The 110511-nt window shown below is 41.5% G+C and overlaps 7 protein-coding genes across 11 annotated transcripts; 2 read left to right on the top strand and 5 right to left on the bottom strand.

Moving 5' to 3' along the window:
* Positions 1-5363: 5363 nt before the first annotated feature.
* Positions 5364-11319, bottom strand: hsd11b1la (hydroxysteroid (11-beta) dehydrogenase 1-like a). Its single transcript, XM_035648524.2, has 6 exons — positions 11118-11319; positions 8704-8834; positions 7658-7861; positions 7461-7554; positions 6582-6747; positions 5364-6499 (listed from the first exon to the last, which is right to left on the bottom strand). Exons 1-6 carry the CDS (start codon positions 11200-11202, stop codon positions 6316-6318), a joined length of 864 nt encoding a protein of 287 aa, XP_035504417.1. The 5' UTR covers positions 11203-11319; the 3' UTR covers positions 5364-6315.
* Positions 11320-12295: 976 nt separating this feature from the next.
* micos13 (mitochondrial contact site and cristae organizing system subunit 13) lies at positions 12296-14912 on the top strand. Its single transcript, XM_035647875.2, has 4 exons — positions 12296-12457; positions 12896-13052; positions 14152-14209; positions 14419-14912. The coding sequence occupies exons 1-4, from the start codon at positions 12429-12431 to the stop codon at positions 14514-14516; spliced, it is 342 nt and encodes a 113-aa protein (XP_035503768.1). The 5' UTR covers positions 12296-12428; the 3' UTR covers positions 14517-14912.
* Positions 14913-14989: 77 nt separating this feature from the next.
* Positions 14990-20015, bottom strand: LOC118318335 (spindlin-1). 3 transcript variants are annotated; one of them, XM_035647873.2, is made up of 5 exons: positions 19805-20015; positions 19042-19081; positions 18426-18673; positions 18057-18290; positions 14990-17065 (listed from the first exon to the last, which is right to left on the bottom strand). In XM_035647873.2, the coding sequence occupies exons 2-5, from the start codon at positions 19059-19061 to the stop codon at positions 16860-16862; spliced, it is 708 nt and encodes a 235-aa protein (XP_035503766.1). In that variant the 5' UTR covers positions 19062-19081; positions 19805-20015; the 3' UTR covers positions 14990-16859. The 3 variants fall into 3 exon arrangements, with proteins under 3 accessions (XP_035503766.1, XP_035503765.1, XP_035503767.1); XM_035647872.2 differs by having other exon boundaries at positions 19042-19084; positions 19805-20010; XM_035647874.1 differs by lacking the exon at positions 19805-20015 and adding an exon at positions 19617-19781 and having other exon boundaries at positions 19042-19084.
* Positions 20016-20995: 980 nt separating this feature from the next.
* LOC118318606 (mast cell protease 1A) lies at positions 20996-23254 on the bottom strand. Its single transcript, XM_035648423.1, has 5 exons — positions 23094-23254; positions 22786-22939; positions 22080-22209; positions 21649-21903; positions 20996-21528 (listed from the first exon to the last, which is right to left on the bottom strand). Exons 1-5 carry the CDS (start codon positions 23134-23136, stop codon positions 21376-21378), a joined length of 735 nt encoding a protein of 244 aa, XP_035504316.1. The 5' UTR covers positions 23137-23254; the 3' UTR covers positions 20996-21375.
* Positions 23255-25867: 2613 nt separating this feature from the next.
* LOC118318605 (granzyme B) lies at positions 25868-27649 on the bottom strand. Of its 3 annotated transcripts, none has more exons than XM_035648420.1 (5): positions 27489-27649; positions 27194-27341; positions 26900-27032; positions 26438-26698; positions 25868-26359 (listed from the first exon to the last, which is right to left on the bottom strand). In XM_035648420.1, exons 1-5 carry the CDS (start codon positions 27547-27549, stop codon positions 26198-26200), a joined length of 765 nt encoding a protein of 254 aa, XP_035504313.1. In that variant the 5' UTR covers positions 27550-27649; the 3' UTR covers positions 25868-26197. The 3 variants fall into 3 exon arrangements, with proteins under 3 accessions (XP_035504313.1, XP_035504314.1, XP_035504315.1); XM_035648421.2 differs by having other exon boundaries at positions 27194-27270; positions 27489-27568; XM_035648422.1 differs by lacking the exon at positions 27489-27649 and adding an exon at positions 27409-27444 and having other exon boundaries at positions 27194-27270.
* A 7752-nt stretch (positions 27650-35401) lies between these two features.
* Positions 35402-60389, bottom strand: fgf22 (fibroblast growth factor 22). Its single transcript, XM_035648779.2, has 3 exons — positions 59309-60389; positions 38780-38883; positions 35402-37107 (listed from the first exon to the last, which is right to left on the bottom strand). The coding sequence occupies exons 1-3, from the start codon at positions 59685-59687 to the stop codon at positions 36913-36915; spliced, it is 678 nt and encodes a 225-aa protein (XP_035504672.1). The 5' UTR covers positions 59688-60389; the 3' UTR covers positions 35402-36912.
* Positions 60390-67230: 6841 nt separating this feature from the next.
* polrmt (polymerase (RNA) mitochondrial (DNA directed)) lies at positions 67231-107247 on the top strand. The gene is made up of 21 exons (XM_035648065.2): positions 67231-67447; positions 68031-68129; positions 68398-69242; positions 70263-70396; positions 75736-75922; positions 77716-77865; positions 79011-79178; positions 79596-79766; positions 80367-80606; positions 82101-82886; positions 83104-83226; positions 84646-84768; positions 86033-86212; positions 87506-87592; positions 89558-89671; positions 98573-98625; positions 100831-100929; positions 101256-101328; positions 102424-102515; positions 104394-104467; positions 106480-107247. The coding sequence occupies exons 1-21, from the start codon at positions 67306-67308 to the stop codon at positions 106527-106529; spliced, it is 3990 nt and encodes a 1329-aa protein (XP_035503958.2). The 5' UTR covers positions 67231-67305; the 3' UTR covers positions 106530-107247.
* The last annotated feature ends 3264 nt before the right edge of the window (positions 107248-110511 follow it).

Genomic DNA, 110511 nt, shown 5'->3' on the forward strand with positions numbered 1-110511 from the left:
ATATCCCATGGTAATATAACTGGGGAGCTCATCTCAAAGTAAAGAAAGAGGAGCGTATAGACCGGGTCCCCAGGGGTCATAAATTTTCGAGGCAGACTCCGTTTGGGCAGAGAAATGAGTGCCTGCAGAAGCTCCCGTAAAGAGTTTAGTGGTCGCGGCTTCTCCCAGAGTTTAACCCTCTCACCTCTTCTCATTGGCCACTCTTTTATTCAGTGGGCTGATTTATTGGGAGTTCACAGGGGATAAAAACAGGCATAGCACAGCCATCAGCCCTGCCTGTGATAAATGACCCGCGCTGCTATCTACATCTCAAGTGGGACCTACAGTTCCTAAGAGTGAAAAGTCTGAGACCACTTTCCCATTCACTTACAGAAACACACACACACACACACACACACACACACACACACACACACACACAATTGATAGGAGGGAAACATACAGTAATTGACTTGTGTATACACTTCGGAAATTAGAGTTGAAAAAAAAATCAGTTTGTTCTTGTGAAAAGGAAACAAAAGCTTCATCAACGCATGATATAAATATTTTGATTTCACTATCTTTCGCTGTTAAGTTGCCCGTCTCCTTCTCATTCTCTGTCTCACCAGGGTCTCCCCCCTACCCCTGGCCCTGCCCCTGGCTGCCCCAATGCAACACAGCCCCTCTTCTCCCTAAATGAAATTCTTTGGAAAGTCATTTTATATCACCCTTTGACTGTGCATTGAACTGTAAAACCACCCCATTGGAAACAAAATAAAAGGATAGGAGAGGGAGTGAAGGGGGATGGGGCAAGGAGGAGAATTATAATTCTTTGCAGGCCTTTGGTATTAACCCAAACACCAGAGCTGTCAGCAGTTCAGAGAGGGAGGTGCGAGGGGCAAACATTCAGTGTTAATTGGCACTTTGTAAGCTCTGAGCCTTCCTTTTGTGAGGGAAGTGGAAGAGAGAGTGAGTGAGCAGGGGGGAGAACGAGAGAGAGAGGGAGAGAGACGGCTCTTGTTCTTGTAGGTTTGTTGGGCCTTGTTGAGGGTGTTTACGGTTCACTTCTTATCCTTTGTTAATTGGGCTCTCTCTCCCCCAGTGAAAAAAAAAAGAAAAAAAGAATCCATGTAACCCCCAGCCTGCCACCCATGCGGCCCTGTGACTCGCCCCACCGGCCTGAGCAGCAAGAGGGGGATAAATGACAAGAACATAACGAATGGATTGTCCCGCAAAATGTCATTACAGACAGGTACTGCTGAACATATGGGATTCAGACAAAATGTGCATAGAACCTAGATTAGTTTCATCTTCGATGTTGTTTGTACAGCCATCAATTATTCTTTGCTGTTTCTGCAGGTGCCAAAATATTGAAGATCAATCCCTCAGCAGCTATTTTTTTAAGGAGTTGAACATGTTTTCCTGCAAACAAATGTGCGTGTGAAGATTCTCAACCTTCCCCACTCAACTTTATCTGATCCCCCCCAAGAGCAGGAATGGAGCAGTGTCAGACCATTAGGTACAGGATGGAAAAACACCTCGTCCGTCCTCTTTGTGGATCATCTCCTTCCGCTGATGTGTTTGGAGTTATCTGAAATAATTAGAGAGAAATGATTGGCAGACACAAAGGGACTGGGCAGAGAGAGAGAGAGAGAGAGAGAGAGAGAGAAGGCACCTGTCTTTGAATAAGAGCGAGGAAGGTTGGAGAGGGGGTTAGGTATGAGGCCGGACCCTACTTCACAGAACCTCTGGCCTCTTTCTGTCTCTCCCTCTCTCCCACTGACTGATGTAAATAATAATAGTGCCAGTATTGAAAGGACACAGGTGTCAACCATTGTGCTGCTCTGAATGGACCTGGGGGAAGGAGGTCAGGGGCCACAGGGCCACCTCAGCCACCTCTCACACCCACACACACACACACACTCTCCTTTTGTTATCATAGCCCAGTGTTTTGTGAAAACTTTTCCAGAGGTCATGCACAAGCTTGCTATTCAGGACTCCCAGCGTTTATCGGCTCACACAAGCTGCTTTCAACTCCAGGAGCCAACGAATGGATTTAATCTGATTTTAGCTAAGCTAACATTCACACTGCAAATTTGCAAAATATTGATTCTTTTTTATCAATAGCTTACACATCTGTATCTGCATTATGCAATATATTCACATCTGTTTTTATTTAGCAACATCATGTTACAAGCTATTACTGTACACATGCATGCATGCTATGATGCTGCAGCGGCAGCTTTGAAATAATTTAAGTTATTTACAACTTATCGTGACAGCATAGAGGAAACGTTCGACATTTTTGCTAAATTAACTTATTTATATTCACTTAACAAGGGTTAGATAATTGCATATATTGCATATACCACTTTATCTGTTTTCTTGGGTATGACACATCAAACTCTGCCATTGCTCTTTGCAGATTTCAACAGGGACCGTCATTTCCAGGTCTCTGCAGCGATGTTCAGAGATGGGTTCACGCCAGGCCTCTATCTGGGCCATTCAAGGACATTTACAGAAACACTCCTGGATTGTCATGGCTGTGTGGTTAGGGTCTTGCTGGAAGGTGAACCTTTGGCCTAGGCTGAGCTCCTGAACGTCCTGGACCAGGTTTTCATCCAGAATATTTATGTACTTTGCTCTGTCCAGCTTTCCTTCAACCGTCTCCCCGTCCCTTGATGTGGAAAAACAGAATTGCGGCCAAACAGTTCAATCTTGATTTCAATGGACAAGAGAATGTCACTCTGAGAGTCCTTGAGGAAGTTTCTCCCGTTTACACACAGGATCTCTGGAGGGACCAGCCAGGAGGACCATCATGTTCTTGGTCACCTCTCTAACCAAGGCCCTTCTCCCCAGTTTGTTTCCAAACAACTTCCCATTAAGAATTATGAAGGATACTGTGCTGTTCTCTTAGTGCTCTTTCAACAGCAGAATTTCTCTGTCACCTTCCCAGATCCGTGCCTCGACACAATCCTGTCCCTGAGCTCTGCAGTCAGGACCTTCGGCCCCATGGTTCAGCCTTTGCTGATATGAGCTGTCACCTGTGAGACCTTATATAGACAGATGCGTGTCTCTCCATATACATCATAAATCATGTCCAATCAATGGAATTTACCTCAGACTGATTTAATATAAACAATTTTGACATAAGGCTACAGCATAAACTGTGAAACGTGAGGGGGTCTGAATATTCTCTAACTGCACTGTACTTTTAGCAGGAGTGTGTCACAACAACGTACAGATATGATACACTCTGTGTGACCTGTTGGTCATGGAGACATCCCCACTTCCACCTTCATACTAGAGGCTCCTGAGACCCATTCTCACCAGCTGGCCACTCATTCTCCAGCCACTGGTTGATAAATGCCCCACACACGCCAGCTAATATACACGACACGATGTATGTGTGTGTGTGCATCAAGGCCATCCTTTTGTGCTCAAAGTAACTGATGGATGAAGTTGGAAGGAGATTTGTGGATCTGTGTCCTCTGTGCTCAAAGAAGCAGGACAAGGCAGAATCATAAATTGGGCCTCGAGCACGATGTTTGAGGCGTATTTCCATGGATAAGTAACTATTTATGGACTGAAACATTACATTTCTGCTGCATCAGCAAAGTCTGAAGGTAAATATAAAACTGAGGACATAATGAATGCTATGTGGGGGGAAAAAAAAGGTTTAAGACATATTTTACATGTCATTTGATTTTACTACTGTAGCACACAGATTGTCTTTCTTTGTCTGTCGACAAGAGATGAAATAATATGCTTTATTGTGGATATAAAATCAGAATTCCAAACCTCCGGAATCAAATTGGTCAATCAGTCTGTAATCTTTCACTTTTTAATGTTTTTATTTGTAGTTAATACAGAAGCTAACCTCAGCTTTAGTCTCGACCAGGATCGTTTCAGTCACAATGAAAATGTTGATGTGATGTTGATTTAGAGCCCAGTCTTAGGAAAACCTCCGTGAAGCAACAGGATAGCTGTATCGTATGTACATAACTCACAGCATTATTCCTCAATATTTTCGACATATTTTCTACTTTCGCAGTGTTTTCTAAAAACAATGTACAGTAGCAATGGCATTTAATGGAAGTTGAGATAGTTAAGGAAATTGTGGCTCCTGGACACTTACAAATCGTGAGTTTACAGAGAACAGGCCTTTCCATGCTGGGATTGAGGAAAAACATCTTCTCAAATGGTCTGAAATACATTCGTGGACGGGTCGAGGTTTCAGTGCCTATTCTACATTTTGAGCACACGTGTGTTATTGTCAGTGTTGTGGCAGGATGCCCCTCAGCCTATGAGCGCCATGCTCATTGGAGATGGAGATGCGGGAGAGGGGTGAGAGGATTTATTACCTAGCATTAGGAGCTCTAATCTGTTGCAGGTGTTTCTGGCTGTTCTCCCAGGCCGTGCGAGCTCTGCTCCTCAGGAGGCCCAACCACTGCGGGGAGATTATGCCATCTACACAATCCTCTCAAATCATCACAAGTGTCAACGATAAAGAGAAGATGTGTTCTAGTGACTTCTCGCTTCGGTTGTATCAAGTGAAGGACCAGCAGACAACAGCAGAGTGCAAACTTCCATCACAGATTCAAGGCCACTTATTCTCGCTCTTGGAGAATCATTTATGTGTATCCAGGAGGAATTGCCTTTTCAAATTTAAAACTATAAGTTTTTGGCTACAGGCTTTTTTTTTGGTCATCCTTTTATTTTTGACAATGACAACTCACTCCAGGTACACCGAGGAAAACTGCTCTGTCAGCAGGGTACAATCGATAGGGTGTATTACAATAATGAAAAGACCACCAGGATGGATTGAGCCAAGGGGTCGCCTGCGGAGCCTTTGGGGATGATGAACAAAGACACAAAGGAACCCACTGAGAAAGTCCCGCTCTGTAGGAAGCCCCCGAGGCCTACTGGGGCCAGCTTTGGAGAGACAAAACTAAATAACATAGTTATGGTATAGAGAAGAATAGAGATGAGGTGGAAGACAGGGGGAGAGACAGTGAAGACAGGAAGAGGAACAGGGAGGATGAGGATTCATATGTTGATGGGGTTTAAAAGCCCATGAATAATCATTTTTAAAAAAGTTCATTAAATAATGTGTCCACAAGGGACCCACTTCTTTCTTTAAAGTCTAGCCTTTATTATTTTCATGAAATGCACGATGTTCTTCCATTTAGAATGTTTCCTCAACAGGGAGTGGACTTCACCGGTTGCTGTAGATAGGAAGTGTGTGTAATGTCACTTCACTACTTTAGTACTACTGCCCTCATGTGGATGTTCAAAGTACTGCTGTATATACATACCTCTTTCTAAACATCGAGTATATATATACTCGTATCTTTTAAGTGTGCATGATTAAATTGAACACATTTTTAACATCTACATTTTATTACACCCAAGTCATGTAACAATTTATCCCGAGACATTTTGAACATTAACGGTTTACGCCTCTCCTCCGATCACATCATCATGGGATCAAGTCCAACCTTTCCTGCATGTCATTCCTGCCTCTTCTCTCCCCTGGTTCCCGTCACCTCTAAACCTTCAAAACGTCTTTGAAAGACGACATTTTACAACGTAATCAGCATTCTACAGTGTCCTGGTGCAGTAGCTGGTCGTGGACAGAACTGGCTGTAGGGTGCAGATAGGAACTAACCCCTTTAGGTATTTCTCCCCTGGGGACTTCATATAACTGGACCTCTCAGGACTAGTATATATATTTATGTATATACAGTTTATATATATATATATATAGATATATGAATTCATTTTCAATGTACACCCTCTTGTGGCAGCAGCAGGTTATTGTGTCTGGAAGGCAACTTGAGTTCCAGCTGTTGCATGTTTTGTTCATTTCGTGGGCAAAATAAATCAGTATACTACAATACTATGGCTAATTTGGGTAGTAGATAAAATGAGGTGCCCATACTCGTATCCAGTGTATATGACTACATTATAAATATCATGTCAAAGACGTAAGCCTATTACATCTCCATGTGTCGAATCAAGAACACACAGCAGCGTATTAGAGGGAAGAAAGAAAAAGAAATCATAGAGCCAGTAAATTACAGATACATACACACATACCCATGGATTGATATATAAAATAACTGATATTCTTTGAGATTAAGATGGCACCGTTATGAGAAGAAACTCAAGAAAACACATATCCTGAGATTACAGTAATGAATTTGCAGGGATTTTAATTTCCTCTGTATAAAATGTATTTATTTTTTTATTTTATTTTTACCTACAATGGCCCTACAAAACACCGCCCTAAATAAGAACATCAATAAAAGTACGATATATATATAAATGTTTTCATGGATTATATTTGTAGGTGTTCTGGATGATATAGTCTGTGAGAGAAGGGAACCAGTCTTTGCTTATAGTCACAACATAGGTGGTCCAAGGGTAGAAGACCTCTGCCTGTCTCATAGCTCCTGCAGTGACGATGTTCAAGGCTGCCTCTGAGGCGGGGTACGCCGGTACGGATGTGATTTCCCTAGGATACAGAAAAATAATACAGTTCACCACAAATAACATTAATTATGTCAGATATGTAGACTTAAATTGATTTATCTTACCTGACTTTCTCCATAGCTGCTTCAGTATCAATGAGCCCCAGGGTACATAAAGTGATGGACACATTGCTCTTCTTCATCGATAGCTCATGGTGAAGGGACCCAAAGAAACCGTTCAAGGCTGATTTTGTCGATGTATATGGCGCCACAAAGGGACTTGTCATTTTACCTGTGATGCATTAGAAACAGTTTTTCCAACACAATTTTGTCAAATGTGAAACATAGAACAAAACATTTAAAGTGTTTACGCGTGTGCACAGATTTGATATGTGCATACGTGCAAAGTAATAACTTTTGAGGGCTTCTCTAAATTTTGCAAAATGTTCATAGACAAGAAACCAATTATGGGCGTGACAATTTTTAAAGTCAGCTGAGGAGCACAAGACCATAGTGTGGATTGTGGCATTTTCTGGTCAAGGAAATATTATTACAACACTAAAAACATCTGTGCAACACTAAATATTCTAAATATTTCATATTTAAAAACAATCTCACTTCAACCTGCATGTAGGAGGTTTTCTTGAGGTTTCTATCATATCACAGGGTCTTCTTAAAACGACAGTTTCTCTACTTGTCCTTTAGGTGCAGATTTAGTCTGCCAATGGAGATCATGTGATTTGATCCAAAGCTGCATGAACAACTATTAAAAGAAAAAACATTTATTATCATGTTTTCTTAATCCATTGGTCAAGCATCCTTTCCTTTGCCTTTTCTCTTCCTTGGAAACCACTTTCTCATAACTTTGTAATTAAAAAGCGCTATACAAAGGTTTTTAATATATGATGATTATGTTATCAATACACACATTTGTATGCATGCATGAAGTATGTGTTTAATAGTTTGCCGTCATCATCATGTGTATGAATGCAGTGACAAACTCACCTAAAAGTGATGAAACAATCACCAGTGATCCTTTACTTCTCTCAAGGGACTCCAAAGATTTCCAAGCCATCTGAATATAGCTGAAGAAATTAACCTTTGGTGGAAATCAAGCACAAACAAACACACAAATATACAAATATATATTAGTGCACTGGCCTCAATTTATGTGTCGGTAGAGCATCAAAATGCTGCATTACCTTCATCAGCCACCTGACGTGTTCCACATCTCCGTTCCACATGCTGAAGGGGCTCGGGCCAATGTGGTTGAGAACCATGTAATCCAAGCCTCCAAGCTTTTCCAGTGCAAAATCGACCACTTTGTCAGGATCGAGCTCATTGCCCATGTCTGCTGCTACGTAAAGCGCTTCTTGGGCTCCCAGACTCATGCACTTCTCTGCAACCTATAAGCAGAGGTCGGGAGAAATTGGTCAACTTTGCAGTGTAGCTGCAGACAATAGAAAAGAAAAAACACCTTTGCTCTTTCACTCAGACCTCAACCAACACAAAAATATTTTTTATTGACCTGTTATTGTTTCCTGTCTTAGTTCTTTGAATATGATAGGATGGTGACAGAACTCCTTAACCAAGAACAGAAAATAAGAATGGTGCATGTTGCACAATTATTTATTTTTGCATATAGAGTAACAGGGTTAGGGTTAGAGTAGGGTATCTTTACATGCTAGCGTCCTCCATTTTCGTCAAAAAAACAAAATAGCATTACTGGCTCACTTATACTAAGAAGATATGCAAAAGGTCAAGTTGATAGTGAGCGCCCTCTGCTGTATCAAAGGGTCAAACTACTTCAGACAGTCTGATGCACTCCTGGACTGTATGTTTTGAATTTGAACAGGTCAGAAAGGTTCAAATGTGAACTTCTCCCCCCAGAAATGAATGTCTGAATATCGAATATAAAGTGACAACCCTAACAAACTAGTTCTGCAGGAACGCCCGCAGAGGGAATTAAATTAGATGGCACATCCAAACAAGCCAAAGAGTTAGTTGTGAAATATTGTATGCAGTGAAACCGTGATATATTCTGAGACGGTAATCATACTTTGAAAATCTGATACCGCTGCAACCCAAGGTGCATACAGGAGTTCAGACCTGGCATCAACATCTGTCTCAGGTGATCTGATCACAAGTGGACAGCTATAAGCTGTAGATGTGAAAAACCCACATGTTGATGTCAGGTATGAACAGGGCCTTTTCCCATTTACATCATCAAGTTGTGCAGTTCACTCACCTGCTGTAATACTTTTTCCCTCCTTGCTGTGATAACTATCCGGGCTCCAAATCGAGCATAATGATATGCTATTTGTTCACCAATGCCAGTACTGGCCCCAGTCACCAGTACCCTGGCACCACTGAGAGATTCTGAAACATATTCAAACAGTTTTATATCAGTACAGGATTTTAGGAAACAAGTGGCGTAATGACAGATGTGTAACAATACTGGTATTAGGCATTTGTGCCTGTAGACGAAGATCAAGGACATGGTAAATATTAATGTACATATGTTGATTTTACATAAAAATATGATTTCAAACTTTTAAAACTGAATTTAAACATATAGCCTTAACCAAGGAGGTTATGTTTCCACCCCTATCCGTTTGTTGGTTGGTTTGTTTGTCAGAAGGGTAAAGCAAAACCTACTGAATGGATTTCTATAAAACTGGTTGAAAGATGGGACATAGGCCAAGAAAGTTCAAAGTTCAAATGTATAACTCCATAATACTCATTTGCCATAGAATTACGCAGCACAAACTTTGCTCTTACGAGATAACCAAACCAAAGTCCTTCCAGGGTCGCTTACAGCACATTTAGATTTCTCAGCTTTGATCAGTAGATTTATAGTGTGCAAAACCTCAGAGGTCATAATTCATTGCACACTCCTTTAATGTGCCAGTATATTATGTTTATTTATTAATAAAACACTGCCATGCTTTTATGTCCAAGAAACTGCTACTTTTTGAAATAAGTCAGTGCCCTAATCACTCCTTGGTGCTTAAACTCTTTGTTCGCTGCCTAAATAAATGTTCTCTTCTCCATCTCAACTCGCCTTAAATATGGAGGAACTGCCGTGGAAATTCATTGCATTTCCCAAAGAGAAAGTTTATTCCTCCGGATCTACAGCGCCTGTACCCAGAAGCAGCTTTTACGGCTGCATCTTAAAGGCATCAGCATGGTGGGGGATTTTCAAATGATATAATCAAAGGATCGCTGTGGTTAAAATGACCAAATGGACCACCAGTGAGTGCCTCTAAGAAGCGGCTGTTGAATTCTTATACATACACTGAATAAATGAGTAAGACAGAAGGGTGTCCAAACAGTGGAAAGGAAGCCAAGATTGAGTAGTAAGACAACAGGATAACTAATCTATAGAAAGAAAATAATGTTGCAGTTGTTGACAGATTTATGCACACAACTATCCCATTAACTCAGACCATATCATTGAATTACTTCATCATTGAAAGTACACTGTATCCTCACAGTCAGGATAGATGCTGTGCTCTCTCTCTCTCTCTCTGGTGATGCCTTCATCACAAGCGGAGAGCATGTCAGATTATTACAAAGAAAGGAAACACAAGTGCTCACTTGTGCTTCCTTTCCCAAATATTCGACCATCACATACATCTTTATTTTACAGGGATATTTTGTTCAGTGCATGAATATGTAGTATGGACCATGTAGTAAAAGTTGCATGATCCCAATTTTGATTATGGGATAAGAAAGTGCTTTTTTGACTAATACTATTTTTTTGTTTAGTACTTACACTATTGTAGATAAAATCATGTGAATGAGATTAAAGTGCAGTTTCTGCTCATTTCAAGCCACCATGCCACTACAGCTTGCTAAACAATGTCTGACCGGGGTGGGGTGGATTGTAACACCTATTTTAAAAGTGTTACAACCCACTCCATCCTTACTTCCTTGATATTCCTGATGTTACAGAATGCCTAGGCAATAGAGGGAAAGACTGCCAACGATCTGATGAGGACACAAAGAAGGGAGAGTCAGTCAGATCTCACAAACACACACACACACACACACACACACACACACACACACACACACACACAAACACAAACACAAACACAGTTTTTGTTCGACGTAAAGACATAGCTGTTCTTTACACACAGGTACATGTTAATATAGTGTATGTTCTTTACGTAGGGACATTTTAGTAGTCTGATAAAAATGATCACACTCATAACGTAAGAGTCAAACAGAAAGTGTCAGTCAGTCACAGAGACACAGACACATTGTAATTATATTTCAATAAACCTGTTTGTGCAACATGTTGGGCGGGGTGGCCTTTGTGTTTGGTTCTTTTGTGTAATTGGATACATTATGTATTCGACATCGACACACGAGGATTGTGATATTCTTGCAGAGAGTTTGAATTGGTGACATTTGTAGTTAAGTGGGTACTTTGGATACAAATTTGAAAAGTCTAGCAAATGAACCAAGAGAGTTGCAGAGTTACAACCATACCCGGTCTCCCCTACTTGCATGCCTGCGATTAAGTAACCGAATAGAAAATGAAATGCAAATCAAACCCCTTCACTACCACTAGTTAACGAGCAGATAGAAGTATGCACACTTCACCACAGTCAGCACTTTCGACCTTTATGTTGCACTTGGCGTCTCTCTTACCTGCATCAAACGTGGGTGCAGTCCACCTGACGGCTACGAGACCGACGCAGATACTTGCTAAAAGGATTTTTGTGAAATGTCCCATTTTGCGGGTGGTTTAATTCCCCAAACTCTACGCTGTGTATTTCTTGTTATGCCCCGGACCTCTTATGGCTCCAGCTCCCAGGAAAGCCTGTCGCGGGGAGCGAAGGCGGAGAAAAGCTGAGATTTATATAACCCAGCCGGTTATTCGCCATAGAAAGGGGGCGTGCCGTGTGTGTGTGCAGCACACACGCCATCTGCAGGACACGCCCCCTGCGAACATCCGTCCGAAATTACCACGAGTGAATATAGTAGGATTCAGTTTAGAAGAATATGTTGCCAGGGCATTGGAGAAATTGTTTTTAATTTCTGCAGGATAGTAGACATATTGACATTGGTGATCAAGATAAGCAAAAAGTGATAGACGTGAAGATATGAAAAAAAAATTTTTTTACATGTTGATGTGTTTCTGTTTGTAAAAAATGATGTTTTGGGGGCTGTAAGGAAGTCCATTCAGAAGAGGGGATGTGGGCCCAAAAGTAAAATTGTACCATGGTGGACAAAGGGGATGTGATATTGGAATGAAGTCTCGAAACAAAACTTTATAATGTTGAAGAAGGGAAGAATGACAATTGGAGTACAATAGCAGTGACCTTGGCGCTATCACCGTCTCACTGTGCAATTTAATCTAATCTCATGTGCAATCATGTTACACTGTATATATTATGTTCACATAGCACATACTCTGCTTAAATTGCATAATGTATTCTGTTTTATATATATAGTCCTTGTCTTTGTATTGCATGTTTACTTATCTAAAACTTTTCACTGGTGTTTAAATGTTTTGACTGTGCTGTAACAGATCAAATTTTCACCATCGTGGGACTAATTTTACTTGTTATGTTATTATTAAGGAAGACGCAAAGGGGCTGGAATCATAATCAGACCTGCATTGCTTCCACATACTGTTGATAATATACACAGGCTGATTGAAATAACAAAATTTTGCTTTGTATCTAAAAAAAAAACGCCTCCTTAAACTTTTTTACTAAGGCGGCGAACCCATGGTGTGAATGGAGTGAAAAAACGGCGACAAGGAACGAATCTGCGGCTTTGAAATAACGTCAGCGCCAGCTTTTGAATTGGCAACTTTATTGACATTAACCCAGTGGTCAACAAACAGGGTTGTCCTTCAGTGCGGCTAAACCTGATAGCATTGATCCTATCTCGTTCTCAGAGTACCTGGAATAAGTGCTCGGAAAAAAAAACGACACCACGCCGCTGTGGACCATGGCGGCAAGGATTTTACCTGTAGTGAAGTTAGTATGCTTTTTTAATTTCGCCCATAATCTTTCTTATAGTATTGCTGTTTGTAGCCAGGTGCTAGCAGCTCAGTTAGCCGGTTAGCTCATTGACGCTAAGTCAGTAGTCAGTCTTTCTCAGAGCTCTGCTACTTCCGTCTTTAGACTAACAGATAGTTAGTTAGTTAGTTAGTTAGTTGGCTCAGTAATGCAACAGCAACATCAGTGTATTCGATACATTTCAGAAGGAGTTGAACGTTTGTCTTACTTGGTCGTTCGCTAATGGTTTGCAAATACATAACTACCATATGATCGTTCCAGCGTCAAATGACACTCTCAAGTTGTGCAAAGTAACAGTGGTAACCTACACGAGTGAGTTATATCCGTTTTGACTGATGACTATAGTTAAAGTATTTCTGGTTTACAGCCTGACTGCCTCTGTTCTTTCATTTCCAGGCTGGCTACCAAGGTGACCATTGCAGGAGGAGCCCTGTATGTTGCCTGTGACTCTGGTTTGTTGGGGAGCAGTGAGCAGGGCTCAGAGGCCCTGGAGAAGGCCAAGGCTGCAATCCCCCCCGCCATACAGGAATGGATGAAGTACTTTGGCCTGGAGGTACAGATAACATATAGCATACATATCTTGCTCTGGCAGAGTGTTGTACACAACCCTGACAATGCATTTCATGATTAATACAATCAGTGGATGCATATAATAATGAGTCCTTTAAGATACCTTTACAATACACGTTTTCAGTACAACAATGAACAGCTTGCAGCCATGTTTGTTCACCTGTCCGGATCATTTAACAACAATAACAAGTAACATTATTTTTTGTATATTCATTCACTCCTTACTAATATTAGATTTTCTTTAAGAATTCCAAAGGATTCCCTAAATAAGTTCCCAAATTCAAGATCTCTTTTCTAGAAAAAAGCATTACAGGTGACATCACTCATCCTTATCCAGCAACTCCTATCATTGGAACAAAGAATTAAAACAAAGGAAAGTAAAAATACAAAATCATATATCATTTATTATTTGTCCTTGATCACACACTGGAAACATTTGAATTCCAAAATCGCTCTGGAGCATTAATCTACAAAACAGTGTAAAGCAATCAAATACAACAGCTGTGCCACATGTTCTACAACTGCAAAGGTTATTATGGACAGATTTAGTTAAAGTGTTAATTAACTTTACTGTATGTTTATTAGTGAAGTTAGTGTTGATGTTGTACTGCAAAACATGACAATAATAACAAATATAGTTAAATTAACACATTTCTGCCAGTGTCAATCAATAATGAATGTTATTGGATTTCTAAAGGTAGAATTTATTGTGGGGCCGTTGTATTGGATTGCAATAGATTTTACAATTCTACCTGAGAAAGTGTCCACTGAGTTTATAATGACGTTTTTTTTGTAACATACTAATGTTTTATTTGACAGTAAATATGTAGCTTTGGTTTAAATCAGATCTTATTTGTGTGATTTCCTAACAAAATATCCCATATTTCCTATCATAGATGTCAACCATCAGTCATTTATTCCAGTAGAAGGCATGGTGCATTATTCATATGATATTTAGTAGCATTTTAAGGGAATAGTGATCAGCTCAACGTTATCTTTGTATTATTTTAAGCGAAAGTAGGATCATTTACTGTGTACAAATCCTGCAACAGTACAAACTAATGGATCTTCCCTCCCCCCAGACTCAGCTTCCAAACATACCGAAGATTGAATTCTCTCCAGTTCAGGCGTGGAACTCTGGTGAGTACTGAATGAAAAGTAAAAAAATTTTTAGTTGTTACAAATTTATTCATGTCATGAGTTTTGGTTTTTGAAATCTTAGTCTACTTCACTTGTTAGATGCAGTGGTTATGTGGGAGTTACACTGGTGAACGGCTCAATTACAAAATCAACAGTATTTCCTTCCTGTATTTTTGATGCCCCAACCATTAATTTTTATGTTATTGCAGGAGTGCGGTCGTCAATTTCAACCCTTTCAGAGGCTCCAACGAAGGCAACTGAATACTCAAATCAGGGTTTGCAGTACCTGAAAGACCTCACCAAGTGAACAGGAACTCTAAGCAACTTGACATGTATCAAGCTTTTTGACTTTTGCACTTGAGAATATACATCGCCTCTTCAAAAGAAATGACATCACCTCTTCAAAAGTTATTGACCCTCACAAGAAAAAAGGAACATCCAACACGGTGTAGCTGAAATTCAGCTACAGGGAGTGTAGTCCTCTGAATGGTTCACAGTTTTGTTTTTCATGATAGCAGCATTGGTTGAGTTGTATATAATGCTAAAAAGTAAGTGTTCATTTTGTGTATACCCACAAGTGTGTATGCACAGACTGATTTTGCTCCCCCTTATTTTCAAACCATCCAAATAATGCAATGAAGAGTGTCTGTTGTATATATGTTATACTATTTGTTTCAAAGTAATACATCAATCTTAAAAAATACCCAGTTTGTTTATTGAGTCAAAAAACAGTATACTGAATGTTGATTATGGCAATGTGTTAAAAGAAGAAGACCAAACAAATGTGCAAAAACCTTTATTACACATGACAGAATAATAATGACACAGATTACCTGTTGATGGTGCTACAACTTCAGAACAGGAGGTGGTGATCGAAAGCACAAAGAAGAGCGTGCACTGTCTTTTGAAACTCCACTCTACACAACACAAACACTCACCACTAGCGGTGATGTACAGTGTTAACCATTTTTTGATTGTTTTATATTAATGGGGGATTAAACAAACTACTAGTACAGTCACTTCTCCACTGTCAAAGTCAAGTTTAGAAAACTCCAGGCACTCTGTTCAGATGGTGCATTCAGAGTTCTTAAAGTTAAAAATAACAGTAACAGTACACCTACTGATTAACTAGTTTACTGACGGATACACTGAATGACTTGGAGAAGGCTGAAAAGGGCATGGTGATAAAGTTAAGATGAAATCCAGACTGCAAGCTAGATGTCATGTGCAAAAATACAAGACAGATACAACAGACTGGGACCAGAGTGTTTTGTCAGTTGATTATACCTGTTAACTATTCAGGTTATAATTTGTGTATTAATGAACCTTTTTACTTAAAGCTGGTGGTGTTTCAATGAGATATTCATATTGTGAATAATTACAACAGGCAACATAACAAGGCGTTATACACAAGTTTCTTTTTACAGATTAAATACTGTCATCTGAATGTATTGACACTACCCCCCCAATCTCATTTAATACTCATGATATATAAAGTATTATTCTGCTGCATTTTGGGGAAATATTTTGGCATAGCATAACCTAGACATGTAAACTTAATACAGTTAAAGTACTCCCCACAATATCAACAGTGAGATTGCAACCAAAGATGATATGTTATAGCTAAAGAACATTTTCATACTGCATTAAGGGCAAACACAGCACTAGTATAAACTGAAGGATGCAAAACTTTCCTCAAGCTGTCAGCGTCACCACGTCTGAACGAAAACATAATAGCAGCCTTCATTCGCAAAGTTCATGATGAGTGTAGATGGTCAGACATACAGTATATACAATATTGCAAAATGACGAGCCGGAAGGCACTTGATGATTTGTGTGGGGTCAAATGCATGGGGACTTAGCATCTTAATTACCAGTACAAAGACTCTAATGTACCTTGTGCTGTTAAAACTATGATTTGGAGTCTGTGCAGAAACCTTCCACTGAAGGCTAAAAGAAGAGAAGCCCAGCATGAGAATGTGTCTAATTCATACAACCATGGATAGTACAGTATAGATATGGAGCAAAGATGCAGGGGTATACTTCCACATGAGCACAATTCATTTGCACTGCTCTCGAAAATAAAAGGTGACTTTACAATGCTGCTTTTATTCATCCCCTACAGTAATAACACTGATTTGTTTTAATATTATCGATAGATAAATACAGTATGGGTATTTATCTACCCATTACATTTAATAAATGTCTCCATGGAAGGCATCTACACAAAAGTGTGAGTATACCAAGCTTATTACCCATTAAAAGGATATCTTAAGCAGCTTTTAGTGACTAGGATTTATTAAGATAATTACCACAAGGACAGATCAGAGAGCATTTCCGGCACAACAATGCACATACACTATCTACTGCACTTTGCAGCTGTTGGGCAGTGCAATCTTGGACTGTCCAAATGTAAAAGTATGAAGAGCAGCAAAAATAAAAACAAGTTGAGTTCCTCCCTCAAATTGCAAAGCATTGCGGCGCTACAGTTCTGCTGTGCATACAAAAAGAAAAAAGATTGCACTTCTTCCGAACAATAAAGCCAATTAACTATTCAACCCTGCCATGGCTTTGAATAACAGACTGTAACAATGAGTGGAATAGAAGCAGATGGAGGGAGGCTGGCGGGTGAGATAAGTGTCCTCTATCTCTAGGTGGTTTTGACCAGGTCATACACATGGATATGAAAGTCATCATCGTATTTTATATAGTAGACGGAGGGCTTGGCTGGGACCTGGTAGATGACCAGGCCAGTTCTCTTCACACCCTTGTCAGTTACATACTCCACTTGTTTCCCCACCAGACTCTCGGTCTCCTCTCCGGGCTTCCTGTCTGCGGGCAGCAAGTGCTTGTTTTCTGAGGAGAGGAATGAAACATCAGAATAACAGAACATTAACAACACATCTGATTTAGGTTCAACCAAGTTAAAAAATATTTAAATTGGTGGAAAAAATATATATTCTTTATAGTTATATAGTTTTCAATTGTCTTAACTTTGTAACTTTGAGTAGAAAACTTAATTTGTTTGTTATCAATTGAAGATTTTCTTAAGATTAAGATCATTTAAGTATCTTAATGTCTTGTCTTGTGTCAGAGCAAAATTTTTAAAAAACAAAGGCTCTGTTTTGTACTTTAAACAGTCCATCTCACAAAAAACAACATGAAAACAAAACTCTAACAGACAGCAATACAAATTCTAATTCTTAGGAGCCTCAGTATTAGACTTGATTACGAGTTACTGTGAATATGAATGTGTGTATGAATGTTTTGCTTGTATACTCTCAAACTCAAAGCATAAATTTGGACATTTCATAATGACAAACCCATTACCCCTGGAACAGTTCCAGAAAATTGGCAGAAATATTTCCATGACTTTAAATATCTAATCTTCCCAAAAAGACACTGTGGGTGATAAAACCCGTGATTGAGACTTGTATGAATGAATACAGACTTCCATGACTACCGTGACTGCTCATGAGCTCACATGGTATCCATGTCTGCCAAAAAGACCCCATCATCCAGAGTGGAATACATTTTACATCACACGGTGGTTGCTCCTGATGTTATCTAAACTATGAACCGTAGGACATGATTATCAGAGCCTTAATGAAGCTTTGTCCAGTATCAGTATGTTTGGCTCACGCTCACACACGCTCACACGCTCACACACGCTCACACACACACGCACACACACACACACACACACACACACACACACACACACACACACACACACACACACACACACACACACACACACACACACACACACACACACACACACACACACACACACACACACACACACACACACACACACACACACACACACACACACTGGGAGTACCTGCTTCAGGCAGAATCCTGAGGTCTCCATCAGCGTAGTCATCCCACAGCTGATACATATAAAGAACGGGGTCCTTCTCATAGGTGATATAATACCAATTGGTCATGATTGGAGCTGTGGAGAGGACCATGCCTCTCCACTCATTCTTCTCTCCATCCTCCTTTTCAAACAGATGCTCAACAGCTTTGCCCACCAGCTCCTCTGCACCTGGCGGTATCTTGATTTTGTTGTTTACTGTGTGGAAACAGGCACAAATGATGCACAATCTACTTTATAACCAAACTGTTGCAAATAGAAAATGCATATCAACCTTTTGTATTAAAATATATATATATGTTGCTCAAAGGAAAATAGAAGTTTCTAACTCACCAACTTTTTCTGAGAGGACTTGCAAGTTGGACACTCTCTCATCCTTGAACAGCTCGATGCCATAGACGCAATCGAAGCCGTCATACTTCACCATGAACAGAGACGGGTTCACGCTGAGCCTGTCTAGGACTGTTCCCTTCCATTTGCTCTGGTTTCCCTTCTCACGCCAGTTATGTTGAATGCGGACTCCCAGAATGCAATTGGGGTCAGGGCTTGCTGTGTCACTCAGTTCTCCGCTGCTCCGTTTTCTGGTAAAAACAGGATGAATGTGAGATTAAACACAAAATAAAAAATGCTTTTTCACGTCAGTCTATGTAACTTATTCTCAGCATTTGATCACATATGGATTTTTGAATTTGAGATGTAGGTTAAAATGTCACTTCACATAACCTACTGTATGTCACTTATGCTATTTGTAATGGGGTGGTTATCTAAATCAGCACTCCAGGCTTTGGTCCGCCATACATGATTTGTTCATACCATTTTGTTCATATGGAATATTTAAAAATGTCCTCATGTGGCTGTTTGTAACATTGTAGTTTTGCCGTTACATTATATTCTAATACCGCCAACAATGACATCACATATGATGGCATGGAAAGCAGGGTCTACATACCTGCCCCTTTTCTTGGACATGCCTCCAGGAATGCAAAGGGCTACTGATCGAGAGAAAGACAAGGGCAATGTTCAGTTATTTGGTGACAGCTGGCAGACTTCACGCACCATGAGAGCAGGCCTCTCCCTGTGGCCGACAGGCATCGCCTGTCAGGGCAGACCTGTCAGGACCAGGACGCATCCTGCTCGACAGACTGACTGACAACTCCAGCAGCCAATGGGTTAGCATGATGGAATAACTTCCTGGGTATTTACTTTAGCGCCACAGCCATGGAGGTCAGTGTCTGTCTCACACACACACACACACACATGACACACACACACGGCCACAGAGAGGCCGTGTGAGTGTGTCATGTGTGTGAGTTAAGGTATAAGATGACAACATAAAATAAATAATAATCGGGCAACTTCGAGAGGACGTGTCAGCCATTTCGCTGCCTTGACAACTGACAGTGTGTGAACGTGAGGCGGTGACGTCCGACTGGCGACAACTTGCACATTAGCGACTCGCACATGACGAGGCGAGGCGAGTTAGTCACGCCGGAGCCCACCTGTCCGGGACTAGATCCGACCCACCTGCCCCTCACCCTGCGGCGTCATCAGTCACACTCGTCTGTCCGAGCTCTGCCTCGATGCAGATGTGACTGTGGCTGCTAGCTACATCCGCTCGGCGCCGTGCGCCCCACGGCGGCGAGCGAACACCAGCGACAACCGGGCCGCTCACAGGCCGCGCTTCCCTCCTCAAAACACACCAGCGTTATTACCTTTTTTCACGCAGATTTCATGTCATATATCGCTCAGTTTGTCCGCCGGACAAATGCTCCCGCACGCTGACCCCGTCTACGTTAAAATCTCGCGGAACCTGTGGAAAATGGGAGCTGGGCAGAGGAACTCCACTTCCCGGCGAGCCCTCGCGCCGCCGCGGCAGCAGAGGGGGATGTGAACGCCCGTGCAATGCACCCTGGGAGTTGGTGTTTCAACGACAGCGGCGTGGACTTTTAACCACCGGTTTGCCGACAGTCGCAGAAGACAGCGCTCCACGGTGCCGCATCGTCTGCGTCAACACGTCCACGCGCACAATGCAACCATTCTTTCCTGTGTTTGAGTATGACATCAATGAATATTTGGACTCCATCAAATATTCAAAGAACTGTAAAGCTATGAAGACTGTGCAAATATACTCAACACTTGTGACGTCCCGTGACGGATATTGGAACTCTTCTAACTGTAGTTGATGATATGAATTGGACCGCCTATTGATTACCCTTGCTGGACTTTGTATATTCCCTGGAATATGAATTGTTCATTATTTATTTATTTATTTATTTTTGTTGTTGTTGTTTGTAAGGGTATTTGTGTTGTATGTATATGCAACAAACTGTCCTTAATAAAGTCATTATCAATAATATATATATATATATATATATATGTGTGTATATATATATGTGTGTATATAAAAAGGTAAGTATGGCCCAAGAGGGGAATCATTTTTGTGTGTAACGCAATTGTTGCCTAAAATCTTCCTAAAAGGGGCAAACAGCATAGGACGTTTACTGGCGGTCTTATGTTGTTATTATGTTTTTTACGTTTTTAACATTTAGATGCTAGTGACAACATTTAGTATATTACATTTTTAGAAAGTCTATTAACTTAGAATATTAATAATATGGTGCTTTTTTTTGTTCTATTTCATAATTTCAGCTAATGTACAAAACCAACCGTACATTAGAATCCACAACCTATTTGCATATTTAAAAATATAATATATACTAAATAGATCTTGAAATGTAACTAAATATGTTAAAAGTGACATGGGCACAGAGCATAAATGATACCACCCATCTGCCAACTAGATGGAACAGGCTTTACTCATTGAAAAGAACAATTACAGAGCTTGTGTTATGCTAAAATACGGAAGCTATACCTACCAATCAAGTATACAACATGAACACACCTTTGAGCCATTGATTTTTTATTCCTCCAAAGCTGACAACGTGATTCATGACTTTATTCATCATGTTAAGATCATCTCAATACATGTTACACATTTTCAAAGCAATAAAAAAATGTGTGCATTACAATTTAAATGGGGTTTGCATTTTAAGTCTATCTCTAATTTCAGTTCAGTATACTTTTGAAACTGTCTAATGTATATTTCCCATTCCTTTCAATTGTGTTCAGTATCACATAAACGAAATGTGGCAACTGGATAAAAATGAACACTTTCATCACCTCATCTCAACAACTTATTTGTCATATTCTAATAGGCACACGTTTGCATGTCTCTATAATACAACACAGTTGAGCATACTGACACATTATCAATGGGATTAACCTAATTGTTGTTTAGCACGCTAGTAATCCATTCGCTGAAGGACGATACACGTGTGTACACATCAGGGAACCTGGGGTCTCCGCATCGCCGGCCAGAGAAGGAGACGACGCCTGCTGCAGCTCCATCACACACCAAAGGACCGCCTGAATCCCCCTTGAGGAGAAAAGATACAGGACACTTAACAGTAGGTGTACTTTATTTGAAATACTGTTTGAATTTTTTTTTTGGAGCTCAGCTTTGCTTGAAAAAAGTCCAACCAGTATAATTTCTCACCGAGCAGAAGCCTTGAAAGACCCTCGCCCCAACACCACAAACCATTGATCTTGTGATGGGAACCAATCTCCATCTCCTACCACATGTCAGTTGTGGTAGAATCGTTACGTTGACTTCCTGAAGCCTGTTTGGTAAGGTGTTGTTGTCCCCTACATCCCCCCAGCCGGCTGTGATGCACTGACTCGCTGTTCTCACCCTGTCCGTTTTCAGAGAGATCAGCTGCACCTCTTTAGTCAGTTGTGCCCTGCGGTCGAGCTGAGATAATGGAGATGAATGGATGAAAAATACAGTAAATGTTTTATATTCTGAGGAATCTTAACATCATGCTATGTGTTTTTTTGTGTCGCTTGCGCTAGAGACAATAATGAAAAGGCATTATCTTATTTAAAATCTGGTACAGTGCTTTAGACAACAGTTTAAACTGTCCTCACCTTCAGGAGCATTATGTCGTTTGAATGTCCATCATAGCTGGGATGTGGAATGGATTTGACAGATCTGAATTCCTGCTTTGTAGGCTCATTACCTGAGAGGGAATCAGCTCCGAGCACAACCGAGTATGACCTAGAAATCACAATTAAATGAAGATTGGACATTAGATGTGACGTTAAGGCTCCAAATACACAGACAGAAATCTCTTGACAGAAATCATTTTCAAACCTGGTTTGTGGTCAGATGTGAAATGATAAGAGAGAATATATGTTTTTAGACTCAGCTCTACTGGAAAGACTGAAGGTTAGAAGGCCATCGATAAGGATTGGCCTTGATTTACTGTGCCATATTGATCAATATCATTTTGGTAATCTTCAAAGAAAGTAGCGTGTTCCCGTTGTGTTCAGTTATTCAGCAGGGAACATGACAACAATCCCCTTGCAGAGAACTTAAACCATGTACAGTAATTCACTGCTTTCTTTTTTTTTTGTCAAAGAGAGGATCCCTGAAAAAGGTTCCAGCTTGTAATTTAGCTTCATTTTTTCATAAGAAATAACTAAAGTTGATTTTCAGTTTGATTGACATGAAATGGAACTGCAAGGAACAACTAAGGGATCAAGTCATTTGAGAAAGGATCTTTTTTGAGAATCTCAAATTCACACAGACATTTTTATAATATGTGAAAAACAAAAGGTCTTGAACTCTTACATAGGTATCGCACAATGTGCTGCTGTGAGCACAAAGTCTTCTCTCACCAGAGCTCCCCCACAATTTTGTTGACCTCGGACTTGCAACGAAGCCATGTAGGGGCGAGAGTGGGGGGCAGCATCTCGACCGCCAACAATAAGAGAGCCATCAGCTCCTGAAACAATAACATGCATTTAATCATGATAATCCAACCTACTTTTAATAGCTTTCTATTCATCTTCACCAATGTACAAGAAACAAGAAATCACAGAGAAAACAATGCGGGTTGTTACGATATGGGAATTGTTTTCATACACGGTGTATCTTACCATTTAGCACAAAGAACAGCAGGAGTGCAAAGCTGACTGCCATGGTCCCTCGTCTAATCTACGTGTGCCACTCGTTGTCTTACAATATTTTGGAGAAGAAAAGATCTTGCTTCTTTTGTGGTCTTTATTGCTTCAGCGAACGTGCTTACATGGTTTTTGATGAAGTTGTTGGTGGGATTACAAAAGACATGGTTTTGTTTTCAAAACAGGGTTTCATAATTGATGCAAGGGACAGTTGTGGTGAACAGCTTTAGAGGCACACAATTCTCAGTTCACATTTGCCGTGTGTTGCCCAGAACCATGTCTGCACTGTAACGAATTGATTGTAGAATTTCTTTCACCTGTACTTTCTCCGCCAAAGCTGGAGCCAATCCCAGCTAACATTGGGCGAGAGGCGGGGTTCACCCTGGACAGGTCGCCAGCCTTTCGCAGGGCACTTTTGTTATTATTATTAATAATTTGTATTCGTTTTTTTATGTGGCTAAGTCACCACTGATTCTCTGTACTCTTTACTGTCAGCTGCTGTAATTATTTTTGGGCCAATGATGCATTGCAATATACAGTTAAACATTGTACAATGACAGAACAATAACTGTCAACAATAACTAAGTTTGCACTGTAGAAACTACAGCAATTTGTTGAAGTGTAGTGATGAATTGAAAGTCATACACTTGTTCAACCAAGTTCAACATTTGAGAAAAACGGGATTTAAAGTCCAGTCAGAAAAATATGGCTTATGACCTCCACCACGGAGGTCGACCCCTGTCCGTTTGATTGTTTCTTCATTGGTTAGTGGATTTGTCTGTTGGTTTGTCAGCAGCATTACGCAAAAAACGGATTTTCACGCAACTTGGTGGAAGGATGCGACATGGGACAAGAAAGAGCACATCCGATTTTGGCGCGAATTCGGACAAAGGGGCAGACCAAGGATTTTTTTTTAATTGCAACATTGACATTGCAAGATAGAATTTTTTATCTTTTTTTTTTACATTTTCAACAGTTTCATCAATATTTAGGAAAAATATATCATGAGTTGTGCTACTTGGTGAAGCTTGATTGAATCTTATGGGACTGTTGGAGACTATTCTAGTGTTATTGCCTAGATTTAAGTGTCATGCATTATTTCCCCTTTCTATTGGGGTTACATCACATTTGTAAAGTGTTCTTGAGAAAGAATGTGGGCTTGTGTGATGCAAGATATCACAGTTATCAAGTTTCTCACCTAATGTCTTCTTATAAGAAATTAGTGACCTAACACGCAACAAAGTATGTGTGCATGACTGTCTTTTCACATGCTCATATACTATCTATATATAGATCAAATGTCAAACATCTCTTTAGCACACTTATCATGAACCACAGTTAGCCAATCCCTGTTTCATAATAGCTGCAAGTGAAAATCATCTGGTGAATGGCCACTCAGAATCAGCCAGATTCTCTCCACACAAAAATCCCTCGTGCTCCAAACCAAGCTTTTTGCAGTCTCCTCTCTTCTTAATGAAGATGGGGTATCACACACACACACACACACACACACACACACACACACACACACACACACACACACACACACACACGGAGGGGGAGCTTGTTAGTGTCATGCACAACCGACATTTATCTGTATCAGGTGTGTTACAGAGTGAGTCTGGTGCCTTAAGAGAGAGTTGTACCATTGGTCACATGGCATAAAACATATAAGAATAAGGACATATGTCAGAACCTCATGCCTCTTCTCCTTTAGTGTTATTAGAGAACCTTACACAACAGTCATCCTGAGAAGAACAAAATATTAAAGATAGGTTGCTAAAGGTTACAAAACATGTATGTACAGGTGACGACACCATGGTTGGGAACCCAGGGATGAGGGCCCATGTCACTGGCTCTCAGACACAAGCTTGATCATTTTTGAGGGTAGGTTGAAGACTAGAAAGTCTAAATGGTCTGTGTGATCTGTCTGGGATAGTGGTGGGGGTTTGTACTTCAGCCCTTCACTATTATTTATGTGTATGCACTTTGTTTATGATTTTGATGATAAAAGAATCGTTTGAAGATTTGAATGATGTGGTTTCGTATCATGTGTTTCTTGGGGAGGGCAGGGTAACATCTGCTTGTAGGTCTGGTGCAGCAGGGTGAAGCGAATCCAATGACCAGCTTGTGGCCAATTGCAGGTTTCTTTTGCAAGAATGCTTCCAACCTACACCACCTCCTTTATCATTATGAAGGAGGAATTGTTTATACTCTCTTGCCCACTTCCGCACAGATTCGGAAAGGGGAAGTTAAAAAAATTGGAAAGTACAGAGGCTTGTGGAGCAGCAATAGAATTGTTTTTGTTTCTTTTTAGAATCTCTAAGCTTTTTGAACCCCGTCCCATCCCCGTGTGCGGACATTTCTCGGCCACATCTAAACAGCTATCTTTGTGGGGTAGGTTCTTTTTAGGTGGTGAACAAAGACGGAGACTCTTCTTTGGTGTGGATCTACCTGACAAAGCTCACTGAAGTATTTGTTTGAACTCTGGGACAAACTAAATGAACCACAGAAACCACTGTTTCACATGTGAGCGTCAGTGTTCTCACCTTCAGAGTTATGAAACTAGAGAGAAAACAGACGAGCAATATTATTTAGTTTTTTGTGTCTAGAATCCAAAATGTTTTTTATAAGTTAAACGTCATGAAACATTTGATCAACTGGGGATACTGGCTCTGTGCAAACATAACCATCTGTACATCAACTAAAATAACTACATCACATGCAAACAAACATAAACGTACACAGACTTACTTGTTATACACTTTGCATGTTTATTACAGCAATTCAACAAATGTCTATTTCATAACTGGTTTTTTTTTATCATAGGACATTGCAAATTTATCTTTAACACTCAGTGCATGAGCTATTGAATTTTGGCTGCTAATAGTGAGCTAACTTTTTTCAGCTCTGCTTAACAAAAATGAAACAATGTATTCTACATCAAACATACCCTTAAAATTTGTGAAACATGAATGAAATTGAAGCTTTATTTTGCATTTCAGAAAGCGGAGAGAGCAAAGAGCAGGCACAGAAATACTGCCACAGTAGCAGAAAAGTAGGCCACCCTGTGCTTCAACTTAACAATTCTTTTTCTTTAGAATCCCTTTGATCCAGTGAAGGTACTTAGATAAATCCGTGTAGACGTTGGGTAACCTTTGGTGTTCATATTCTACACTGTTTTGGAAAGATACAATACCAACTGCTGTGCCACTGCACACCAGAGGGCCCCCGGAGTCTCCCTGTTGGGAAGAAAAAACTTGTTTGTTGATTCATTATTTAGAACCAAAAACCATTTTGAGAGACCTCAAAAAACATACCTGACAGAATCCTTTGTTTGGGCCACCTGCACAGGTAACATTTGCCGGGAGATCAAATTTTGTTTTTTTCCATTGTTTCTTGCACATCTCCAGTTTAACGATTGGCACCTCCGCCACTTGCAGCACATCAACAACTTTACCACCTCTTTTATTGCAACCCCACCCAGCTACACGACACTTTTGTTTTTCCTTTATTTTATCGTTAGTCCTTGGAAGTCGAATTGTTTGTACTTTGTCGTTCAGTTGAGCTTTCCTAGACAGCTGGAGGAACACAAAATCACAAGGTGAAAAACAACCAATTTGTAGCATACTAGTTCACGTCCATCACTTCTGAAGTTAAAAAAACCCAATAACAACTCAAAGATGAATATTGATGTCGGTGCTTTGCTTCTTACTGGTTTAAGTACTAAAGTCAAGAGATTTTACGGTAAAAATGAAACTGGTAATTTATTATCTACTTACTTTGAGGAGCATGATGTCATCACCACTTGTAATGTTCACATAACTTGGGTATTTGCATCTCTTCACATCATATCTCATTGCGTCATTGACCTTCTTGAGATTGTGGGTGCCGAGAACAACACTCATAGGTCCACTGAATGAGTGATTATTGAGAGATGTCATTAGTGTCTCGTAAACGTGGGCCAACAAAATAAATTACATTTTAAAAGAAAACCTGCAATCAATAGCACATTGTTTTAGAAATGAGTGAAAATTACTTTGGTCTGATTTCCAATCAGAGAAAACGTAACTCACTCTTCGTCACAGTGCGCAGCAGTGACCACAAAGTCTTCACTGACAAGGAATCCTCCGCATGTATGACCTTTGCTGATCTGCACCGAAGCCATATACAGCATCAATTTGTCCGGGACTTTTTTACCATGTATGATTTCACTCCCAAGTGCTTGAAAAATAAACAGAACAACATCATATATGTATGACAGAGAGCAATCATTTTAAGATAATCTTACCATTTTGTCCGAGCCATGTCAGGAGATGAAAAAGCATCATATATGTATGACAGAGAGTAATCATTTTAAGATAATCTTACCATTTTGTCCGAGACATGTCAGGAGATGAAAAAGCAGACATTTGTGTAAAGCATGCATCATGTCGGCAGCAGCAGACCCAACCTGTTATCTTTAGGATTTCAAGTCGACCTTTTTATACGCAGTTTTTTGTCAGTAACCGACCCTGTGGTTTTCCTTTCCTTCACCTTGACGTCTTTAGCCGCAACCTCTGTGCATCAGTGCATCTTAGCAATGGGTGCATGGGGTCAGTAAAGAAATGAGCTATCATGCAGTGTTGTACAAAGTGTGTATCTCTGCCACTTTAGCGTGCACACTGTCACATGGATCCATTTATTTTATTGTTACTCTAATTTCTCTCCCCATTTTCATTATTCATTTTGCATGTTTTTTGCATAAGTTTATGTTAACATCTGTATATAGTAACTCTACCTCTGGGAATTCTGCGACTTTCCTCTTTCACTGTTTGGGTACCATTCAGCTGCTTAATCCTACGTACACTTTAGTCATATGAATTGAATTGAAAGACCTTTATCACAGGTCCACGCTTTAGATGTGACCTTTGGACTGTTGGTGGCTTTTGATATGTGAGGTTGCACCCGAACTAGAGGAGCAACAGAAACCACAGTTACAAGATTCAGATCTGCGTCAATTTTCTGACAGTCACATTAGAGACACAAATGTTTTAGTTACTGTCATTTAACCATTGACATGATCAGTCTAAAGGAGCATTCTGACTCAGCTGTCGGTGTTTCTCTGACCACAGTGGAACATGTCAGTAAGTGACGTCTGTTATCAGCTGTAGCTGAGCAAACCCCCCCGCTAATGAATCCTTCAAGAAAATTTTGGATCCCTCTCAAAATTGCATGAACTTTTGCCAGGGCCGAGACGTATGTTTGATTAAAGATATTTCATGCAAATCCATCCATAACCTTTTGAGTAATGCTGCAGACAAACAGACAGACATACATAACCAAATCAATCACACGGGTGGCGGTAATAACAAGAACATATGATAAAGGGCTCAAAGCATGGACGTGTGCAGAGAAACCTTTTTCAGTGGTTTATACAGGAAGAAAATACAAGAGAACCTTTTTAATTACTGACATGTATGTATACATTTGTTTCAGTATATAGTCAGATCTTCAGCAAGTTATGATAAAGAAATAACAAAATCTATTTGAACTAATAACACACTGTTATTGTTTTTATAGTTCTTGTCGTTATAGAATTAATCATTGAAACAAGACTTAAAATAATATTTTTTTAAATTTTAATGAAGCTTGAAAGGGTCACAAAGTAATTTGAAAGAATTTAGATATTACTCAGTCCACAGTTAAACCAACTGTCTATGAATGAAGACGATTTAACATGGTTCCAAAAGGCACAATGCAAAATGTTCAGTGAGGTGAAAAGAAAAAAAAGGATAGTGAGTTACAGCTGAAGGAATCAATGTTGCTGGTTAACATTTCTGTTGATATGTCTACCAGATAAAAATGAAGTTGCATGTTTGCATGGAGCCCGCAACTTCCTTGAAAATGCTTTTCTTGTTGTTTGATTTCATATTTTGGAAAGAAATACAAAAAATGTCTCAAATATATGGCATTTCAAACAATACTAGGTAGATATGGGTAACAGTGATGACAGCCTCTTATAGCCTGTATCACATTATTCATTTTCATTTCGGGTCAATGATTCTGTTGATGTTAATTATTTCGGACCACATTGTTCTCTATCACCTTTTATGCAAACCACCATATAGCCGTGTCAAACATATTTCTCAGAAACTCAGACCCAACACAACCAATGTTCTTTGGTCTGGTGTCACAGCCCAAACATTTCTTTGAATTGTCTTGACAGTCTTGATTAACCACAGCAACCAAAACCGCCTACTGCAGCTTTGTTACTCATGTTCTCACGGTCACAGATATTCAACTAAAGTGCAGCAATGTTTTGATATTATTTAATCTAAATGGGCATCACTACTAAATCTGTTGATGTTATACTGACCAGAACTTAACAAGTTTGTATGTACATATATATAAATATATAAATAAATATATATATAAATATATAAATAAATATATATATATATACATATATATATATAAAGGGGTGCTCAAGGGGAGCAATAGTTGTCTCTCATAGACAGTATGAAACACTCTAGCCGCACACTATTTGTCATGTATTGTAATTGTTTACGACCCTTGCAATCTGTTTTAATACAATCAAAGTGCATAGTGCTTTTGCATTTCTATATTGCGATACAATCAAATGAAAATATGACAGATACAGATGAGCAGATGGTTTGGTGACTTTGGTCAGTTCCTCGTGATATCCAGCTGAGGGAGGCAGAGTTCCCTGCAGGACTGTTAAAGAAGCTCTGCTTTTGACCATCAGAGGGCGCCACTTCTCCATCAGAACAAATCTCAACGTTCAGCCACAGATTGAGCCGTCTAATTAATCTTCCTATCGCCATCTGTCTGCCTTGTGTGGCATATAAACTGATTTTGAGCAAAACTGTGAGAATGTCATCCCACTGCAAATTCAAGTTATTTAACAAATGGGATTCGGAATTAATCAACCTGATATGTTCTGAAATTTAATTTGACAGAAATTTAATTTGAATCTTGTGATAAGTTTGATAAGGAAACATACAGCGCAGACCGAGGATATCCAGAGGAGCTCAGCGCATTTACGTTTCCCCTTCAGTACAAAGAAGGTAGTCATTAGCCTGATTGATTTATTGTACTCTCTTATACAGTTGCTATCTCCAACATCAGTACAGTAGAAAATAATAATGACGTCACAGACTACTCACTGACAAACAACTGGTTCCATGTGATCTGTCTGATTGATGATACCGTTACATAACCCAGGTTAAAAAAATAGCTTTGTGAGAAGCTCAGAGGACAAACTAAACAGTGCAGAGCTTCAGGGCATCAGTGTGTCCGGTGCAGTGAGTGTATTAGTGGTCATTTATATCTAATGAATATGAGATTCATCTATTCTGTACACTCCACCCAAAAGTTTGTCTTTTGTGCAAACCATGAAGAATTTGTGAGGGGGTTGGTGTCACATGCAATGTGTTTTCAAAATGGAAAAAATGGATACTTTTCAGATTTCACATTTTAACATAAAAACAATTTTTTAAAAGCACTTTTTCAAAACAACCATTACAAAGTGCTTCACAAAGATGGGCAAACAGGAAAACAATTCATGCTTGTGTATGCTTTATGATATGTACAAAGGAATATCGAGCCAGGAGCTATGTGCTGTTGATCATTCAGGCCTCTTAATATGGCTTCAATTTTAATGTCATAGTTTATATGGACTACGCTCAATCTACATTTCCCAGTTACGTTTCACAATGTAACTACATGTTTTTTAATCCACGGTTTATCTAGAATTTGAGTCGAAGATTGTTTCCCTACTAACTTGGTTATGGTGGATGTAGCATCCTTAGGTTTTCCAGGTTTTTCCTCCATCAACATTATGACAGACCTTGACCGAGGGAATTGACATTTGCGCGTCAAGTTTACTGTGACACAACCATCAGATTTGAATCCAATTAAAACCTTCCCATCTGCTTAATATAAAAATAATATTTTTTTGATATGTACTGTATGTTCAGGGAGAACATCCTCCTGTTAATCTTTGAATAGCAGAAAAAAAAACCCTGCAGTGTTGAAAAAGAAAAATCTCCATGTAAGCGGTGGTGAAACACAGAGTCTGTCTTGTTTCGCTGGCATGAAGAATTACTTCACACTCAGCGGGGCGTTAGGGGCAGGGTGGACAGACTTTGGCACAGCTCACACTTTGCATGAAGCAGCACTGACTTTGGTCTTTTCCAGCCACTAACAGCCAAAGACAACCTCATGATGTTGACTGGGACATGGGCCAACATGTGACTGGCCCTGCCTCAGGTGGCCAGATTATATACTGTAGAAGGAGATGGCCTGTGCCCCTTTAGGATCCCACCGCCTTTTCTGTGATCTTGCATACTTAGATTTTCTCCATTCGTATCCTTCCATTATATATACATTTTATTATATTCCTATATGGGATGATGATGGGATCATAGTATTACATATTCATAGTATTTGTATTTTCCGGAGTTTGCAGTTCACATGATGAACACAGCAGGAGATTGTCCGAGTCAGATGTGGTTACACTAACAGGAACATTTCCGGAACAGGAACATTCTGAGGCGTCACGGTAGGACACTGCGGCAGGACATGATGATAATCCGCTGCGGAAAGCAGTGTTTTTTGTCTACATACAGTAACACGCCCGTTCACTCACTGTTAATTCACCAGATTTGCCTGCTGTTTTCTCACACGGGCTCACACAGACATTCTATGGAAAAATCTGGGGCTGGCAGAAAAAGTTACGCACAATGTGCGGAGCAGCATTTGTGTTACACGTACACCCCCTCCGGAGAAGTTCAGCGAAATGTTCAGACATCAGAGTATGTCTGAAAGCAGCCTTAGAAGCTAATGTCAAGGCTGGGAAGAATATAAGGGGTTTATAAGGCCTAGGATGTTTGCTTCCGTGCTAGCAGTTAGAGTTCACCTCACAGTGAAGACAAGAGTCCAGAAAGTCTAAATAAATAGAAGTATATAGAATCAACACGACACCTTCAAACTTTTGGGAGGCCATAAATCCATTTTTGAGTTTTTATCACCTGTTACACCTGTAAAACAATTAGGTCTGACATTACACTACACATCCACATACCATCGTCAGTGCCTCTTGCCATTATAATATTTGCCCATATCAGATGTGCACTCCACATATCTACTTTGCTCACTCGTCCTCTTATCCATTCTGATTCACACAGTCATCTTTCCGTCTGTCTCCTCACCACGTCCCCTGGTGTCTGGCAAGGTTGCAGGCATCCAGAGAATGCCTGACATGGGGTTTGGCCAGTCTGCACCACATACCTGTTTGGCGCGACATGGCAGGGCTTTAGGGGAAATGTGGCGCATGTGCCACTCAGCAGCCAGTCTAATGTCCAGTAAGTGGCTTCAGACATGAACTCTAATCCACTCAGTGGTGAGAAGGCCTCAGTGTGATGGCTTTGCTGCAGGCTGCCAAGACGGCACAGTCTCAGGTCCAGACAGAGAACAATGGAGACAACCTCTGGGCTTCAAAGGGAATTGTCATAACTTCAATGAAATTATATTTCCTTTGCAGGAATTTGACTGTGATGAATCAATTGGTTCATGTTTTTCCTCTGTTTTATGAAATCTTTATTTTCAAAAGCAGACTCGGGACCGTGAACCATGACCATGTCTTTGCTCTCTCTTCAGTGAACATGCATGGGTTCATGCACATACACTTATTAAAATGGAGGACTTTGGAACTGTTTGGGGGTCTCATGTATTCTAATGTATTTTCATAAACATAGTGTATACCCAATGGCCAAACACACACCCACATGCACACATGCTCACAATCTCACATGCACGCTTTTCCATCGTCCACCCTTTAGTCCATCTATTCAGCATTATAACTTGGGCTGTTTTTGTAACAAAACAAGGCCTAATCCTAAATTCAGGGAACTGTGAATGTGCCTCAACAAATGGCAGACAAATGAGAAGGATTAGCGAGAGCCTGTGAAAGAGTGAAAGGTTTGCCATTGATCTACGGTGGTCCTGTTCTCTTTCAGGGCCACTCGGTTTGAAAACCCCACTGAGTAAGAGCATACAGGGCCACTCCAGAGCCCCCTAGGCCACCGAGAGACACACAACAGCCACAATTAGTCTCAGGAGCTGTAATGGCAATTCAATAAGCGCTTTAAAATTGTGCCTTAGTCTGACTGCCACCCCACCACCCCTCCCATCCCTCCCATTTTCGTCTACATACATAAGATTGGTATTATGAGTGGCGAGGGGCTCTTTTTTCTTTCCCACCCACCACAGTTCTTTTCAGTCACTCTGAGAGAAAATGACCACACAGGGTTTCAAAGGTTCCAGAGGCTGTGGTTTGTTGTCGCTGAAGCAGCATGACTTGTGCCCCTGTAGATTTTGGCTAAAATGAGCCTCAAAATGGGCCTCTATTATTACTTTTCCTACCACTCAGCTGCAATCTAATTTTGAAGCATTCAAAGTAACACTATTATTTTCTATTGGGTCATGCACAATACCTCTATCCAAGGAATAGTTTCATGGATGTACAGTGTTTTAAGTGTGCAGCCATTGCTCGTATGAGTTGGAGGACTTGTTGCTTTGCAGAGGCTCAAACACGTGGCCTGCTGTGGAGCCGATACCAGGTGCTATCTGACGGACACGAGCAACAACATCATGGCATGACTCACTGTCTCAGTACTCTGCTGACATGGATCAGATCAAACACAGCCCAAGCACCTGTGCTCTTGACATCAACACGTCATAGCAGAGGATGAGCTGAGGATGTCTTCTGGATGGTTATCATTTCCATTCTATTGGGCTGTCTGTGGGACATTCCTCACTGATTTTGCACCATGTTTAGGTTTTTCTTTTCTTTTGCTTGGTGATCAAAGGCCAGAGCTTTTGATCAGGACTTCCAAAGGGATCCCTATTGTTTTGCTGGCGAGCACATTGACAGGACAGTGGCGGAGTAATGATAATTACAGCTCCCATTTGGTGTCCTTGGACCTGGCACCAGCAGCCAGTCGAAACCCTCAGGCCAAGAAGAAAGGAGAGATTCTTGGAGGGTTAAAGGAGTAGAGAGGAGAGGCACAGAGAAGAGGTGGTGGACACACTGTCAGGGAGGCGCGTCAATCGAGGGAACAGGCAGAAAATCTGATTACTTTGTGACCTGCATGTTTTAGTGTGTCTCTGTGTCTGCTGAGAGTTACACAACGATCGTATGTTCAGTGACGCATGTCACACTGAAATGTAAAACAGAAATGCACTGTAGTTCGCAGCAAGACAACAGAAACACGAAGATCTTTATTTTTGATACTTTTTGTTTAAAATAGGAAAGCTGGGCATTTTGGAAAATAGACTAATTCATTTTCTTCCCATTTGTTATATCAAGGTTGACACCACTCTCATGTGTCTGTACAGTAAGTATGAAGCTAGAGTCAGTTAGACAGTTAGCTTAGCTTAGCATAAAGACTGGAAACAAGGGGAAACAGCTAGCTTTGTTCTGTCCAAAGGAAACAAAATCCATCTACCAGCACCTGTTTCCAGTCTTTGTGCTATAGGCTTTGTAAGCTGGCCACATGTGGAAGCAAAGCTTCATATTTATTGTACAGATGGTAAGTTGGTCTTCTCATCTGATTCTGAGCAAGAAAGCAAATAAGTGTATTCCCCAAAATGTCAAACCTTTCTTTTAAATGACTTATTTGACTTCTGCACTATATTTTACAGTTAATATACAATGGTAGAACAATCACAAGTGGCTGTGTAGCTGCACAGCTGAGAATAAAGTCATTTGCATGGCTATTGCCAGACCCCCCATACCGATATTCAAGTGCCTCACCAAGACTTTTGGAGATGAACTACAGTGTGACTTCATGCCCTTCTGACCAGACATGTACCCTGTCGCAGTAATCTCACATTATGACAAACTGAAAGGTTGGCCTTTATTCACCCCAAACGGCTACTATTCATCCCAGACTCTCCTTTCTGTTCACTGAAAGGACCGAGTGGCCTCCTGTGCCACTGGAGTGCTCATCTGTGTGTTAATGACCTTGATGCTAGGTTGCATAGTTCATAACTGCAGACCTTTCATCAGACACAGGGAGGTCCTCCACATCAACGGATCTCCCTCTGTGAGTTTTGTCATGATTATGATGAGGAGGGGGATTATGTCGGAGAGCTCTGATGGAGATGTTACCGGCACTTAACATTCAGTGCCTGGCGGAAAACAAGATTAAAATCCCACTTCATAATTTTGTAAAAAGCTTGGTAGCATAAGCGAGTGAGCAATGACTCTTCATGTATCCACATTTTTTATTGAAGTTAACCACACTCAGCATGGACCAAGGCACTCAAATGATTTAACTTAGCTGAAATGAATCTTAAAACAGGTTTGTTCTGAGGATTTGGCCTCATGTACATCCTGCTATTACAGGCCTACAAACGAAAAACAGTTAAATTTATCACAAATGCACCAATATCCAGCAGAAATACCATACAAAATGAGTTGAGTATGGACAAATACAATTACTTTTCCCTTTCCTTTTTTAACAGTAGGACTACAATCCGACGCAACAAGTAAACAATAACAATAAACGACAACCTCAAACAGTTAAAGCGTACAAAATGTTTTAAATATATTAAATGCTCTATTAGCAACAGGTTTGTTGTTGAGAAAATGTTAACAAGAATTGACAGAGAGGGTGTAATAACCATTTACTACTGTGTACAAAGTTAATGATTTTTCTGCGGTGATTTCTGGTGTACCTACTGCCATTATAATGCATTAAATGACTCACTTATACTGATTGCTACCCTATTAGCTTTGGGCTGCTGGATGAAAGACGGGCGGAAGAGGAACATTATGACAGAAGCGCAAACATACAAAGGTCATCTCAGGAATCCAGCATGTTATCCCAGTAATTAGCTTAGTTTCTGTTCTGTTCTTGTCACATATGTTGATATACAGACATATACAGACAGAACAGTACATTTATCAATGTATCTGTGACTCAGTAGAGCTTTTCATCTCATCTTATTCGGTACCATCAGTAAAGAAATATCCCAAGCAACAGTGATGGTGTTAGTTTTACAGAAGGGCCACAGCCAGGATTTTAGAAAAACTGAGGTTATGATGAATTTTTTTTTTACTAATGATAAAACATGTTCTACTTTGAGTTTTACCATTTGTGAAACGGTGGTGCACATGTAACTTTTAATATATATGCTTACGATGAGAAATGTGTTGAGCGTGGTATGATACATTCACATTGTGTTTAGGATAAATTTGCAATATTAAAGGGGATGTATGTAAGTTTTTGCTACTGTGTGCATTAATAGCTGCTAAATAGCTATTTACCAATGTACTATTTCTTTCAATAATGATACTTACCATTTCAGATTGATAAATTGTATAATTTTTGCTGTGCCAAACAATTTCCTTCTCATTTAGATAAACATCTGAAAAAGTGTATATAACAAACCAGTTTCCAAGCATTGCTGTCCCTTTTCAGTCCTCTTACAGTCTCTCAAAGTCACCCAAACACCACTTTACATGCACTTCAGACACACAGACGTATACTGTACAGACAGATTCCCGAAGATATTGTAATTCTAGGGTATAGGACTGTTTAGAAAATGGAGAAAATAACTTAAAAGTACATGTCTAACTCTACAAATGTTACAGACCTCAACAAATGTACATTAATGTGACAGGAGGATGAAAAAATAAAGATCACGGTCACGGCTAGATCAAGACTAGTGTGAGGAGGCAGGTGAGCCAGCCAGTCGCCGCTCAGAGTTCAGACTTGGGTGGCTAGGATGGAAGCATAGGCAGGAAATGAGTGGATGGGTGTCTACGTCGAGCCTTGTGACCTCGCCGTGGCTTCCCACGTCCATTAAGCGAAACAAACATCTGCCTGCCGCCGTGCTTCCACCGGAGTGAGGCATACGTGTTGTAGCCATTCTCCTCAATGCGCTCCTTGAACTTGCAGCTTGGGTTGTACTTCACCTGTGATCAGAGGGAGAAGGATATAAGAGGTTAAGGAGGTCATAACAGATGAGTGTAAGGGCTGCTGTTGTTTACTCGGCCAGGTTCCAAAAAGAACACAAAAGTTAATGCCTGTTGTTATGGTCTGTTCACAGTGATCGTGACCTGAATTATTCGCGTAAGTATATTACATACAAAGTCAACGCTAAGACACGACTAGGCAGAAATCTTACGTCACTCACACTGGGCGTTGTGAATTCCAAAGGGCTTGGCAGAAAGTGAGCGAGGAAGTTGGACACTTGCTTTAGGCCCAGTTAGCACGACTGTCTTTCTGCCTTTTTTTACATTCAACAGTTCATTAAATGTTTACTTGTGTTTGTGTGGCTGTGTGTTTGTTCATAGGTGGTTTGTCGGAGAAAGTGGAAGGAAGGACGGGAAAATATTTGCACGACTAAACTCATGTCCGGTGTGAACTGAGCATTTCAGTAAAGTGTTTTTCAGGTGGTTGAGGTTTATGAGGGGATATTTTCCATAACAGATAATTTAGGTTAGGTTTGTCTTTTCAAGTCCACAATGGTAATGGCGGTGTTTAGCAATGCAGGTAGATGTGACCTTTAGAGACATCTGTCTCTGAAACTTCTTCTTCATCTATCCGATACAGTGGAGGTACATTAAATTGTGTTGGAAATGTTCAGAGCATTGGAAAAACTATTCGAAATGCTGTGCCTTTCCAGAAACACTGTTCTGGTTACTCTTAAGTTTTTATTGGGACTGATCGCTGAAAGCTGATCACTGACCGAGACTGATGACAATGAGGTCTGTGAAATATCGTGAGTAACTGGGATGTTGTTATTGGGACGATATTTTCATTTCTGTTCACCTACATCGTGTTGGTTCGGTAGAAGATATCTTAGAACCAATATCTGAAAAACCTTGGCAAATAAGAGCAATCTGAATTTTTTAGTGCATGTGTGTGAGATAACAGTAGGAGAACTGACCCATTAAGGTTCTTAAATGTATCAAAAATACAACCACAAGACATTCTGCTGCATTTCCCTTTCCAGATCATTATCATGCTGCCGTAATGTGGCTCTCTCTGTGATAGCATCAATATGAGCCTGGCATGAATCACCTGCCTTTTGGTTGCGGGAGGTTTTAGAGTTTCGTGAAGTCTACAGGTCTATTTATGTCCTGTCTTCTGTGTTCGCTTGTTGGGAGCACTTGTCTTATCACTGCTGGCAGATTGATTGCTAGAGATGAGCTAGACACCACACTCATGTCTGATTTGTGGTGTGTGACTTTAACAAAGAGAGGTGATTACTTTTGAAAGCTTGCTGTGCACAACAACAACTGGCAGACGACACAGACTTTTAAAGGAACCCAGCTGGCTCTTTGTCATTGCTGGTTGGGTGTCTTTTCTCTGTTATATCTATTTTGACAGTGGAACAAGCCTACTCAAGCTGCAGGTATCACCAAGCATGGCCCAGGTGTACAGCCATGATTGATAGTAACTCTGAACTTTCTCTGGACTTTCCAGGAGAAGATTCCTGAAATTTACCTTCACTTAAGCAGAATCAAACATGTTTGGGTAGGCACTCATTTGGGACCCCTATACACGTATACCACCCCCCCCCCCCCCCCACCTTTCCCACACACGACCTCCAGAAACAATGTTGCAAGGTTGCATACTCACCGATCCAAAGAGCGAGCCTTTCTTGGACATAGCTAAGTACAGCCCGGTGCTGACAGATTTGATGGCAACAACTCCCACACTGACAGATCGGATTTCCATCAGGCCTGGAAAATAAAAGAGAACAGGAGTCTGAGTTAGAAACATCAAGGTTTGGGAGTTTCCCCATCAAAAGCCACTTTATCATTAATGATTACCATACCAGACAGTCATATGCTCTTGGGAGAGAGAGAACCCAAGACAAGAAAAAATGAAAAGAAATAAAAACAACAGGAGATGGACAATGGCTCAACTATTGAGTATTTTGATGGACAGGTAAAAGCTTGACCATTTCAGAATAGATTTCAATTCTTTAGATCAGTAACATTGAACAAAATTGCAAATGTACCCAAATGTCTTTAACTAAATGAAAATTGTAACACCCTTCAATAGCCGCCATACACAGAATCTGAGCCTGATGCTTGTTACTTGAATCCATAAAGTCGTTCTGACACCAGATGTGACACTCTATCATGATGATACCCAGGGTTCTTTACTGAGGGACACAAAACCCTCTGTCTACCGGGCACTTAAACAGCCTCTCTAACTCACTTCACTCCACGAAAATGCTGGCAAACTGGTAGGCTAATTGTTTCCTCTGGGCACTGATTGCAAACAAGTCCCATGTGGCTCTCTCTTGATCTGGTTTTTGTCTGCATACAAAAATAAAGGCACACACCCATTGTCATGGCTACAACCGGGAGATGTTTTGGTGTTGACCTGAAGGCTTACCACAGGCTCCTGAATAGAAACTAATTGCTGGAGTCGAAGCTCTCTATGATGTTTTTTTCTGGCTCGATTTGCCCTCTTACACCTTCAAAAGCAACCTTATGTGGCACGCTATCTGATCAGAAAACAAAATCTTCTTTTTTACACCCCTGAAAACCACATCTTTGCAGAGAAAGCATGTAATCCTATTGCTCAAAGCCTTGGTACTGCTGGATATTGATAAAAAAAGGATTGTTGGATTTGTTGCAGAATCAGATGAAAGTGCTGAAGGGCAGATTAACCCAAAGCTTTAGGAAATGAAGGAGCTTGGTTGCTTCTGTACAACCGCAGATTTTGTACGGACTGGTGAGTTTCTGAATAGTTTCGCTGGTTAAACCCACAATTGCTACAGGAAAATATAAACTCAATGCATGAGTTAGCACAAATGCTCGCTCGCGAGAATGGTTTTACGATGGCGGATACCGTTCTGCTTGCGTGCGGATGCCGTTCTGCATGCATGCAGAGTAGAAATGTGTGTGTTTTACACTTGCTGTGCTGATCTGCTCTCTTGTATCAAACGCATGCGTGTGGTTTGTACGTGCGCAAGTTTTGAAAAGAAATAAACGCCATCAAATCTTTCACGGCACAATCACTCGCCTAAATGTTGTGTAAATGTTCCTGCTGTTGTGAACGAGTCTGAATTTGACAATCTCCTGCAGCGATCTTCAAATGAGAACGTCAAACTCCAGTTCATGTCTTAAAAGAGCGTAACACACACATGGTCATGGTTAGGGAATATCTGTGGTACTGGTGACACCAACATAATAAATAGTATCATTTGGTGCACAAAGATGCTACTAACTGCTCTTGACTACAGGACGGCTGCTAATACCATCGGACGACTGTTGCTCGTTTCAAAGAGCATATCTGAGAAAACCTAAAACTTGAAAACACATCTGCTGCTCCCATCACTCTAAACAAGCAACTATCTCCAACTTTTTTCTCCAGCTCTGAACATCACTAGTCGTGCTTACAAAGTGAGATCATCTACTTAAGGCCTGGACACAAAGAGGTACAAAGAGTAAAAAAGAGGACAGAGAAGACGGGAAAGGTAAACAAACACAGACTCCTGTTGAGTGTCTTTCTTCTCTGACAGGAGCGTGTAAATGAAGCCCTCTCTCTGCTCGCCACAGCTGCAGGGAAGGAGGGAATGCCTCAGTCGAGTCCATCTAGGTATGAGCCCAGCTGCACCCCCATCATTCCTACGTCGCCTCTGATCCTCTGAGGAAACATTAACACTTTGACGGCAGTCTCCTCTTTATGGGCTGTGTTTACAAACACCGGGTGTGCTATGGTGGCACCTGGAGCGTGCAAGGGACTCATAAGCAATTAGCTGAGGCCCGGCTGGTGATTGGAGCACTGCAAGGATTTATGGGGGATTAGTCCGGGCCTATGAAAACCGCTGGTGCCTGAAAGTGGTGCCAGCAGTAATTGCCTTTTTCTTTCTTTTTTGCTGGTTTGAGTTCCAGGCACAGTAGGTGCGTTGGAAGCAAGAGTTTGTCACGTCTGAGACATTGCAAGATGGCAATGAACAAAAAGATCTCATCTTTTATAAGGTAAAAAAATAAGAATTCTTAGAATTAAAATTCATTGGAAAAATGCTGAGTTGGTAGAGTTGTTAACGCATTTTGTATTTAAGCAACATTTTGGTGTAAAAATAAGAGCCGATGGGGTTTTCAAGTTTGTGTTATAGTGATCATTTTGTGAAGCACTTCAACAAAACTCCCCACGTCATTCTTGTGGCACATTGGATACTGTCGTTTCTCTCTTCTTGACTCAGATACCCTACATGTCACTTCATTCATACGTGGCAGTGTAGCAGCCAGCAGATACAAAAGATCTGAGGACATGAACTGAGGATTTCACATTGTCTACAGAAATCACTCGGGCTCTGGACGCTTGACCACACATCTATAAAGACCAGTTAGATCCATATAACTCACAGCTCCCCTTTGAAAAGTCACTCCATTGTGGTCAAAGTCTGAGAAATCAGAGTGAGGTATTTCAAGCTATTAAAGGTTTCTTTTTCCGAACTGCTGAATAATAATCATCACTTTACTGGTAGTGTGCATCAATATTGATGTATATTTGTAAAAGTACACATTTTCAGTTGGAATTGTGACAACATTTATTAAGAAATTATTTTTTAAATATATTTCTAAAAAAAGCAAACTGGAAGAATAAAAACTGTGCTTCCAAAGTTTTCTAAACCTTTCAGATTTAATTTGCTAATATATGATAAACACAAAGTTACATCCAAGTTTGAGCAGGCAATTAGTCCAGAGATACGAATAATTTTTTGAGGAAATCACAATTGAATGTGTGAAAATCATGTCTCTTTAGGCTCTTCAGAGCAAACTAATTTTGGATTACATTGACAAAAAAGCCTTGTATCTGAATATGCGACATTTAAAATATTTGAATCACGCAATGTGAAAGTTATTCCTGTTATATATCATAAAATCTGTAAATTATTAAGAAATTATAATTTACACAGACAGGCAAGAGTTTGTAAATCCTTCTTATTTTAGTATAATAACTGACTGTATTTAGAGAAAATGAAAGTGAGACTTAAAGTTTTTCACTAAAGATTTTTTTCCCCAAACCATTTCAACAATATCCTGATTAAATAGAACCGACAGAGGCAATGGAGACAAATTATCTCTTTGTTCTTGAGTTGCATTGGAAACTGAAGGTCACCTCTTCAGCGCGTTCTGCAGAGCAAGTATCAACTGATGGCCCTATTGAGCTCATGAAAAAGGTACTTTGGCTTCCCACTTGCAATTGGCCAGATCTCTTAACCTTTGACATGTTTTGGCTGGGACTGTCAATAAGCTCAAGCTGCCATTACAAGCAAATCCTGCACTATACATGTGTAGTCAACTGTGGACTTGCCATTTATTTGTCCTCTATGGGATTTTTAAAAGCATAGAAAAAGTCTTTTACCCAGTTTTTTTCTACTCTTTCTTTTCTTTCTGTCCCCCATTTTTGGACGTTATCCCATCGTCAGATCATTCAAGCCTTTTCTGACCTTGGAAAAAAAAGGCAGAAAGGACGGAGAGAGACACTCTCACGGGGTTCCCTTTTGTCAGACACATGGAATGGGGGAGGACGAGGGAGTGAGTGAGTGAGTACAGGCTGAAGGTGCTGCTTATAAGATGGGGGATTTGGGTGGTTGGGAGGCGCTTCCAATGGCTGCCCCCCCCCACCCCCCAATATAAGTCTTTGTTACTCACCTGAGAGGTGAAGAGCTAGACAAGGTCCTATTAATGACCAAGCATTTTCAATAGGGCTCTACAAAGTGTGGTAAAATGGTTCCTTCCATCACAAATTTAAAGCAGAAAAGAGTGAAAGACTGAGCAATGGCAGTGAGAAAAGAGATTTTTCTGATCCTTTCCTCAGGTCTTTAATTTCTTGGGTTGCCCCCTTGAGCAGCCCTCCATGGCTCAGTGCTCGACCGGAGCAGAGCCTGGGAATCTCGGAGTTCCCGCTGTGCTCCTGCTCCTGATTGACATACCTTTTCAATTATTTCACAGTTTGCTTGCTTTTTAAATGAAGAGGGCCCTGTTGTTTTTTTCCTTCTGCCCTCCCTTTCAAAATACAAGCTTTTCATGTTGGGTCTGGGCTGCCGGGCCTAATGGCTGTGACCAGCACCTTTGATCTGCCATGACCCCCTCGAATGGTCTGGTACTGGGCGAAGCAGCCGCCTGTGTGTATCAGCACAGACAAAGGCTGCATCACTCACTATTGCTTTAAACACCTTGAGAGATTACCATGACAACAGGCTCTAGTGGAAGCCTTCACAGGTGGTGTGATATGGAAACTTGTACGTTTACCCTTGAACGTACAGTAAAATACCAACCATTGATTAGAAAAGACTTCTTGAGAAGGAGGCTTTTGTTCGATTAAATCCAGAGGGGATTGTCACATGCATACAATTCACATTTTCACCAAGATATAAATATATTCTAGAATATTTAAGCAACTTTGGCTCATGAGAACTAGTGCCACGTTTTCATAGGTTTTTTTTAAGAACCACTAAGACATGTTTATTTGGAAGAAAACAATGCTACACTCCGAAAAACATTTAAATAACACGGTGACTACTCTCACTAATTTCTTCTAGGTGGTGTCATTTGCACATTGATATGCAGTGGTAACACGCTAACCTGTGCCATTTATTTTTATATACTGTCAAATACAACCTGCAGCTTTACACAAAACAGTCACTTGCACCTAGGGGTGTAGCACCAAATTCTGGGCCCTATAAGCCGTCTCTGTGCAGTCGGTCAGTGCAAGCATCTTGTTTAATTGCTAGACAACATCTAATGGCCATAGCAAGTGGCCCAGTACTTTTTTAAAGAATAAAACTGTTGAACTCGATAGTCAATTATTATTCTTTAAACCATGACTGGTCCTCAACCTTAATTATGTGTTGATTATTGTAATAATGACGACGAAGGTCCTCTAACCTTTATATAACCCAAACCAATCAAACCGTAGTGGTTCCGTAAGCTCTTCCATGTGTTTATTATTAAAAAAAAATTATAATGCATGTCCAATATGCCACCACCCCCGTGGCACTACGTCAGGAGATATTACTCAAGTTTGAATCAGAGGGTAGATAAAAACAACCTACATTGTCGTTCAGGGTTAGACTTTGTGGTAAATGTCCAGGTATGTGGAGGTTTGGAAGTAAGAAAATTAATAATTTCTCTTCAGCTCTTTGTTAATTTTTCACACTACTACTTGGGTCACTTTTCTTGTGTACACCTGACAGTAGCACCATGAATTCCTGTAGGGAGGACTGTGTGAAAGTGTGCACGTCCATCCCTATTTGTCCAGTTCATTATGTCGAGATGACAGAAGCATACAAAGCATATTGAGTTCTTGGAAAAACACTGGGGAGCCACTGGGGTAATAGATTAATAATGATTGCATGTAACTTACATGTATTTAGACCGCATATAAAAAAATAAATAGAAGATTAAGTTATAAAATATTTATAAATATTTATAATATAAAAACTAAGGTCAGGTTTACCTGCAGTTTAAAAGCCAACGAAATGCATGCAATGATTGCTCAAGCAATTATGAAATTCAAGCAATGATTAATTTGAAAGGCCATAAAAGGTCATCGTTGATTTGGGGCAGAGGTCAGGGTTTATATCCTGACGACAAACCGTGATTGTCCTTTCAGCATACTTTAAAAGGCAGAAGTGTGTCAGCACGAATCACTGCTTCTGTTTTAGTGGCTCTCAGGGCACGCAGGGATCATAAAATGACCAATTAATCTAACCTATTTTTAAAAAGTGTGCCCCCTGTAATATGTTTTAAAAAAAAACTCATAACACACCCCATTCAGTGAAACTAATTCCTAATTGTCTTTGTGAATGAAAAATAATCCAAACAGCGGATATCAGCTCTTATCTGACAGATGAAAGAATGTTTGCTCAGGAGACTCATATGCCAGGAGCCTGATATTTCGACTTTGGGGTACATGATACTGGGTCAGCTATGATCTCATTGCAATGAGTGGCTGATATGAAAGCTGATCTTCAGTTTGCTTTGCGGAGTATGACAGTAATGCCAAGAAGGAAATTGATCATTTAGTGTGCTGGACTTCAATTGTTCACAGCTGAATATTATTGTTTATTTCACTCCCTTTCAGACGGGAGAATGTAAATGAAATAGTTGAATACAGGCATGTGCACCAGAGCTACATCAACACTTCCATACATTTTGGCAGCAGCTCTACATGTTTACGAGGGTTTACTAAAGTGACTGGGACAACACCGCAAATTATAATTTTCCACATTTGTGAAGCCATGAAGGTCCATGTGACATCATCGTCCAATGTCTGCATGGCCACAACATGTGTGAACACATATCAAACAGATCCACGTCTACTGTTCACATATTTCTTCAACCTATATCACTCTGACGACCTGAACAGAGTACAGGTCAGGTCTAGGCAAAAACCAGAAGATAAAGAGTGGAATCACAACTTTTTCTGAATTAACACCCTTTAAAAAACATTTGAAAACATCAACAGTAATGTGGAACTGAGGGTGATATTCTGGGCACTTTGTAATGAAAACAAGATGTAAATGTCTACTATATTATTAAAAAAACCAAAGCATGGATGCGGCAGCTGGTGAACCCACAGATAATTGTCATCTGAATCAGCAGCTCCTCTTGGCTTCATGGAGCTTTAAAGTGAATTTCAGCTCATGTACAGCTGGCCGTCCTGCAACTGCTGGTTCACATCTATGTCTGCTGTTTTCAGTGAAGAGCTCTAATAGCCCACTGTACACTACTTCTCAGAACCATACAGCAGACAGTAAGCAACTATAGCTGGTGAAGCATCTATCTATCTATCTATCTCTATCTGCTGTTTTTAAACTTCTACCATTTAATACCAAATGATGAAACCCATAGATTGCTATATAAAGAAATACTGCAGAAAGTTGTGTGGCAGTTCCCTACAGGGAGAAGCTTCCGAGCATGGAGCATTTTTGGCGACATCCCAGTGAGCGATGTCAGAGCAGGTGTTTCACATCTGCTTTTAAGGGCTAAAGAACCTGTTTTTTTACAGGACTGATTGGAGTGCCACAATAATTTTCTGCCCTATGTCTTAAGTGACATTATAATTTAGGTATTTTTGACTACTAGCAAGGATAAGTGCATTTATGAGCAGTTGCATATCTTCTCACATTGCAGGTTTATTGTGCTATTCTATCAACACCTTGTCATGACCATTATCTGCAGCTGTTGCATATCCTATGAAAGCACGGAAATCACAAATCAGAGCATAGAGGACTAATGCCCCTATTTTCAAAAAAACGTCCAAGATTGTGGAGAAATAAAAAAACAATACAGCTTCCTCAGTTTTTGAGCAAGTTTTAGTAGGTTTAAGTTTTTTGAGCAGGTTTTAGTAGGTTTAAGGTCAACGTTAAACATTCCGCTCAATGTCAGCTGAAGCTTTTTCACGCACATAATTCCCTGGTTTACTCCTACAGAGGTCAGGCTTTATTATTGTGTTTAGGGATGGGTTTGCTTGGGGTTTCCCTGTCATTAATGTAAGACACCCTTGTTAAGTCAATGTCCATAATGTTTCATACACATGCTGATGAAATGATGACATTTTTTTGGTTTGAATAGGTGTGATCATGCTCAAAATACACATGAAGCAATGACCTCATTGGTTTCTGGACAGCAACCCAAATTTACAGTCTTTTTAACAGGGGCTGCACTAAGCCCACTGTGTGTGTGTGTGTGTGTGTGTGTGTGTGCTCTGTGTTGCAAGGCAGCTGTTGGTCTGTAGGCAGCACCTCCCTCCATTCCTACAAAGCGTACCTGTCTCTTTCCTTCCTTATGTCTCCCATCTGCCATCCTGCTACCTCTTCTGTCTCTCTCTGTCTCTGTCAGCCTATTTCCCTGCCTGGGTCAGTCCTTCACTCCCTCCCTCCCTACTTGCCTGTCTACACTGGGTCTCCGGCCAGATATGTCCGCTTCGAGCCCAGGAGCGCTGAGCCGAGCTGGGCTCATCACACACAAACAAAGACATGAAATGTTCAGACACACACACACACACACACTAAGCTCTCAGTTTTTTGTTACTATCTATAAGATAAGGTAGGAGAGTTATAAAAAATCTTCAAGATTCTTGATAGTGAACTGTCTAACCATAGTCTGATCCTCTGCCACATGTTAGTCAAAGCAACACATCCAAGCCAACATGCCAAAAAACTTGGCCCCGAGATCTGAATCTGTTCGTCAAATGAGGTCAGACCGTCTGGAAGTCTGAACAGTGTTTCTCTTGCCCAATTTAGCTCTGAACTCCTGGACAGTTAGAAGTCCTTTAACCTTACTCATGCTAGCTTTGATCAAACAAAATTTAAAATGTGCTTAATTATAGTCACAGCAAAGGAAATAAGAAACAGAATTATTCTTGCACCCCTTTTGGCTTTCTCTCTTTCTTTCTTGTGCTCTTGAACAGATCTAAACATGCTGTCACTTTCTAAAACTGTCATTTAGACTGTACACAATGTCCTCTAAATCTGAAGGAAGTAGGACACAAACAGTCCGCATGTGTGTGTATTTTTGCGAGTACATTCCCTTGCAGGTGGCCCACCCTGTCAAAGAAACAAGGACGGTGGATAGAAAGCACAAGAAGAAAGGAGAGAAAAGACTGGTGGAGGGCTGGTCTTCCCTGCCCACATATCACTTGCTGTTCCCACATTCCATCAAAATCTCTTGAGGGATGAGAGCGAAGATGAGACTGATAAGATTGTTTTTGTCCTGTCTTTTTAATCTCACTCTATACTCAGCAGCCTTGGGTCCAGTGACGGTTTCATAATTGCTATATAAGCAGCAGCAGTATAAGTATTAACTTTATTATCATTATCAGTCACGTTAACACAAACAGCGATGAAACGTATTTGTTCCTAAAGTGATTTGAGAAAATCTGTGGCATTCACCAATGTGTCTTTTAGAGGGAACGTTTTGCGTTATAGCCCCGGAAAGTGCAGCGCTGTCTGCTGTATTATATTCTCTCCTCCATTTCCATGACTGCTTTGTCCCCTTGACCAATGTCATGGACTTCTTTGCTTTAGCGAAACATTTTTAAGCATCACACCTCAGGTCAACCCACTCCCTCTTTATTTCAGCACTCTTTGCAGCTCTGCAGTTGGGGATATAAATCTCTCCTATCACCGAATGGGTAAAACGTCATCCATGAGGGACTACAGTACCTTAGTAGATGTAACAAGGAATCTGGAAACAATTTGAAGTGCGCTCTAGACTTGTGCACTAGCTGGTTTGCAGGCCGTCCCCCCTGCCTGCCAGACTGAGCCACTAAGGGTGGTGTAAAGCAGAGACAATCTACCTCTCTACAAGGCCGGGCCCTGTTTTTTCGAGCCTGTGAACAAGCCACATGGTGATGATCTGCTGAAAGCTGACTCCCACACTCCCTCGGCCCCAGCCCCGGCCGCAAGGGGTGACATTCTCTCACACACAATTCAGAGGTTGGTCTTCTTTCAGGACTCGCACTCGGCCCTGTTACACCCCCCCCCCCCCTTTCATACAGTGCTGCTGGGAGAAGTACTCCAGGGATTAGCCCAGTCAGGTCTTTCAAAGGCCATTAGAGCAAATTACAGGTATCCTGTTACCAGTGTGCTGGGACAGGCCAGGTGAGGGGCGCAGAGGCCAGGCGGGAGAGCAGGGGTCAGCTTGGGACAAAAAGACAAGGCCACCCTGGGCCCCACTCTATCGGAGTGTCTCCCTGGCTCCACAAATGGGTAGACCGGCATCTATGAATGGCTCACTTGATGGGACCTCAGAGACATTGTCTCACCACCGTAACTTTAGCCTTTTTTTCATGATGCCCCCCCCCCACCCCCAGACCTCACTCTCCCCACCCTGGTTTTTCTTGTATTTTGATTGATGTGGGCATGACTTTGACCAGATAAATGATCACACAAGCTTGAGAAATGTAAGAGTTTGACTGTAAAGCATCACCTCTCTACCCTATCGTATGATCAAAATGCTGCAAACACGTCATGTCCTGGCTGCAGCATGCACCACACAGAAAGCCCGGCCTTAGGTCAAAGATTTCATTTGAATTACATTAAACATTTCTACTTCAGACTAAATTGTAATGGCAACCACCCAGCCATTAATGTGTTCTGTCAATGAATCACTATGCTGCAGGCTTCATGAGACTGATGGAGTTGATAAAGTCATGGTGATGGCCACAGGGAGTTCCGCATCCTGCCATTTTCTCTGGACTACACACACACTCTTGCCCGCACAATCATGCCTCTTAGCCACTAGTGGAGGCCACACAAATACACGCGCGCACACACACACATGCCTCACCCTATACCAACCGGTGGATGGCAATCTAGTGGAGGAGATGCGGAAGTGTTTCATTAGCCAATTACCGCTGGTAGATAAAGCCCGCGTTCCCACAGTCCGCAAGGCCTGGGGTCAAATGTGACCAATTACCCCCCATCCCCTCACAGGACAGATTAGTTTGTCTGATTTATCCCCAGACAGACTGACCCAATACTCAACAATCACCATACACATCTGGATATATCTGTGCATGTGTGTGTGTGTGTGTCCTATTCAAATTCAAACACTCTGCTTTTACAGTCAATTGAATTGCCTAATGGTTATACCATTTGGCACTAAATGTGAGTAGAAAGATAAATGTTATGTAAAAGACAATGATAAAGCTCAGTGAAAAGCTCAGTTTTACTCATTACATTAGTAACAGGTCAAACAGTGGACCAGTGATGAAATGCTTTCTGCCACAAACACACTCCCCATCAAGTAATCTGCATGTACTGTCACCATTGCACTTCATGGTAGTTTTACCACTGAACACAAACTTCCTTGGACATGCTAAGCTGTGATTGAATGGAATGGGACATCAATCACTTTATTAAGGACCTCCAGGATGCTGAATCAGAGGGCAAAGACCCTCTGCTGATCAAACCCCGCAAATTTACAAGAACGACGGGGGCAAAGGTAACACAAGAGCACAATCTGAGGGAGTGGGTGAGTGGTCGGGTGGAAGGCGGCTGTCGTGGGGCTGAGGGATAGCAAAGGTGAAAAAGGTTAACGAAGGCAGTGTGGAGCCTGCCTGCTCGTTTGTGCCTGTGTGGTACTGAGGGGCCGCAATCTTGCAGACCAAGAGGCCTTTTCTTTAATCAAGGCAGGAGAACGGGGAGGGCAAACTGTCTCCAAATCATCCATCACATCCGTAACAGGCGAACTGCGAGCTATCAAAGGCTTTACAGATAGTTACGAGCAGATCTGCCCACTGAGAGCTTTGTGACTCACAGCTTCTGCAGTTTCCTGCACTCTGGTTCCCTGGGAAGGGGCGGCCGTGATGGCGGGATCCACATTAGACTGAGGTCATTCCCCAGTGCCACTAAATTGTAGTAAGCTGGTGTGTTGCATCTGTGACTGGTTTGGATGGTTATCCAGACCAGATTCAGCCCCCAACCACCCGCCAGTGAAAATATTACCGGGAGAATTAGCCTTTTCCTTTTTGGTTGATGTGTATATTGTCAGTAATGTATGATTGTATTGTTAATCATTTCAGCTCTTTGGCCAGTTGTAGCCACCTCAACCCCTATTATTTCTTTTTGTTCTGTATTAAAAAAGTACTCTGTAAACCAGTCCATTTAGTTCAGAGAGCAGTGCCAAGTGTAAGTGTGTGCATGTGTGGCTCAGGTGTGCAGCAAGGTTCCGGTTAGCGAGCACCCGAACACAGAATATTCTCTGTGGTCTGAGCTTGCCCCATATCTACATTATTAAAATGAGATGGGCTTACGGGGAGGTGACAGAAGGCACAAGAGTGAAATCAGGGCCATGTCAGAGCTGTCACTTGCTCCACTGGTCAAAGGGCCCTGACCCCAAATCCTATCCACTGCAGGGGAGGAGAGGGGGAAATGGAGACAGCAGACGGGAGAGAGATGGTGATATATAGAGAGGTGTGGACAAAAAAGCGAGAGACAGAGAGAGAAAGAGATGGTAGTGAAAGTGATGTGTAAAGAGAAATGGGTAGACAAAGAGTGCAAGAGTGACTTGATGTATTGTGGAAACCTGGTGCTTCATGCAATTTCTTTTATCTGCAGAAAAACCTAGTATGACAACTGCAACTTTTTCTTTCAAGCTGCTTTCAGACATGTACTAAAGTCATGACATTTTCCTGAACTTTGGGGTTTGTATGTGAGAACGCAAATGTCTACAAACCTTGCTCCAGAAATTTTCCGGCTAGCCCCCAAGTGGAGATTACAGAAAATATCCAAGTGAGCTCATGTGAGAATACAGCAAGAAAATCTCTGGAAAATTCACAACGAGCGCATAAATTGTCCTGCTCTTGTGAATGCATCTGACACGGACGATCTCCTGCTAGGTAATTCATATTTCAGCAGAAAACTACGGAAAATGTCCTGATTTTCTAGGGGGGAAAAAAAATGTCTGAAAACAGCTTCAGAGTGAATCAATATAATTAAATAGTCAAATTCATACAAAGGTAACATCTGGGAGGGGGGTGTCATAGATGAATGCTAAGATGCTACGTCCACTTTCTCATTCTCTGTCAATAGCGACGATTCGTTAAGATTTAAATGCGTAATGTTTGTTTAATAGAAAGAAAGCTGCTCTCTGGACAAAGATCTCTGTGTCCATACAGGAGTGGCCTTCGTATGGTGTGGACTGGACTGCCTCATATCGCTGCAATGCGCCTTTGCCACCCTCTGTGTTCTAATGAGGAGCATGGTTTTCCATACGGGAAAAACACCCTTGTGAACACACACATGCACATGTCAGCGTGCGCTTAAACACACACACTTGAATCCGTCTGACTTGAGTGCAGGGTAAGGTCTGGTTCGTATTAGCCATTAGGGAACGGAAAAGCACATCTTTTTCAGTTTAGGGTCCACTTCATGCTCCCACAGTGGCACGAGTATAAACACAGGCACATGCATTCGAAATGTACACACACATTCAAAGGGCCCTGACACGATACTCACATCCTGCTCGTGTTCGTTTAGCAAAATGGCCTCAGAGATAAAAAGCAGGTACGAGTGGATGTGTGTAATGCAGTTCAGGGAAGACGCTGTAAATAGTCTCAACCTGTTGGCATGCATGGACCTGCACCGGAGTCGCTGTTTTTAGCCTGCCACATTTGCATTAATTATCCTACTTCTAGTTTCAGGAAACGCATTTGCAACAGTTATTTAGTCCAGACAGTGACTTTCCCTGCTTCAGACTTCAAGGCACAGCCAAAAAGCTTCAGCATGGAAATTGCAAATTTACATTCTACAGCTTATTTGTTTGCATTCTGTAAAATATCATCTAAATCTGAAATGTAATCCAAATAATTGACATCATTTGATTTCCTTTTTACCTAAAATTTGAGGTTTAAATTCCAGTCCAAGATAGGTATACCCTGTTTCCACACAGTTCACTATATGGCTGCATTTCTATGTTGGGACGTATTCAAATCTGAACTCTTCTCCATAGACATCAAATAGAATGCAGAGAATTGTGTTTACATTTCACATTGGAATTTTTCCTTATCTGAGTTATAAATGGTAACAATGAAAAAAACTTGAACTTCATATTAAGTGCGTCATTTGAAGAAATGAAAAGCACCCTTTTCCCCATTGAGACGCCGTAATTTAACATATTTCTAGTGTGTAACACATAGCCAGGAGCTGTTGACTTGACATTTATGACTTGATTGCCTGACAGCAAGTCAATATTTAGCCATGAAAATTGATGGGCAGGTTGTGGGTGAGTGGGATAGAGAGACTGAAGTCTATTGAAAGTGCACGGAGCTCCCATGGTGTTGAACTTCACAGGGGAAAAGGGTGGAGTGCTCCATATTTACCACAATGTCACCTAAGAGAAAGAGTGAGGCACCTGATTTAACTGCCTCTTATTGCTCACTTTATGATCTGGACAGGGAGGGATATCTGGACAGGGAGGGATATCTGCCTTGCGGGGAACAGGTGCATTACATTCCTGCTATTATTGCTTCCTAGTCCCTGGCTCCTTGTGAGTTTAGGTTCAATTTGAACACTTTTAAACTCCTGTACTGTTGTCAGTGAGCGGTAGCTGTATTTAGCGATGCCAAGTTGTCCCCCCCCATCTACAGCAGGGGTTTTCTCTCAACTTCTTTATTCCTTGGCCAGTGGTTAAAAGCCTTCCAAGACATGGTGTCTGGCTCTGTTCGAGAAAGGAGGTGAGAGGCTTCATTGGAAGGGTCGAAACAAAACCATCAATCTGTCTTGGTCTATCGAAGGTTGAGGCGAGACCTCTCTCCTCTGACTTAATGGGCTGATTATGTCTCAGTGCTTGTGTGTGTGTGTGTGTGTGTGTGTGTTAGTGTGTGCATGAGTCGTGAGTGGCGGCTGTGTGACGAGTATTTCCTTTGGGTAATGATGTCAAACATGTGGAGCTGCATGAGTAAGACTGGCTGACCAACTGTTCCCAACTGATCGGACTAATACTAATTTTACACCTTTTACAAAAAAATAAGTCATTACTCATTGGAAAACAAATACAAGCAAGTAATGGTTATTTTTTTCTGGCCCAAACAATGTTTAAAGAGTCAAACCTCAGTCTCTCTGCATTACACTCTGTAACTGTTTTTTATGTTAACACTCTTTCTTCCAAGAATTTCGGACTAAATTTATTTGAACCTTCTTTAGAAGTCTTTCAGAACCAACATCTCTCATCAATGGCTCTAATGTCGAAAGAGCTGTTTAATGGCACTGTGAGGGCTTCGCTCCTTTGTGTTCCCTTCACACCCATGGGATATTCAGAAGTGTGGGACGTTATGAAGGAATTGGCTGATGTTGCCAAGGTCAGACTCTATAAACCTGCTGATGAACCCAGTGGATCTAAGAGAGGAGAGACAGCCAGTCTGCTAAAGGTTGTTAGCAACTAATTGCTACATTTCTAGAGCCCATTCAAGATGGGCCATCAGACCAGGGATGCCCGGCTAATTAGGTTGACACTGACACTCTTGTTCTGCGATGTTCCCAGGACAGTGATAGTGTTTGCAGTTTTGGGGGATTCGACATGCATGTTCACCATGCATGTTTGTGCCAGTGGTGTTCTATTTAGCTTTCAGCCTGTTGATACCTGGAACAGCTGTCGATTTCCATCTGTCTCCCATAGGCTGAGGTCATGCACTGTCCTCATTGGGGGGAAATAATAAATGCATGATTCGTGGGACTTTTGGTGAGTGTTGGCATCCAAAATGTCCACGAATCCCCTCTCGGTTGAGACGACCCAGAGGAAACCTTACATAATGCCTAATGAGCAACGGGAAACGCTCCAGCACTCCTCTAGCCTTTAATTTCCACCTCAATACTGAGCAGAGCACGCCCAAGCCCTTCTCCTAGCCTCATTAACATGTGTATTCTCCCAATTCAAAACAACAAAGCACTTCCTTCAGCCAGGTGCTTCCCTCTCTAGCCCCACCAGACCCGGTGCTGTTGATCCAGTCACATCATCCCGATCTGAGCTGTCCCAAAAGTGAGTCATGGTTGTGGATGTAGAAAGGCCAGGGCAGAATAAAATTTATAAAACATTTAAAATGGCAGACAGAGCAGAACAGACATCTTGTAATGTCTTTGGCATGTGAATGCCATTGTCACCAACACATCTGACCTGACACTTGATCAAAAAGCTGTTTAATTTCACAAAAATTACACTATAAAACTTATTGTCAACTAATATTGTTTGGCAAAATGACAAAGTAGCATATAGGTTGGCATGACCCTACTCCTAAAGATATATATACAATTTATATATATTTTTTTAAATATTTATTTTATAATTTATGTTATATAAAAGATTGGCAGTTAAGTTGAATATGTCATTTTAATGCCTAAAAACCTGTTATGCTCCAGCATGTGATGCTCCAGCATGTGAAGCTAAAGTCACTTATTTTTTTGTGCAGTTTATTACATTTGATTGTGACATGTCTCAGTTGCTAGGAGAAATGTCTCCTAGCAACTGATTTACTTGTTTTTATCTCTTTATTTGCTAAGACATTCATTCATTTTTTTTAATGGCGCCTCTCTATTTAGTAAATCATTCATTCAAAACTTGCTAGAAGTTACTATATACTTAGTAAGGACTTTACTCAGAAATAGTAATGGACTTATGACTAGCAGTTGCAACCCAGTACACAAAATAGCATCCGCTCGATATCATCTACATTTTACGACTCTTTGCAGATGCTCATTTTCATCACTGTGCTGTCAACTGAACCTTTTAGTTGGATTCAGTCTGTCTGCAGCAAGCAGCCTAACTTTTCCCATTTTCAAATCAAAATCATTCTCATCTTGGTGAGTGGCAGTTTCCCCAGGTCTACAACTAGTGTGAATTATTTCCACAACATATTTCAGTGGGTTGGGGAATTTTCTTCTTATGGGTCACATCCAAGTCAAATACGCTCTTGAACTTGGAAAACTCTCACCACAAGCAGCAAGATGTCGGACACCAAGGGAAATTTGGTCAACAAAGCACGCCCCGGCAGTGAGGGTTGCAGGGCTGTAGACTCAGAAGGGAGCTAGTCGGGTCGCAATAATTTCTGCAATTACAGTTGGTCGATGAGGTGACCTTATTTTGGAAAGGATGAATGGGCTGTCACTACCTGGAGACTGCACAAGTGTTTTATGCCTTCAGCCACACACGCGTGAAGTTTAACAGTCCATTCTGTCTAATGAGATGAAAAATACGACACGTAGAAGAAAATATATGCAGTGCAAAAGTTCCAAAAATTATTTGAAAAAAACAAAATAGTAAGCGTGGAAGAAATAGAAATAAGGCTTCTAATTAAACCAATAAAAAATAATCACTTTACAGGAATGAATTGATTTGACTTAAGTGGCTATACGAGGAGTGTTTGTTTCCTGTATTCTGCTCTATTCCTCACTCCGTTGTGTGATTCGCTGTTGCAATCGATCGTGACAATGTTGCTGGGTGTGCCTGCACAGCTGTTGCGCTATAGATGTGCCTAATTCGCAGGCTATGACCGATGACCCAGGACAGGATATGATGCATACCTGCCTCTCGAGCTGTTGTAAACACTTGGTTGTGTTTTTCCTCAGGATAATTTTCTGCTTTGCCATAGGTCAAAAGAAAAACAAGGCCCTCCCCTTCGATCCTTCAGACTACTGGACTTTGTCTCTTACTGTGGATAGGTCATGTTATTTTTAGCAACTTTGCTGATCAAGAGCTTTGTAATTAGGTGGATCTATGTTGAGAGAATGTGGTTTCACACAGTGTGGTCCGACAGTAGTTTGGTCATGTTATCCTGTCTCTCTAGTTTGATTAACAAATGCTTAGCTGTAGAAGTCCAATGCGCACGTTTGCTTGATTCTGATTGCAAACTTCAGGAACAGATACCGGAAACATCTGTCCGTGTACATTTAATTTTTTTTCACAGCACTTTGGGGATGTAATTGATACACATTTAGTCTGTCCTCTTTGTTGCAACTGAGAGTTTTGAATTTCATCGCTCTGCAAATGTAATCTCTTATTTGTCCTTTAATAACATCTGATAGGGCACTTAAATGACTCATGTGCAATATCGCTTCTTGTCATTCTATTAGCCAAATCCTTATGAACTGAAATGCAAGTCTTATTCACAAAAGTCCACTCATTCTCTCTGTCTCCCTTTGACTCCTTCCAGCTCTCTCATCCTTTAAACCCTCCGTCCCTCTAAATCAGTCTTTGTCCCTCTTGCCTCTCCTCTCAGCTGTTCCATGCCCCTACTCCACTGGGATTGATACAATATTTTCCAACCTCAATTAATCAGAGAGCCTGTTGACTAAATCCAACTGTTTTTGCACCTGAGAGGGAGTTGGGAGTTGGAGCTGGAAAAACTGAGTGGGGTGGAGGTGAGGGCTGGAGCCTGGGTGTAGCAGGCAGAGCTGTCGGGGCAATATAGCTGTGTCAGAGACAAGAGTGAAAGCGCAACACAGAGGACAGAGGAGGGGTCGGCCAGACTGCTGGGCAGCGTTTGTGAGTCAGGCTGAGGACAGTCCTGAGCTGACAGTCTGTTAACCTGTGCTGGGCAGCGCTATTTAAAAGTGTAATCGGTCTCCACCCTTTTGTTCCTGCATCTCCCCCTCTAGGTATGTAGAGTACAGTATGTGTCCATGCAAGCACGCCACGCACATGTCTGCATGATGAAAGAAAAGATTTGTCCAAAGTATTGATTGATTGAATCTTAAAAAGAAATGCATCCTCTTTCCTGTGTAAGATGTGGCAGGCGAGTATCTATGCCACTGCTGTCATTAAAAATGTACAACTTCCTGCCTGTCCGGCATGGCCACCATATCAGTATCAAGAAATGATCTGGGTATGTGATGGAGGAAATGTAGCCTAGCATAGAAAAAGAGTGAGACCTCAAAATGGCCTCAAACAAGATCCGTCCCATTGTGCGGCGAAGCCACACACAGACCACAAGGTCCATTTTGTTACATTTAAGGCAAAGCCTACATGACCACTGGTTTGGCAGTAAGCTTAGCTCAGAGCGCAGGTACACACCCTCGCTCTGTGTGAGCTCTGAAAGAATCGTTCTTTCCACCAAAGGAAATGAGAGGATGATGGCTTAAGTGTATGAGGACATTATATTTTAGGGGACTGCACTTTTTTCAAAGAGAGCTGCTCCAAACACCGGAGCATAAATGACATTAATATGGCAAGAAAAGGCGTGTCACAATGCCCAGACATCAATTTTGCTGCCATCCAAAGACCTTGAACACTTGTTTCAATTTAAACTCCCTTGTGTTTCCAAATTGCTACCAGTCTTCCAGCATGACTTTTAAAGTGTCAAATTTGTTTGAGAGTAATATTTTATTATGCTAGCTGACACATATTACAACGAACATGAGAGAGTAATGTCTCAACTTGGAGAAGCCAAATTTACCAATTTTAACACAGCAATAATTCTTTTCAACTTGAAAATTCCTACCTGTGTGTGTGGTTTTAATAGATTCTGCCAGGTGACAGATCCTGACAGGTTAACAAATGTCATCCAGTCTACTGCTGGGAGCTTAAAGATACTTTGGCATCAGACTGACCGGTCTGTAAGCTGGACGCAGCAGCTGCTCTGCCCCCAGTAGCTGTGTGGAAAAATCTGACTCACCCACTTGTATAAAAAAGCATTAATGACCAAATGCATAAATATTACCCTCAAAGGCATAAATGTCTCCAAGGGCTATCCAGTCAGTCAGTCAGCTAGTGACTAATGGAGAGGCAGGTCAGATCATGACCAGAGTCGGCTCCTATGACCTGGTCAAGAATCCAAGACACCCACTGATGGACACACCCAAAGAGGCTTATAGAATAACCTGGGTCTATCTGGATCTGCTCTGCTACGTATGCTGAACACAATAGTTGGTACTTTTGGAAATGTTGTCCTGTCTGAGCAGGTGCTAAGAGATGTGACAGAGACAGCAGATTCCAAAGAGGGAATTATAGCTGTGAGCTCGATTGCCAGAAAAATGTGATGGCAAATTATTGTCAGTGCAGTGCTCAGTAAGGTAAACCCCAATGATAAAGCAGGTTATATTTAAATGGCCAACTCACTGTTTAAGCCTGAATTTACTACCTATGCACACCCACATGGGCAGACATGCACATACACATTCACTCTTTCAGTTTATATCAGACTTCAAACTTACTTAAAGTTACTTGTAGACAGTCAAACTGTGAACAGCACATGTTAATCCATGTTTGCTTTTGTTGGAAGAATGTGCTGGTCGTTTACACCTGCTACTTACATGATGCACTTCCATCACAGTTTTGACAAGTTAATCCCTAGTGAAACTCAAGCTTCTTTTTTTTCCCCCACCACCAGTTTGCATCGCCAACTGATGCTCAATGTCTTTCCTCAAGTCAGCTTTTCTTGTAAACTCAGTGCCGGCTGTCCTATGAGGAGCCTAAAGTGTATTCCCTTCTTACATAGCAACGCGCCTCTCATGCTCTAAACACAACACAAATAGCTCAGCGGTGATATAACCATAGGATATCCCCATGAACTGCTATAAATGTGAACAGATAAGAAAGTCCAGCCATAACAATAAAAGAGAGAACGTCACAGGGCATCTCTGACAGGCGATACACGTGACCCACAGAACTTAGATGCACTCTGGATGTGCCGGCTACTTACTGTCTGCGTAGTTTTTCCGCCGAGTGCCGTCCACCTTGCCCGTTTTGTCAATGCACAGGAAGAACTTGTTGGCAGAGTAAAGCCGCCGAAGTCGGACATCGCCCTCTAGGTGATTGTAACTGCGAGTGTGTCTTTCCAATGTCCATGAGCAGTTGATGCCACTTGCAAGCACCTGAAGTGGTTCATGCCCTACCCCAGGAGGACAGGCCCCTGTGGCAGTGCCAGCGGTGACCAGGAGCAGAGTGAAGCATGCCAGGCAAAGGGAGGCTGTGCTAGGCAGATGGAGAAACAGCCTGGTGGAGGCTGCAGCAGTAGTAGTGGTGGTGCCAAGGGCAGGTTCAGGACAGAGATGGGCTACGGACGGCGTCCATCTGCACATGGTGGGTCAGACTCCCAAGGTGCACCTTGTGCAAGCTGTAGGCATGCTGATGATCAGGAGATGTCCCAGTGGAGGGATGACAAGAGGGTGGGAGTCCTAAAGAGAAGGGAGGGAAAATTGCACTCACAGATCCACTGGATGTCACCAATGACCAGTCTCCACTCTGGGCTGAGAGCAGGCCACCCTAGAGCAACAAGCTTGTTTCTCCAGTTGTCATCTTCAGTCGTGTCTGCCTGTCTGTCCAGTTCTTTCATAAAGTGTTGTAATTAAAAGATTCCACCTTTAAAAAGATCTTCTTTAATCCAGCTCTTGTCTCTCAGATTGTCTTCCTCCTTCTTCTTTCCCGGTCCACAGATAAAAGTCCTGGGATGTATGAGGATGCGTGAGTGTGTGTGTGTGTGTGTGTGTGTGTGTGTGTGTGTGTGTGTGTGTGTGTGTGTGTGTGTGCGCGTGTGAGTATTTGTTTGTCTGTGTGAGTGTGTAAGGATGGTGAGTGTGTGTGTTTGCACCTCGCAATGCTCAGCTCTTTCCAGCTGGACAGTAACAAGGTGCCTGTCTGAGCTGCTGGCCCGCGCCTGAGAGGGAGTTGGTGACTGACTCTATGCGTGTGTGTGTGTGTGTGTGTGTGTGTGTGTGTGTGTTTGTGTGTGTGTGCGTGTATGCGTGTGTTTGTGTTTGTGAGTGTGTGTGTGTGTGAGTGTGTGTGTGTGTGTGATACTGGGAGAGGGAGAGAGAAAGAGACGGAGTGAGTGAGTATGGGAGGGAGAGAGCAAGTGTGTGTGTGTGTGTTTGCGACAGAAAGAGAGAGAAGCAGTGCGAGTGTGTTTGTATGTGTCAGAGTGAGTGGCAGTCAGCGAGTGTGTGTCAGCCAGCACGGGGCAGTGAAGCAGTAAGCTAATGGCCTCACGCTCTGCTGTGTGCAGTCAGTCAGCCGGCCCTCTCTTCTCTGGAGGCACCGGCTGAGCTGTCCTGCATTTTATCCTGGGCAGGGCCAGCATCTAGGGTGTTGAAAGAAGAGGGCTGGGGGTGGGGTGGGGTGGGGCCACCTCTCTCATTCATAACCATTTCAAACAAATGAGGAAGCCTGCAACGAGCACCATTCCCTCTCTGTTCACACTCAGAAAAAGTTTATTCTGTGTGAAGTACTTCGTTTCCCTACCTGAGGCTTTTTATTATCCTCATGTCACGGCCACAGGCACCTGGAAAGACTTACATCCCCTTCCAATCCCATGACCTCTGCTGTCTCCCCCTTGTTGTGAGTGGTGCGGCGTTGTGCAACTCGGTCAGACCAGCTCCATTACGGTCCAGTGACCCAGCTAGGAGGATGTTTTCTTTCTTTTCTTTTTACACCTTCACTCTTTTTTCCCCTCTCCGGCCACATGGGGCAAATTATGGGAGCCGTTCCTTTTTTTTTTTATGGCTGCTGGTTTGAATCATCAAGCAGTCGGAAACACAGAGCAGGTTGCAGGAGTGTCGGTGGAGTTAATCCAGATGAAGCCTGAGAGACTTTCTGATCACCTGTGTTAATATTTCAATGAAACACCCTCTCTGATCTTTGTCATTTAATTTTGGGAGAACAGGACGGAAATGAAGAACACCTTTTTTGTGACTTCCCACACTCCTGTCTGTGTTTTTTACGAGCTGTGTGATGAACTTGATTAAGACAAGGAGCTCAGCCGAAGCAGTCCAGACAACAGTGGTGACTCGCAACAACAATTTGAAGAAGAAGAAGAAGAAGAAGATGGAAAAAATGATATACATATTCTACACTATCTGAATTCTAAGCCGTTTTTTGACATTTGGTAAATGTGTTTTTTTCATCCTTTTTTTTTTAACCACAAGTCAGAAGATTAATACCACTCTTATTACTGCAGGTAATACAGCAGGCTTCAGCCAGTTAGCCTAGCTTAGCATTAAGAGCTCTGTCAATTATTTAATTTTTTTTAGAAATCAAATATCCAGGCAACCTGCAGAAAAGGTTACTGGTACTTGTTTTGTTTTTTTGTAAAGCTTATACAAACATATAACATGTCATATATATATATACATATATATTGATAGAAACATAGAGTAGGGACACACCGACATATCGTCAAACAACTCACATCGATAAAGACCGTCTGCCGTGTCTGCTCTCGTCACATACGTCTGGCTGCGTCAGGCAAACAAAACTGTACCCGCAACACACATTGCCAAGACTAAGTCCAACGGCCAACTACGTTCTGCACCTGCATGAGAGGAAATAACTCCTCATACCAGCAGGGGGCGATAGTTTGTATAAGTCATTCAGAAAGGAAAACCGGAAATCGTTTCTCTGTTATGTGGTTCAGAGGTGGCCTCTCTTGGATCATGTTGATCAGCGGATTCTCCACGTCTTCGTTTCCATACGGCCATGTCGACCCAGATTGATAGACGGATGAAGATGAACTGGCTGCCAGCCAACCCCTTAAGTCTTATGGGTGTGAACCCTCTTGATTCTCCTCGTTTGCTTTCTTTTGTACTTCCGTTTTCTATTCTCGTGCTCTGATTCGCTAATTCTGAACAGCCAATCACAGTGATCTCTTTAATCAGCCGACTCAAACACTGATTCAACATGTTCAATCGGCAGAAAGGCAGCTCACCGGCGAGTATAGGTGGACAACAATTCGGACCATGCGGAACACGTCGTCCACGACTTGGACTATCGAAGTTCAGACGAGTTCAGACGGCTGACCGTCGGTTTGGTGTGTAGCAGCCTTTAAGAGGAGTGTGTGCTCAGAGAAGGTGACAGTCACTTCTCACTCTTTTGCTTGTTTACTGCCCCTGGAGACTTGCTGTCCCCTTGGCCCCTATTTTAACCTCACCCTCACAACAAAACAAAAAAACATTTGGTAGAGAGTCCAGTAACCTCTTACTCCAAGCGTCTATCTACAACCCCCAACTCCCCAAGCCATTCCTGTCTACCTGCCAGTATGTTCTGGTCTCGGGTGCCCGCCAGGCTCCTCTTCAAAGCAACTTTCAACATAGATGTATACGGGCCCTTCGTAAAAATCACAGTCTTTCAACCTCAATTAAACCACACTGCCGTGTCTGTTAACTGGCTTTATGTGCTTTCCGGTTCCCATCTTTTCTCTGTCCTTTAAAGTCAAGCTGGGAAACAAAGAAAAGTACTTGTGTCAAAGAGAATGAGTCTTGTGAATGTAGTTTCGTTGTTGTTGTTGTTGTTGTTGTTGTTGTGGTGGTTGATGATATTGTTCCGCCATCTTAATTTAACTTTTCTTTTTTTCAATTGCAGCAATTTATAATGAATACAATCTTTATCTAAAATATTTTAATATTTCACTGTACCAGAGAGTACAGTGAAATTATTATATTTAAAAAAAATGTTATATCACATACCTGGCCCATTTTTGTAATCATAGATTTGTATGTTATCATTTAAAGCCAAATATACAATGTGATTAGCTTTTTATTCTACTCTTCACATTGTAGCCTTAAATATGTTAACTGTGACGATAGTGCCTTCTAGTGTATTAGGAAACTTTTAACTTGCTATCATATAATATCTTTATTCCAACTCCAGCTTCTCTTAAACAGATATAATACAAAATATTTCTCTTTTGCAAGAAAAAATAAAAATGAAACATGCAAGCAAACAAAGACGTAAAGAAAGAGAACGTCAGAGAGAAAGAGTTTGAGTTCTAGTTTTACTTCCGTTGCTGAAAGTCCTTGAAATTAAAATTGTGCAATCACTCAGTGTTCTGTAGAACTCCTCCATATCGGAGTGGCCCCCGAGGTCAACAGCAAAGCTCGGGCCTCATGTGAACGTCAGATGTGGCAGCAGATTGCTTTGTGGTGTCCTGGAAGCAATCGTTTGGGCTCTGAGCTCAGAGCCAGAGCAGGCATAATGTATTTCTTGTGTATAGTCTTAATGTGCAATGTCGTGCTGTTGTACAGTTTGTAACTTTGATGTTGACAACTGCGGTGGTTTAAATGACTTCCAGGTCAGAGCGCAACACTGGGGGTTAAATAAGATATCAAGTAAACGTCACACTGTTTACAATTGTCTGTGCAATTTGTAATTGTGTAATCCACTGCATGACTGCATGATTTCACAGGTCAGAAGCAGGCACAGGGAACCTTTGAGGTTGAGTTGAGTTGAGCTGAGCTGAGTTGTGCTGAGCTGAGCTGAGCTGTGTTGAGCTGGGCTGAGCTGAGCTGTGTGGGTGTGCCCTGAGCTGAGAACAGCGCTCTGTGAGCCAGGCACCCAAGGAGGATGTTCTCAAGTGGAGGAACCTAATCTTTCCCAGCAGGGATCCAAGCGACTCTGTAAGTGTATGAATAGAGATAATATCTCTATAATGAGGCCTGTTTTGTACCATCAAAGTCTTCAAAAGAGTCCGAAACCCGACCTCCCTCCTCGCACTGACAATCCCTCAGTAATAGCTCCCTATTATTAATTGTTTTGCCTGCCTGCTAAGTCCATGTCCCTCTCTTTCTCTCTCCTGCTCTTGTGGTTGTGTTTTAGCTACTCAACTGTGACCTATAGTGCTTTTACGTGTACTGACATTCTGCCGATTTGCAACGTATTGGTGCTGGAGGTGTATTTGTTTTCCCTGTTTTAGATAAAATTGTCTCCAGATGTATGAGTTTCTACTTTGTCATGACTGTAGATGCTGCTGTGGATGCTGAGGTTCCTAAAGTTACAACACTCACATATGGAAATGATATCAAATACATTATTATTCATGTGCTGTATATTCTTAACATTTGAGTGGTTATGCAATTTATCCTTTCAGTGGATCAACACTGACTGTGCTGGTGGTTCAGACTCAACACAGGTGTGCCCGATACCTTTGAGCAGCATGTCTGCTGTGGCTGGCTGACAAACACCCGGATAGGGAACTGACCAGACCACCGCAGCTCAGCCCCACTGAGGAAGTGGTCCTTTGCATATCCTGCTTTGTGACCATTGTCTACTGTAAGCGGCTGTACGATAACCGGGTCATCAATCTGATGCTGTGAGATGCAGCCTCCCAGTGCTTCAGAAGATAACAGGCAGAGATCCAACTCTCTGATAGTGTTTGATAAAAACAATTTTAAATAAATCTGACTTGTGATTTAACATCTGCGCCCTGCTAATCTGATCCATCAGAGGCACATAACAGAGAACACAGATAGAACAGCATGGTGGCGGTGAGGATGGGGAAATAAACACTTTTAAAAGCTGTGCTGACTCTGCATTTCTTGTCTCTCTAATGGAAACGGGAAGCGCCGTTGCAGCCTTAGCTACAGTAACTTTGCCTGAATGTTGACGATGACACAGCATCAATCTGGTGTTTACACCATTCTCTCAAATTATTCCATTAAGATGTACTTAAGAGAATAGAAGCATGACACATCTATTGACATTTTGTCTGACTCAGTAATTTAATCCATCTTAAAATGCATGTGTGGGGAAACCCAGCTGTGTGAGTCACAAGTCCAGTGAAGGCTTGTGCATTAGCCTGATCATTCTGATAAATCTGTAATGCAGAGTGGACATTAAGTGTTTAATCTGATGAGTAATTTTTCACCATTAATGTTTGTGTCATTGCTCAGCGAGTTTATAGTTAACTATAGAAAATCGGATTGTGTCAGCTTGGGCCCAAAAGTGTGATTTTTTTTGGTTCTACGTATGTTTAATAAGATTCACCAAATTCACCTCCAAATGTGACTGCTTTGTCTCAGATGTTGCATCAAGTTATTTGAGTTCCTGTTTTCCACACAGAACAGGACACTAATTCCATGTAAGTGGTGCACACATACACATACACATGCACACACGCATGCACGCACGCATGAACGCACGCACACACACATACACAGCAAAGACATTTGCCAACACCAGCATCTCACAGAGAAGTATCTCCATCAAGTTTCCTTGGCCAGGTGAAGCAGTTTCAAAAACAGCCCTCTCTCCGACTGTTTAACAAATGGGGAGCCCCTACAAAGGTGTGCAAAAGAATCCGCATGATCAAAGTGTGTGAGAATGGCAGCCTTGTCCTTGCCTGGCCATTATCAGGCCCCATGAATGCCTGTCTTCTCCTCTTTTGTCGGTCGGGGCATTGACAGTCACTCACCCGGCAATGACTGTCACACCAGAGCAAAGAGCCAGCCGCCGACAGGGGCCAACCACATCAAACGAGGCTGTCAAGGGGCCCTGCTTGTGAACCGTGGCAACAAACACCTCCTGATCCTCACCTACAGCTCAGCAGCAGACACCCACCGCTGTGCTCTCAGCAACTGCCTCCACTGAGAAAAGATGTACTGCCTGGACCTCATTTCCCTCTGCGCACCCCCCCCCGCCCAACTCTCTCTGTCTCTCTCTCTCTCTCTCTGTGTCTCTGTCTCTCTCTCTCTCTCTCTGTGTCTCTGTCTCTCTGCCTCTCTCTCCCTCAAGTAGGACTTGTGTTAACCTCCAGCATGCCGAGACACAAAGGGCTGCTAAAGTGTTTAAGAATGCTTTATGGATGCATGACAAGGGGAGTCTGACACTGCTGGGGGTCAGAAAGTAGCCAGGCAGTGAATGAGATCAGTTCAGTTTTACTAACAATTTGGAGCTGAGTCACACTTGAATTAAACTGTATGACGTTGGAACTTCAAAAGTCAACTGAAAAAAAGAAGACAATCACTTTCCACAGGCCGGAACAAGTCAGCGGGCCCAGCAGGTTGCATGTGTATACAACCGGCTTCAGATTACATTACAAGTGTAACTTCATATGCACAGTTTTTAAAATGAGGAGTTTGAAAAAGGCAAATAATTTCTCCACCTGTGTAGAATGTTGTGGTGTTTTTAGGTGACTCACCATGCTTATGAATGAATTTCACTTTATATGTACATTATCATTCATTGGGTTTTGGGAGGTCTTTATAAAATAAATTAAAACTTTGCCTGCTTAGTATTCAGTGTATACGTAATGTTTCATTTCTAAACTATAGAGTATACTGACAAATTTCAAGTTGCATGAGCAAATGTTTGACCTCTGAAAAAAAAATCATGTATTTAACTAAATGTGAACACAAATTTTAAGATATGATGCCAAACTTGTATTGAAAAACACACATTTCCACCTTGGCCTTCTGTCTGACCTCTAGTCCCACTTGGATAACTGTGGTGAGACTGCCACCTGTAGGCCAAACACCAGTCACCATCCATTTCATACTGCTGTGATGTATCTGTGATGTATCTGCGATGTATCTGCATATTTAACTTTTGTCACTGGGAAGTTAGAAAAGAAAAGAGACACATTTAGAAATATTAAGCAATATAAATGCAGTTCTGTCCATAGACTATATAAAAACATGCAGTTCTTCCCCATAAGTTATGGAGAAAATAAGTAAAAATAATAGAAAACTTTAGGTAATAACTAAAAGGTGCTGCTGTGTAGTTACTGGTTGCTCTTTAAACATCTTAAATCGTGTCGTGGATCCTGCTCGAGCGATGAAGCTCAGGGGAGGACGAGCCGCGCATGAATCGATGTATCTGCAATCTACTGGCCAGGCCTTTGTCCAGCGACGAGCTCTCCTCGCGATTGGCTGGGTCTCAATCAAGATGGCTGCCCACAGCTGAGGAGTAACGCGGTTATTACATGTCAACATGTCACTCCTCCGAGTTCGTGCCTTCGCCAAATGCGTGGCCCGTCGCAGTTTGTGGGAGGGGGGCTCGGTCCGCGGGGCCTTGGCGCACTGCTGTCCGCTGTGTGTGTCGACGAGGAGCGGCGCGGTCAGACGAATATCAGGTGAGCGGAAGGATCCTCTCTCTCCCTCTCTCTCTCTCTCTCTCTCTCTCCCTCTCTCTCTCCCTCTCTCTCTCTCTCTCTCTCTCTCTCTCTCTCTCGTCCGACCCCGCCGAGGACTCTCGTGTCAAATGGGGGAGGATTTCGTTCCAATTCCCCCCCTGGTTCTACTGAATAGTTCGTGTCGTGTCAGACGAGCAATGCACGAGGTTAGCTCACGGAAGATAACATCCTCCAGCCCATGCTGAATTGGGAGATAATGTCAAGCAGAAGTCCTTTCAGGTCACTTTCCTTAGACACCTTATTCCTCGTTCCTTTATGAAAGATTGTGGATGAAACATAATGTGATTTGTGAACCCTAACCCTAACGAGCCCTAACCCCCCCAAACCAGTAAACCTAGGGGGGCCCCCACCCTAACCCCCCAATACGCCTCCTGTGTATGTGGAAGGTAAATGTAGAAAACCAAATGAAATGTAACAGGTCATCGTTTCTTCACTTTCAGCAACGAGCGGCGTACAAGACGCATTATGCGGTAAGAGTTCGTTGTAAGAGCTGTTAACTATGTTTTTTTTGTTTTTTTTCCAGAGTCAGCTGTCCAGCTTCAGAGAAGAAACGTTTCATCTGTTATCCCAAAGACAGGAGACGCGAAGAAACATGTCGTGGAACAGTCTCAGCTGGTCTGCGGTATGTTGTCGTGGTCGGCAGGTTGTCACCGACACAATTTGAACTCCCAGGATCTCACCACGCTGAAAACCATGTCCCTAAATCATTTCAATAAGATTCCAAGTACTGGTACATTTAGAGTTGTGTGACAGGATGTTCTGCTCTGTGTGCCGCCGGCCCAAACTTATTTCGGCAAGTGTATTGTCTAAGACTCGTGTAACCTGTAGTGCTGTCTGGTCAGTCATCTTGTTTCCTCACATTAGATGCCTTTATTATTTCTCCATCTCAGTGCTTGAGGCCAGGATCCAGCAACTCCGGACTGACGCCGTTCTAGATGTCCGACATGCTGAGGTGCAGTTTGTTAAAACCCCTTCTTCTGGAAGAGGGGTTTCATCTGGTAGGGGTCCCAAAAGCACATCTCAGGAGAAGACTGACATTCCTAAATCGGGAGCTAAAGGACCTTCTAAATCTCAGCAAAGCCGCTGGATGGAAAAATTATCTCAGGAGAGAAAAAACAAACTTAAAAAACAGCAGCATCATCAGCAGGAAATTCGAAGAACTGTCAAAGAGAAAGCAGAAGCCGAATCAAAAGATAGCAAAAGAAGCTCCCAAATGCTCCCAGGCACAGCGCATAAAACAATATCTACCACACCTAAAAAAGCTATACCTCTGCTTAAGACGAATAGAGGATTCATGAAATTATCGGATAAAATTAGGGCTGCAGTGTCTTCAACAGCTGTTTCCACTGCAGCCACAACAGCTAAAGTGTCTAAGGGAAAGCAGAAGGAATCGAAAAATCAGCAACCTAGTGAGGAGATGCAAAGGCAGGCTGCGATTGTTGCTGAGGCCAGGGCTAAGGAGCAGGCTGAGGTGGCAGAGTTGGAGAGAAGGCTCAATCAGCAGGTGACCCAGTGGACCTCCTCTGGTATCTCAGAGGGCCCAGAAGAGGTCAGCAAAGGAACTGCATGTGGGGACATCCAGCTGAGCATCTGCTCCTACATGGAGGCGTGTGTGTTTTCGGGGGACATCGACAGGGCTCAAAGTTTCCTGCTCAGCCAGCACAGAGTAATGAGTCGACGTAAACAGCTGAACACAGGCGTTTACAACATCATGATGAGGGTGTGGGCCAAGAAGGTGAGTTCAAAAGTGTTAAAAATTGAGCCCTTTGTGGATCAGGATTTGGCTTTTTATACATTTAGACAGAATAAGAAAGTTGCATCATGTGAAGCCAAATTTTATAGGCTTGGTTGATTTTTGAAAACAACCTATATGCAGCTTTTTAAAGGCTCTGAGTGTAACATTCTGAAAACCTTTAAACAAATTGAATTGAGCATACTGTAGTTTAAGTGTGTATTCATATGCCTTTGGTAGGCAAGCATCTTGGACATCAGCCAAAACAATGAGGTGATAAACAGTACGCAAGACTAAACATTATTGACCAACATCATGTTGATAGAAGAGGAAACTAAAGTTACAGTGTTGTGATACTGTATTTTGACTATGAACTATTTTTGACACTATTTTTTATTTATATATTTCAGCTCAGGGAAGCTCCCTCCGTGAGTTGGTTACGTTACACTTTGTTCACACATTGAAAAATTTAAAATTAAAAAGCGTTTAATAGATGTAAATAGCTCCTCATTCTTACATATAGTACTTTAAGTCATAAAAGTTTGTATGAATATCAAGCAGTCAAAACACTTTTTGGGCTAAACTAGCGCCCCCTTTTCACAGCAGATATTTCGACTTGTCATAGCAGGAAGCCATGACAGTGACAATAAAATTGCATGCACAATTCCACAACCCCCGAAACTGAAGCAGCTAAATGGAATTCATCCATCATTATTTTGATTATTTGCAACCGTGCTTTTCCTACAGCGACATGTCAGAAAAGTTTTCTTTGAAAAAGGCTGTATGGTCACACAAGTGCTTAAATGTTTATGGTCATTTCTAAATGTGGAAATGAACAACTTTTGTTGAATGTTAAATTGCCAGTATTCATTTTGGAAGTACCAAGCTAAGGTCACATCGAGATGTGAGGGTTTGTTGAACAATTTTTTTTGTTTGTGTAAATTTAATCAAAAATTGCTGATGTAAACATTGGTATACACTGTACTAACGTTTAATGGCACTTCTGTGTCTCTCTGTTTGTAGGGGACATTAAATCAGATCGGTCGCTTGTTTATTCTGTTAGAAGAGGCTGGTCTGAAGCCAAATCTGGGATCCTATAGTGCTGCTCTGGAGTGTATGGGCCGCAATCCCAGCTGCTCCCCAAGAGTCATCACGAGGTAGGAGCTCTCGCACGCAGGCGCACGCACGCACGCACGCACACACAGACACACACACACACACACACACACACACACACACACACACAGACACACACACAGACACACACAAGTGTGAACAAGCACCAGTAAGAGCTATGTTTGTGAAAACATGTATTTGACAGGTAAACACATTTGATCAGCATCATTTGATATTTAACAGGAGAGGTCACGAGACAAGTGCAGTTTTAAAAGGGGGGCAGGGTGGTGTTACACAGACTTACCAGCAGATGTCATGCTATCCTTATGGTTGTCTTTTTTTTCAACATCTGTTTATAACATCCTTTTAGTTCTGGCATAGACTTTTCTATTTATGTTTCTAGCTGTGACTGTCCAATTGTTTGATTTTTTTTTACCTGATATAATGTTGTCAGGGATGTTTATATTTATTTACGTCACTGTGTTTTATACATTTCTTTACCCTACAAATCATAATAGCATATACTGCAACATCTCAGTTTTCCGAGCGCAAAAGTGTTAGACCACAACTTCACCCAAGATGCAACATGTTCTTTATATCATCGCACCAACATTGTCACTAGTGTGTTTGGCTTAACTGTATGATAAACTAATAATGCCCTATTTTGAGATGATAACCAAATCAAGGCCTTTCACCTACTATGCACTCTCCTTCCCCATTATACAACTATAGAAGTTTGGTTAAAATGTAAATGTTGAATAAGCCAACACTTTTTTCTAAATATACTTTTTTTTATTGCCTACATTTTTTGGTTGAGAAATTGTTGAATTACAACCTCACTGATCAGAGCTTGTGACTGTAGTGTAGCAGCTATGGTTGAATGTTGGTTTGACTATTTTAGTCATATAGGGTTTAGGGAGCAGCATTACCTAAAAAGTCCTTAGTTAGACTTGTGTCTCTAAAATCGATCTTGTATATGACCATTTTTTTCTTTGGATTTTGGTTATTATATTTCTTGAATGTGGTGTTTTGATTTAGGTTTTTATTTTTTGCTTATTTATATTGTTATTGTGTATTCTCCCCCGGTCCCTGTTGCTGAAACAATAAGTTTTGCACAGGGATGATTAAAGTTCCTTCTTGCTCTCATGGCTAAATCCTGACCTACTCTGTTGTAAAAACCATAACATCTAATTCATCAGGTTTGGATGAAAGAACTCTTTATTCTGAGTGTTAAACAATGTCAAAGTTCAGTGTCTTTCCTGTATTTACATGCTAGTAGCTACCAGTATTCCTGATACCTTATTTCCTGTTCCTTGCCTTAATCCCTGAATTGCCTCCTTGACAACCCAGCATGACATGATTGTGTCTTAATTTTTTTAGTCAGTTGTGAAAACCTCTGTTTTTATTATTGCTCATATAACAAGACCTATGAAAATTGTTTTGATTGTGGCAGTATGCAGACACGGTGATAATGAGATTGACTTACTCAAATTAAATTGTATCAAGACAGCAGAACCCTACTGGCGATGCATTGTGGTGTATTCAGTTGGTTTGAATGCGCAGACAATTATTGTTTTGCAACTACCAGCCCAGTGTGTGTCTCTGCATTCAGTGGGTCATCCTGACAATCACTCATAAGTATTATTAATTGTGTTTTTATGTCACTGACTGTGTGTCAGCCACACAGACAGATTTATTATATGACATTGTAACGCACAACCCTACTGGACACAGCTTTCAGCCTCAGCACAAGAATATATGTGTCACAGTTTGTGTGTCTGTTTGATGGCAGCGAATGCAATCAATTGGCCTGCTGCCCAGGTATGGCAGAGGCTGTATGGATTTTTCTTTCTTCTTCTTTTTCTTCTTCTTCTTCTTCTTATAGACAGTAGTCCGGCATTATAATACCCAGAACAAGTACAGGGCACTGTGGTTTCATTTACCTTATAATCTCAGTTCAGGAGTGGCCTCCTTTACAGGGGTCGTCCTAGGCCAAAAGTGGTCTTGTGCCTCCCCCTACCCCAAACTCGCTTGTGATGGTTAAGATGAAGTCAGGCAGTTCTTGTTAATGTCATCAAATTCATAAATGTCAGCTGACTACACTGTGCAGTATTTTTCAGGTAATTGTGCTTAAGTGGTCAGCAGTTACTTACATGCTCTGGTCTGATAGGGAAAAAGAGCAATGCATGGTATAAATGAGGTGAACTAGACATGTTCATCAACATCCAAGCTGTTACAGATACATGGACAAAATAAAAAACTAAATACATGATGTATATATAATTTTTTCTTACTCCCATCAATGCATTTTCTTCACAAACTGTACCGGACAATTTAAGCCAATGTGTTGCTATTAGGGGAGTAACACTAACTTGGAAGAAATTTAATTTGTTCGCGATAATTCCGGAATAACGAATCCTAACCCTCAGAATCAGCTGGGCCAACAGGAACCACCAAGTCCAGTTGCTCCTGATTCAACACCCTCGTGTCTACTCTTGGTAGAGGTCTTGAGAATTTAAGTTAATGACTTGACAAGGGCTGCCTGAATTCACACTAAGTTGTGGTCTCTTTGTTGATACACCCCCGTATGGAAAGGGGGAAAGGCTCAACAACCTTAATTATCACACACATACACACACACATATCTTACTCCTAGACCTCAGTGACATCACCCCAAGCAGAGTGGTCCAATGGTGGGGCAGGTGGCAGGGCAGTTCGGTTGGTAGTAGGTATCTGGTATCTCTGTAAGCTAAAGCTCATTTGACATTGTTGTTCTGCAGTGGTGCACTGCCTGTCTTTTCTCTCACCTTCCTCTCCCTGTGTGTTTATTGTCTACCAGTTCTCTTCTCTAATGTTGCCAACCGTTCTTCTCTCTCTCTCTCTCTCTCTCTCTCTCTCTCTCTCTCTCTCTCTCTCTCTCTCTCTCTCTCTCTCTCTGTCTCTGTCTCACACATGCACACACTGACCTACGCACAATTACCTTTGAGTTTTCCCACTGTTAGTGTCCTCTGGAGTTCTTCACTCCCTAGGGTGCAGCAGAGCAGTCACCAGGCTGATTATGCTCTATCTTTCAACCTCTCTTTGTGTCTCTGGACCACATTGCTAGCACCCAGACTAATCCTCTCTTTGTTCAGAGCTCTCTCATTTACTTAGACACAAATTGCACATTGGTATCACAAGAGACTCTGAGGCATGAGTGAAAATGTTCAAAAATTTTACCTCTCCGGCTTGCTTGAGGCTTATTTCACATACATTATATAAATTTAAACTGTATGCATATGACTCTTGTATCACAGTGTCTACTTGTTTTGCACCTTCATTCATTTTGCAGAGCTCTGCTCACTTCTGATTTGATTAAGTTGGTGGAAATTGCTGAGCCAGGGCTCCTCAGCATGGCAATTAGCGTGCTGTTATTTATGATTGTCCAGAGGAAAAAGTGTGTAGCTTGAAGTTCTCTCATCCTGTCTGGACGAGGATGAATGACATTTCCTTACTTCTGTTACTTGGCTTAGTCAATTTAGTTCTTTTGTTACTCTCTAGGGAGCCGCTCCTTCGTCTATGTTAGGCAGGAGCTTTAGACAGAGTGTGAAGATTGTGCATGACACTAACAAGCTCCCCTACGTGCGCGCGAGTGAGTGCGCGCGAGTGAGAGAGAGAGAGAGAGAGAGAGAGAGAGAGAGAGAGAGAGAGAGAGAGAGAGAGAGAGAGAGAGAGAGAGAGAGAGAGAGAGAGAGAGAGAGAGAGAGAGAGAGAGAGAGAGAGAGAGAGAGAGAGAGAGAGAGAGAGAGAGAGAGAGAGAGAGAGAGAGAGAGAGAGAGAGAGAGAGAGAGAGAGCGCGGGTGACATTCAATCATCAAAACATTCAAAGAATGTATAATTTCTGTTATCTGAGAAACTATATTTCTTAATATATGTTGCCCGATAATGTAATTTGTACAGTTTGTAGTACCTGACCTTTTTGTTCGTGCTCGCTCTTAATGTTAGACCACATTCATGGTATAATTTACAGATATATATATCACAATAAAGATACACCTTCTTAGGTGCCATATATCAAATCGAGTTATGGAATAATCATTTCATTACACCTCTCATTTGTATTCCAGGGAGTGACTGCACATTGGCTTTATCTACAGTCCAGACATAGAGACTCTTATGGAGTTTCTTTTCTATCTTTATTCAGGAGTGTGGTCTTTCATTTTGAGAGCATTATTTCTTCATTTCATGTTCAGATGTTGTTATGCTTTCCCTCAAAACCCTGCGCTCTCTCTGCTCACGTGCAGATTTGCTCTGCTCCTGCTCAAAACTTTCATTGGTCAATGTCATACCTGACATTTCATTGGTTGGGGACTAGATTTGACAGGGTAATTTCGCAAAATTCTGAGAATGAGAGCAGAAGATTTGCAAGCTCACAGATGCAGCTCAAGCTCGAGAAGGACTGGAACTGAAGCACAGGACGTGTGAAGCAGCATTATATCTGAGAGCAGACATACAGTTTTGAGCTGGAGCAAAGCAAATTTCCATGTGAGCAGGGTCTATTTGAGAGAGAGGGCAGGGTTTTTGAGGGAGAGAATCAACCTAATCTGAACATGAAATGAAGAAATTATGTTCTCAAGATGAAAAACCACCCTCTTGATTAAATAAAGAATAGAACCTCCATATGCTTTCTCTAGGAGAGATTTTGTTTGAATAAATATTTCACTGATGTCGTCAGTGCCCATCTGCCTCTGGATCAAACTGATGCTTTGAGTCCAGATAAGCCTGTCAATGCAAATACATAAATTAATATTCTGCAACTGTTGATCAGGCGAGGCGAGACACTAAATCAAGATGAATAAATCAGGGGCACAGAGAATGATATGATTACTTAAGTCCTATTCCCACTTGATTATCAACAGACGGGTCAGAAGGTTATGAACTCTGATCTTGTGACTCCATAGTATCTCCCCCATATAAATGAAAAGCTGCTCTTGCGTCATCCAATGAGACGGTATTCTGAATATTACATTACATTACTTTGCTTTACATTTATTTAGTTGACATTAGAAGCCGGGCAATGTTTTGTCTCATGCCAATTCTTTTTGCTACACAATTGTCTAATTGATGGGAACAGCTGCTTCCTCTACCTCTCACCACAATATACAGAGTTACAGTAGCGACAGAGTTCACTCTAATGGCGTCTTATGAAACAAGTCATCTTTGTCTAAAGTGCTTATCTCGCTTTCAGAGATGTTTAGCATAGGCATGGCCTTTTCTGTTTAGTTTTACCCTCTGCAGGTATCACAGCACAATGCATTAAGTGCCCAAATGTCAAGACACAGGACATGACACAGCGATGTATGAAAACCAGATACGCTGATGTTTGTCCTTTTATATCCAGGTGCCTGGATCATATGAAGCAGGACGGCCTGTCTGTGGACCATCTGTTCAGCCAGTGTGTGTTCCGACAAGATGAGAGAGACATGGTGCTGAAGGCCATTCGTGCGATCCAGCCCGACTACCAGCCCTGCCTCAACCTGACATCGGGCGAGCGCTATTCATCGCTGGTTCAGGACTTCTACACACAGGTACCACAGGCTAGCTTTGAAATGAATTATGATTCTTAAGCATGGAAAGAAATGCGATACAATGACTTTATTTGAGGCGTTTCAAATGTTTGCTGAGGATGTATATGGTACATACGTTGAGATCTAAACCTCTAAGACACTTAAAAAAAAATGTGTAACTAATATCACAACGAGCTTGCTTTATCCAACTGTGTTTCACACAGACTTCATCTTTAAGGTCGTGCGTTGGATTTTCTGGGAATCTGTTGGCAGAAATTAAATTAACTTTCCATAATAATATTTTCATTCGTATATAAACACCTGAAACTAGCAGTTGTTTTGTTTTTGTTTTGCTTAGTGAGTCCTTAATATCTAGATAGGGAACAGGCCCCATTTCTCGTATTCCTTCATGTTGTGTCGCCATGTTTCTGCAGTAGCCCAAAACAGACAAACGCAACACTGGCTCTAGAGAGTTACTCGAAGGCCACTGTAGGTTCTCCTATACGCTTGGAAAGGGAGGGGTGAGGGGAGTGGTATTTTACTTGGCTAAATTTTGCCACCTCACTGCTATATGCCACTAAATCCTACACAATTGTCCTTTAATTGTATGTTTTTTCCCCCTGGATCTGAAGGTAATCATTGGGGTAAACCCAAGTTAATTTTGGAGCATTCAAAAATGGGAAACTTGAGAAACTTGTAGTCATTATAGTAATATATAGTATCATCCCTAAAAATGCCTTATCATCAGAAAACTTGCTGACAGACTGGTGTCAGATAATGAGACAAACACCTCACTGACATCACTGTAGCGGATAGAATGGAGCTGACCAAACATTTAAGAGTAATCGTCTCATCTTTGAGCTTTAAATTAACCTAAACTGATTTCAGTGGGATTAATAGTAACAGTTACTTGCTTATGTTGACACATCAGGAACATCATTTTGTCGTAATCAGCCATATACACGTACTTCATCAGGGTGTGATGTATCATAAGCTATTTTCCCTTTTCCCATTTTAAAAAGAATAGATTCTCAATCTTAACGGAAGTGTAATTTTTTAAATCCAAATTAGACAAGGGAATTGATTTAAACAGAGTATGACTATATGTTTAAAGAACTCATAATGTGTGACTAGACTAAACAGATTCTTTTTAAGGCTTTAAGTTATCTTTTAAGGCTGAGTATGATTGTATGTTTTGCCAGTTGAAGCACCAAGAAGCTGGGAAAGCTGTCAGACGGCACCAGCATGACTCTGGGAGATTTGATTGTCACCCCTTCACAGCCAGACGGGCACTGGCCTATTTATAGTGGGCCAACTCTGCTTTCTAATGGTTCCACTGTTTTCCTTGGTTCTCCTCCTCTCACCCCTCCTCCCCTTTTCCCTTTTCCCTTACTAGTGCTCACATGGTTTATTATCAGCTTTTACTACACTTTTATTATTTTTGTCCTTTATTATCTTCACTTTATTCTTTATCTGAGTGACATCTTTTTGGTCCTCTTTATTTTAATGTTGGCCTGTGTGTGAAGGTGGCAATCAGCAGGTTGTGTATTTTTATCTTGTGCGTGTGTGTGTGCGTGTGTGTGCCTGTGTGCTTGTGTGCGTGTGCGTGTGCGTGTGCGTGTGTGTGTGTGTGTGTGTGTGTGTGAGAGAAACTCCTAAATGTGACTGCTTCAGTACTATTGACTGAGTAGTCAGGTGTTGAGTTGAGGTGAGTATGACTGTGTGTTCAGACATGCTGTCTTAATAGGTTAAGATTGGGGCAAGGATGTATTTCACTACATAAAAGTAGTAAGCTGTCTTTGTTTGTGTTTTAGAGAGCAGACCACTCCTACCCCAAACTGGACTTCACTCAGGACGAGCTCCGGGAGCGTTTCAAACGTCAGCTCAGTGTGGAGCAGGCCTGCACTGTCACCATCGACTCTGTGGAGGCTGCGAAGCCTGTCACTAAAAACATGGCCAAAATGGTAATCAAAGTCACCAATTGCTGCTCTTCAGCTTCACGTCATCTTCATAAAAGTCCTCAGTTTTGTAGATCTGTGATGGCAACACAACTCATAATCGTAAAAGCAATGAGTAAATCTAATTGTTATTAATCAAGGGTTTGGAGTTTAGTCTTATACCTGTATCCAGCCTGTATCCAACACTGTACAATAGCAATAGTACTATAATAGTCTTGTATCTGATGCAGTGTAAAAAACACGCGTTTCCCACAAACACTGTTGCCTTTTGTTCGAAAGAAAACTTTGCTTCTTTTGTGCTGGAAGAACAAGAGTTATTTTCCTTTATTTGCTGTAAGTTTGTCCCTTTAAACTGCAAAGAAAAGCCTGCAGATTGTCTTCGAAGCCCAATGTGCTGGCACACAATGTAACATACAGACTGTGGTGGGTGCATTACATCTTGGCAGTATAGTGAGTTTGAAGTTATTAAACTAATATAAGACCAGACCAAGTGATGATTTTTTTACATTCATTATATACTTTTCACATCCGTTGGTTCACATTGTCTCCTATGAGTAAAGTTTATCTTTTTCTCTGGTCTAAACGTTGAAATGCTTTTCATTTAGGCCTGACAGGTCAGTTGAAGAAACATATTCATGTGTTGTGCTTTCTTTCCAAATTTGGCATTTACAGTCCAGCCTGGCTTGTCTGCCTCTGCAGATGGGCATCGTGGGTAGCGAGCAGGCGGAGAGTCCCTGGTGGTCAGGAAGCATTTACAGACAGGAAGAGCAGAATAATAATGTATTGTAATGGAGGCTCTGAGACGACGTAGAGTCACCCCACCATTGACAATCCAGATTGTGTCCCTGCTTCAGTCCCACTTAAACTCCTAGACTCAAACTCTTCAGCCGAAGAGTGAACATTAACACAAACTCGCAGTCATGCACAGAACTTACATACATCACAGGCATAGGCATGCTGTACCATAAGAAGTGAAGGTGGCACAAGCTCCTGCGTCACAATTTATTAAGACTTTCCACTTGGATCATGCCGTATTTATCATACAAGGATTTCTGCACGGCTGGTCATTTGATTTGACACCTTCGTTAAGAGTTTCCTGCTGTCACTCACTGTCATGCGATGGATGACTTACACATGTGTTGTGCTTTCAGAGGAAGCTGCTGACAGAGAAGAGGATTCAGTGGCAGAAGATCCTCCTTCAGGCCCTGTGTGAGCACAAGATGACCTTGGCGAACACCAACACCAAGGACTACAGGGTTAACCTTTATCCCTACCTTTGTCTGCTGGAGGATAGGGAGTATGTTGACATCATGATACAGGTAATACATAACATCTAACCAAGCCTACTTGATGAAACGCCAGGAAAAGTCTGTGTTTGAGTCAAAGACATTTGATTGATTGGAACCTTTATTTTACTACAACATAAAAAGAGGACTTTTTGTGATTTTCTTGATTTTGTTGTTGTGTAATGCAACCCGGTCAGGTAAACCACAAAACACAAATCAAGTTAGATGACAGTGACAACACTTAGACTTTATCTTTGCAGCAAATGGGGACCATGATTTTGATCAGATATCTTTGCTTCCCACATAAAAATTCACATGGCATGATACGATTTCTATCTTTGATTTCCCCTCTGATCGAGGGATTTAGTTTTCATAGTCTTAGTCTTAAAGTCTTAAACATCCGTTTGCTGATATTTTCACCTTCTGAACTTTGTCCTGTTTTTTGTCCAGAGCGTTGCCCACATGCCTCCCAGTGGTGAGTCGCTGAAGATTCTAGCCGGAAATCTGGGCAACAGGGTTTTTACCAGGTACTCTGTGCGACAGAAATACCAGAACCAGATGGTGGAGAAGCTGGACAAAATTTACAGCATTTACACCGACCTGCTGGCCAAAGAAACCAAGGTAGGGAAATTACATCATCCTTTTTCAAATTTGTAATGATGCTCCAATTGTCTGTATTTTTGTCTTGTGTAGCATTTTTACCTCATACTTTAAATCCCAATAATTAGTTTTATGGCTCACAGCTGTAGTACAGTGAGTAAATGATGCCTTGGTGTTAACTCCAATAGTTTATACCCATCCAGCTTTTACTTTGAACTGGCTCGTGACAATGAGATCGTAGATAACGATGCTTTCTCCAAATAAATCTTTTTTTTTTAACTACCTACCTACCTACAAACTGCCTTCCTTCCTGAATGTCCTTTCACTTTGGTATCTGGTCAATCGAAAACAATCTTATCAATCTAAATCATTTATTGATAAAACGAGAAAATAAATAGGCAGATTTATTGATAATGAAAGTAATGATTAGTTGCAGATATAATATTTTTTATCAGGGCTTTTACAGTATCCATAATTGCTCTTAAGACAGGAGATCAATTTGATCTATTTTCAGTGCCTGCAGGATACATGTTTAAAATATTGACATGCCACATCCAACCTACAATATTTTGCAAGAAATGAATTATACTCCATTATGTTTTTCATATTGTCTCCCTCTAGGAGTATGACGTCCTTCCCAGGGAGCAGTGGTGTAACCTGGAGATGGAGCACAGTTCAGGACCAAGGCTGCAGGGAGGCGAGACAAGCTGGCCATACATAGTAACTCTGGAGCTGGGCACCTGCATGGTGGACATGATGGTCAAGAACCTCAAAATTAATAGTGACGCCCTAAACTCAGCCCACGACAGGAAGCTCATCCCAATCCTCTACCACATGTACACCTTCCGTAGCACCCGACAGGTACCGTCCGGACGATGCAGATTCTTGCCTAAATAGAATGATTTACACTGGTCCCCTGGATTCTTAGAGGACATCTGGCTAAAACCATTTAAATTTCAGATCTGAGAGAATATGAATACTTTTTACAACCTGGTAACAGGATTCCCCGAACATTAATCCAGACCAAGAATGATCTTTTCATCTGAGATTTATGTGGAAAAAATGGTTAAGGATTAGTCATCGGAATCTCCTGTAAACATTGAGTATTTAAGTATTTGAAAGGATTATATATGGAAAATGAAAAAAAGGTTAATGACCCTCCATCAGTCATATTATATTCCTTGTGACTTTTTGAAAATTACACATAATTAGTCTGATTAAAAGATTGACCAAGTAAGGTTTAAGTATTTGTACAGTTGACATTTTCATTAACAAGGAAAGAAGCATAGCGGTATAGAACTAAAAGATATACCTGAAAACACTTGACCTTCATTTCGACAGGGAGAGTGTCTAACGTGCTATAGCCTGTTACCTTGAAAATTTGAACAGCCTCCTATCCAATGTGAAGCTCCAAAGAGTGTGGATTATAAAACCATTTCATCCCTGCATGAATTGGCAGGGGGAACAGTTGAGTAAGATGAATATGTTCCAGGCTAATCCCTTTTTTAGTGTCCCCTTAATTGGCTTGCTGATTTATTGCCATGGGACCCTGCAGGAAGGTGAGGCAACAGTGTCAGGGAAGAGAGGTAGAAAGCAATTTCACGAAGGGAAATCATTTTGGTCTTGTGTATTTTTCATACTTCTGTCATTTCTCCTGTCTTTCTTTTTCTCTTTGGAGTTTAGCTCATCAGGGGAGCATCATAATGATTTTACAGCACAGCATGACAGTCTGAATCATGCAAGCAATTCTGGGGTGTTTTCTAGTTTTCTGTTTCCTTCATGAGGGTCTTAATGTCCACTTGTACGTGCTCGAAATGTTTTGCATTAAAATTAGGACACTAATCCTCTCACATCAAAAAGCAAAAATTGTATCAGAGGATCAGCATCTAGTTATTCACCTCCTACCCTGCCACTCGCCAGGATTTTCAACAAGTAAACAAAGAAAAGACAAAAAGTTTCACCTGAAAATTTGCAATCTTGAAGCTCCAGTGTGTAAGTGTGTAAAGATTGATGCAGCTGCCTACCTGTGTCTTTTGTTGATGTCAGTGGTATGAACAGAGGAATGACATCTCTGGAGAGTTGTGTGCATATGTACCCAGTACAGAGGTTGTACATTGCTCTTCTTGATTTAAACTGATATGAAACGGATGTCCAGATTTATAGATCATCTACTTGTGTATGTTCATATCCTGAAATTAAACCTGTCACACTTGCCTGATTAACCTCCACCTTAATTTAAAATAAACTGAGCTAATGTAATTGACACTTTTGTCTCTGTTTACAAGAGAGTTTTCTTTTCTGCAGATAATCATTTGAGGTATCTAATTGGATTTCCCCTGATGGTTTTCCCACCAGATCGGCTTCATCAAGCCCCACCCCATCCTGACCCAGATGCAACAAGAAGCCATGGAGACCGAGCTGATCTTTGACTCCTACGTGATGCCCATGCTGTGCCCTCCAGTGCCCTGGACTTCTGTCAAGTTTGGAGCCTACCTGCTGACACCAACTAAGCTGATGCGCACGCTGGTCGGGGCCATTCAACATGAGGTGTTATTGGAGAAATGCCAGAGCCTCCACGCAGTCCTCGACTCTCTCAACCAGCTGGGCAACTGTGCCTGGAGGATCAACAAACCCCTGTTGGATATTATTATCTCCATCTTCAATGATCGGGGTAATGATAAACTAGATATCCCTCCTCCCCTGTCAGAGGCCCCTAAAATAGACCACTTCAACCCCCAAGATCCCACTTATACAGCTTCTGATAAGGCCCAAATGAAAAGAGAGATGATTTCTGCCAAAAAGAAATGCAGTGAGATGCACAGCCTGCGTATGGATGCTCTCTATAAACTCTCCATCGCCAACCACATGCGAGATGAAATTTTCTGGTTCCCTCACAACATGGACTTCAGGGGTCGGACCTACCCCTGTCCTCCATACTTTAATCACCTTGGAAGCGACATGACTCGGGCCATCCTTATATTTGCGGAGGGGAAGCTCCTCGGTCCCAAGGGCCTGGACTGGCTAAAGATCCACTTAGTCAATCTGACAGGGTTAAAGAAGAGGAGCTCACTACAGGAACGACTGGAGTACGCCAACACGATCATGGAGGACATACTGGACTCAGCCGACAACCCTCTGAATGTCAGTAAAGCCCACTGAAGCACACGCACGCACTTCTGAAAGATATACTAAGACCTATTCTGTTTTGTGACTTGCACATTCTTGTCATACTGATATAATAAGTAATCTAAAATGGATATGAGCTGTCAAAGCTTAAAGCAAATAAATAATATATTTGCTTTAATATATTTATATAGGCAAGATAATGGGCTATGTGCTTGTGTTTTGTCTTTCTCAGGGTAAGAAGTGGTGGATGAATGCAGATGAGCCTTGGCAGGCTCTGGCCTGCTGCATGGAGATCGCCAACGCTGTGAGATCTCCTGAATCAACACAGTTCATCTCTAAGTTTCCCGTTCATCAGGTACCATTAAACACTCACAAATAAAATTATTATTTATCTGTTTACAGAGATACATAGCAAGTTGAATGTCCCATCACCTAACAATGTCTCCTTTAATAAGACATTGAATCGAAGACCAAAATGTGAGGGTCAATTCATTATCATGTGATGAAATGGAAATGGACAGATATAAGATGATTAGAAGATATTATTCAGGAATTTACTCTTCTTGCTGTACCTTTGGCCAATTATAGTTCTAATTTATAGCCTCTGAAGATGTGTGCCAGTTTGTCATTTTTAATAGTGCTGTCTCAGAGGGCTCATCAAGGTTAACAAGCCCAGACTTCTCCAGCCACAGGGGGGCCATTTTATGTCATCTGTCATAAACCACCAGCCTTAATCTTAAAGACCAGACCACAGCTTGAGGTCTGACATTTAAGTCCCAGCTTTTTTTCTTCCACAGACCATAGCAACAAACAAATCCTCGATAATACTGTCAGTTTTGTGCAGTCATATGCCTTGAATTCAGTGATTTACACCTTAAACATAATCTCTGGCTTTTATTTGTTAATATTCTTAATTCCTAAGTCCACTACAGTAGACATACTATTAAATTAAAAATAAAAATCTAATACATTTACGTCCAATTGATTTGTGAATGGATGTGTGCTGCTAAATAAGGGAAAGGAAATAATTTAAATAGACAAAAGGAGTCAGTTTTTTGAAAGCTTTTCTTTAAAGTTGCAGAATATAATAGTAACCTCACTGAAAAACACAAACATAATGCATTTTCATACAGCTGTAGCCTCAACATTAGGTGTTTGTCTACACATTAGAAAGGAATGTGATGCCACATTCTTACAGAAAATAAATGTAAAAAGAAAAAATATTCAGGTGGGTAGGAACAGGACCAATTCCGCACTGTAATATTTATTTAAAACCCTACGAAGAAATAACAAAATACAACTGATAATGAAAATAGTGTGAAGTAAAAATGAATCACACTCTCTCCTTTGTCTGATTCTTAAACCAATTCAGATGTTGCTTTGAGTGATGCTCACAGATGGTTTGATTATCTGACATCAAGTGCAAAATGCTCCATGTTGCTCTTGGTTCTGGGACATGGTGATATGTTGTTATGAACTGCGACTAACAGCCTCAACCAAGTTGTTTTCTTCTCATCTGTTGAGCTGATGGGCATGTGTTTCATCTGACCCTTTATCCTCTGTTTCTGTTTTGTCTTTCTTCTCTTCACATTCACTTTGTACTTGTTCCACTTCTACTTTCTTTAAATCACCTGTTCTTTGTCTGGTTCACCTTTAACACTTCTCACTGTGCTGCCCTCTTCCATTCTGACCTCTGTAATTCTTTCTCCCTATTCTCTCTCCTCCTCCACTCCACTGCTTTAATCTCTCCTCCCCTCTCTTCACCTCTGCTCAGGACGGCTCCTGTAATGGTCTCCAGCACTACGCTGCTTTAGGCAGAGATGTGATCGGTGCCACATCAGTCAACCTCATGCCCTGTGACCTGCCCCAGGATGTGTACAGCGGAGTAGCACAGCAGGTCAGCACCAGTGGGCAGTTTTTGGTTTGCAGCGTTTTGTTCCCATTCTTTGAAACGTTGAAAGGGGCAAAAGATAATGGAAGTGTGGTTGATTTCAGTTGCAAGGCACGTTGCACTGCTAAAATTCAGATGACTGACTAGATCCCACAGTGAGTGACAGATATATGAAGTTACTAACTTCAGGTCTTGCTTTTTAAAAGTGCTTAGTTTATCATGCATTTCATCAGAGTGCAGTGAGAGTAGCCAGCCTCCTGCATCCAACGGCTCGAAGAGCAATTGTGTATACAATGTTATCAGAAGTACCCAGCTGCTGTGAACATGCTTTGTTTTTTATGGAGAAACAATTTAAAGTTAATTGTGATCCTGTGACATCTCAATACATTAGGAATCAATGGGCCTCATGTCGTATTCTTCTCCTAAATTTCTCTTACATTCGTTCGTACCCACGTTGGATTCATCAAACGCTTCTATCTTCTGAAACGTGTAAATTACCTTCGTAAATATGATGAAGGCCAACTGTGTGTATTTCAGCCTGGGAACGCAAATTAGCATAATTAACGGCCAAATAAAACCATATAAGGCTACGCTTCCTACTTCGTGTCAGGAAGAGTTCATTCATTAAAATGTAATCAAAGAGTAAAAGGAAGAGCTTTACAATATCGGAGAATGAAGCCCTGCTTTGCGACATCTGGGAATTAAAGTATATTTAGGAGCATGAACAGTAGTAGTGAGTGACAGACTAAGGCAGAGTCATCAAGTCACTTAGTCACCTGTGAGTCGTCACTGAAATAAAGATAAAATGCTTTAATATGAAAAAAAAAACTGCCGAAGTCGCACGGACATGTTTTCTGCTGATGCTGGATTAGTTCACTAATGCAGAAGTAGTGTAGCGGCATGTACTCCACCCCCACTGACACGATTTTTCCAATAGCTGTTGGCAGAAAATAACAAATAAGTAAATAATAAATAAATAAACTGTTTTAATGGTCTATTAATTGGTAAATTAATTTCACACATTTGAAATTTGTTGGTATCACTCTGGGCTTCAAGAGATTTAATACATAAACAATTATTTAGTTAATTTTGAAAAAAATTGGTGGAATAATCAAAACTGAAAATAACCCTTAGTCACAGCCAGATTGAAAATGCATGTGTATTTGAGGATTAGCATTAAAATGTCTTCCGAAGGACATATTTCAATAGGGGCTGTTCATCATTTGCATGAATGTTTTACATTAATTATACATGTGCGTGTATGTCTCAGGTGGAAGAGTTCCGAGCACGGGATGCAGAGACCGGTCTGAAGATTGCCCAGGTCCTGGAGGGATTCATCAGCAGGAAGGTGGTTAAACAGACGGTGATGACTGTGGTGTACGGAGTCACACGATATGGGGGACGCCTGCAGATAGAGAAAAGACTGAAGGAGATTGATGAGTTCCCCAAGGTACGGTTGTGGTGGTTGTGGTGGCTGAGGGAGTCCCCTCGCACAATGTTTTATTTTTAGCGTTGTTTCAGCGTATGACAGACTGACCTCTTAGCAGAGGAACTCCTCTATTTGGGACTCTTGTTACACTTTCCTTTCAGGCTATACATTCTCACAGACACACTGGCCCAGATGGACTTGTAATGAAGTACAAGCTTTTCTCTTCTGAGGTCTTACCCCCCTTTCACATTATTGCCCCATTGTCCGTTGCATCAGCTCGAAGGAACATGGAAGGTTTGCCTAAACAAATTCTTTGAAAGTTTGATCCTAATTTTGCATAGCCAGACCAATCTTTATAGCACCATGAGCACCTGAGAATGGTCTCTCTGAAGCCATTATCATTATGCTATAGTGGAAAAACACTCTGGCTTGTTTTTATTTTGATTAAACCAATCACAACCCTTTGGGTGGCACCTTGCCCAGGATGCAGTGATGAGACCTCTGCAAAATAGTTTAGGTGTGAACATTTGCTCGAGGAGAAGCGATCACTGTCATTTAATTGGCCAATTCTGGCTCTGATGTAATTTTTGTTTCATGTAGCGAAAGCGTTTTTTAAAAACAGTTACTTACTAAACAGTTACAATTTACATATTATCTTATTGCTGTGAATTGAAATATTGTATATCAGGGAGGCCATGCGTGTAATACAGCAATAAGTATAGTATTAGATATCCTCTGCACAGCCACTCTGGATCCATTTTTGGTTAAAAACTATCACACTTTGCGATTGGGTTGGATATAAATGGTCTGATGATGGGCACAGCCAGTCAAATGACACCACGGCAGGAAAATGTAAGCATTTAATCTTGCGGCACTGTAGTGCATATTATCTGTATATAGCTATATAGTTCCTTACAATAATCTCATTGTGTGTATAGATGGGATCAGCATGATCCTACTGTCAGCGTATCTACCCTCTCACAGCCAGTGGATTGTGCTAAATGACTTATGCATAATGCCCCTAATTGTTTAAATAGGGAATTAGTGGGAAGTGTAATTGTGAATGATTGCAGGGGGATGCATGAGGGGGTGAGGCAACTCCTACTGAGGGGGGCCACATATCAGAAATATGAGAAATAAGCCTTTTTTCATTAACATTAGCATTATATGTTAATCCCTACTATATAACGGAGTGAAAAATAAGTATTAAGTATTATAGAGTGTTCTGTGGAATTATCTTAATTTCAAAATTTAGTGGAGAAACAAAAGTGAATACACAATCTTAATGATGTTTATATTTAATTTAATTTACAGGATTCTGTATGGGATGCGTCCCACTACCTGGTACGACTGGTGTTCAGTAGCTTGAAAGAGATGTTTACAGGGACCAGAGAGATTCAGGTGAGTTCATTACAAATGCAAATGCTTACTTGCTGTTACATTATCTACCATATTGTCACCGATTCTTTATTGAACCCCAAAACCCAATTTCCCCCCGTGGATCAAAGGAATATTAAGATTCTGATACACACTCTAACTTGTGTGTTACTGTTACAGTCTTGCATTAAAGGGTTTTACTTTGTCTTTCATTCTGTTGAAAGTTCACCATTTCATTTATGAAACAATAAATGGCTGGTTTTGTCCTTCCATCAACTGCAATTGTTGCTTCCATTAGTCCCATTTTCCTAAATACCTACTAACCGTTGCTAATTGCATAACAGGGATGACATAACAGTAAAAAAATAACAGTAAATAGACATGAAGGCATTAACCAGACATACATTTCTCAATCAAGAAACACGATATGCGGGTATTAAAACGCTTTCTCCTCGGCCACGATAGTGCACCTCTACACCCATTTTGTCAGTACATTGTTTTGTCAGTTTGTTTCTTCAAAGGACTATGTAATTTGATTCTAAATATGTGGAAAATATGTGAGTGAGTGTAAATGAATAACACCATTAACACATTGATAAATAATAAGTTATCCCATACTGAACACATATATATGTGGGTTTGCATGGATCTAATCTAAACTCACATACCACCATACTGACTGAAATAGCAGAACAGAACTGTAATTATAAACATATTTCTTTGTTCCTTCCATGAAACATCTTGTTAATATCTATACGATCACAGACCTCTGTTCCTACAATTTCTCAATACTGACCCATTCCTGCATATAGGATGTTACATAATTTTATATCATGACAAACTTACCTCACTATTAGCCCAACACAGCACCCATTCATCAAACTCTATTAATAGATGTAGGCACTGCATCTGGTAGGAGATTGTACATTACCTCAACGGGCAGTGAGGAGTCTGGTGAGCTAATAGAACCACCACCCACTGCTGGCGCGTGTGGCGGCGGCCCAGTCGCAGATGAAAAATTCTCGTCCCGTCATACCTCAGCGCCAACCTAATGTTCTTGTGCTTTTCGCGTGTTCGTGTTCATGCACCTGCTGCTTTTAAATAGGTCGCATCCTCTTGCATTTCGCAGGGGCGAGCTGTATGAGTACGAGTAAGAGAGAGGAAGCTGATCAGTCGCCGGTGATGTCACCCCTGACCTCCGCTCCCACATTCTCTGTACTTTTCCCATTTATTCTGTCAACACTGCCATTCATTCCATACAAATCAGTCAATGTCCACACTTAACTCTGCCTCTCTGTCTGCGTCTTATCAGTCTGTTGATTGATCTGTCAGTCTCTCCGGCGATCTCTGGAGTTAATCTCTCTCTCCTGTTCCTTTGCTTTCATGCTATCTTCATTTCATTGTGCGTGGGAATATACGGCGGGAGGTGATGATGAATAGAGCAGCTTTGGGCCAGACTGCTACCTTGAGTCAATAAGATGTATTTATCTCTCCTACAGCTCGGTATGAATGTGTTTGGAGGCACATGTGGGACATTAATAGGGCTTCCATTCCTGGGGACAAACTGTGCCAGACGATCTGTAAAAAGCAGTGTTGCATTTGCAATTTTTAGCATAGGCAACAACTCCTCACCTGTTCCTCAGAAAGTTTGCCTCAATCGTTGGCACCTGTTTAAAGAAGCAGCAAACCTGAATTCATCAATCACCTGATGATGCTGTAGAGAAGAAATGTGCTGTACCAAATGCACCATAGTGTCTTTATATTTATATCCTGATATATTTCACTCTTGACCCAATAGAACATAAAACTTAATCAGCCAGCTATCTGAATTTAGCTCAGCGTGTGAAACATAATTGCTTGGTTATCCTCATAAACACAATAGGCAGGTATTGAGACTCAATTGGTGAAGCGCATTGAATGTTTTCTAAGTGGACCCCTCGATCCATTGTGTGCCCTCACCTTATCTCTGCTGACATCCCTCTGTTGCAGGATTGGCTGACGGAGAGCGCCAGGCTCATCTCCAAGTCTGGCTACTCCGTGGAGTGGGTGACACCCCTCGGTTTACCCATCATCCAGCCCTACCATCGCACACGCATCCAAGTGGTGAGTCTGAAACTATAATAAAGCGTACACACACGTCTGTGTGTGGGTTATATCACACGCTTTCACAGATAATAGCAATGTTTTTTAACTAGCACAGTTGCTGTTAGAATTAGCAGCAGTGCTATTAGTCTGATGCACCACACCCACTCTGGGTGACCTTCAGCGACCTTCTGAGTGTTCAGCATAGTTTCTCACACTCTATGATAGACAGCGTGGCCAATTACAGACCTGTCTACATTTTAATGTATTTACAGAAATCAGCCATCTAACCTTGTTGATGTTTATCTTCTTGCATCTTCATCTGTTTGTGCTCCTCCTCTTATCTTTGTTTTAACCTTCACAACATTCTCAATACTCACACAACTGACCTTTTCATAGCACAATATACAAAATACTCATTAATCCCTCTCTTCACCCACTGACAAGTAGTAGAAACGCCTGTGTGTACCAACTTTGTTTAATATGTGTTAGATTAGACACATCTTTTCTGTGAGGCAGTGAGGTGCTTTGGATCATCACTTTAAAGAGAATCATCATTTTCCCTTCATTATATTTCATTGGATTTGATGGAATTTCTGATGAAGCAACTGATGAGTGGCTGCCAGCCGAGTATTTTCACACAATTATAATTACAAGAACAGCCACGCTTTGAATAGCGGTCAGCTGGTGAGAACAAGCTGTTTTCTTCACACGGCACAGCCCACAAATTCAGCTTCACTCACTGTTGTCTGACAATGTGGTAAGAATCAGTGGCACTGCCTTTGTGATTAGACAACATTACTTTACATTTTTTCAGATGATTAACATGACAAGATGCTCTCGCCAGTCATTGGGCCGTCCAACTCAAATATTTCCAGACTAATATCTCAAAGTAAATAGTGAGTTTGAGAGACGTGTTGTGTTCTGGTTTTGGATTTAGTGTACTCACAACCAAGACCCTTTGTTCCTGCCATCAACATTGTTTAGGCTAAACTCAAATAATTCACTGTTCTCTCTCTTCTCTCCTCTTTTCCTCCACTATAGATTTATATATTTTTCTTCTGCTACACCCCAAAAAAAAATCCAACTCTCAGTATTCTCATATGCAGGATACCCAAATTATCATGGAGCCTTAAGTACCGAATGCTTTGCAGTAAGATTTCCCAGCTTGGCTCCCCAGGTCTCGATAGGTTCGATGCAGGAGTGCATCACTGGTGGAGTATTGTGATTGTTGTGAGTGGTCCAACTCTAATGGACCAGAACAACATCACTAGAGCTGTTTGTCACTATGGAGACCATGACAGTAACAGGCCTTAGAGATAACATGTCTGTGTCAGCACCTCTGCAGATAGTGTGTGTGTTTGTGTTTGTGTGTATTTGTGTGTGTGTGTGTGTGTGTGTGTGTGTGTGTGTGTGTGTGTGTGTGTGTGTGTGTGTGTGTGTGTGTGTGTGTGTGTGTGTGTGTGTGTGTGTGTGTGTGTGTGTGTGTGTGTGTGTGTGTGTGTGTGTGTGTGTGTGTGTGTGTGTGTGTGTGTGTGTGCATTCGTGTGCATTCGTGTGCATTCGTGTGCATTTGTGTGTGTGTGTGTGTGTGTGTGTGTGTGTGCATTCGTGTGTGTGTGTATATATGTTTGTGTGCATTCGTGTGTGTTATTATATAAAACCCCTCTGACCTCTGATATCCTTTAGCTCATTTTCTAACTGAAAGACGGAGACAGGCATATAGCATATGATGCCAAGCAGCGGTAGACATCCAGCTCATAGGCTGACCCAGTGAGCTGCCTGCCCAGTTAGTATGACACCAAGCAGAAGGTTAGACTGGAGGGGGGGGGGGGGGGGGGGGGGGGCGTTGACACCTCAAAAGCAGGTGCAAGAGAGCGAGGGTGGCAGATTGTGAATCCCTGAGGGGGCAGCTCACTGTCGATGCAGTAGGGTACGCTCCATTGATTTGATCTGCTTCTTTTAATAAATGCATGAATGAAGAGACGACTTCACAGGAGAATGAGGTCTTAACTTGCGTTTCACTGATAACTTTTTTTCATCCCCTGCAATAATTCTCTAATCCAGTTGCATCACTGAGCAACGAAAATGAAACCAGCTCCGGAAAGGTCACCTTTCCCCTGCATAGCTGGATTAAATTCAATCTCCCAGTCTCCCCTCTGCCTCTTAAATCCAAGGCCACGGTGTTTCTGAGTGTCGTTAGTAATTAGACTCCAGATAGAGTGGGAAGATGAAGTGTGATGCGCAGTCAGAATCAAGAAGTGGAGAGAAAGTAGCTACAGTGGCAGATAGGAGTGTGTATCTCTTGGTTGTTCTTTGTTGGTTGTTCTTAGTGTGCCTGCAGAGATGTGTGCACAGTTCGAACTGTGTAATGGAGTATTTTCCAGGGCTAATGCAAGGTGAGGAAACTAGAGTAGGAAGGAGTAGCCGAATAGTGCATGAACATACATCAGGGAGGATGCCTAACAGGATTTGGAGATACTAATCGGATCAGAGGTCACTCTGGCTCAGAATCCCTGTTTATTTTTTCATGCCCCCTCCCAGGCAAGGTTACAGTGAAATCTCACTCTCGCCGGACGGTGACACATGGGAGACATCAGCTGGATTGGCTGGATTTGTGAAAGTGTGTGATCTAATGTCCTCTGTGTGGATTGTGGAAAGAATCAGATTAATTTAATTAGGGTTTTGCTTTTTTAATTTCCCTGGAAATTAAAGCTCTGTCAATAATATCTTTATTAGTTCAGTACAAAACAGGATAGTATTTTCTTGTGACATAAACCCACCGCAATAGGGCAACATGAACACCCAGGAGTTAATACCTCTTAAATTAAAAGTAAAAAAAACAAACTTACTAATCATGGACAGATAATGAGACCACAGGCTCAGACATGAAAGACCCCCTGAAGACCAGACATTCAGATGAAATAGTGTATGTTCACTTTTGTCACTCATTACGGTTGTTTTGCTTCTCTTTTTGGTCATTCAGGATCTTTTTGCAGTTGTTTGGTATTTCTTTGTTGATTTTGTGTCACTGTATAGATTTTTCTTCTCTTTTTTGTGTCTTTATGTAACTGTCTTACATCTCTTTGTGATCCTTTAGGATGAGTTGCATCTCTTTCTAGTCATTTTTAGGACTGCTCTGTGCAGTCTCATGTTGCTACCCTAGTTAACAAATGACTCTGTCTGGCTTTCTTTTCCCTTGTACAGAAGCAGGATGAAAGCAGACTTGGAGAAAGACTCAGGTCCTTTACTATAATTCTGTGCAATGAGTCTGCTTTTCATTCTTATTCTGGTGAACTACGTATTTCTAAATGCAGACGTGATGCCCTCCATGACTCCTCTTGCCTTGGAACAGAACTAAGCCCTTCTCAGAGGTAGCATGATGTGATGTGGATCTTGCAAAATAATGAATACAGTTTGAAATACAAGGACAGAGAGGTTGAAAAGGGAAACGTTTGGTAGAAAGATGGTCTGGAAATTGTCAGTGGAGCTGTGGCGAGACTCTACGGTGTGTGTGTGACTACGAGGCTCCCACTGGTTCAGGTGAGGTAGAGGAACCAGGTGACCCGGAACAGCAGAGAAAGGAGGTGTATGAAGCGTAGATGAGACCAGTGTTATTAACCACTTTGTGATGAATGGGGATTCCCCTCTTGGCAGCATGGCTCATGTGTGGTGACCGATGGCTTCTGTGTCCATGACCATCTGTAAACTCTCCGGTGATGTAGATTCCCAACAGACTCACAGCGGGGTGAGCCAAGGTCTCATCCATCACAGCCTCGGGGTTTGAGTAAGAGTGTGTACACAGTTCATGCACATATTCATTATAATGAACAGTAGTACAGCGTACGATGGTGACCTCATTTACAGGGTGTCAGTCCATTACTCAAATCAAAGGTAACCTCCATTTCTCACCATTTTTTACACCACATTCGCTCCATCACCGGCATCGAAACCGTTTCGTCAGGACACACATCTGGGATGTTAACAGCGTAATGATGGACAGATCTCCAAACAGTCCACCTAGAGCTATGATGGATGGGATCGCAGCCATGGCAAAAACTAATGGGGTTTCTCCACACTGCGCTTCTATTTTAAAACAATCTCTTGATAATTGTTTGATTCTGTCATTCATCACCCAGCGACCTTCAGGCAATCGACTGGAACTGCCAAACCAAATGGCTAGCTGGCTTTGATATACTTCCATTCATGTGAACACCTGTCACTTTAATCCCACTCTATCAATGCATTATTTTACATGCATGTGGCTAATATTTTCAGAGTGTTAATTTAACAACACGTCTATCATATAGAAATCTGTTGCGGAGAAGTACAGTATACACATTTTCTAGTTAAAGTAGAAGACAAGATGTTGATAAAAATAACATTACCTTAAGGCAGTTGAGAAAACACTGGATAGTCATAAAGATATATATATATATATATATATATATATGTGTTACTTTAGCAGCATGGCTCTCAGGGTGACAGGATCAGTTGATTGGTTGGCTGTTCTAGACTGAATAATCGCAGTATCCACTGGATTGACTGACACAATATTTTGTGCAGACATTGATGTATCCTAATGATGTTGGATGTTGGTGGCCTTCTGACTTCCCCTGTTGTGCAGACATTCATGTTCCCCTCAGGTTAGATGGCGAGGCATTGGATGTCAGTCGATGATGATGCCTCTCACAGCTGGTTTTTCAAACAAACCCTTACCTTTGCTAGTGTCGTGCATTGCTTGCGAAGACAGTAATTCCTCCTTACTATCAAACATGAAGTGGGACACCATATATTACAATTGGCTAGGTGGAAAGTATTTGTTATGTATGTTGTTTAATCGCAGGCCAGACGCCAGAAACTGACACTGGGACAATTTCACTGTTTGGTTCTAGCAGCTCCACAAGAAGATCCCCACACCTGATATAGAGAGACTATCACGACATCCATGATGTTCTTACTAAGATATGGAGATATTAATTCACATGTTAAAGCCTTACATTCAATGAATAGTCATCTGGATAGAATATCTCAAACAAAGTTGCAGTGAGTGACAAAAGTTTTCAGACATAACCTCCGAAAAATGTCCGCAAAATTACGTCCGGACATTTTCCGTAGTTTGCCCCTCTCACATGACGACCACAGCATGAGGTTATCCGAGTCAGACGCAACAGCAGGAAAATCTCCGTAACTTTATGCAGCGTCTGGGTAGAGCAGCAGGAAGCAGGACATGACAATAACTCTGCCGTGAAAAGCAGTGTTTTTGTTTACTGTAATCATAATACCTGGAAAATATCCAGACATCAGTGCTTGTCTGAAAGCAGCTATACTGACACTGGCAATGGGTCAGTGGATCAATTTACAGATAGTGTCACCTGACGTTATTAATGGAGGTCTTAATGCACATCCCACACGAAATGTTTGGTTTGCAGTTTTCCAGGAGGTCATTACAGACCAAGACTGAAGCTGAACGGGTAAAGTTACAACTGCAGAGGCATGTGAATTTCTTCAGAAAGGCACGCTGGCACAGTGGTCATGCTGTGGTCTGTTTGTCAGAGTTGTTTGCAATAAAGATGATGAACACGTTGAAATTGTGGACTGTCAGTGGCAGTATAAAGCCAAGCAACAACTGACATGAGCTGATCCACCTATTCTGCCCTGAACACGACATGTAAAACCCTCAACTCTAACCCCCGAGCCATCATGCTGCACAGCATGAATATATGTGTTTGTTTATTTTGTGTGTTTATGATGTAATTCCATGTATTTAACCCAAGAACAAGCAGCAGAATGCAAATCTGTCCTCATGTGAGCCCTGTGATAATATGAGAAAAAACATGTGCACATTTTTTATTCATTCATATGATCACAGGTAAATGTTCTAAACAGTAATGATTTCTAATGCCTTTTTACAATAAAATCACTGGGAGTACAGATATGCTTAAATATAATTTAATTGAAATAGAAAAAAAAAATCTTTCTGCTTTAAAGCTGCTTTCCATTAGTGAACAAAGACAGAATTCAGGCAGAGGAACAGACTTAGAGGCATGTAGATATGTTCGTATAAGCTGAAAGCGAGGCAAACGCACTAATGCACTGTGCCCCCTTTACAGCTCTCTGCTGCCAGTCTTATCTCTGTCCTGATAGTAGCCTGTCGTTCTCACCCAGGCACGGTTCCAGGGGTCAGTGACAGAATGCCCTGCCGCAGACGCCTCGGCATGGATCACTGGACGGACCCCTCGAGGCTTGCGAGATTAGAGTGCTAAGTCTTCTCTCCGTTAAGAACAACTGTCAGTAATGGCTTGGGTGTTGGGAGAGTGTTGTGTGTATCGCCCCCCAAAAAACACACAGATGGGTCTTAAGAATTTATCCTAGAAGTTATCTTAAGAACTAGCTGAGATTGTGTTATGAATGATGAGGAAATAGTTTGTGTTCAAGAGCGTTATTTGCCACCTCTTTTTGTTCACCTTTCTTCAATCAATGACATCAAATAGAATCGTCAATCACTATGATTGAGTACTACCTACTTTTAAAATCTGCGAATATTTCCTCACGTTCCGTTAGCTGTCTGGTTTTTATTGTCTGTGCGCCGAAAAAAAATGGTGCGGACCGCACCACACAACAATGTGAGTGCATTTTGTAAACATCACTCATTGACACCTTAAGAGACATGCACTGCAACTACGTGGTTTTGGCTGAGTGGTTAGTGCGTCGCAGTTCCTTCTCCCTGGTCGCGGGGTCCCGGCCCGGCCAGAGCAGTTTCCATTTCTTTCCTGTCCATAGTGAAAGTGCGTCAACTTCAACTGACTCATTTCCGGTTCTTGTGTGAATTAATGTGTGTTTAATTTCCTAATGCGATGTAATTCTGTTTTAAACTAAACATCAGTGTGGGACATAGCAGAGAGAGGGATTCACCGGTCTCCAGGTGTCCGTTTTCCAGGAAATCCCCATTTTGTGGAATATTTACAGAAACCAGTAAAGAGATCAAGTCGTGCTGGGTTTGACAAGGTCACTCTGAAGTGTTCACACACTCCTCTCACTGACCCAAAAGCTTCCCTGACAGAGCTGACTGTTTGTTTACCATAGAACACATCACAGTACTCTACCTGACAACCAAAAGCAATACAACACAGCTCACTATAATCTGCTTTCAGCCCGGACCCCTTGGGACTACCAATGCCCTCATGTGTTGCTATAAAGTCATTATAGATAAAACTATTAAACCCTTAAACTTTTTTAAGAAGTAGCCATTAATCAGAACCATTAATCACAATGTGAGATAATGCATCTAATTTAAATCCATTAAAAATGGACTCTACAGGAACAACCACAACTATATCATTTAGTAAAGACAAGTTGAACCTGTAAACCACTGTTACATCTTCTAAGGTTCACGCTGAGTTCCAGTGCCACCGGGCTCCCTGTGGCCACTGACCTACTTAAGCAGCTGGTAACATGGATGAATGATAGAAGGATGGGATATAATTCTTCGGTTTATTAAGCATAATTTGATAATAAATTCCCTTTTCACCGTGGGTTCTGGTCAAGGAGGCTGAGGAGAATCCACTATGAACCATTGTAGAACAGTCATGAAATGGAAATGGTTTGTAATTTTCTTAGATACTACTACTTTTTGGAGGGTAAATGTCCATAAGTGACTCATGTCAGCTGTGGATTTATAGACAGATTTAATAATCTTCTGAATATAAAGTATCAAGAGCAGTCAGATAGTGCAAACCTCTGCAAAGGCTGAGCAACCCCCCACCTACATTCTTTTTTACCCAAAACCTTAATTCCCGTCTGCATCTGACCTACATATTTATTATTATTAATATTATCTATTATTTATTTGTGAGGATTTGATTCAAAATGTCAACTTGTGTTCTAGCTCGCAATGGTAAAGAATCGTTAAAAAAATAATCCTGGTTCTGGATCCCTCCCAAAGTTTTACTCATGAGACCTATCTTTGATAAAACGTTCATGCAAATCTGTCTACAACTTTTTGATTATTCTGCAAACAAAAAAGCAAAAAAAACCAGACGCACCGAACCAATCACACAACCTGCTTGGTGGAGGCGGTGATGAACCAGATTAGTTCAAATTCAAATCATCTGCTGTGTCATTTAAGGCTTCATGAGGAAATAAACTGATTAAACACCTTCAAATATAAGTTTCTTTTACAGTGTTAAAAAAAACATTCCACACTTGCAGTTTAAGTTTAGGAATTCAATTCTTATATTCAGCCCATTGTTTTATTCTGTGTCTTAGCATAGGATATTTTATTGTTCAGCCTTTAGGTTTCATCCTCCTCACTTTCTCGATATCTGATGTTTTGTTTAAAGCATCACACTGCATCAAAATAACACTATTACTGTGTATGTAGTTTTCGCTCTTTTTGTTGTATGAGGTGGTAAAGTGAACATTTCAGCGTTTTGGACTTTGATGTAATCTTCTGCTTCTTTACATGTTATGATTTTTTTTCTCAATTTCATGACTTTTGAATACCCAACAAATAAATAATTGATTTATCAAGAAAATAATTTTTAAAATTATCCAAAAGTGATTTTTAGTTCTTGCAGCCCTAATAGAGTTTTTGTTTCAAGACTTGTGAAACAATGTCATGCTTTTCAGGAGTGAAATATGAAACCATGGCAAACCTTTTTTTTTCATGGCTGCATCATATGAAAAAAATTGTTTGGAAAATATATATCCAGATAAAGGCTGTATCCAGGTATCAAATGTCCTTTTTTTAAATCTAATAAATTTCTGGGTCAGTTACATGAAGGAGCTTCTTTTTATATCAATATTTTCCGACATTTATGTCAGTGGTTTTGTCTGGACCTGACGTTACTGCCTTCACAAGCCTAATGGAAGAGATATTATTGACCCTGTCTTTTCTTCGTCTCTGTTTTGCCTCTACAGCTGAAGAGCACCATGCAACAAATCAACCTCCAGATCAACCATGACTCCAAAGAGTAAGTCCTCCTGTGACTACTTTCTCCTTCCATCTGTTTCTCCACAAACACTGACCCGCAGCAGATGCAATGTTGCCACTCATTTCTCGAGTGGCACCAGCCAGTCTGAACTGGGGATGGTTGGTGAGAGAAAGAATGTTTTAACAGCAGTTTTCTTTTTGTTTCATCAAGTTTTGTAAATGTATCTGCAAACCACTTGATAACTCTCCATTTGGCTCTTAGAGGTGGAGGAAAGCAGAAAGTGGAGCTCTCCTGAGACAATTAGCTTACATCCTCAGGAACTTCAGCAGCACAAAGGATCTGTCTCCAGTGGACGTTTTCACTAATTGCCTTCTCGCACTCTGGTGTAACTTTGCGTTTATCATATATTAGCAAATGCAAGCCGAAAAGTTTAGAAACTTTGAAAGCATAGTTTTTACTCTTCCGGTTTCGGTTGTAAGAAGTTGAACTGAGGTTTTTACAAACAGAAATGAGAAGCTTAGAAATTAGTGAAAAATTATGTCCAATTTGTTATTATGAGTACATGTTTCATTAAAGTTGATGTGTGTGTGTGACAACTCGGCAAAAGTGCAATACAGAATTCCAATAGTGGGTTAAATTGCAGTTATCCAGTTTAGTGTAAGTTTTAAACATTCGCAGATATAATCAGATATATAATGACATTTGCTGTTAAAGAAAGTATCAATGTTTCACAGGCCACATTCTGAGCTACACTTGACACAATCGCCACGTCTGACTTTCTTCAGCTCTTCATACCAGAGAGACACACAAACACACACACACACACACACACACACACACACACACACACACACACAGATGGGATCAGCCAGAATTGCACTTCCTGTGTAATTTAAAAAGTTATTATAAAAAGGCTTGTACATCATTAAAGTATGTATTAAGTAGTGTTAGCAGTTTTTTGCATTTCCCTCTGTGTCTCTCTCATGCATATTATCCAGGCATCTAAGATGTAATGGGAACATTAAAAGCTATAAAAGTTGTACAGTATGTATACTCTCAGGATCTCTTGGGATAGCAGGTGAACCCACATCCTGCTCTTTAGAGAGAACAGTGACACTTCAGCAAGCTCAGCTGTGGTTGCGAATCCTTAGAGTACTGACTGTGTAACTCTCGAGTCTGTCAGGCCTCTGGGAATTAAAAGGTCACATGTATGGTTTGTGTGTGAACTTAGATGTGAGACAAAGGGAATGAAAAAAGAGGGTGACAGTCTTGTTCTCGCGAGCCGAGTGTGCCTGCAGATAAAAATCCAGGTTCCTTGTCTTTGTTCAGCTCAAGAACTAAAAGCACCCGGATAAAAAAAAAAACCATCTAACTTTTCCAACAAACAACACTGAAGGACAGATACCGCGTGTGCGTGTGTGTGTGTGTGTGTGTGCGCACTTTGCTCTCTCCGCTCTGTCTGCATTTCCATTAGAGGAGCGTTCTGCTCTGTGGCAGCCCAGAGGATTTGAATGGCACAGGCTCAGTGTAATGGGAACATGGGGATGCAGATTGGCAGGATGCTTTTTTTCTTCTTCTTCTTACTGCCAGCTCCATCATCAGTAGCAGGAGCACTGCCTTTTTATTACCTTGTAATATTTATTTTTATGTCACGCCTACATTTCTGCAGACTTTCTGATTTGCACGGAAAACAAATACTATTTCACGGTGCAGCCTTTAATAATATTGTTACCAGTGCTATTTCTGTTAGTGTAATTATATTTGATTTGTGGTTATAATAAAAAGTCCACAATGGAAACAGGTCTCTAAACAAGACTTCCCATTAACCCCTGACCCTCAGAAAAAATACCTCTTGTAGTGCTACTATCAGCTCCTTATCTCACTGTATCACCACTTTAGAATCCAATCATATTATTCAATACCCACCGGTTCTGTTTCACGTTGAAAGTCACATTATTGTTGATAAAGATGCTCTGTCAGTTTAATGATGCTAAAGAAATCTTAAAGGAACATAAACTGGTGTTTACTGTAAATGCCGTAACCATTCTGCTTTACTTGTTTCCTCAGGCTGCCCTTGTTTGTTTTGTTAATTCTCTTTTTATCCTTTTATCTTATGATATTTTAATCTATCTTACTGCATTTTATTATTGTATTTTTCTTTGATTTTATTGAATTTGGTCAACTTGCTTTATGAATAAACTTGACTTGAATGTATTTTCTTGTTTTTTGTCTGTCCCTTCACAGGAGGCCAGACACAGTGAAACAGAAGAACGCCTTCCCGCCAAACTTCATCCACTCTCTGGACTCCACACACATGATGCTCACTGCTCTCCACTGCTATAGGTAAATAGCAATTATCTTGAAGCACCTCAAAGAAATCAAGAAATCCAGTCCTTGAGTCTCCTGTTTTTCTATCTAGACTTATTTAAAGGGCGGTTTGTATTATGAGATCTGAGATTGACTCTTCATGTATGCATGACTTCAAATGGCTCAGAGAAAGTAGCCTCTCATCTAAAATGCAATCATATGACATGCTTTGTTACATACAGTAAGGTAATTCCAGAGCGCCAGGCTCTCATGTGTGATAGTTCATGATGGAACCGGGATATATTGTCGTCAAGTCAATGTCTTCTCTTTCTTAAACCTTCTCCCTGTGATTTCACTCCCAGTGCTGGTCTGACATTCGTCTCAGTTCACGACTGTTTCTGGACTCACGCTCTCACTGTGGACAGCATGAACAAGGTACCAAATCACAGTAAAATTACAGTACAACATCTTTTTTTTTACTCCCACTTCCTTCACCATTACTCATGCTTACCACCCCCCCAGCTCTTTCCATCCTATCTGATCAAATGTCATTGAGGGTTTGTATTCTCCTCCTTTTGCTGATTAATTGGAGCTCACGGTGGCACTGCACACGAGAGTCTGTTCTCTCTTCACTTTATTTACGGAGCAGGAGAATGATCGGAACACAGAGCTCATTTTTCGTTTTTTTCCGTTGGATGTTGGCGATAAGAATAATTTCATAGATTACCAGGCGTGTGACTGCAGGTAGCACCATCACACAGAGCCTGTTGTGTTGAATAAATGGCTATCTGTCGCTGCCTGCCGAACGTGGCTTGTCAGCAGGCCCAAGCCGAGACACATCTTAGAATAAAATGGAGTGAATTACCATAAAGCCCCAATTTTCTGCAGATGTAGCATCGGAGCATTGTAACAGTGTTATCTCTTCACTCAATCTCAGCGGAGTTTCAACCAATGAAGCAGTTCCCTCGCAAGTACATTTCTTCTCTCTCACACGCACTCGATGTGTGAATGTACGCCTTCCCCATTACACAGGTCCTTGAACACAGCAGCAGAAGAGGAGCACATGGAGCATGGTCTTATTTTTAATGGCAACTGACCCTCCCTTCATCCTTCATCCATCCACCTTAAGAACTGCACAGTCCTTTTTCAGTTTAAGGAGTTTTTTTTGCTTAATCTGCACAAATCACAAAGGCACTAAGTGGAAAACTTAGTCATACTTATGTAGTCAGAAAGTCCTGGATTTTAATTAGGAACTGGGTGGTTTTGCACAGAATTTGATGTGGAAGAAACACCTGATTTGAGGTTAGACCGCTCACACTGGTTCTATGCCCTTGACTGGTCCTGGCATAGTCCGAGACCTATCCACAGCAGAGCTGAATTCATGTAGTCACGTTTAGCATTATCCCTGTATTAAGACTAGCTGGCGTTATTGTCTGGAGTTCCATGTGTCATATATGTTTATGGGAATCTTGTCTCAAGTTACTCAATACAATCATTACAATCCTCTCTGCCTGTTCCTCCTCCTGTCAGGTCTGTCGGGAGCAGTTTGTGGCCCTGCATAGCCAGCCAATCCTTCAGGAGCTGTCCAACTTCCTGCTACACAAATATTGCGTCCAGCTTTCGTGAGTTTATACACCTGCATGCAGGAACACATTCGACTTCACACATGCACAAGTCTCCAGAGCAACACTGTGATTGTTTATCCATCTGGGATTTTTAATTTTTTTTTTTTATAGCATCTGCTGTTCAGGGACACATAAATATTGTCATACGTGTCTATATTTCAGCAAAATATAATCTAAAAATATTATATAATAGCTACATGTACATATTTGTGACACTGTGTTACCCCCACCAGCAGTCTGTCCCTCTGCTCCTGTCTGAATTGTTATCACACAACAAGCCGGACTTTTCTGGTATTGACAAATGCTATCATACACTATGATTGTACGATTGTGATTCACTCATTTACAAACATGATGAATAAGTCCAAACAGAAGAGGTTAGATTTCAAGACTGTAAAAGTTGTATTAGCATGCCAGAGTTTTTCTTCTACCCTTTGTCTCCGTGTATCTGTATTAAAAACCCCAGGCTGAATTATGCTCAAGATCTGACTGTGGTTTTCTCTCTTTGGGATAATTGGACTCGTTCACTACAGCCTGAACTCCCCAGCAGCCCTCGTCCTCGGTACCATCAGTACCAGGCACTTGTCAAAGTACTGCCTCAGTCGAGACGAATGCCTTATTGTTACGTCTTGAATGTTTGACCTTCACGCTGCAGGATAATGTTTATCCAGAGTTTAACACTAACAGGCTGTTTTCCCATTTGTCTCCTGACGGGGGAAGTTTATTTGAGCTCACCTCAAATCTCAGTTTAAGACACAAGCTGGATTTTGGTCCATTATATAACTTAAACTAGTATCATGTAAACTTACCTGTGTTCAGTAGTTCAACTTTTAAAACATATTAAAAGATTTATTAGTTAGAATGATGATATTGTACTCGTAGCTCTATGGAGAAAGAGAATGTCGCAGACATTTTTAATCAACACATCGGGGCACGTAATTAAAACATGTCTGGAGGGTCATTTAATATAATCATGATTTAATCCTCTGCCTATAAGTAAATTAAAACAAACGTATTAGGTCTGACATTTAGATATACAGCATTCGGAAAAAATTGATCTATTTCTATTATATACTGTTGTTTTTTGTTAGAACATTCTTCTTTATCCTTAATCACCACAGTGGCTGAAATGGTAAAAGTTAAAACTATCAATAAATGTTAGTGGACGACTAACTGCCTAACTTAGTAGTACTAGTAGTAGTACAGAGTACATCGTGCATTCACATGGGACTAACTATGACCGTTAAAAGGTTATAATGTCATTTTTGAGTGAACCAACCTCGTCCTCACGTAATCAGGTGCCACCTCAAGCACGTCATACGTTTAGTACTAATCATTTATTCGTAAAGGCTTGTTCAAAACTAATTACTACGGTGGCCCTGAGAGCCCTATCCACTGAAACTATTAATTTGTCAACACATGCACTGCAAATACTCACAACACGACCAAGGGCAGACACTTGCTGCAAGGACAACACAAAAACTTTTTCCCCTCGTTCATCACTTTTTTGTGTCCCCTGGAAAAACACTTTTCTCATCTGTGCTACTTGCAGCATGTTTCTGTATTTGGTTGTGTCATGTGTATTTGCAGAGTGTCGAGCTCTCGGGGCAACTGTAAATTAAACTCGTGGGGACCCACTGATCTGAAAAACAGCTCAACACAACTCACACCCTCTTAATGTGACATCCAGGTGTGAACTAGCTAGTGAAGCTGAAATACCATGGGGCCACCAGTCAGCAGAAGTGATGGAGCCACTTGGATGAGGGCTAAAAAAGTCATTTGAGAGTCCAGTTCTCTTCCAGACTACTTCTGTAAACACACAACTTCGGAGAGTTGCTAAACTTTTAATTTTCCATTCTCCCCCCTCTGTGGCAGGACTGAGGCCAAGAACATAAAGTACCAGGAGTACAGGAGGCTGATGCTGATGCTGGCCAAAGTGCCTCAGACAGGTCAGTTTGTGCACAACAACCGTCTGACTCCCAAACACCTGGGGCCTGTGCTGCAGTGCACAGCACGTGGATATGTTTTTGTTATGAGACTTAACTGAACAGTCCTGCACCAAGGAGCTGCTTATCAACTGACTCAGTTAACCCCTGGTTGGACTACAAGCGCGTTTGTGTACTAATTACACGCAACATGGTTAGAGACATGAGAAGCACGGGTATGAGAAGAAACATTGAAACCTGCAGGTCTATCTGGTCATAGCAATGTGCTAACGTGGCGTTTAACAAAGTGACATGTGAACCAAAAACTTGAAAAGAATTTTTTTCCCCCTAATTTTTAAAGTCAGGCTGAGGATATGTTGCAACTAAGCTCAGGAATTATCATTATTATTATTATTATTAGGTTTATTACCGAGTATGAGCATACCATTACGAATGTGTCAATGAGAAAAAAAGTGCCAATTTCACTGACATCAGTGCTTTTGTTACTTTTGGCTGAGGAACAGACATGAATTGTCGCGGCCTGTCATCTGTGGTTGTCTGTGTAGCTGCCTGCGTTGCTGATGGAAACTTAAAACAGCGTTGAGTTGTGTTTTATGTTTGACTGTGTGGCCACTGGCAGGTCAAGACTCCTGCATTTCCCTCTGATGCCACTGCAAGTGTCTGTCTATTTTCTCTCTCTCTCTCTCTCTCTCTCTCTCTCTCTCTCTCTCTCTCTCTCTCTCTCTCCGTCAGGTGGATGGAAGCTTTGTCGTTACGTAAACCCCCCCGCCACTCCATAAACTGTCAGCTTGGCACTGACAGCTGGTTGTATAAATTGATTACTGTTAATTGTCCCCCTCCTCTGCATAATCAGCTTATGTGGCCGAGATCAGTCATGTGTGTGCGCGTGTGTGCGCGTGTGTGTGTGTGCGTGCGTGTATCCAGGCTTCAATCCATTATAATCTTCATTAAATGAAGGATCCTGAACTCATTGTTACAGTGAACCAGGTGTTGTTGTGTAATCCAGCAGGTGAATCGGGTGCATGTATGAGCTGAGGGGAAAAGGCCGCAGACGACATTGAATAACGTCACTGATGTAACTGTCCTGTGACGACACGGTGGCTGTTAATGAGGGATATTCAATGCGTGAAGTTATTCCGTGTGCTCGTGTCCTTCCTCTGACGTTTTATTTTGATTAAATTTAATTTAATACAACAAAGGAGACTCGAGGCGGTCAAGTCGAAACATGCCTTTTCATACGTACCATCAATTTCTTTCATTCAGTCTGTCTTTTACCACGGTTACATAATATTCTTTTACAAAATATGGTAAGAAGTTAAACTACAGAAAATATATGTTATCAAGTAGAGTTTGGAGATGTGTGCAGTGAGGATTTGCATAATAATGACCCAAGTGTTTTGTGCCACAACATTTATATGACTGGTTAGTTGCTCTTATCTTATCTTAAGCCTTGATGCAAGACGTTCCTGGCTATACACTGGGGTTTTGCATTCTTTAATTCTTATGGCCTTTCCTCAATAATTCACGCTGCAGCCTTTGCTGGTGTATGCAGCTGTCAGAGAGGTGAGGAGCACAGAGTGCAGGACCGGGTGCCTCATCCAGAGCTCAAATAAGTCTTCATGTGGTGGATTACAATTCGTGGTGCCCAGTGAAACTATAAAGCCGTGTCTAATTTCTAACTTGACCTCTTAAAAAACAAACTACACCCTTCATTGATTATTTATCTCATTAAAGAGGAATAAGTGCTTTGTGACTGATCACATTCATCATGTATAAAGATAAATATAACCATTGAGATGAAGGCTCCATAACTTACAAAATCGATGTTCTTCCTAAACAGCGGACAAGGGATGGTATTGTGGGCTGGATTCTCGGGTCCTTCACTTTGGTTCACAAGTATATGACAATGCTAAATTCTTTTTTTTGCTAAACGCTGCACTTCGTGTGATTTACTTTGTGTAACTGCCAACCACAGACGTAAACCGGCTCTGACACTTTACCTCTTGCCTCTGCAGGTGATTTTAACCTCCAGCAGGTGAAAGAATCCACTTATTTCTTCAGCTGAGAGGCTCGTAAGGGCAGAGCCAGCGGAGGGAGATGAAGGGAATTGACAGCGTGCAGCAGGGGGCTGCGGGCCCCAAGGTCTCCACTGGTTTTGTCTCCCTCAGACATCAGCACATTGATCCAGTCGCGCCCCGCACACCTCCCGGTCCACAGGCTGCTTGGAGCTGCTCGAGCCGCTGGAGGCTTTCACACACAGTGAACCTGCCTGATTAACTGACTAGTGGGCTGACGGAGGAGCGGGTGGGATACTCAACCAGGCGAAAAGGGATGAGGGAACGAGAATGTTAAGGTTTCAATCAGTGTAAAGAACCTGTGACAATGGACGCTTATATTCGAGAGAGAGAGAGCAAGAGAGAGAGAACTGTGTTAATTCCTAGTGATTGGGTGCGTGCGTGTGCACGTTTGTGTGTGTGTGCTGTGAAAACCACAGAGCGCTGACCCGCCTCTGCTACGAGCCCACCTCATCATTGATCCCATCACTTACTGGATGGCAGGATGCTCTCTGACACAATGTTGATGCATTTCAACTTTTTCTGAAGAAGTTTGAAGAACAGGCGTTTGAGAGGAAATTACAGATTTATACTTCACTGGTAATGGAAGATATGGGACTTCTATATGGATATGGGAGGGATGAGTCGAGGGGCTTTTCATTCTTATCTTCTTGGAGTGACTAAGCACTTGGCAGTCGCCTAAAAATAAAATGAATGTTTTTCTTAAAAGGTCTCCTTATTCATTTGACGGTTCAAAGCAATAGCTGGTGTTCTTAGTGCGCTTAATTAGGATGAATGGCACCAGCACGCTGTTTAGGTATATCTGCGTATTTCAACTCTATTGTGCATTATGAAATGAAGGCCTCCTTTTAGATGCACCACAAAGGGTTTGCCGGCTTCACTAATCAACGTCGATCTAATTTTTTCTGGGCCAGTGCCGCATCCAGAAGTAAAAATAGCAGAAGTGCTATCTGATCATTGCTGGAAACGTTACTGCAGTTTCAGACAAAAGGTGCCGTTGACGTTCCAAGGCAAATGTAGGCTCAGCCAAACAAAGCTGGCTGAGTGACAATGTAGTGAGATGGAGATAATCTTTGAGGGTGTGCTGATTAGACTGTGGCGTTTGGGATGATTTGCACGGCAACATGCACATGCAGAGGCTCTCCTTATTTTAAGACATGCTCGCGATGTGGCTTGAGAATACCGTGATGGTGTGATTCACTGTGAAATATACTTTGAATTGTGTTTTTCATGCTCTCCGTGAGAACCAGACGCTAATGTTGCCTAATTAAAGGTATATTCACACATTGAATATGAATAAGAAGTTTGAGTTTGAAGGCTTTGTGTGTTTTTCTCCCCTGATTAGCTTCGGTGATGTAACCTGAATCCCTTTCATGTTTGTAGACATTTCAAATGAGAGCAGATCTTTAATTGCACCAGAAAAACCAAGGACAGAAACTGTAGTTGTTTTCTAATTAGAATGAAATAACGCTTGACATTTTGAGTACTACTAATAAACTCCTTCAGCCAGCTGAATCCACCAACATCTCAATGGTAGAGCAAACCAAGCCGAGGTCTCCTCCCGGCAGGCGTCAGCCCAGCGTGTCTCTCCTTCGCCCTCACTTCTGAGGCCGGTTGTCAAGGACGGAGCTCTCTGCTTTAAAGTGCTCTCAGGATCTCACGTACTTACCACCTATCACATTTCACAACTTAACTTCTGACGCTACGCTGCACAACATGACCTGAGCTCAACACCCAGGAGTGGTCACGGGTGGATGAATGCATATGCATGGATTGGTGAATGTTGAGGGTGTGAGTGGCTCAATCAATTACTGTGACTCGTGCCAGACAAGAGGGTGGGCCATGAATTAGCTTTTAAAATGCAGATGCTTCATTAATGACTACTTCACAGCATGTCACAGAGTCGGTGCAGAGAGGAAGGTCAAGGATCACGCTCACCGAACGTCTGTTTTTGCTGGGATGATGTGTGTGTGTGTGTGTGTGTGTCGCTGGGTGTAAACTGCCGCTGACTTTGGCCGAGGGAGTAAACAGGATATGGAAGATGTCCTTACAGCAAATTGCAGCCGCCGCGTGCCTTGGCGCGTCTGTCTCACTTTCTCTGGGGTGATTCCAAGGATGTCTGCTGTTAGACCTCAGAGCCTCACAGGTCCAACCTGCAGCAATGGAGCGCAGGTCGAACCGTAGCCGGAAGTTAATCCGATAATTTCCATTACAGGAACTCTCCAGAGATTAACTTGTGTTATTGATGAGGATTTCGGGGATTGGGGAAATGCAGAATATAGTTATATAGAAAATGATATTATATATATAATATAATATATAATATCACATAATAGTTCAAGGTGATGGAAGTGTGGGGTGGTATATTTGAGGATCTACATTTTATTTTCATTTATTTTATTTGTATGAAATATCTGCCACAACTAAAAAGTCTCTCCAAGTGCTTGACTCCTTTGCTGTGCACATGCACAAGTCTATTGATGGGAACACTATGTTAGTTATATGATATCCATGTTAAAGGCCACCGAGTGGAGACAGGATATTTATTTTCAATGTGATTGATATTGATTTTCTCCTTGGGTTCTTCCTCGGGTTACTATAATTTGCCTCCATGTCTCACTGGCACAATACAAGAGGAGAAGGAGATTATGTAAATTTCTGTCATGATGAAAGGGGAAATTGCTACAGGAAATTGTTTTATTTATAGCCTATAGAGAAATTTATGAACATCAGTGGAATGTAATAAAATTAGAAATAAAAAAATCCATAATGTTTATTTAAAATGTTTGAGTTGTGGATTGTGATGTGCATCAGCCGTGGCAGGTCGGTCCAGAGCCTTCAGCTGCATCAGAGAAGAAGAGCATGGAGTAAATACATGAAGACCATCAGCTCCCTGGTTGTGAATTCACTTGATTAACATTCATATTTTGTCTTTCCAGCGCTCCCCTGCTCTGGGAGAGTATGAGTAACGTCTCACTATTGTTGCTCTCATTCCTGCTGCATTTTCAATGACTTCCTTGATTTGAATTGTTAATTTTATCGCTTTCAAAGTTGGAAATGAAGCAGCGGAGCAGCTCAGTGATGCCGGCTTGTTGTTGCTGTACAATTTTTCATGAGGAGTCAAGTTGTTCATCCAGCCAGCCTTCGGCAGACAGTCCAGCTGGACTTTGTCAGGTGGGGACTTCCTCATGAATATGAATGTGTCCATCTACCTATGATATAATGAGACACATCTCTGCCTCACGACCATGCTGGGATAGGCCTCTCGCTAGGAATGGAAGTAAGCTGGTAAAATAATGGACAGGAATTATTTTATTTTTTTTAAATCAAGTGATCAATAATGACCATTGCAGGCATATTAATATGGAATGTGTCTTGTCGTCCATTTGAAACCCCAAACAAGACCTTGACTGCTACGTGAGCTGATCTGATCATATGTGAATGTAGTGTACGTCACCGAATGGCGCCACACCTACAGAAGTAAAGTGTATCACATCCAGCACAAGACAGTAGTGTGGTGCTTTTAGCTCTTCGGTCCGGCCACAGCGTCGTCGGTGAGTGGACACTGTGGAAGTGTCGGTGAATATCTGCCAGGCATGCCAGAGCCGGAAGGCCTCTCACTCCCACTCTCCACTGAGAGCACTTTGATTCCTCTGCCAGGCTCCTGGGCTCACCCGGCCTATCTCCTGCCACGCTGTCATGAATGGCCGACACTCAGCGGCGCAAGCATGGGAGCAGAGTGTCCAGACAATCCTGGGAGGAAAGCAAATGAGCCCAGAGATCTTGGACAGCAGGGGAGAGGAGGCGGGCGGCAGCACAGTGTGGAGATGGAGGAGAGACAGAGACAGAGAGAGAGAGAGAGAGAGAGAGAGACCAGGAGACCGGAAGTACGGTGTTAGAAGAATGCACCAGTAATCCCACCCAGTGGCAACCCACCGTGTCAGCACCCATTGGTTCTTGAACTGCCGTTTT

This window comes from Scophthalmus maximus, chromosome 13, assembly GCF_022379125.1.
Source record: "Scophthalmus maximus strain ysfricsl-2021 chromosome 13, ASM2237912v1, whole genome shotgun sequence".
NCBI lineage: Eukaryota > Metazoa > Chordata > Actinopteri > Pleuronectiformes > Scophthalmidae > Scophthalmus > Scophthalmus maximus.

Excerpts from the sequence above, each read along its gene's own strand:
- hsd11b1la (XM_035648524.2), bottom strand. The coding sequence starts at position 11,202 with ATGGGACATTTCACAAAAATCCTTTTAGCAAGTATCTGCGTCGGTCTC. Across the intron at positions 8,835-11,117 it reads TGCACCCACGTTTGATGCAG|AATCTCTCAGTGGTGCCAGG; the intron begins GTAAGAGAGACG and ends AATATGTTTCAG. Across the intron at positions 6,748-7,460 it reads GATTGTTTCATCACTTTTAG|GTAAAATGACAAGTCCCTTT; the intron begins GTGAGTTTGTCA and ends AATGCATCACAG.
- polrmt (XM_035648065.2), top strand. The coding sequence starts at position 67,306 with ATGTCACTCCTCCGAGTTCGTGCCTTCGCCAAATGCGTGGCCCGTCGC. Across the intron at positions 68,130-68,397 it reads ACAGTCTCAGCTGGTCTGCG|TGCTTGAGGCCAGGATCCAG; the intron begins GTATGTTGTCGT and ends TCTCCATCTCAG. Across the intron at positions 69,243-70,262 it reads TGAGGGTGTGGGCCAAGAAG|GGGACATTAAATCAGATCGG; the intron begins GTGAGTTCAAAA and ends CTCTGTTTGTAG.
- micos13 (XM_035647875.2), top strand. The coding sequence starts at position 12,429 with ATGGCGGCAAGGATTTTACCTGTAGTGAA. Across the intron at positions 13,053-14,151 it reads TGAAGTACTTTGGCCTGGAG|ACTCAGCTTCCAAACATACC; the intron begins GTACAGATAACA and ends CCCTCCCCCCAG. Across the intron at positions 14,210-14,418 it reads AGTTCAGGCGTGGAACTCTG|GAGTGCGGTCGTCAATTTCA; the intron begins GTGAGTACTGAA and ends ATGTTATTGCAG.
- fgf22 (XM_035648779.2), bottom strand. The coding sequence starts at position 59,687 with ATGTGCAGATGGACGCCGTCCGTAGCCCATCTCTGTCCTGAACCTGCC. Across the intron at positions 38,884-59,308 it reads GCGGAAAAACTACGCAGACA|GCCTGATGGAAATCCGATCT; the intron begins GTAAGTAGCCGG and ends TTTATTTTCCAG. Across the intron at positions 37,108-38,779 it reads AAGGCTCGCTCTTTGGATCG|GTGAAGTACAACCCAAGCTG; the intron begins GTGAGTATGCAA and ends CTCTGATCACAG.
- LOC118318335 (XM_035647873.2), bottom strand. The coding sequence starts at position 19,061 with ATGTCCAAGAAAAGGGGCAG. Across the intron at positions 18,674-19,041 it reads ATGTCCAAGAAAAGGGGCAG|AAAACGGAGCAGCGGAGAAC; the intron begins GTATGTAGACCC and ends TGTTTTTACCAG. Across the intron at positions 17,066-18,056 it reads CAGGATTCTGCCTGAAGCAG|AAAACAAGCACTTGCTGCCC; the intron begins GTACTCCCAGTG and ends TCCTCTCCTCAG.
- LOC118318606 (XM_035648423.1), bottom strand. The coding sequence starts at position 23,136 with ATGGCAGTCAGCTTTGCACTCCTGCTGTTCTTTGTGCTAAATG. Across the intron at positions 22,210-22,785 it reads GCACATTGTGCGATACCTAT|GTCATACTCGGTTGTGCTCG; the intron begins GTAAGAGTTCAA and ends TGTGATTTCTAG. Across the intron at positions 21,529-21,648 it reads TCTTTCAAGGCTTCTGCTCG|GGGGATTCAGGCGGTCCTTT; the intron begins GTGAGAAATTAT and ends TTTCTCCTCAAG.
- LOC118318605 (XM_035648420.1), bottom strand. The coding sequence starts at position 27,549 with ATGATGCATGCTTTACACAAATGTCTGCTTTTTCATCTCCTGACATGT. Across the intron at positions 26,699-26,899 it reads ATGACATCATGCTCCTCAAA|CTGTCTAGGAAAGCTCAACT; the intron begins GTAAGTAGATAA and ends GTGTTCCTCCAG. Across the intron at positions 26,360-26,437 it reads CAAACAAAGGATTCTGTCAG|GGAGACTCCGGGGGCCCTCT; the intron begins GTATGTTTTTTG and ends TCTTCCCAACAG.